Below are 144,179 nucleotides of genomic sequence, written 5' to 3' on the forward strand. Positions count from 1 at the left end.
AATTTACAATACACATTACACTTGCAAAAGTTCCAAAATAATAAAGACATTTCAAATGTCATTATGTGCAAATAGTTCAAATAAATAAACATAAATATGGGTTGTATTTACAATGGTGTTTGTTCTTCACTGGTCGCCCTTTTCTTGTGGCAACAGGTCACACATCTTGCTGCTGTGATTGCACACTGTGGTATTTTACCCAGTAGATATGGGAGTTTATCAAAATTGGATTTGTTCTCGAATTCTTTGTGGGTCTGTGTAATCTGAGGGAAATATGTGTCTATAATATGGTCATACATTTTGCAGGATGTTAGGAAGTGCAGCTAATTTTCCACCTCATTTTGTGGGCAGTGTGCACATAGCCTGTCTTCTCTTGAGAGCCAGGTCTGCCTTTCTCAATAGCAAGGCTATGCTCACTGAGTCTGTACATAGACACATATTTCCTTAATTTTGTGTCAGTCACATAGTCAGGTATTCTGCCACTGTGTACTCTCTGTTTATGGCCAAATAGCATTCTAGTTTGCACTGTTTTTTTGTAAATTATTTCCAATGTATAAAGCAATTATCTTTTTGTTTTCTCATGATTTGGTTGGGTCTTATTGTGTTGCTGTCCTGGAGCTCTGTGGGGTCTGTTTGTGTTTCTGAACAGAACCACAGGAGCAGCTTGCTTAGGGGGCTCTTCTCCAGGTTAATACTCTGTAGGTGATGGCTTTGTTATGGAAGGTTTCTCCCTCTCTCTCAATTCAAGGGCTTTATTGGCATGGGAAACATATCCCTCTATATTCTCTCTCTCTCGCTCTTTCTCTCTCTCGCTCTCAGTGCGTGTGTTTATTATGGCGAGATGAGAAGTAGAATGCCTAAATGCCTCTAATTTGTCATGCATAATGTTGCATACACTACAATCAGAGAATACTCGCGGGAGGTAGGCTATACAACACCGCAGGGCGTTGCGCTCTTGAATGTCACCCAGTTCTCATCCGCAACCGGAAAACATCGCAAGGTTTCGACGACATCGGTATGAAATAGCAGAAACTGTTTGTGTCACGGAAGCGCAAAGATTAGGTTACGTAGTACACATGTATTCGGCAGATCCAGGCCTGCCAGTGGAAGGAAACGCAGCGGACTCAGAGGTTGTCTTACTAACGAGGAAATATTATAAGATATTCAAACATTCTGCTGCATATTTAAACTGAAGACCAGAAACCGCGGTTTTACGGTTTTGGAATTACGAACGTGTTCTTTTGGAGTGAGGTGAGTTCCATATGAAACCTTTATAAAACATGTTATTGTTAGCAGTGGGGGAGGGTATTGTCACTGATGGGTCGCAAGGAACACAGAAATTACAATAAATAGCTGCAACCAGCTTGCTGGAACATATTGCCGAGTTTCGGCCTATAGGCCTATTGGAATTTTAAAGACGTGCACCGCCTTTAAAAAATCTGGCTATTGGATACTTATTAATGCGCGATGAATTTAAACGCACACGGGACGCTACAAAACACGCTACATTGTAACAAGACTGTAACTACCTGCCGCGTTACGTTGTAACAACTACCTATCTCCGCAGCCGATACTGACAACATAAATGCCTTGGTTACATTTGACATACTACATTTCTCAAATATGAAACACATGCCCACCATTCGGTAAAGAAATGGGCAATTGACAATTTGCCTACCACGGATTGAGGAGTATAAACTTGTGTTCGCAGGTTTACCTATTCTGCTAGTGCGTCAAGTCGACGTCTATTAAACAAGTGAGAGATATAGCAACAGCTTGTGTAAAATTGTAACACTTTTGATGGATGATGTCGTCAGTTTATCTGGATCGAATACATTTCATCCAATATACCTAAAACACTGCAGAATAATTAATCGACGGTGTTATGGTCAGGCAGCTGTCACATCGACACACCCGTCTATCGATAATAAGAACGCGATTAATATAATTAATATAATTATAATGATGGTAAATATGGTTAAATCATATCTTCCTTTGACTGTCTATCCATTCGGGTAACAAACATTGGGTAAAAGATTACTGTCGCATTTTGTTTTGAAAGATGTTGGACACCTTCATTGGCCATTCCAGCCTAAGGTGTGTCATAGAGGAATGCAGCCAGGGTTATTTGACAAATTGCTTCTAATTCTGACGCTGCTCGTTCTTGCGGTCAGTGGTGATGGGCTTCAGTGTCTTCATTAGCTGGAAAAGTAGGCTGGTGAAAACCACCGATAATGTGAGAAGTCATACTAATTTAGGTTAGATGTAGACACCAGCTGGGCATTATGGCACGATGGAGAGACATTAATTGTTATGCACTTCAGTTATTGCTGTGAATGAAATGGCCCCCATTTTTACTGAAATGCCCCAGACCATATACTTGTGATTTAGAGTGAGACCTTGAAACGGCAACGGACGATGTAGCCTTCACCTGTGGGTGGGTGATGTTGTCCGCGACGACATGCTTCATGGCTACAATTCAGTGCCTCCCTCTTATCGCATATTCTCTCAGCTTCTCTCGGAGTCTATGTGAGAGATGCGCTCTCTCTCTCTACCACTCATCTATCCGAGTGCCACATCTAAAGACGAAATGTCATAGATACATCTTCTACTGCTCCGTGGCTCCTTCTTTTAGTAAACCTTGTTGCATACAGCATGGGTTAGTGTTTTTATCCTGCCTGTTAGCTTTTCACAAACGAATTATAACGCAAATGCTCACATTTCCATTTATAATGTGAATCAAACTAGTGTAATTTATGTTGTTTTAATACAATGACACGCATACCATTCAATACAGTCCAGTCCCTCTGTAGGTATCGTCATTCAGTTGTTTGCGCCGCCGTTCATTCTGCTCCAGAGTGCACGATAGCACGGAGCGATTTCACTTCCCTTTTGTGTCGGTGGATCATTTTGTTCAAGCTCCTCGAAACCTATTTTTTTTAGTCCCGCCATCTCAGAGCACGGCTTCAGGCCGTTGACATGGCTTTCACCCCCCCCCCCCACCCCCCCGTGAATGTCCCTTCGTGTGAAGTGGAGGGGGAATGTGGCTGTGTAGGCCTATGGAGGTCAAGTAATGGTCTGTCGACTGTGCGGCCGTCAGCCAGTGGAAATGGGCCTACATTTGAGTAATGATTTTGTCTTGTAACTCCATATCAAATCCAGCGCTCCCTCCCTCTCTTTTTTTCCCCTCTCTCTCTGCTTCACTCCTTCCTACTTATTTGCCTGAGCAATGAGTCTTAAATAAACATTTCTGCAGGCACAAATGGTCATCAGACGGTGGTTCTAGTCACTCTCGATGTGATAGCTGTGAGATTTCTCTATTGGCTTGTGAGAAACTTTCCTAGCTCTGCCCCATATCTCAGCCAAGCATGCAACTAAAGTGTTTGTTTTTTAAGCAGCTCTATTTAAATGATAGCAAAGAGCTTCCACAAACCTCAGGAAAGGCCTTTTTTTCAAGCCGAAGAGAAACGATGTACAGTGCCTTCGAACAGTATTCAGACCCCTTGACTCTTTCCAAATTTTGTTAAGTTACAGCCTTATTCTAAAATTGATTAAATGTTTTTTTCCCTCATCAATTTATACACATTAACCCATAATGTTAAAGCAAAAACTGTTTATTTTAAAATATTTTTTTGCTAATTTAAAATAAAAAATAATATTACAATTAAATAAGTATTCAGACCCGTTACTCAGTATTTGTTGCAGCACCTTTAGCAGCGATTACAGCATTGATTCTTCTTGGGAATGACACTACAAGCTTGCCACACCTGTATTTGGGGAGCTTCTCCCATTCTACTCTACAGATCCTCTCAAGCTCTGTCAGGTTGGATGGGGAGCGTTGCCACACAGCTATTTTCAGGTCTCTCCAGAGATGTTCAATCGGGTTCAAGTCCGCTCTGGCTGGGACAGTCAAGGACATTCAGAGACTTTTCCCAAAGCCACTCCTGTGTTGTCTTTGCTGTGTGCTTAGTGTCATTATACTGATGGATGGTGAACCTTCACCCCAGTCTGAGAACCTGAGCGCTCTGGAGGTAGGTTTTCATCATGTACTTTGCTCCGTTCATCTTTGCCTCGACCCTGACTAGTCTCCAAGTCCCTGCCGCTGAAAAACATCCCCACAGGATGATGCTGCCACCACCAATCTTCACCATAGGGATGGTGCCAGGTTTCCTCCAGACATGACGCTTGGCATTCTTGGTTTAAATCAGACCAGAGAATATTGATTCTCATGGTCTGAGAGTCTTTAGGTGACTTTTGGCAACCTCCAAGTGGGCTGTCATGTGCCCTTTACCGAGGTCTGGCCACTCTACCATAAAGGCCTGATTGGTGGATTGCTGCTGAGATGGTTGTCCTTCTGGAGGGTTCTCCCATCTTCACAGAGGAACTCTGGAGCTCTGTCAGAGTGACCATTGGGTTCTTCCTCACCTCCCCGACAAAGGCCCTTCTCCCCCGATTGCTCAGTTTGGCCAGGCGGCCTGCTCTAGGAAGAGTCTTGGTGGTTCCAAACTTCTTCCATTTAAGATTGATGGAGGCCATTGTGTTCTTGGGGACCTTCAATGCTGCAAAAATGTTTTGGTACCCTTCCCCAGATCTGTGCCTCAACACAATCCTGTCTGGGAGCTCTACGGACAATTCCTTCGACCTCATGGCGTAGTTTTTGCTCTGACATGCACTGTCAACTGTGGGACATTTAATCAGGTAGGCCAGTTGAGAACAAGTTCTCATTTACAACTGTGACCTGGCCAAGATAAAGCAAAGCAGAGCGACTAAAACAACAACACAGAATTACACATAAACAAATGTACAGTCAATAACACAAAAGGAAAGAAAAATAGAAAAATCTATGTACAGTGTGTTCAAATGTAGAAGAGTAGGGAGGTAGGCAATAAATAGGTCCTAGAGGTGAAAATAATTCAAATTTAGCATTAATACTGGACTGATAGATGTGCAAGTAGAGATACTGGGGTGCAAGAGGGTAAGTAATAATATGAGGATGAGGTGTGGCTGTGTACAGGTACAGTGATCGGTAAGCTGCTTAAAGTCAGCTTCAGTGATTTTTGCATTTCGTTCCAGTCATTGGCAGCAGAGAACTGGAAGGAAAGGCGGCCAAAGGAAGTGTTGGCTTTGGGGATGACTAGTGCAATATACCTGCTGACCAGTGAGCTGAGATAAGGCGGGGCTTTACCTAGCAAAGACGTGTAGATGACCTGGAGCCAGTAGGTTTGGCGACGGATAGACTACATCCAGTTTGCTGAGTAGAGTGTTGGGGGCTATTTTGTAAATGACATCGCCGAAGTCAAGGATCGGTAGGATAGTCCGTTTTACGAGGGTATGTTTGGCGGCATGAGTGAAGGAGGCTTTGTTGCGAAATAGGAAGCCGATTCTGGATTTAATTTTTGGATTGGAGATGCTTAATGTGAGTCTGGAAGGAGAGTTTACAGTCTAACCAGACACCTAGGTATTTGTAGTTGTCCACATATTCTAGGTCAGAACCGTCGAGAGTAGTGATGCTAGTCAGGTGGGAGAGTGCAGCAGCAATCGGTTGAAGAGCATGCACTTAGTTTTACTAGCATTTAAAAGCAGTTGGAGGCCACGGAAGGAGTGTTGTATGGCACTGAAGCTCGTTTGGAGTTTTTTTAGCACAGTGTCCATAGAAGGGCCAGATGAATACAAAATGGTATCGTCTGCATAGAGGTGGATCAGAGAATCACCAGCAGCTAGAGCGGCATCATTGATATATACAGAGAAAAGAGTTGGCCCGAGAATTGAACCCTGTGGCACCCCCATAGAGACTGCAAGAGGTCCGGACAACAGACCCTCCGATTTGACACGCTGAACTCTATCTGAGAAGTAGTTCGTGAACCCGGCGAGGCAGTCATTTGAGAAGCCAAGGCTATTGAGTCTGCCGAAAAGAATGAGGTGATTGACAGAGTCGAAAGCCTTGACCAGGTCGATGAAGACGGCTGCACAGTATTGTATTTTATCGATAGCGGTTCTGATATCGTTTAGGACCTTGAGCGTGGCTGTGATTGAGTTTTACGTTTTTTTTAAATACATTTTAGAATAAGGATGTAACATAACAACATGTGGAAAACGGGACAAGATCTAAATACTTCCACAATGCACTGTAATGATCCAAATGTCATTGCTTTTTACACTCAATGCAGCCTATGTCAATCAAATTCTCAATGCTGCCTTTGTCAATCAATAAAAAAAAAACTATGGCTTGGAATGTCCAGGTACTAAGCTGATGAAATGCTAGTACTTTTATTTGATTTATCTTCCTGTTGTCTTCTCCATCTTTCTTAGGTCTTGATACAGAAGTTCCACTTGGATGCCCAAAATACACACTTTGTCCAGATTTCATCATGAATCGGAATAAGCGTGAAAAGGAGTTTTACAGTTTAGATGTCGGTGATTCCACGTTTACGGTTTTGAAGCGCTACCAGAATTTAAGACCCATCGGCTCCGGAGCACAGGGAATTGTCTGGTGAGTAGACGGAGCTGTGAATTAGACAGGAAAAGAGATGCGCTGTAGCCCAGTACTCAATATCAAGTGGCTATCTTAGAACTGCGTGTGTTACGTTGGAAATTAACATCATCTAACATAACCATTTGATAGCTTAAAAAAAAAAATTGCCATTGGAAGTCAATGTGATATGTTATTAGCTGTTGCAGGTTGTCTGTATGCCATTGGTCCAGTATAAGGCTTCAATCACTTGAACCCCGTTATTGATATTGATCTAGGATGTGGGAAAGTATGAACAACTCACATGCCTCCTAGTTAAAGAAAAATAAAAAAAACATTTTATTAAAAAAAGGATGAAAGACATTGATGTTTGGCCATGCTTGCCTTTTTCAGATTGCATCATGCAGTATGGACAAACCTGTTCTATTTTGTGTTTCCCAGCTCAGCGTATGACCACAACCTCGAACGCAATGTTGCAATTAAAAAACTCAGCCGGCCTTTCCAGAACCAGACCCATGCCAAAAGAGCTTACAGAGAACTGGTGCTCATGAAATGTGTTAACCATAAGAACGTAAGCTATTTTCCCTCTCTCTCTCTCTCTCTGAACCTGCCATAGCAAAAAGGGGGTAGCGCCAAGTGGGAAAGGGGAGTTGTAAAAATGCGTCTCATTTTCACGACGGACATCGTTCCAGAATGTTGCTATCCTCTTGTAGCTTTTACGCCAGCTCTTGACGTTTTTCCAAATGTTCAATTGTCTATTTTCTGTAGCGTTATCCGTTTTTTTAACCTGCTGTTTCAGTGCACCATTATGCAGTGTGTTTGTCAGCACTGAATGCGGTGTCCCTCCGTATGCTGCTCATAGAACCATGATGCACTGATGCGTTTTGTAACTCCACAGATTATTGGCTTGCTAAATGTATTCACGCCACAGAAGACACTGGAGGAGTTCCAAGATGTGTAAGTAACGTCGTCGTCGTCCTTGGTTTTATATCGTATATGCTCAGTGTTCCCTGGTAGGCTGTAGTGCTGAAATGGCAGGAAGTATACGCAACAATTGTTTTGCGCAGTGTATGGTAGTTGGGGGTCAGGGTCCATTGTGGGATAACGGATGGGTTAGTATGTTGCAGTGCATGGGACGAAATGTGATTTCATTCTCAGAGCGGAGGGAGGAACTGTGAGGATCTGTCTGCCTGATTGGAGCTAAAAATACAAATGAACAAATCATAGCCTGAGGGTATACGGACCGTTTTGCTATGACTGAGGAGGCAGCCTGTGTGTGTGTGTGTGTGTGTGTGTGTGTGTGTGTGTGTGAGTGTGTGTGTGTGTGTGTGTGTGTGTGTGTGTGTGTGTGTGTGTGTGTGTGTGTGTGTGTGTGTGTGTGTGTGAGAGAGAGACGTAATCAGTGTTTATTCTTGCATGTCCTTGGGTGTATCTGTGTGTGTTTGCATGTGTATGCATATGTTTGTGAGAGTGTACGTGTCATCTCACCCACCCTTCCTTCCCTCTCCTCTGTATCCATCCTCAGTTATATTGTGATGGAGCTGATGGATGCCAACCTGTGCCAGGTGATCCAGATGGAGTTGGACCACGAGCGGCTGTCCTATCTGCTCTACCAGATGCTGTGTGGCATCAAGCACCTTCACGCCGCGGGCATCATACACAGGGTAGACACACAAACACGCACGCCTTGCCTCGCCTGACATTTCTAGAGAGTTGTCCACCCATCCCATCTCTCTAAACCATATCCCCTCCTGACCCCACCCTCAGGATCTGAAACCCAGCAACATTGTGGTTAAGTCGGACTGCACACTGAAGATCCTGGACTTCGGATTGGCCAGGACAGCGGCCACAGGCCTCCTGATGACCCCGTATGTGGTGACCCGCTACTACCGCGCCCCTGAAGTCATCTTGGGCATGGGTTACCAGGCCAACGGTGAGTGAGGGACCAATCATCAGAGCTGTGCGTGCTGCGGAACGCTGCCTGTCGCATGCTTGGCCCACAATGTCCTAACACCCACCCTCACAGCCCCACCACCCTCCCGTGTCAGTGTCACAGTCTGAGGTGACGGTGGCATGCCTGGCTATGCATGGTGGGTTCCTTTTCCTCCTGTTTAGAGAGCCAGTGCACAGCAGATGTAGCACTTGTGTTTTCTAAGAGGCGGTGCAGAGACGGTGCAGAAACGGTGCAGAGACGGTCCAGCTGGACTAGATGTCAGTGGGAATCCAGTCACGTGTGGATGCACGACGTTCACTTTAGTGCGCATGCCTTTAACAATGGACATTTTCCGCAACAATGTCTTATGTGCAGATGTGATGGGGCTAGATATCTCCGAATCATTGGACTCGGTTTGTTTTAGCGCTGAAATTCAGTGCTCAAATACGGGGGGGGGGGGGGGGGGGGGGGTTATTTAACTTCGACTTCTACTGCCTGGAAATATGGGCATCCCTGTACTCTTGACCAAAAAATGTCCCAAACGTTCCTGCTGACTTGTTGCTTTGCTTATTTTCTTCTCCTTCTTTCTATGCGACACACATCTAGTGGATATATGGGCTGTGGGCTGCATTATGGCAGAAATGGTTCGCCACAAAATCCTTTTTCCAGGAAGGGATTGTATCCTTGTGCTGCATGCAGCAGTTCAGTTCAGCATTTGAACGAGAGAAAAAAAAAGCGCCGGCGAGTTTCTTTTTGAAGCCTTGCTCATTACAATGGATCGCAGAGATTCATGTCAAAGAGCAACTGTCGAAATTCCATCTCTCCTCTGAAATGCCTGACACCTCCTCACCCACTTCTACCCCCCCCCCCCCTACCCCCCTTCACTCTATCCCCCAAGCACCCATCACTGTAGTTTGAAGGACCTCTGACTCACACATCAAGCACCTGAAACAGAATGGTTTGCTCTTTTAATTTGTACCAAGAAATGCAATTGCAAAAGATACCCTCTTACCTCATATTATTGTTTGACGGTCTTCTTCCAAGATAAACAGCCCGTTTGGTTCAAAAATATGAAATGGACACTCTCCTAACACAGAATATCTTATGTGCTGTATATGGTGGCCTGGTAGAGCTTTTGTCAATTATCTAAAATGGGCTTTTGTCTATTAAATTGATGGTATTCATTTACCCCACTGAGAGTCTTGAGGGTGGTGTGTAAGGCAGTTCTCTGGCCCTCTTCCACTTTGGTTAATAATATGCCAGAGAGTGAACCAGAGAGCCCACGCCGTATCACGATACACTGCTTAGTCGGACACTGACCGCGGTTTGACGTGAGAGTTTGCATGCACTCATTTCCTTTGTTTGCATTCACACACATCACCTTGTCTGCGTCGTTAGTCGTTCCTTGTTTTGTTATTTTTCATTTTTGTTTCTGTTCTGCATGCTAATTTTACTGTCATTTCATTTTTCAGTTGATGTCTGGTCTATTGGCTGCATCATGGCAGAAATGGTCCGAGGTAGTGTGTTGTTCCCAGGCACAGATCGTATCCTTCCCTGGACCCTCATCGTCCCTCCATTGTGTGTGTGTGTGTGTGTGTGTGTGTGTGTGTGTGAGTTTGTATGCATGTGCGTGCAAATTTGTTTGTTATGTGTGTGAAAGAGTGTGTGTGTTGTGGTGCTGAGACCGTCCTACTACTGCATACAAATTCATTTCCGTTGGGTACATGTGAATGGGTTTGTACCATAGAGATAGATCGAGGACTCTAGTGCTCAAAAGCCTGTTTCAGTATCGGCAGTGCCGTTGAGGACTTCCACCATTTTGAAGTAGTCAACTAGGTGGGACTTTCTATGGGTTAAGGAAGGATCACATAATTCCATCCAGGTCACCAGGAGGGATCAGCCAATTAATTACACTTGTGAGGAAACATTCTATAACTTCAGATGGAAGTAAATCACCAACCTTGGCTTATACCGGTTCAAATAACACTCTAGGTGGCAGTATGCACCCTTTCAGTTTGTTTACCAACTCATACAACTAGTAGAAGAAGAACATTCACTATTTCAAAATTGAGATGTCCTCAATGGTGCTGCCCGTACTCTCACAGACTCCATAATGGGACCGATACCATGATGCGATGTCTATGTACCTGTCGGAGGCCGTTTCAACTGAAGGGAAAACTGTTCTGATCACTTCACCTCATTATACAGTCCCACAACGAGGCTTTCGCTTCTGTTTTCAGTGTTTTGTGTGTCTGTCTCATGGGAGAAGATCAAACGGCTTTCCCTTGATTACTCACTCACAGTTGCTCAGCAAAGGCAACAGTGAAAGAAATTAGCCTCCTCCATGTGTCCAGTGTCCATAACTCTCCACGACAACCGATTTCTTTATACTAACTAAACTTTGTCAATTGTCCCCCTTGTGGAAAGCCTCTGAAAAGCCTCTGAAAAGCCTCTGAAAAGCCTCTGAAAAGCCTCTGAAAAGCCTCTGAAAAGCCCTGTGCAGCGTTTTTCTTACATGTTGGAACGTCAGATATTGATCAGTGGAACAAGGTGATCGAGCAGTTGGGGACTCCCAGTCAGGAGTTCCTGATGAAGCTCAACCAGTCGGTAAGGACCTACGTGGAGAACAGACCCCGCTACGCCGGGTTCACCTTTGAGAAGCTCTTCCCCGACGTCCTCTTCCCAGCCGACTCGGAGCACAACAAACTGAAAGGTAAGCGGGCAGAGCACCCCCCCCCTGTGGGACACCCAAAGCATGAAAACTGCAGTATTGTGTGTCATGGTGAGGTGCCTGTTGTGAGATGCAAAATGTCTCCTACATGTTTGTATGACTAAAATATTCTGAATCTATAGACAGTTATTTGCTGAGTATAAGTACATTACATGCCTAACACTTTCTCTGATATATGCTAACTAATAGAGTCCGACTTACTTATGTGATCAATTGTTAATTCCACAGAAAGTAGTCAAGTTAGATGATGATGATGATTAATGCAGTCTTTTATGTAGTGGTTTGAGGCCTTACTCTCTGCTTTGATTCTGATCATGTTTGACTAAGGGACTCTATTCTGGCACACTACACTAATTTATCAGCACAGTGAATGTCAGCCGAGTCGACTTTGCCCATGCCATTAATTTCTCTATTTTCTTAATTGCCTCGCAGCAAGTCAAGCCAGAGACCTATTATCAAAGATGTTGGTAATAGATGCATCCAAACGGATCTCTGTGAGCGAGGCTCTCCAGCACCCCTACATCAACGTGTGGTATGATCCAACTGAAGTGGAGGCGGTAAGCACTTACTTGCTCATTATGTGGGCGTGTAGGGGTGGTTCTTGTGTTGTCTACTCTTATGTTAGATAATAACATGACTCTTCAGGTCTACTCTGTGTGTGTCTTAATGTGTGTGCATGCTTCTAAAAAATGCATTTAGTTGTGGTTCACAGTAAGAGTGACCATGAAAGCCCTGTGAGTTTGCCTGCCTGCCAAAGGCTTAGGCCACATCAGATGATAAACGTCTCTGACTGTTTATCAGGCCGTCGCTGAAAGCAGGTGCTCTGGATTTGACTTCCATTGACAGGCAGGTTGTCATCACAGAGATTGCACTTGGATGTGTCAGCCTGTTATCCCTCAGTCTCGAAATCTCCACCTCGGCTAACGTGCAGTGTGTGGGTGAAGAATGAGACGTTGCACTCCCCTCAGTCATTCACCAGTTCCTCAAAACGGGAGGAAAAAGAAATCGGCCTTGAGACGTGTAGATTTGGCAGCAGTGCGGCAGCGCCTTGCACATATTTGAATGTGACTCAGCCAAGTGAAGAGAAGGTTATCAGTCGCCGTGTCACCCCACTTACAGTATGCTCTGTCCTGTTCCTGTTGCAGCCCCCACCGTTGATCACTGACAAGCAGCTGGATGAGAGGGAACACACAGTGGAGGAGTGGAAAGGTACAGTAGAGAGAGCGAAGCCATTTTGCTTACCCATGCTTTGACGCATACACGAGCACTTTTAAATGTTTGCACTATGTTACATTACAAGTGCACATTACTCTACTAAGAATCTACATCTCACGATATACCTGTGGGACATTTAATATGAATATTTGAGTGTTATGCAGGTTTTTCTCCTTTGTGTGCGTGTCTGTTTGTCCTAACAAATCCCCGTCTAAAGTGTGTGGTGTGTCTTTTGCCCCTCCTCCCTGTCTAATCTAAACCTGGTCTGATGATTTTTGACAGAGCCCTGTTGAACAGAGCCCTGTTTATTGACTATTCTCAAGTGTCGACTCCGTGTCACACCATGCTTGCTGTGTTGCGGTCTGTCATGCTCTTCTTAGGTTTATGTCTCTTGTCTAAGGTTGCAAAATTCCCCAACTTTCCCAAAATTCCCAGATTTTCCAAAATCCCGGATTCCCAGATTTCCTCCTTATTCCCTCCTGAATCCGGAATTCTGGAAAACCTGAGCGTTTTGGTGAAGCTATCGGAAGTCGCTACTGTACTTGCTCTCTTTACTAAATGTTGTGTTCCATCACAGATTTGATATACATGGAGGTCCAGGACTGGGAGGAGAGAACGAAGAATGGAGTGATCCGGGGACAGCCAGCGTCTTTAGGTTAGTTTAGAGCGTTGTCTCTATGGGGAATGAGCACTCCCGCCCTGATTATAGCTTATAACTCTGGCCCAGCGTTTTTCCTGGTCAGGTCCCATGGTCAGGAAAAACTGGTCCTAGTGCACTGTGGTAGGAACAAATTGAGACGGGCACTGTCTCTCTGCCCATAATCTGCTTCTGCTCCAGATCCGACTTGAAGGACCATGTTCATTTCTTCAAGAAACGTTTCTCTTTTTCTCTCTGCTGAAATGTCATAGCCTAACCAGAAGTAATTTGTGGTTCAAGTCTGACTTGATGCCCCTTCTATGTTTCTCCATACATGTAGCACAGGTGCAGCAGTGAGCAGCGGCTCCCAGCAGTACCCTTCTGTATCGTCCTCGTCCGTCAACGATGTGTCCACCGACCCCACCCTGGCTTCTGACACGGACAGCAGCCTGGAGACAGCCTCTAACACGGACCCACTGGGCTGCTGCAGATGACTATCACCCTGCCCTGGGCCCTGTCCCACCGGTCCCTCCGCTTGTCTTCAATGGTGTAGAGTTTAGGCCAGTTTCACCTTTTTTTAAATGATTTTTTTAATCCTTTATAATTTTCCCCGAAAACTACTGCTACAGTTATTTGAGTTATTTTCTTTTTGAGTCCAGGCTGTAATTTATTGTGGCATATCAATATTTTTTTAACCTGAGAATGACTTCACTACGCTGTGGTTTCGACCGCTGGTGAGAATTTGAGAACATCTGTAAAAGCTTTAGCAAAGCTTTTTTTGTTTGTTTTTAGTTTCAGCAACTTTTATTTCAAGATTCTGCTATTTCAACTGGCCATATTGATGTTGAATGAGTTTGTACAGATTTTATGGTAAATATATTTTTTTCAATTTGAGTTTGCAGTAAGCCATTTCAACTATAATTTAATTGATGTCTAATTTTAGTACTCCCCTTCAGAATAGTAATATTACTTTGCCTATTTTATATGGGATTTTGTGTTTTAACGCGTATATCCATTGGATTGAATTTTGAGAAACTTTAGAACTGTTTTCCTCTTGTGAGTCACTACTTCCTTGTAAAAAAATCCAAGTTGATGAAACAGCTTTCTTTTTTTTCTCTTTGTTCTTTGTTAGTTTAGTCTTAAAATATCTCAAAATGCTGTTTGATTCCTGAACCATTTTTCCTTTTGGTAAGAGAAGAAATGTTGTGTTTCTTTTTTTCAGTAAAAAAGTTTGCCTGAATTTTCTTTTCATATTTTATGGGTATTCCAGTATATGATCAAAAGGAGGCCGATAGGTCCAGACAGGAAACAGCTCAGAAGATCATTTGAATTTTTGTCACGAGAGCTGAAGGCACTTCTTCCTCTGCTCTGGTCAGTTATTCACCAGTGGTTCTTTTCTCCAGGTGGCTTTTGCTTTGACAGTGGGGTTATGTTAAACACTAGGACAGAGAAAGATGGCAGTGGCACTACTGTACTGAGAAGCTTTGTGAGAAATGGGATGTGACTAGTTAGAACACACGACTTGTGAGGAGTCCTATGAAGACTGCGCTTCGGTTCAGTCCAAACGTGGACGTAGAGAGGGCTTGTGTATGTGGTGATGCTGATTGTCTTCAGAGGGATGGAGATTTTGCAGGCTGCAAGCGCAGAAACAAACGATATACCCCCAAAAATTGGATCTCATTTTATTCATGTAATATCAATGTACCTTAATGATTTTGTCTTTACGGTTGCCAACGTGCTGCATATTGAACATTTTAGATTGGGAAAATGATGAGTGTAATAAGATGAGTCTCAGAGAAGGTATTGGCTAAGCCCTTTGCAGAAGGTGTATGCATGTTTGCACTAAATCTATTTCACACTAAGCTTAGTACAGTACTTCTCAAAATAATTACTGAACCACCACGAAATCCAAGGTAGTCAATGATTCTGAACTGTATGCAATAATAGTGTCCCTCCAGTGTATTTAAAAAAAAAAGTATTTTGCTTTTAAATGGGAAAAGTGCCTGTAGTTTGTCAATCGTTCATTCCTGAGTATCTAGGAAGAGGAGTAGTCGTCATGGTGTGCATACTGTAGGTCATTAATGGTTTCTGATAAGGCCTATAGTAGTTTCCACAAATAAGTCAATCACATTTTGAGGCCGTTATCAAAAAATGCACTGTATATTTTTCTACGGCATCGGTATGACCCTGAAGTTGGAGACTACATTCTGTCAAGCGGATGATGTATGCTTTAGAATATTTTAGCACATAATATACATTTGAAATAGTTTCAGAAAGGGGCAGTTTTAGGTAGGTCTTTCATCAAAGTAATTTTTTTATTTTTTATTTAAAAAAATATAACAATCACTGGTAGGCATGTGCGGTTTGCGGCTTTACTTTGCATAATGAGAATGTGCTTGATGATTTTAGAAGGGAAGATTTCTTTTGCCTAATTTCCTCGGTTTTATATTAAACCAAATGTATTTGCGCTGAATGGTAACTGCTACTGTGGCAGTGTAGATGTTATGTGGTGGTGTTGAATAATTCCTGTCCTAAATAGAGTCATTACAGAATGTAAAATGTAACATAATGGATTATTTGGCAACATGACGTGTTGTGGAAGGGGAAGCAGAATGACAGCCAATGAGATCTATCCACTATTATAGAAGCTGTGTTATAACACAATAACATAATTCATCAAGACGAGATATTTTTTTATTTTGTTATTTTGAAGTGGTCTTAATTTTGTTAGCCCAGCATTATTGGGGATACATTTGGAATTTGTAGACTTTCTTTTGATTTTGTATCACATCTCTTGGGGGGAAAAAAAAGTATCATCATGATTTTAAAGTAGGCTTTGATGAACTACCTCACTAAATTTCAATACGTTCTTGTATACTTAGTTGCCCACATGATTAGCTATTGAAGACATGTGAATACAGATTCCGTTATTTATTTATTTGAAAGTGTACTATTGTCAATGTTAGGAAACTTCTAGTTTTGTACATTATGAATACTTCACCTAGAAGTAAAGATAATTGTTTATGTTCCTTTTAAAAAAAAAAAATTTTTTTTTTTACAGTTCATGTGCAATACCTTCCGCAAAATGTGCTAGGAGTAAACTAAGTGATGGGTCTAGCCCATGTTAGTTTGTATGTTTCTGAAGGTAGAGAAATGTTTGGTACTGTCAATCCATGTTTTCCTTTTTTTTAATGAATTAGGATGATTCTCTATGACTTTAATCTAGTCATGTTACGTAATCGGTCCTATACCAGTCCAATCTGTGGCCAGAGGGAGCAGAGAGAGGGGAGTACATCATGCGTGGCCAATAGATTTTGATCGGTAAGGCCAAATAATGGTAAATAAAAGTTAAAAAAATATAAGTAATACCTAAAAACAAAGTCATATGTATGGTGCTGGTTTGTTATGTTTGCTAGTGAAGCCAGCCATGCAAGTAGTTAAGAATTCTTGGCTCTGTGTGTCTTGGACCACAGCCAATGAACAGTGCACTACTCGAATAAATGCATTGGGATCTGATGATACACCCCCCCCCCCAAAAAAATAAATAAATAAATAAATATGTACTGCAAATAAAATAAACACAATTTGAGTCATGCATTGGCAGGTTGTTTTTGTACATGATCTTGAGATTTTGTATAATTTGGTGGTACAATGAGTACACACCAAGTGCTAAGTGTAAGATGAACTGAACACAAGCATGCTGACCCATATAGCATCACTCACAAAATGACACCGGTCATCTTTATTTGCTCATATTGCCATAATGCCATTCATTACAAGTGTGTAGATTCATAATAAATAAGCACCTTCAAATCTTAATCAAAGACTATAAATATTTAACCTAAGTTTACGTTTGAGGAGAATATAAACAATAGACTCTTGTCTAAATCAGTCCAAGTCTTTCAGAACACCACCTTGTAAACGTAAGCATAGGAACAGCATATGAAAGGGGTCATCAGATAACATTAGTCATGTGATTCTTGTATGAAATGCAAAAAGAACACAACAAAATACAGTCACATTGCCTTGAAACTAATACACATTGTCACAATATTAAAACACGATTATAGGGGACTTCAGGAACCAGATCATGTTTCGTGTTCAGGCCTCCAGACATGTCTAAACAGTAGCAGTAATCAATTGCTGAAAATGGGGATTCTAGCAACAGTTTCACAACATGCAACGCTCGCATAAGAATTATCTGGGGGAATGTATATAATTGTTATGCGTTCAAATCTATATCAATGTTTTGATAATTAATTCACACTCAATTTACAGGGCTGGCTTGATCAACAACACATTACATTCACTGAAGCATACAGTACATTCTGTTTCAACATTTTCATTCAATGAACTATTGGCACCTTACTGCAAGTAACTCTGGGGATAGTGGTGATAAATTAAGGTTAAGCAATACATGAACCATTTGGACAAGCACACACCGTTTTCTTTTTTAAATTCTAAAAGTCCCTGAAGGCACAGCCGGGATACCTTTGAATTGTTTCTTTGAGGGCAGTGGTCAGCTTCATGTGCCCCAAACCGTCATGGCGGCTTCAACACTGGACCTTATAAGCAGAGTATTTGGTATTGTTGTATTTGCACATTGTGTACTGTAGTAGGCAGCATATGATTAACAAAGCCGTGATTATTGTACAGTCATAATGATAGTAGTTGACCCCTTTGTTTTACATTAAAGGTATACGGACAGAGTTGACCAGAGTAAAACCAAGGACCGAGGCTTTGTCACCAGATAGATACTCATGGTAGTCATAGGCACACTTAGAGGCCTGAGGAAAGATAGAGATGCAGCTGCCTGCGTTGGACAACATGCAGTATTATTAATTGAGTCTATGTACTTCTTAGTCTCCCTTGCCAGACTCATGGCACTCGGCTGCGGGAAGAGACTATAGAAGTCTATGACCAGGGCTATTAAATGTTGCTGGTCCTTGCTCCCAGAGTCAGGTCTCCCAGAGTGGAGAAGAAGTCCTCCATTTCCCTCTCCAGGAGCCGGTTCCTGTTCTCTGCATCGTGACGGCCTCGGTCTGAGTTGCGGAGCTTGATCTCCAGCATGCGCTGCCTCTTCCTCTCCTGCTCCATCTCCTGCTCCAGGCGCTCCATCTGAGCACACAGAGCAACACTCGACTCCTCCAGCCTGCAGGGGGTACATACGTAGGTTGATTTACACAACTGTAGAGCCGGCTCTCCTCAATACCTGCAAGTAACCCGAGTAAGATTGTTGACTGATTTGCAGCCTGCAGACTTACTTTTTGATGATGGTCTCATAGGCCACCTTCTGTTTCCTCAGCTCGTCCTTCAGACCCTCCACCAGGCTGGTAAGTACTTTGGAGCCTCCGTCAAGTTCTTCCGGCGTCAAGATGGACGGCACCAATATATTGGCTATGGTGTTCCCATTGTCACTGCAGCCTGCACTGCTAACACACAGCTCCATGGCTTCACTACTGTCATGTTCTTGCTCTGAGACCCTATCTCCAACTCTCTCCTCCTCCCGGTCTCCCATCTGGCCCTGGTGCTGGGGTAAGGCTAGCTCCTGCCACTGGCACTCCCCTGGACCCTTCCCGTTACCACAGTTAGGCCCCGAGGACTCGCTGCCTGAGTCAGGTGCAGCGATTTCACAGGAGGAGGTGGACCAAGGCGTGCTGGCTACGCTAGGGACACTGCCCATGCTGGAGGAAGAGGTGACGTTGTCATAGGTGGACAGTCTCTGGGAAGAGCTGGTGGAGTCCCTGACACGCTCCCCCGAGGCGGTGCGCCTGTGGCTCCTCAGAGAGGACAGTCCGTTCATCAGCCAGTTTCCACTATAGGACGCACCGACGTCAGCCGCGCAAACAGCCGGCTTGGCCTGAGGAGGGGGCCGCGGCGTGGAGGAGCCCTTGAAGGAGTACTTCCAGGAGGGAACATTCTTGGTCTGCTTGCTGGGGCTGACCACCGTCTCCCCCTTCCCTGAAGGAGCGAGTCTGAGTGGAGGGGTGGTGGCGGTGCAGAGTTTAGCATCCAGAGAAGAAGCGCTGCTGCAGGCGAGGTCCTCGTTGGGGTTGGTGGGACAGCTCTGGAGGTCCTCCTCAGAAATCCAGCCACCGATGCTGTGCTGCTGGAGCTGTTGGCCTTGGAGGGTCACCTCTGACTGGGGAACAGGGACCTCCAGCTCCCCCCTCCCCGAATACAGACGTTTATGCTCACTGATCAGTACGGTCATGAGGCTCTGGACTAGGGAGGTCCCTTTACAGGAAACAATAAAAAGGTATAAGGAACCATACTGTACAATACTGTTCTACTTTGGATTAGTATATGTTTTGTGAACCGGACATAGAGTAGATGAGTCATGAATAGATAGCATGCAATAGTAAAGTGTTTCGGTACTCTACTTTCCATAAACTGATGTACCATATCTACTCTGCATCCTACTTCCCAACCATTTGAATGAAAAAATATCAGGAAAGTCTCAGATGATTAATACAGTGCCTGTTAACATCAGTAGGATATAAAATGAATGAGGGTTCGTACCTTCCATAATTACCACTGGGTCCTCCATTTTAGGCCGGAGGATGTTTGGTCCAAACACAGTGGCCAGGTTCTGTACACTCATCTTGTTTTTGATTGCGTGAGACTGGACCTCATCAAGAAACCTTTAAAGAAAGGCACGGCACAGCGGAACAGAATTAGAAAGATATGAAACTGTGACTGTGATAAAATAAGATAACTGTGATCTTCTAAGGACGGGAGTTGGATGTTTGTCGACATACTTGCATATGTACTTCAGGAGATTGTAGTTGGCTGGAGGAAGATTGCTCACTTGCTTTCCCAGCTCTTGTACACCCTAAGAAGATAAGACGAGAACCTGAGAATGACATACAGTATCTCAACAGCTCTTGTTTCTTCACACAGACATAATGTACTTGAACACTGTTTTTTATCCAATGACAGAGCAGTTTGGCTCTTTGGCTTCAGTCATAGTGTGAGTACTAACATGACAAGAACTAGTGTAGAGAAGTGTTTCTTACCACCTCCGCGTCTTTGGCCAGCAGCTGAGCACAGGCGAGGAAGTCCTCATACTTGGAGAAAGGGACGACAGGCTCAGGCAGTTCACGGAGGTAGAGCTTCAGCAGGGACGCCACTGTGTGGACGTCAGTGTTACTGCAACGGGGCACGAAATAGTTATCTAAAGTTGCCTTACTAACTATGAATCACAATATCCAAATGCTAAAGGCCTAGTGGCCTACAGTATTGTAGTGGAAGGATTTAGCGTAGGATATACAGTATGTAGGCGTACTGTGTATACACTATCACAGCTATCGTCAATAATTGACCACCACTACCTCTACCACCACTTCTACTTTCAGCTGAACAAATCAGCATTTATTTTGTATTCAATAACAGGAAATGTAGATGACCTTTCATCTACCTGTCAAATAGAGGCTTATCCCCACAGTCAAAGGCTTCCTGTAGATCCTTTACCAGGTTAGTCTGCCCTGACATCCGAAAGAGACCCTCCTCATCCAGACCTCGTTCCCTTATGAAGTCCACACACTGCTCCACCAGAAGAGGTGCCAGGCGATGGCCAAATTTCTTTTCATACTGGACTGTGTCCTCTAAACTCTGGCCAAATATCCCTGCAGGCAAGAAACACGTATTACATACTCTATTTCAGTATTAAATAATGGTTGTCATTCATTACCATAATAAAATGCCAAACCAATGGAAAGTTATGTTCAGGAATACCAAAATGCAGCATCTCAACATTCAGTAGTTGGATGAACAAGTAAACACAAAATGAAAATCAAAATATAGCTGCGAGCAGCAATGAATGGGGTTCACAAGATGACAGAAAGGAGATCAGTTGGATAACAAAGCAAGCACTCTATCATGTGGGAACTTTGTTCCTTTATGTGCAATAAGTGAAAGCATTACCATGTTTATCTCTCAAAACCACAAAGATGACGCAAGTGAAGTTTAGTCTAGTGTTGTATCTTTGAATTCAGCAGGTAATCCTTCTTAAAGTCATTACTTAATTTATTGAGTTTATAAACCAATTCTGGGATTAATTTGACTAATGATTTATGTTAAGATTTGGGAAATGTTTTCAACGTTCAACCTTTCAACGTTCAAAATGTTGTATCAAGACTGGCCCAAATATTGTTTATTAATAACTTTTCATGTTCAAAACTGTGTACTCTCCTCAAACAATAGTATTATATTACTTCACTGTAATAGCTACTGTAAATTGGACAGTGCAGTTAGATTAACAAGAATTTCAATATCAGATATGTCTATGTCCTGGGAAATGTTCTTGTTACTTACAACCTCATGCTAATCGCATTAGCCTACGTTAGCTCAACAGTCCTGTGGAAAGGACACCAATCCCGAAGAAGTTGAGTATCGACGCATAGCGAATCGAAGGAGTTGGAGGTTAATTTCAAAAACTCTAGTCTGTGCTCCACTTTGTGGAGGAATTGAGGTACTTGGAATGGGCCAATACAGAAAATGCCCATAGGTCTCACCTACCGTATATAATCTTGCTGTTATCAGCAATTTCTTGTATATCCTCCCAATGTAGGTCCTCTTGACATTAATTAGATATGGGCTAAAGAAGTTATCTTCGTCATTGCATGCTCCTTCCAAAATGTAATGTATGAAGCCACAAGTAGCCTACTGACTACACAGGAGGTTGGTGGCACCTTGGGGAGGACGGGCTCGTGGTAAAGGCTGGAGCGGAATCCGTGGAAAGGAATAAATACATCAAACACATGGTTGGATGCCATTCCATTCGCTCAGCCGTTCCAGACATTATTATGAGCTGTCCTTCCCTAAGCAGCCTCCACTAACTGACTACAATAGCATGCCTCCCTTCCAGTTCCAGTGTTGGATGGGTTTAAAGTTACGGCTACACTCTAAAAACAAAAGGTTCCTGGAGATTCCTTTAGATGTTCTTCAAATTGAAACTGTGGAGGAACAAGGAATAAGTTCTTCAAAGAACCTTAGGGGTTCATTTTTGAGCTACCCCCCCTCCCATGTAATTATTATTATTATGAATAATAGCAATAAGCATAACAATTACATCAATAACACAATATTGTAACGGTTCTCTTGAGTTTAAGGAGAGGCGGACCAAAACGCAGCATGGTTTCTATTCATGGTTCTTTAATAAAGCACTTCACATGAACAGACTAACAAAAACAAGAAACGTGCAAAACCTAAAACAGCCCTATCTGGTGCAAACAAGAACAATCACCCACAACCACACAGTGAAACCCAGGCTACCTAAGTATGATTCTCAATCAGAGACAACTAATGACACCTGCCTCTGATTGAGAACCATACTAGGCCGAAACATAGAAATACCCAAAACATAGAAAAACAAACATAGACTGCCCACCCCAACTCACGCCCTGACCATACTCAATAATGACAAAACAAAGGAAATAAAGGTCAGAACGTGACAAATATTTTAGTTCTCAGTGTTTATTAAACACGGGGCGGCAGGGTAGCCTAGTGGTTAGAGTGTTGGACTAGTAACCGGAAGGTTGCAAATTCAAACCCCCGAGCTGACAAGGTACAAATATGTCATTCTGCCCCTGAACAGGCAGTTAACCCACTGTTCCTAGGCTGTCATTGAAAATAAGAATTTGTTCTTAACTGACTTTCCTAGTTAAATAAAGGTAAAATAAAAAAAATAAGATTGTAGTGGCAAGGCAGAATTTAAAAAATCCAACTCCCAGCAGAACCCCAAGTCCAATGGGTATATCATCTGGCGTGTTGATGTTTTGCGTATCCACAGCCAGAATTATTTTGCGGGCCATTTTCAATGCCAAGAACCCTAAGGTTCTTCAAAAAAAACATTGAGGATCTTAGAATCTTAGGATTTAGAATGTATGATATGGAAGCATGGATGTCAGTCAGACATGCTGTGATCCTTCTATTTTGAACATCCTCTGTGTGACGTAATATCTGGATATCCAGCTGCCTCCACACACCCTAGCCTATATTTCATTAAGTGCTTTGAGAGGCTGGTTATGGCACACATCATCTCCATCATCCCAGACACCCTAGACCCACTCCAATTTTCATACCGCCCCAACAGATCCATAGACGACCCAATCTGAATTGCACTCCACACTGCCCTCACACAACTAGATAAGAGCAACAACTATGTGAGAATGCTGTTCATTGACTGAAGCTCAATGTTCAACACCATTGTCCTCTCCAAGCTCATCACCAAGCTTAGGGACCCTGGGACTGAACATCTCCTTCTGCAACTGGATCCTGGACTTCCTGAAGGGAACATCACTTCGGTCACGCTGACTCTCAACACAGGGGTGTGTCCCCTCATGTACTCTCTGTGTATCCACTCTGTGTATCCACGACTCCAACACCATCATCAAGTTTGCTGATTACACGATGGCTGTAGGCCTGATCACCGGCGACGATGTGACAGCCTACAGGGAGGAGGTCAGTGACCTGGTACTGTGTTGCCAGAACAACAACCTTTCCCTCAATGTAGGTAATACCAAGGAGCTGATCGTAGACTACAGAAAACAGGGGGGAGCACGCTCCCAACCACATTGATGGGGCTGCAGTGGATCGGGTTGAAGCTTCGAGTTCCTCGGTGTCCTAATCACTAAGGACTTAAAATGTTACACACACACGCCCACAGTTGTGGAGAAGGCGCAACAACGTCTCTTCCCCTCAGGAGGTTCGAAAAAGATTTGTCATGGCCCCTCAAATCCTCAAAAAGTCCTACAGCTGTACCATTGAGAGTATCTTGACTAGCTGCATCACTGCTTGGTATGGCAATAGCACCAACCTTGATCGCATGGCGCTATAGAGAGGGTGGGGACAGCACAGTATATCACTGGGGCTGATCTCCTTGCCACCCAGGACCTCTATATCAGGCGATATGAAAGGAAGGCCAGTAAATCATTTAAGACTCCAGCCACGCAAAGACTGTTCTCTCTGCTTCTGCGTGACAAGCGGTACCGCTGGACCAAGTCTGGCACCAACAGGATCCTGAACAACTTCTATCCCCAAGCCATAAGACTGCTAAATAGCTAACTAAATAGCTAACTAAATAGCTAACTAAATAGCTAACTAAACGGCTACATGGACTATCTGAGTAGACAGTTGTATTTTACTTGATTAAAAGTGTTGCACTGTCTCTATGCACACTCACAGGACCCTACACACTCACGTACACGGACACTCCAACGCACACACAGAAACACTCACTCCATCATTTGATCACACACACATAATATGCACATGCATTTTTACTGACTCTACATACACCCACTCAATCATCACACTGCTGCTACGTTGCTTATCATATATCCTGATGCCTGGTCACCTTACCCCTTTACATGTCTACCTCGATCACTCCAGTATCCCTGCACGTTGTAAATATGGTACTGAAACCGACCCTGTATATAGTACGCTTTCTTACTTCCTCGTGTTTTTGTTCTACCTTGTTATTCTTAGTATTACATTGTTATTGATTACTGCATTGTTGGGTTTAGAGCTTTCCAGGAAGACATTTCACTGTACCTGCGCATGTGACATTAAAACTTGAAACTTCTGCATACACGTCAAGTACAGTAGCCTACAGTAGACTAGCCTTTCAGTGCAATGTTCGCAGCTGAACAGAGTGTAATGACACACTAGTCAGGAAATAAAGACTCCGTTCAGTCTGTTCTGAACATACTGTACGCCATGGAACGATTTTCTGTCTATCAAACCTTCTGACCCCCTACAGCACATGTCAAAAAAACGTTTGAGTGACATAAAGAGCATAATGTGACCTTGGAAAGAATATGCTTTCACTGAGCATTAGATCAGTTTGTAAATAATTGCATCTAGTAATATAAGTCTGGGCGAAGCGGTTTTCCTTCTAGCCTGATAAAACCAGACTGAACACTGCGAAACAATGGTGAAACATAGCAAAATCACTTTGAGTGCCAGCCTAGCTTACCTCCTCCAAAGGGTGCCCAGATGACCCGTCGTATGGCCTTGACCCAGTCATCCATGTCACTCTGGGAGTTGGCCAAGAGCAGAATGGCCTCATGACTGATAGCAGCTCGGTCCTTTTCTCCTCCTGTACCACCTGAGAGAGAGAACGAGTAAGAGAGAGAGAGAGAGAGAGAGAGAGAGAGAGAAAGAGAGAGAGAGAGAGAGAGAGAGAGAGAGAGAGAGATATGAGTCAAATGCATCTTTGAAAGTTAATAGGTTGGCAGACTAATCTGGGGGAAAAGTGGTCTGAGGTTAATGAAAGGTTGATGAGTCCAGCTACTTCAATATCCTTTCATGTTTTTTTTCTTCATACCACAGCTCCACAACGGGAGATGATGTCCTTTAAGAGCCCCATCCCTGTACACGGCTACAATATAAGATGTTGTGCATGGACAAGAACACCCAATCAGGTAGGCCCGACTCCTCAAAGATCAAGATCTGTTCAAATAAAAAATGGGATTTTCAGCCAACACGTTAGCCATCAACTACCCTCATATCAGATCTCTTGGTGAATAAAGTTGTAACCGGCACTATTACCACTAGATGGTGTAGTTGTTATGTTTAGGATACAGTTACAGCTACATCAAAGACAGTACACCATGAAGATAGGCTAAAACGGTAGAAACATGCCATTGAGTGTAACGGTCGCCCCGAAGCCAAACTGCACATGTGCGGGCGTCAAATCAAAGGCACTCCTTCAACATAAAGTTGTTTTTGACAAAAATGAAAAAGTGTCTGTTTGTCACTAGCACGAGGTCGGAGTAATAACATGTTCAACTACTAAAGACACTGGCTCAAATCTAGGTTGTGCCTTTAGATTTGGGGGAAATGAACAACTAGGGAAGAATGTCACTTCTCTCATTGACTTCTCCAACTCAAAACCCTGGCCTGGTCTGTTTGGTCTGCTTCGCAAGCATTCCCAGAAAGCCTAGCGATATTGCACCTCTGGGTTTGGAAACTCTGTGGATACATAAGACTGACCGAACAACCAAATGTAGACTACATGTCTCATTGATTGACCCTGTAGGATCTGGCAACAAAATTAATGTCTACACATGTAGAGAACAGGTCACATTTAAGTGATTCAACAGATATCATTCTTTAGGTGTGATTTTACTGGGATCCAGTAATCCATGTAATGATATCTCTCGCCATGTTAGGACGTGCCATTTAGCTTTGGGGAAGGTAAACCAAATGTAAACAGTGGTGCCATAAAGCTAAGTGCCTTTGTCACCCAGCTCAGCAAACTCACGCCACTGTGATTATCACTTAGCAGCCCAGTCACATTGACTGCTTTGGGCTCTGTGTACTCATGTGACCCTTAGATACAGGTTTGCAGTCTATAGTCCAGGCTGAAATGCTTTAGTCATCATTACTTTTATACTTATTACCATATGCAGTCATCATATTCAGTCAGTACTTCACATACCTAATAGTATGTTAATGGAGTAGATATAATTCCTTTCTAAGCATTCCTAGCATATTACTACTGTATATTCTCGGAATCAGTTGAAACCTCCCTATGCGAGTACAAAATAATGCTGAGCATTATATTGCCTTCATAAAATATTAAATTATGATTTTATCATTTGACGGGTGGAATGTTGGCTCTGTCAAGATATACTGTATTTCCCACTTGTCTTCTGCTTCAAAACATCTTACTCATACACCAGACACGCAGAAAGCAATAGCGCTTGACCGCTGCCATCTGATATGAACTTCAAAACAATCAAAAAAAGATTAAAGGGACTCCAATTGTAGGAGAGAATCATATCATTCACAAAAAAAAACAACACCTTCTACTATCTTGTACCAAACATCTGTATTGGCTACTTTTGGTCCCAAACAACTTGAAAGGTTGAAAGTGTTAACATTTTTACAGCCTCAAAAGCACTTCTTCAAGAAGCTGTTCCTTTATGTGATCTGATGGGAAAGATAAAGCTCTTCGGTCCTAGTTCCTGTCATCAATAACAGTGTAAACCAGGTGGATCCCTTCCCGCCAGGTCACCCACATAAGTGATCAATCCAGCCACCGGAAAAGAGAGAAATCAAGCGAGTGATAAAGATGCCCTGCTGACGCAGACATAAAGGAGCCTGAACACAGTCAATGCTTCGGTCTTCCAGCCCACCGCCAGCAGACTGTCAAAAAGAGAGGAAAATATGAAAAACCTGTCTGAGTAAAGAAATTGCAAAGATTTCAAATCAAATCAAATGTTATGTGTCACATGAAATGCGTACTTACAAGCCCTTAGCAAAAAACGCAGTTTTAAGAAATAACAGTTAAGAAAAGATTTACTAAATACACAAAAGTTTAAAAAAAGAAGATATACAGTTTATATTAATTTATGTACATATACAGTGGGGAGAACAAGTATTTGATAACCTGCAAAATCGGCAGTGTTTCCTACTTACAAAGCATGTAGAGGTGTCACACCCTGGTCAAAGTATTTTGTGTTTATCTTTATTTATTTGGTCAGGCCAGGGTGTGGCATGGGTTTTTGTATGTGGTGTGTATGTGTGGGGATTGTAGCTAGTGGGGTGTTCTAGCTAAGTCTATGGCTGTCTGAAGTGGTTCTCAATCAGAGGCAGGTGTTTATCGTTGTCTCTGATTGGGAACCATATTTAGGCAGCCATATTCTTTGAGTTTGTCGTGGGTGATTGTCCTTAGTGTCCTGATGTCATTGTTCTGTGTTAGGATACACAAGTATAGGCTGTTTCGGGTTTTGTTAAGTTTATTGTTTTGGTAGTGTTTGTGTTTAGTGTGTTAATTCATTAAACATGGATTGCAATAGACATGCCGCATTTTGGTCCGACTCTCCTTCTCATACGGAAAACCGTTACAGAATCACCCACCACAAAGGGACCAAGCAGCGTGTCAACAGGCAAGAACAGCCCAAAGTGGAGTACAGTATGGACTATACTTCTTGGGAGGAGATAGACAGGTGGGCGGTCGACCCAGGGAGAGTGCCGGAGCCCGCCTGGGATTCGATGGAGCAGTGCGCGGAAGGATATAGGAGAATGGAGTTTGCGAAGCAAGCAAGGCGGCGCGGACGGAGGCCCCATAGTCAGCCCCAAAAATTTCTTGGGGGGGGGCTCAGGGAGAGTGTGGCAGAGTCAGGAGCCAGACCTGAGCCAACTCTCCCTGTTTATCGTGAGGAGCCAAGGAGGAGACCAGAGCCGGTGTTGGAGGTGAGCGAAACAGAGACTGTGAAGGAGTTAATGGGGAAATTGGAGGAGAGAGAAATGAGGGAGTTGCTGTGTTGGTGTTTTAAACATGGAATTCGCCCGACGGAGCGTGTCGGGGATTTGATGGCACCTGGGTCAGCGCTCCATACTCGTCCTGAGGTGCGTGTTAGTCGGCTGGTTAAGATGGTGCCAGTCTCACGTACCAGGCCTCCTGTGCACCTCCCTAGCCTTGCACGTCCTGTGCCAGCACCGCTCTCAAGATCTCCAGTACGCCTTCACGGTCTAACCCATCCTGTGCCACCTCCACACCCCAGCCCTCCGGTAGCAGCTCCCCGCACCAGGCTTCCTGTGCGTGTCCTCGGCCCAGTACCACCAGTGCCAGCACCACGCATCAGGCCTATAGTGCGCCTCGCCTGTCCAGCGCTGTCGGAGCCCTCCTCCTCTCCAGCGCTGTCGGAGTCTCCCGCCTGTTTAGCGCTGTTAGAGCCTTCCTTCTCTACAGCGCTGCCGGAGTCTCCCGCCTGTTCAGAGCTGCCAGTTAGCATAGAGCTGCCAGTTAGCATAGAGCTGCCAGTTAGCATAGAGCTGCCAGTCTGCAAGGAGCTGCCAGTCTGCAAGGAGCTGCCAGTCTGCATAGAGCTGCCAGTCTGTAAGGAGCTGCCAGTCTGCAAGGAGCCGCCAGAGCTGCCTGTCTGCAGGATGCCGCCAAAGCTGCCAGTCTGCAAGGAGCCGCCAGAGCTGCCAGTCTGCAAGGAGCCGCCAGAGCTGCCAGTCTGCAAGGAGCCGCCAGAGCTGCCAGTTAGCATGGAGCAGCCAGGGCCGCCAGTCAGCATGGAGCAGCCAGGGCCGCCAGTCAGCATGGAGCAGCCAGGGCCGCCAGTCAGCATGGAGCAGCCAGTCAGCATGGAGCAGCCAGTCAGCATGGAGCAGCCAGAGCAGCCAGTCAGCATGGAGCTGCCAGTCAGCATGGAGCAGCCAGTCAGCATGGAGCAGCCAGAGCTGCCAGTCAGCATGGAGCAGCCAGTCAGCATGGAGCAGCCAGAGCTGCCAGTCATCATGGAGCAGCCAGTCAGCATGGAGCAGCCAGATCTGCCAGTCGACCACACTCTTCCAGATCTGCCAGTCGACCAGACTCTTCCAGATCTGCCAGTCGACCAGACTCTTCCAGATCTGCCAGTCGACCAGACTCTCCCAGATCTGCCAGTCGACCAGACTCTTCCAGATCTGCCAGTCGACCAGACTCTTCCAGATCCGCCAGTCGACCAGACTCTTCCAGATCCGCCAGTCGACCAGAATCTTCCAGATCCGCCAGTCGACCAGACTCTTCCAGATCCGCCAGTCGACCAGACTCTTCCAGATCCGCCAGTCGACCAGACTCTTCCAGATCCGCCAGTCGACCAGACTCTTCCAGATCTGCCAGTCGACCAGACTCTTCCAGATCTGCCAGTCGACCAGACTCTTCCAGATCTGCCAGTCGACCAGACTCTTCCAGATCTGCCAGTCGACCAGACTCTTCCAGATCTGCCAGTCGACCAGACTCTTCCAGATCTGCCAGTCGACCAGACTCTTCCAGATCTGCCAGTCGACCAGACTCTTCCAGATCTGCCAGTCGACCAGACTCTTCAAGATCTGCCAGTCGACCAGACTCTTCAAGATCTGCCAGTCGACCAGACTCTTCAAGATCTGCCAGTCGACCAGACTCTTCCAGATCTGCCAGTCAGCCAGGATCTGCCAGTCAGCCAGGATCTGCCGAAACCACCAGCCAGCCAGGTAGATTCATCAACCTGCCTGAGCTTCCTCTCACTCCTGAGCTTCCTCTCACTCCTGAGCTTCCCCTCAGTCCCGAGCTGCCTCAGTCCCGAGCTGCCCCTCAGTCCCGATCTGCTCCTCAGTCCAGTGGGGTTCTGGGTGAGGACTACTAGGCCATGGTCGGCGGCGAGGGTGGACTATCCAGGGACGCGAGGAGAAGGGACTAAGACATTGATTGAGTGGGGTCCACGTCCCGCACCGGAGCCGCCACCATGGACAGACGCCCACCCGGACCCTCCCTATTGTTTTGAGGTGCGTTCGGGAGTCCGCACCTTAGGGGGGGGGTTCTGTCACACCCTGGTCAAAGTATTTTGTGTTTATCTTTATTTATTTGGTCAGGCCAGGGTGTGGCATGGGTTTTTGTATGTGGTGTGTATGTGTGGGGATTGTAGCTAGTGGGGTGTTCTAGCTAAGTCTATGGCTGTCTGAAGTGGTTCTCAATCAGAGGCAGGTGTTTATCGTTGTCTCTGATTGGGAACCATATTTAGGCAGCCATATTCTTTGAGTTTGTCGTGGGTGATTGTCCTTAGTGTCCTGATGTCATTGTTCTGTGTTAGGATACACAAGTATAGGCTGTTTCGGGTTTTGTTAAGTTTATTGTTTTGGTAGTGTTTGTGTTTAGTGTGTTAATTCATTAAACATGGATTGCAATAGACATGCCGCATTTTGGTCCGACTCTCCTTCTCATACGGAAAACCGTTACAAGAGGTCTGTCATTTTTATCATAGGTACACTTCAACTGTGAGAGACGGAATCTAAAACAAAAATCCAGAAAATGTTATGATTTTTAAGTAATTAATTTGCATTTTATTGCATGACATAAGTATTTGATACATCAGAAAAGCAGAACTTAATATTTGGTACAGAAACCTTTGTTTGCAATTACAGAGATCATACGTTTCCTGTAGTTCTTGACCAGGTTTACACACATTGCAGCAGGGATCCTCCATACAGACCTTCTCCAGATCCTTCAGGTTTTGGGGCTGTCGCTGGGCAATACGGACTTTCAGCTCCCTCCAAAGATTTTCCGTTGGGTTCAGGTCTGGAGACTGGCTAGGCCACTCCAGGACCTTGAGATGCTTCTTACAGAGCCAGTCCTTAGTTGCCCTGGCTGTGTATTTTGGGTCGTTGTCATGCTGGAAGACCAGCCACGACCCACCTTCAATGCTCTTACTGAGGGAAGGAGGTTGTTGGCCAAGATCTCACGATACATGGCCCCATCCATCCTCCCCTCAATACGGTGCAGTCGTCCTGTCCCCTTTGCAGAAAAGCATCCCCAAAGAATGACGTTTCCACCTCCATGCTTCACGGTTGGGATGGTGTTCTTGGGGTTGTACTCATCCTTCTTCTTCCTCCAAACACGGTGAGTGGAGTTTAGACCAAAAAGCTCTATTTCTGTCTCATCAGACCACATGACCTTCTCCCATTCCTCCTCTGGATCATCCAGATGGTCATTGGCAAACTTCAGACGGGCCTGGACATGCGCTGGCTTGAGCAGGGGGACCTTGCGTGCGCTGCAGGATTTTAATCCATGACGGCGTAGTGTGTTACTAATGGTTTTCTTTGAGACTGTGGTCCCAGCTCTCTTCAGGTGATTGACCAGGTCCTGCCGTGTAGTTCTGGGCTGATCCCTCACCTTCCTTATGATCATTGATGCCCCACGAGGTGAGATCTTGCATGGAGCCCCAGACCGAGGGTGATTGACCGTCATCTTGAACTTCTTCCATTTTCTAATAATTGCGCCAACAGTTGTTGCCTTCTCACCAAGCTACTTGCCTATTGTCCAGTAGCCCATCCCAGCCTTGTGCAGGTCTACAATTTTATCCCTAATGTCCTTACACAGCTCTCTGGTCTTGGTCATTGTGGAGAGGTTGGAGTCTGTTTGAGTGTGTGGACAGGTGTCTTTTATACAGGTAGCGAGTTCAAACAGGTGCAGTTAATACAGGTAATGAGTGTAGAACAGGAGGGCTTCTTAAAGAAAAACTAACAGGTCTGTGAGAGCCGGAATTCTTACTGGTTGGTAGGTGATCAAATACTTATGTCATGCAATAAAATGCAAATTAATTACTTAAAAATCATACAATGACGCCTCCTGGGTGGCACAGTGGTTAAGGGTGCTGTACTGCAGCGCCAGCTGTGTCACCAGGGACTCTGGGTTCGCGCCCAGGCTCTGTCGTAACCGGCCGTGACCGGGAGGTCTGTGGGGCGACGCACAATTGGCCTAGCGTCATCCGGGTTAGGGAGGGGTTGGCCGGTAGGGATATCCTCGTCTCATCGCGCACCAGCGACTCCTGTGGCAGGCTGGGCGCAGTGTGCGCTAACCAAGGTTGCCAAGTGCATGGTGTATCGGAGGACGCATGACTTTCAACCTTCCGCTTTCCTGAGCCCGTATGGGAGTTGTAGTGATGAGACAAGATTGTAGCTACTAAACAATTGGATACCATGAAATTGGGGAGAAAAAGGGGTAAAAATTAAAAAATCATACAATGTGATTTTTTGGATTTTTGTTTTAGATTCTGTCTCTCACAGTTGAAGTGTACCTATGATAAAAATGACAGACCTCTACATGCTTTGTAAGTAGGAAAAACTGCAAAATTGGCAGTGTATCAAATACTTGTTCTCCCCACTATATATACAGTGCCTTGCGGAAGTATTCGGCCCCCTTGAACTTTGCGACCTTTTGCCACATTTCAGGCTTCAAACATAAAGATATAAAACTGTATTTTTTTGTGAAGAATCAACAACAAGTGGGACACAATCATGAAGTGGAACGACATTTATTGGATATTCCAAACTTTTTTAACAAATCAGAAACTGAAAAATTGGGCGTGCAAAATTATTCAGCCCCCTTAAGTTAATACTTTGTAGCGCCACCTTTTGCTGCGATTACAGCTGTAAGTCGCTTGGGGTATGTCTCTATCAGTTTTGCACATCGAGAGACTGAAATGTTTTCCCATTCCTCCTTGCAAAACAGCTCGAGCTCTGAGGTTGGATGGAGAGCATTTGTGAACAGCAGTTTTCAGTTCTTTCCACAGATTCTCGATTGGATTCAGGTCTGGACTTTGACTTGGCCATTCTAACACCTGGATATGTTTATTTTTGAACCATTCCATTGTAGATTTTGCTTTATGTTTTGGATCATTGTCTTGTTGGAAGACAAATCTCCGTCCCAGTCTCAGGTCTTTTGCAGACTCCATCAGGTTTTCTTCCAGAATGGTCCTGTATTTGGCTCCATCCATCTTCCCATCAATTTTAACCATCTTCCCTGTCCCTGCTGAAGAAAAGCAGGCCCAAACCATGATGCTGCCACCACCATGTTTGACAGTGGGGATGGTGTGTTCAGCTGTGTTGCTTTTACGCCGAACATAACGTTTTGCATTGTTGCCAAAAAGTTCAATTTTGGTTTCATCTGACCAGAGCACCTTCTTCCACATGTTTGGTGTGTCTCCCAGGTGGCTTGTGGCAAACTTTAAACAACACTTTTTATGGATATCTTTAAGAAATGGCTTTCTTCTTGCCACTCTTCCATAAAGGCCAGATTTGTGCAATATACGACTGATTGTTGTCCTATGGACAGAGTCTCCCACCTCAGCTGTAGATCTCTGCAGTTCATCCAGAGTGATCATGGGCCTCTTGGCTGCATCTCTGATCAGTCTTCTCCTTGTATGAGCTGAAAGTTTAGAGGGACGGCCAGGTCTTGGTAGATTTGCAGTGGTCTGATACTCCTTCCATTTCAATATTATCGCTTGCACAGTGCTCCTTAGGATGTTTAAAGCTTGGGAAGTCTTTTTGTATCCAAATCCGGCTTTAAACTTATTCACAACAGTATCTCGGACCTGCCTGGTGTGTTCCTTGTTCTTCATGATGCTCTCTGCGCTTTTAACGGACCTCTGAGACTATCACAGTGCAGGTGCATTTATACGGAGACTTGATTACACACAGGTGGATTGTATTTATCATCATTAGTCATTTAGGTCAACATTGGATCATTCAGAGATCCTCACTGAACTTCTGGAGAGAGTTTGCTGCACTGAAAGTAAAGGGGGCTGAATAATTTTGCACGCCCAATTTTTCAGTTTCTGATTTGTTAAAAAAGTTTGAAATATCCAATAAATGTCGTTCCACTTCATGATTGTGTCCCACTTGTTGTTGATTCTTCACAAAAAAATACAGTTTTATATCTTTATGTTTGAAGCCTGAAATGTGGCAAAAGGTCGCAAAGTTCAAGGGGGCCGAATACTTTTGCAAGGCACTGTATATACACACACACAGGGGGTACCGGTCCTGAGTCAATATGATTTGGAAGCAATTAAGATAAACCAGAGCTCTGGGATTTAATGCAAGTCTCACTCCTACTGAGTGCATTAAAGGGCTGATATTTTGATTAGGACTCTTCACGTTCCACAGAAAACTGCAGTGAAGGTCATTTTTGATGATAATGATTCCCTCTGGTCGGTAAATGTCAGACTGCCCACTGTGCTTGTGGATGGATGGATCCTTAGTGGAAGAGAGGGGAGATAAGGGATGAAAAATATGTTTCTTCTTATCTGGGTGCAGTTGTGTAAAGTACATAAGTAGTAAATACTTTGAAGTACTACTTAAGTATTTTTTGGGGTATCTGGGGTATCTGTACTTTACTTTAATATGTATGTTTTAGTTTTACTCCACTACATTCCTAAAGAAAATATGTACTTTGTACTCCATTACATTTTCCCTGACACCCAAAAGTACCAGTTACATTTAGAATGCTCAGGCAGGACAGCAATATGGTCAAAATCCACACACATATCGATATAACGCGTTGTCATCAATGGAGGCTACTGTGGACAGTTTCCATGTGGTTGATACCACACAATTGACTCCATTCCAGCCATTATCATGAGCCGTCCTCTCCTCAGCAGCCTCCGCTGGTTGTCATCCCTACCGTGTCTGAACTGGCGGACACACTAAACACAAATACTGAATTTGTAAATAATGTCTGAGTTGGAATGAGCCCCTGCAGTATGACAATTGAGTGATTTTACATCACTGTACATTTCCAAACAGATCATTTAAGACTTTTGCTCAAGTAGTTTACTTGAGTCATTTTCTATTAAGGTATCTATTTTACTCAAGTATGACAATTGAGTTCTTGCTCCACCACTGACTGTGTGAACATAGTTAACTGACTGGGAGGTGCAGACACCTGCAGTTAGTGATAAGCAGCGGTGTTGTGTGTCTTTGTGTGTGTGGCCACTGACAGTGTGAATAATGGTCCAGATGATTGTTCTGAGGATTGGGAATTGATTCACTGACCTTTGACCTTTGTGCAGGGGTGTTTATGAAGTGCAGCACACCTGTTGTGTATAATGTTTCCCAAATAACTGTGTGTAGGGTCACCATGGTGAGGGAACATCACGATAATTCTGGCATATACTACGTTTCTTTTTAAATGGATTATAGTATGTACATGTTTTAACAAAACATGTCCTCTGGAGCAGCTATGATTGGTTGTAGAACATGATATTGTTTTCTACCAACTTTTGTTGGATAATCAGAAAAGCGTGCCCTTCAAAAGAAAGGAAGGACTATTCACAAAACCTGAATGCAGTACGTCATACAACAACAGAACACCACTACCAACAAAACAAAAACACTTTTTTTTTGCCACTCTAGCTCCCCTACAAAGTAAACCTTTTTTTGTGGTATGGCATACTGGATTATGGACAAAACAAATGAAATCGACAACAGACAGATGAACATCATTTAGCCCATAGCTGTTCAATATAATTACAGAACATTACATGTACTCAAATGACAATAATTTACAATATAACTCTAAAAAGGTAGCTAGCTTTACCTTGCAGGTGTTCCTGTTTGAGCCTGGTGGGCTTACAGCAGGCCAGCCTTATTCCCATGATTCACTGAGGGGAGCTGGCAGTGTTACAGCTGGGGCATGAATAGGGTACGTGCTGCCCTCCTGGAGGTCGTGTATCCTTATCCACATGCAGGTACTACTGGGCAGGCGGTGCCAGTGAGGCATGCTCAATGCCAGGAAAAACAAGCCCCGAAAAACAAGTCCCACTTCTTCCTGTTCTTCATTTATAGATTCTCTCATTCACTAACATTCACTAGCAGTAGTTATCTCTATCCCCTGGTTTCCCTAGGGAGAGAAAGATAGATACCAGAGGAGGAGTGTACGCTAATCTCTCCTTGTGTGCCCTGGCCTTGCTCTCCCTCTCCCTCCCTGGCAGTTTGCTGTGTGTGGAGTGATTAGATGGGCTCCTCTACCCTTCCTTCCCAAACAAACCTCCCCAGTCCACATACACACTCTCTGGAAAACGAACAGACGTTGCGAATCAATTGGGACGCCTCTGATTGGCCAGATTTGTGATGGTGATCTATAGTTCACTCGTAGAAAAGAAGGGTTCCAAAAGGGTTATTCGGCTGTCCCCATAGGATAACCCTTTTGGCTTCCAGGTAGAGCTCTTCTGGGTTCTACATGGAACCCATTATGGTTCTACCTGGAACCAAAAAGGGTTCTTCAAAGGGTTATCCTATGGGGGCAGCCAAAGAACCCTTTTAGGTTCTAGATAGCACCTTTCTTTCTAATAGTGTATGAGTCTAAACTGCAATGACCGGTATAGGGACAAAGTGGAGTCGCAATTCAACGGCTCAGACACGAGACGTATGTGGCAGGGTCTACAAGCAATTGCGGACTACAAAAAGAAAACTAGCCACGTCACGTACACTGATGCTTCCAGACTAACTAAACACCTTCTTTGCCCGCTTTCAGGACAATACAGTGCCACTGACTGCGGGCTCCCCCTCTCCTTCTCCGTGGCCGACGTGAGTAAGTCAATTAAATGTGTTAACCCTCACAACCGCATCCTCAGAGCATGCGCAGGACAGCTGGCTGGTGTGTTTACGGACATATTCAATCACTCCCTATCCCTGTCTGCTGTCCCCACATGCTTCAAGATGGCCACCATTGTTCCTGTACCCAAGAAGGCTAAGATAACTGAACTACATGACTACATGCCCCGTAGCACTCACTTCTGTCATTGTGAAGTGCCTTGAGGGACTGGTCAAGGATCATATCACCTCCACCTCACCTGCCACCCTAGACCCACTTCGGTTTGCATACCACCCCAATAGGTCCACAGACGATGCAATCGCCATCACACTGCCCTATCCCATCTGGACGAGGAATACCTATGTAAGAATGGTGTTCATTGACTGCAGCTCAGCATTCAACACCATAGTGCCCTCCAAGCTCATCATTAAGCTTGAGGCCCTGGGTTTCAACCCCGCCCTGTGCAATTGGGTCCTGGACTTTCTGACGAGCCGGCCCCAGGTGGTGAAGGTAGGAAACAACATCTCCACTCAACACTGGGGCCCCACAAGGGTGTGTGCTCAGTCCCCTTCTGTACTCCCTGTTCACCCATGACTGTGTGGCCATGCACGCCTCAAACTTAATCATCAAGTTTGCAGATGACACAACAGTAGTGGGCTTGATTACCAACAATGACGAGACAGCCTACAGGGAGGAGGTGAGGGCACTCAGAGTGTGGTGTCAGGAAAACAACCTCTCACTCAACATCAACAAAACAAAGGAGATGATTGTGGACTTCAGGAAACAGAAGAGGGAGCAGCCCTATCCACATCGAAGGGACAGTAGTGGAGAAGAAGGCTGAAGAAATTTGGCTTGTCACCTAAAACCCTCACAAACTTTTACAGATGCACAATTGAGAGCATCCTGTCAGGCTGTATCACCACCTGGTACGGCAACTCCACCATCCACAACTGCAAGGCTCTCCAGAGGGTGATGCGGTCTGCACAACTCATCACCGGGGGCAAACTACCTGCCTTCCACGACACCTACAGGACCCAATGTTACAGGAAGGCCAAAAAGATCATCAAGGACAACAACCACCCTAGCCACTGCCTGTTCACCCCGCTACCATCCAGAAGGCGAGGTCAGTACAGGTGCATCAAAGCTGGGACCGAGAGACTGAAAAACAGCTTCTATCTTAAGGTCATCGGACTGTTAAACAGCCATCACTAACACAGAGAGGCTTCTGCCTACATACAGACTCAAATCATTGGCCGCTTTAATATATAGATCACTAGTGTCACACCTGCTCCCGCTCTTCTCCCCTGCCGCTCGAGGGCGCCAGGCTCCCCAGCATTGCGCACTCCTGCCATTATCATTACACACACCTGCCTTTCCCCCGTCACGCGCATCAGTGGTTATTGGACTGTCCTGGACTCAATCACCTCTGTCATTACCTTCCCTATACCTGTCTGGTTCCCCACTCTGTTCCCTGCTTCTACATTAATGTCCATATATCCTTGTATAGCCGTGTGCTGACACTGTTCCTGTCTTGTTTCATGTTTGATCCCGATTAAATGTTTGACTCCCCTTACCTGCTTCTCATCGCCGGCGTCGATCATTACAACTAGTCACTTCGAATAATGCCACTTCAATAATGTTTAGATATCTTACATGACTCATCTCATATGTATATACTGTACCTTATACCATCTATTGCATCTTGCCTATGCCGCTCGGCCATCGCTCATCCATATATTTATATATACGTATTCTTATTCCATTGCTTTGGATTTGTGTGTATTAGGTAGTTGTTGTGGAATTGTTAGATTACTTGTTAGATATTACTGCACTGTCGGAACTAGAAGCATCAAGCATTTCGCTACACTCGCGTTAACATCTGCTAACCATGTGTATGTGACCAATACAATTTGATCATTGTAATCATGTTGTTGGATCACACTCTGCTGTTGGCTAGCTTGTCCTACTCACCCATTTTTACAGTAGGCCTCTGTGTTTTCCCTTTGCTTTAAGTGACCAGAAAGAGTGATGTGTGTAGGTTTGTTGCTAGCCTAAAGGGCACCGCAAGACCCATCTATAGATCTATAGATCCTCCATCACAAATTCCAGCATGCTGTCCATAGACATAGACAAAACAGCGCTTTAGCTACTTTCCATTACTTTCTTTTGAAACACTGTCTGGGGTCATGAAGTGAGCCATTGTTGTAGTTACTGACAGTTTATGCATATCAGGTAAGGAGAGCCCACAATGAAGCTCAGATGAAAGGGAGGCATGCATGAATATTGTTGACTTTTTCAACCTGGGTCACATTACTCAGGTAAACAAGATCACACGCTTTTCTACTGCTAGTGCCACAGGGTAATATGCAAATGTCAGAGGGCACTAGAAAGTAGTTTCATATGGTATACTAAGATCTTTTTAGTACCCCCATTCATTGTTCTGAGCCAGTGGGGTGCTTTATAGGCAATGAACTGACAACTAGCTAATCAAAAGTTGTGCAAGCCTAGAAAGACAGGACCACTGTTCTTTGTCTAGAGCTGTATTCCCTTCTAGCAAACAGCTCTTCTTTATAAAGCTGAGCTTTTCTGCAAGGCTTGGACTGGTGCTGGGGGTAGGGGACAGGCTCCAAGTGTGTGTGTGTGTGTGTGTGTGTGTTTGCACTGGCTAAACAAGTAGCCTACAATAATTAATTAGCTGAAATTGTCTTGTTTACCCAGGCTTGTGTGTGTGTGTGTGTGTGCACCATCCTTTACAGGCTGTTGTTTCCCAGCTGGTTGTATGGCTAGAGACCAACACAAAAGGAAGCTTGGCCTTGAGTATCCCCTTAAAGCACAGAGTGCATTTAAAAAGCACAGATTATTATAACTGTTTCCTTACTCTGATAGGCTTTCAGTAATAGCCACATAGCTACTTCAGTTTAAAGGATATTGAAAAGGGTTGTTGGATTTGGCTACGTTTTGGTTCATTGCTTTCTTGGTCCCAAGGATATTAGAGGGAAAGGAAGCAGGATATTTTACCTTTAAAATGTGTGAGGGCTCCCTAAACAGTTTAATTGTAGTCTTGGATATGAGGATATAAAAGGTGCTATCAGATAGGTTAATTTGGTCATACAGGATCTATCACCATAGATGTTCCTGAGGAAATGAGTGTAGATGTATCATGTATCAATGCATCATCTCTTGCCAAATTTTGGAGGGGAAAAAAATCAAGCTAGGCATATTTGTACCCTTGATGAGTTAATGCCAATTTGCAGGGGCCTTCGCTTCTCTTTCATTTGGACAGGGCAAGGACCTTAAAGTGTCCACATCAAACACAACCCGCAAGGACGTTTATTGGCAGAGGTCATGCATAGAGAGAATCTGTGAACTGAGACCCAGGAACACCCTAGTGCCTAGCCTTACTCTGAAATAGGGCTGAACGATACGGGCCAAAAAAATCGAATAGCATTTTTTTAACCAAATATTGCGATTTCACCTGCGATACAGATCTAAACACTTAGGCAAACTGTTGGAATCATAGCAATAGAATGATTAAATAAAAAACTAAGTGGAAAGCAGCATTGTTCTTGTTTGTTACAATCTCTTGACTGCATTTGACTTAACAGAACCGCATGCAAACTTATAGTAGATCTAACAGCTAAGACGATGAACTGCACCACTTGAGCGACAGGTGGCGGGGTTTGGTGTGTGTAGGAAACAGCTATAAGAGGGGGAAAACAACTGAGTAAGCTATAAACGTGGATGTCAATGTGTCAATGTTGCAATTTCGATGTGAATTAGAACAATTGCGCAGCCCTACTCTGAAAGGATGACGTGATGTGGTAACAGAAGGCAAAAGATGCTCAGAGTCATTTCTCAAAAGTGCTAGGAGAATTATGCAGACAGTAACCTCAGAGGCTCTCTAACACCCTAGATGGCACAGTCAAAAGCCCAAATGGGCCAATGAATTGCAGGCACTGCTCTTTGCCCGAAACCGATTCTGAAATGGATAGTATGAATGAGGACCGGACCATCGGTCCAGAGTGGATCTGACTCCATATGGAGACATTTTGGGTGATGTGGGTGAATGCAGTGGCCCCTCTTGACCTATTGCCAGAAGTACACAGGAAGCTTCCCCGCACCTCTGTTGAAGCCTTACAGTAATATTTGTTTCCCAACCCCATTGCCAGAGTGGATCTTTATCGTAACGCCATAGTCAATCTGAGCACTCAGTGGTTGTTCATTTCAAGGCTGAGAAGCGAAAAGCATTCATTTAAGCAGAGTAAGAGAGAAAGCAAGAGGGAGAAGAAAAAAAAAAACACCTAGTTTCTCTCAAGGGCCTGAGAATTGAATATCTTCTAATGAGCATGTATGGGCTGAGTTGGGTTTGAGAGTGAGAGACTTCTAAAGTGCACAGCTCCGATTGAAATGCAGTCCCCTTTCCATTGTGTTCTTGCTGTCCCACTGTTTAAATGGTCTTCAGAAATGACCTTGACAGCCTGTGTGCTGCCTGCCGAGCTCATCCACACGTAGCCAGTAAAGGCTGATTGGGGTCACACTCTGCTGCAATATCTACGTGAAGAGTTGACTGCGTAGGGTCTTTCCAGCACACTCGCCCCCGGGCAAAGCTGCGTATTGTCCGTGTACATGTAACAGTATTGCTTCCGTCCCTCTCCTTCGCCCCCAACCTGGGCTCAATCCAGGGAACCTCTGAACACTTCGACGACAGTCGCACGCAAAGCATCATTACCTATCGCTCCGCAAAATATGCAGTCCTTGCAGAGCAAGGGAAGCAACTAATTCAAGGTTTCGGAGTGAGTGACGTCAACTATTTAAATGCTACTCGTGCGCACCGCTAACAAGCTAACCCTTTCACACTGGTTACGTTTACATAGATGTCAACCTTAAAAAAGATAGTCATGAGAACCAGCTATTGGGGTCAGTATGCCTGGGCAAGATTAGAATATTCCCTTTTCTCTCTTCCCTGTATTAAAATGTCATTCACCAAGGAGCTGGAATCCATACTGATGCATCAAAGCATTCTCAGTGATTAGTTCTGATTCTGAAGTCTTGGTTTGGAGATTTTGTCACGAAAGAGATTAACATCCACAGGGATGCAATTCTTAGGGGGTGATATACTGCTGTTTCCATGACATCGACTGACCAGGTGAATCAAGGGGAACGTAATGATCCCCTATTGATGCCACCTGCTAAATTCACTTCAGTCAGTGTAGATGAAGGGGAGGAGACAGATTAAAGAAAGATTTTAAGCCTTAAGACAATTGAGACATGGATTGTGTGTGCCATTCAGGGGGTGAGTGGTAGTAGGTACCATGCGCACCGGTTTGAGTGAGTCAAGAATTGCAACACTGCTAGGTTTTTCACACTCAACAGTTTCCCGTGTGTATGAATTATGATCCACCATCCAAAGGACATAGCGCCAATTTTACACAACTGCGGGAAGCATAGAAGTCAACATGGGCCAGCATCCCTGTGGAACGCTTCCGATACCTTGTAGAGTCCATGTCCCGCCTAATTGTTCTGAGGGAAAAAGGGGGTGCAACTTAATATTAGGAAGGTGTTCCTAATGTTTTGTACACAGTGTAATTGCAGTGTGTTGCGTGCAAGCTTATCTACCAGTCAGTATGGCGTCTGTGCTCTGCATCTCCAGTCTCCATTGTGAAACATCAGCATTGCTCCCTGCTGGCTCAGTGTGGTATTGAGGAAACTGCAATACGCTAAATATCCTCCTCATAAAATCTTGAGTCAGACATGTGCCTGACTGGCAACACATGTATTTTCTGCTAAAGGAGGAGAGGCTGTGGTGTTGATGGATTATCTCACCTGGAATGATTTCAAAAATATGTCTCCCTGGTTCTTCTGGGTTGGCGGTGAGCTCGTTCACCTGACAGCCCTGCAGAGGTATGCAGCCCTGGAATAAACAAACACAGAATCCATTCAAAAACCAAATATTAACAATACCTCAGTGAGATTAAACTCTAATCGTTTAAATCACAAACATTGATAAAAAATAGACAGAAGATCTCTCTCTATATATATATATATATATCTTTCATCTCTTTCAGGATGAAGGTGTACAGATTACTGAATGGAGATCAATAGTAATTAAACAACGTCATCGAGGCCTGTTCCTTTAGAGACTACTCAGAAGGAAAGCCGGTCTCATTCTACCAGTCTGGCAGCATCCCTCATCAAACAGGATGGGATCTGCCAAACCAGAGATCAAGCTGTCCACAGTAGTCGCCATGGCAACAAATTGGTAGCATGTCAGGGCAGGGCTAGCAGCCCAGCAGAGCTCCCAACGTGCCTTGAATATGGATGGGGACAAATGACTGAGGAGAATTAAGACGGAACTCAAAATCTGAGATTATTCTCCCTTCTGGAGATGTCTTGTAGCAACCTTTGTGGCTCTAAACACCAAGCCATTCCTTAATGGCCTGCTCTACATGATAAAAAAATGTCTGTAGATTGCCTAAATGCAAATTCCCTTCCTTCAGTTATCATTTCCTTTCATCTCAGTGCGAGACCTTGCTGTGTGAATTGCTTACACAGCCCCCTGCTCCAATTTCTATTGATTAGATGGGGGAAAAAGCGGACAGATTGACACTTTCACACACATCCTGGTTACCGCGCAGGGAGGGGCGGGTGTGTGTGTGTGTGTGTGTGTGTGTGTGTGTGTGTGTGTGTGTGTGTGTGTGTGTGTGTGTGTGTGTGTGTGGGGAAATCAATACTGGCTGGATGACTATTGACGGCCTGTGATTAAAAGGTGCCTATCAAACCCTTCAGTCATTCAGCCAGGCCTTAATGCAGAGCTTCTCCAGCCTGAAAGAACTCAATGGTGTGTGTGTTGGGGAGACAGGTATGCATTTAAAAGGGCAGCAGTCAAGTGGGAACGCCTGTGGAAATCAATGGAGGTGCTCGGATATCAGGCCCGGGAATGTAAGAAGATGATCACTGAACACTGGAAGCTTTGGGCCACCGACTACCACCTGCTGTCTTTTGTTGGATCACTTCATTACCCTTTCCTGGCTTGATGCTGTGTGGTGGTCCTGAAACAACTGTCTGCCTGATTACCGCATAGCTCTTTCATGGCCATGCCAAAATGTCATGACCAAAATTGAGCGACGGTATCAGAACTATGTTTCATCCTGATTTTCCTTCTCGGCAGGGCACGATGGCAATGTTATCTATCCATGCTAGGTGGTGATATAGACAATTCATTTGACCTATTTTTTCTAAGCAACGGATGAAAAAAACCACAGCAAAGTATTATTGGAGAGGATCTGAACTAGCCACAGTAGCTACTATAGCGAAAGTCCCACATTAAACCGAATAAAGGACTTCAGCGAACCTCTGCAATGAACTGAAGAAGAGCTTAGGTGTGAATGTTCAGTACCTGTGGCTTGGTCTCCTCCTCGTCTTTGTAGAAGTAGAGCTGGTCGGAGCGCAGGACAAACCATTTTAGCTGCCAGTTCTTCATGATGCTCCTCTGTTTCTTCAGCCAGCCAGCCTTCAGAGCCCCCTCCTGGAGACTGGGGGAGGATGGCCGGCATGGGCCCCGGGACACATCCCCCATCACCATGCTCTTGGACCGGGCTGGAGAGTCGAGACATACACACATGAATACAAATACACACATAAGCAGGGAGGGAGACTGGCAGAGCGGGAGACAGGCATGGAGGGAGACAGGCAGGGAGGGAGACAGGCAGGCAGGCAGGCAGGGAGACAGGCAGAGGGGGAGACAGACAGTGAGACAGGCACATACACATAGTGTGTGTCAGCTCTAGGGTTGCCATGGTGAGGCAGACACCACACGCACCACGTCCTGCCCTGGAGCTGAGGCTGAGGCCCCCCTTCCTCCCCTGGGTAGAGGTGGCTGGAGACCCACCCGGCACAGGGAAGAGAGGAAAGGCCTCAGGTGATCTAAGCAATTCATTTAAAGCCACTGGAAGAGAGTTATTGTCTGTTCTGGCAGACCAACAGAACCAGGAACCAGTTTGAACTGTGATAATAAGACCTCCTGGGATTGACTCTGGGTTTTAGTGTAACGTGAGCTCAGTCAAGGACTGTTTCAGATGCAGTTTATAGGCTTCCTATGTCTGGAGGCTCTGAATTCACACACGGTCCCCGTATCAGTTCCAGTCTGTCCTTTACGCAATGCAATTCATGAAATTAGCTTGATACAGGACACACGCAAGATTACTTAAAACAGTACAGCCTGTGCAGAAAGTCAAATCTGGTCTTTACTAGTCCATGCATTAATCGTGACATTTGACAAAATAAACAAAAAAAACTGATTTCAGCTTCTAGAGACCTGACCGTCCTGAGAGAATAGCCACTCAGCAACACCTCCCACAGAGCCAAACAGCGGCAAAGGCAAACAAGACAAGCAATTTGATGATCATGTATAATTTATAGGAATCAATCCTGCAGACATCCTCTCTGCTGGACCTCCTGTGTGACACACTCAGGATCATTGCTCAGCTTAGAGGGGGGAGGGAGGATGAAAATCAATGTTTATTCTTCCCCTTTTTTCTCTCTTATTCTCCCTTTCTTCTCCCGGAGAACTCCCGACCCTAAGGATGGGGAAACGCTGTAGTATGGCTATGATGCAGACACCCTGGAAAGACAGTTCCCAACACCTCCCTGGCCTCACTCACCATGTTTTATTGGCATTAATTCATAGTTCTAACTGTCCATTCATTTCGAATCAAATCCAATTTCAAATCAAACCTACATTTACAGTCATTGTTTATTATACTCTGTGGTTATGGGTTGGGCTGCGGCTCCTTGCCCCCAGCACCAGACACAACATAGCATGGCCACCGTAACCTAGCCGTCATTGTCCCCCTCCGTTCCTACTGCCATGGCTGCCTGCCTGGCTCCCTTCCTAATGGGTTACACTCATCAGAGGAGCAGGGGCCGCCATATATCACATGAACCATTTCTCTCTCTCTCGCTCTGTCTCCGTCGACAACTGTCCGTCCATCTCTCTCTACCTCCATCCCTGTTTCTGGGTGCTCTGCTGGCCCCACTCAATCACAGCCCCGTGTGCTTGCCTGGAAGCCTCATTAGAGTAATTACATACTGTACACGCACTAGTGTTGAAAATTTCCCCGGCTATTTTACAAATGTTCCATCCCGAGAATAAATCCCTTTTCTGAGTGGCTAACCCAGTTCTTCCCGCCAAAACCCAAAAGTGTCATTCAAAAGCATTATAAAAGCGCCTAAAGCTTTGATCGATAAATTCAAGCCTGGTGCTACCTGAGCCCAATGAGCCACACATGAAATACATTTTGTAAGCCTAGATTGTGCCATTATCCAATATATGATAGGCCTATAGGCTACTGCACATTTTGCATGACAGAAAAATGTCAAAGCCCATAGATGTAGCTAGCTCTATGCTCTCCTGGGTAAATAAACGAAACTAGCTTCAGTAGGCTGATCTTCTGGATTGTGAGCTATATTACTGTACTGCACTGTATTACACTGTATTATATTGACTTGAATGACGCACAACATTCAAACCACGATAAAGCAGGGAGTGAACATGCCATTCTGGTGCAGCACATGAGACCTACAAAGTTTTGGCTAGCGAATTTGACTTTAATTTTGAAATATAATAGGGCCTATTTGTATAATTAGTTGGCTGACGCAAAAATACCTTTCATAATATTGTATTTTCCCTAATGTTATTAGCATAGCTCCTCTTTCTCTCTTTGTCGTTCATTCCTTCCTTGCGTTCAACAGTAAATTAAATGAGTTTTGTCGTCCTTAACTGCATCATTCTAATGACATCCTTGAATAATATAAGACTACCGTAGAATTAGATGCAAAAGACTTTCACTTCTCTTCAGGAAGATTGAAAGGTTATGGGTCTGCAGAAATAGCTGCTATAGCCTACTGCCGTCTCACTACTCGCTCTTCTTTCAAACTACCCGAGTTCTATAGGCTGCTGTATTTAACATTCAGCAAACAAGCGCTTGCATCCCTTTTCAAATAGTGTATTGGTATTAAAAAAAAATGCAAAAAAAACCAGTATGTCCAGCAAGCTATTCTAGTCTAGCTTTTCCTTCATGGGACTCCTAATTTTTTTAAGGAGCACAGGTGCGTATTGCACAAGAGACAGAGGCTCTAAGTTAGAAGCTTATTATGCTTGACCCATCATTAATTAGCTAAATATAAAGCTAATACTAAATTGAATGTATCACCTGAAAGAGGTAGGCTAGGACATCCATATATTGGGCTATATATCAATCTAGAACAGCTTTATCAATTTTGGATGCAATTTGAACGGAGTGACCCCCAAAAGCCAGATGGAGATGGGTAAATTAGACCCGCATTCAGTCTTTATATTACTGTAGAATAGACTATGCTGCAGCAGATGTTGGCCTAAAAATAAAAAATGATGCCATAATGAGATGATAGGTCTACATGCATCTTGAACTGCGCTCCATACTGAGATGTCTGTCTGTTGAGCGTTGATGATTCATCATACAGGCACCGTAGAGAAGACAGTTTAAACATTGAATACAATTTAACAGTTTCATTTTACACCATGCTGTTCATATAAATAGTTTATTATAATTCACTGGCTTCTCACAGTTATTTATCCCGGGAAAAGGGAGTGTTTTGGGCGGTAACCGGTTTCACGCCATTCATCCCTAACACACATCCGTCCTGGAGGTGTGTGACCAATCGGTTTCCACGCTTCAAGATTGAAGCAATCACGTGGACTGGGATATGTTCCAGGTAACATCAGACAACAACATTGACGTATATGCTGACTCGGTGAAAGTGCAAACCACCGCTTTTAATCATGGCAAGGTGACTGGAAACATGACCGAATACAAACAGTGTAGATATTCCCTCCGGAAGGCAATCAAACAAGCAAAGCGTCAGTATAGAGCCAAAGTAGAGTTACAATTCAACGGGTCAAACATGAGACGTATGTGGCAGTGTCTACACTCAATCGCGGATTACAATAAGAAAACCAGCCCTGTCGCAGACATCGACGTCTTGCTCCCAGACAAATTAAACAACTTCTTTGCTCGCTTTGAGGATAATACAGTGCCACTGACACGGCCCGCTACCAAAGCCTGTGGGCTCTCCGTCACCGCGGTCAACATGAGTGAAAAATGTAAACGTGTTAACCCTGGCCTGGGCTGTTTACGGACATATTCAATCAATCCCTATCCCAGTCTGCTGTGCCCACATGCTTCAAGATGTCCACCATTGTTCCTGTTCCCAAGAAAGCTAAGGTAACTTAACTAAATGACTATCGCTCCGTTGCACTCACTTCTGTCATCGTGAAGTGCTTTGAGAGACTAGTCAAGGAACATATCACCTCCACCCTACCTGATACCCTAGACCCACTTCAATTTGCTTACCGCACCAGTAGGTCCACAGACGACGCAATCGCCATCACACTGCACACTGCCCTATCCCATCTGGACAAGAGGAATAGCTATGTAAGAATGCTGTTCATTGACTACAGCTCAGCATTTAACACCATAGTACCCTTCAAACTCGTCATTAACCTCGAGACCCTGGGTCTCGACCCCACCCTGTGCAACTTAGTCCTGAACTTTTTGACGGGCCGCCCCCAGGTGGTGAGAGTAGGAAACAACATCTCCACCCCGCTGATCCTCAACACTGGGGCCCCACAAGAGTGCGTTCTCAGCCCTGTCCTGTACTCCTTGTTCACCCATGACTGTGTGGCCATGCACGCCTTCAACTCAATCAACAAGTTTGCAGGCGACACTACAGTGGTAGGCTTGATTACCAACAATGACGAGACGGCCTACAGGGAGGAGGTGAGGGCCCTCGGAGTGTGGTGTCAGGAAAACAACCTCTCACTCAACATCAACAAAACAACAGAGATGATTGTGGACTTCAGGAAACTGCGGTGGGAGCACCCCCGCATCCACATCGACGGGACAATAGTGGAGAAGGTGGAAAGTTTTAAGTTCCTTGGCATACACATCACGGACAAACTGAAATGGCCCACCCACACAGACAGCGTGGTGAAGAAGGCGCAACAGCGCCTCTTCAACCTCAGGAGGCTGAAGATATTTGGCTTGTCACCTAAAACACTCACAAACTTTTACAGATGCACAATTGAGAGCATCCTGTCAGGCTGTATCCCCACCTGGTATGGCAACTGTGGTGCGGTCTGCACAACACATCACTGGGGGCAAACTACCTTCCCTCCAGGACACCTACAGCACCCAATATCACAGGAAGACCAAAAAGATTGTCAAGAACAACAACCACTCAAATCTCTGGCCACTTTAATATATTTAATAAATGGATTTAATAAAGGTATTGCTAGTCACTTTAAATAACACCACTTTAATAATGTCTACATATGCTACATTACTCATCCCATATGCATATACTGTATTCCATCTACCACCATACCATCTACTGCATCTTGCCTATGCTGCACGGCCATCGCTCATCCATATATTTATATGTACATATTCTTATTCATCCCTTTACATTTGTGTGTATGAGGTAGTCATTGTGAATTTGTTAGAAGCACAAGCATTTCGCTACACTTGCGTTAACATCTGCTAACCATGTGTATGTGACCAATACAATTTGATTTGACTTAATTTGGTTTGGCCATAAGCATGGTCGGTAGAGACTCGTTTGAGCTCTTTTGATTTAATGTCGCAATTGGTGTATTGTGAGATCTCAAACATCGTCTCAAATATCGTCTTAAATGAAACGAGAATGACAAAGCCTTTCAGTACTCTATTCATTATTCTGTCATTCCAGCCAGATGTATTTCCTCAGTGGTGTTTCAGACTGTTACGGTGCGTGAATGAGGACCCAAAAGCGAATCAACTTAAACAGAGCTTCTTTAATTACCAAACATAGGTAGGCTCAGATGGACCGGCAGATTCCGACAGGACAGGACAAGGTTACAGCAAACATGACGGCAGTCTGGTTCAGGCATGAATGACACAAACAAACAAGAATCCGACAAGGACAGGAGCAGAAACAGAGAGAGATATAGGGACCTAATCAGAGGGAAAAAGGGAACAGGTGGGGAACGGGGTGAATGGGTAGTTAGAGGAGACAAGGGACAGCTGGGGGAAAGCGGGGGAGAAAAGGTAACCTAACACGACCAGCAGAGGGAGACAGGGTGAAGGGAAAGGACAGAGACAAGACAACATGACAGTACATGACAGTACCCCCCCACTCACCGAGCGCCTCCTGGCGCACTCGAGGAGGAAACCTGGCGGCAACGGAGGAAATCATCAATCAGCGCACGGTCCAGCACGTCCCGAGAGGGAACCCAACTCCTCTCCTCAGGACCGTACCCCTCCCAGTCAACTAGGTACTGATGACCACGGCCCCGAGGACGCATGTCCAAGATTTTACGGACCCTGTAGATAGGTGCGCCCTCGACAAGGATGGGGGGGGGGGGGGGGAAGACGAGCGGGGGCGCGAAGAACGGGCTTAACACAGGAGACATGGAAGACCGGGTGGACGCGACGAAGATATCGCGGAAGAAGAAGTCGCACTGCGACAGGATTAATGACCTGAGAGATACGGAATGGACCAATGAACCGCGGGGTCAACTTGCGAGAAGCCGTCTTAAGGGGAAGGTTCTGAGTGGAGAGCCAAACTCTCTGACCGCGACAATATCTAGGGCTCTTCGTTCTACGCTTATTAGCAGCTCTCACAGTCTGCGCCCTATAACGGCAAAGTGCAGACCTGACCCTCTTCCAGGTGCGCTCGCAACGTTGGACAAAAGCCTGAGCGGAGGGGACGCTGGACTCGGCGAACTGAGATGAGAACAACGGAGGCTGGTACCCGAGGCTACTCTGAAAAGGAGATAGCCCGGTCGCAGACGAAGGAAGCGAGTTGTGGGCGTATTCTGCCCAGGGGAGCTGTTCTGACCAAGACGCAGGGTTGCGAAAAGAAAGACTGCGTAAGATGCGACCAATAGTCTGATTGGCCCGTTCTGCTTGACCGTTAGACTGGGGGTGAAAGCCGGAAGAGAGACTGACGGAAGCCCCAATCAAACGGCAAAACTCCCTCCAAAATTGAGACGTGAATTGCGGACCTCTGTCCGAAACGACGTCTGACGGAAGGCCATGAATTCTGAAAACATTCTCGATGATGATTTGTGCCGTCTCTTTAGCAGAAGGAAGCTTAGCAAGGGGAATGAAATGAGCCGCCTTAGAGAACCTATCGACAACCGTAAGAATAACAGTCTTCCCCGCTGACGAAGGCAGTCCGGTGACAAAATCTAAGGCGATGTGAGACCACGGTCGAGAGGGAATAGGAAGCGGCCTGAGACGGCCGGCAGGAGGAGAGTTACCGGACTTAGTCTGCGCGCAGACCGAACAAGCAGCCACGAAACGACGCGTGTCATGCTCCCGGGTGGGCCACCAGAAACGCTGGCGAATGGAAGCAAGCGTACCCCGAACGCCAGGGTGGCCGGCTAACTTGGCAGAGTGAGCCCACTGAAGAACGGCCAGACGAGTAGGAACGGGAACGAAAAGAAGGTTCCTAGGACAAGCGCGCGGCGACGGAGTTTGAGTGAGTGCTTGCTTTACCTGCCTCTCAATTCCCCAGACAGTCAACCCGACAACACGCCCCTCAGGGAGAATCCCCTCGGGGTCAGTGGAGGCTACTGAAGAACTGAAGAGACGAGACAAAGCATCAGGCTTGGTGTTCTTAGAGCCCGGACGATAAGAAATCACGAACTCGAAACGAGCGAAAAACAGCGCCCAACGCGCCTGACGCGCATTAAGTCGTTTGGCAGAACGGATGTACTCAAGGTTCCTATGGTCAGTCCAAACGACAAAAGGAACGGTCGCCCCCTCCAACCACTGTCGCCATTCGCCTAGGGCTAACCGGATGGCGAGCAGTTCGCGGTTACCCACATCATAGTTACGTTCCGACGGCGACAGGCGATGAGAAAAATACGCGCATGGGTGGACCTTGTCGTCAGAGAGGGAGCGCTGAGAAAGGATGGCTCCCACTCCCACCTCTGACGCGTCAACCTCGACAACGAACTGTCTAGAGACGTCAGGTGTAACAAGGATAGGAGCGGATGTAAAACGATTCTTGAGGAGATCAAAAGCTCCCTGGGCGGAAACGGACCACTTAAAGCACGTCTTGACAGAAGTAAGGGCTGTGAGAGGAGCTGCCACCTGACCGAAATTACGGATGAAACGACGATAGAAGTTCGCGAAGCCGAGAAAGCGCTGCAGCTCGACGCGTGACTTAGGGGCGGGCCAATCAATGACAGCTTGGACCTTAGCGGGATCCATCTTAATGCCTTCAGCGGAAATAACAGAACCGAGAAATGTGACGGAGGAGGCATGAAAAGTGCACTTCTCAGCCTTCACAAAAAGACAATTCTCTAAAAGGCGCTGGAGGACACGTCGAACGTGCTGAACATGAATCTGGAGTGACGGTGAAAAAATCAGGATATCGTCAAGGTAAACGAAAACAAAGATGTTCAGCATGTCTCTCAGGACATCATTGACTAATGCCTGAAAGACAGCTGGAGCGTTAGCGAGGCCGAAAGGAAGAACCCGGTATTCAAAGTGCCCTAACGGAGTGTTAAACGCCGTCTTCCACTCGTCCCCCTCCCTGATGCGCACGAGATGGTAAGCGTTACGAAGGTCCAACTTAGTGAAAAACCTGGCTCCCTGCAGGATCTCGAAGGCTGAAGACATAAGAGGAAGCGGATAACGATTCTTCACTGTTATGTCATTCAGCCCTCGATAATCTATGCAGGGGCGCAGAGACCCGTCCTTCTTCTTGACAAAAAAAAACCCCGCTCCGGCGGGAGAGGAGGAGGGGACTATGGTACCGGCGTCAAGAGCTACAGACAAATAATCTTCGAGAGCCTTACGTTCGGGAGCCGACAGAGAGTATAGTCTACCCCGGGGGGGGGGGGTGGTTCCCGGAAGGAGATCAATACTACAATCATACGACCGGTGTGGAGGAAGAGAGGTGGCCCTGGACCGACTGAACACCGTGCGCAGATCGTGATATTCCTCCGGCACCCCTGTCAAATCACCAGGCTCCTCCTGTGAAGAAGAGACAGAGGAAACAGGAGGGATAGCAGACATTAAACATTTCACATGACAAGAGACGTTCCAGGAGAGGATAGAATTACTAGACCAATTAATGGAAGGATTATGACAAACTAGCCAGGGATGGCCCAAAACAACAGGTGTAAAAGGTGAACGAAAAATTAAAAAAGAAATGGTTTCACTATGATTACCAGAAACAGTGAGGGTTAAAGGTAGCGTCTCACGCTGAATCCTGGGGAGAGGACTACCATCCAGGGCGAACAAGGCCGTGGGCTCCTTTAACTGTCTGAGAGGAATGTCATGTTCCCGAGCCCAGGTCTCGTCCATAAAACAGCCCTCCGCCCCAGAGTCTATTAAGGCACTGCAGGAAGCTGACGAACCGGTCCAGCGTAGATGGACCGACAAGGTAGTGCAGGATCTTGAAGGAGAGACAGGAGTAGTAGCGCTCACCAGTAGCCCTCCGCTTACTGACGAGCTCTGGCCTTTTACTGGACATGAAGTGACAAAATGACCAGCGGAACCGCAATAGAGACAGAGGCGGTTGGTGATTCTCCGTTCCCTCTCCTTAGTCGAGATGCGGATACCTCCCAGCTGCATGGGCTCAGCACCCGAGCCGGCAGAGGAAGATGGTAGTGATGCGGAGAGGGAGGCGACGGAGAGCGCGAGCTCCTTTCCACGAGCTCGGTGACGAAGATCAACCCGTCGCTCAATGCGAATAGCGAGTTCAATCAAGGAATCCACGCTGGAAGGAACCTCCCGGGAGAGAATCTCATCCTTTACCTCTGCGCGGAAACCCTCCAGAAGACGAGCGAGCAAGGCCGGCTCGTTCCAGCCACTGGAGACAGCAAGAGTGCGAAACTCAATAGAGTAGTCTGTTATGGATCGATTGCCTTGACATAGGGAAGACAGGGCCCTGGAAGCCTCCTCCCCAAAAACAGATCGATCAAAAACCCGTATCATCTCCTCCTTAAAGTCTTGATACTGGTTAGTACACTCAGCCCTTGCCTCCCAGATTGCCGTGCCCCACTCACGAGCCCGTCCAATAAGGAGAGATATGACGTAGGCGACACGAGCAGTGCTCCTGGAGTAAGTGTTGGGCTGGAGAGAAAACACAATATCACACTGGGTGAGGAACGAGCGGCATTCAGTGGGCTCCCCAGAGTAACACGGCGGGTTATTGATTCTGGGCTCCGGAGATTCGAAAGCCCTGGAAGTGGCCGGTGGATCGAGGCGGAGATGGTGAACCTGTTCTGTGAGGTTGGAGACTTGGGTGGCCAGGGTCTCAACGGCATGTCGAGCAGCAGACAATTCCTGCTTGTGTCTGCCTAGCATCGCTCCCTGGATCTCGACGGCTGAGTGGAGAGGATCCGAAGTCGCTGGGTCCATTCTTGGTCGGATTCTTCTGTTACGGTGCGTGAATGAGGACCCAAAAGCGAATCAACTTAAACAGAGCTTCTTTAATTACCAAACATAGGTAGGCTCAGATGGACCGGCAGATTCCGACAGGACAGGACAAGGTTACAGCAAACATGACGGCAGTCTGGTTCAGGCATGAATGACACAAACAAACAAGAATCCGACAAGGACAGGAGCAGAAACAGAGAGAGATATAGGGACCTAATCAGAGGGAAAAAGGGAACAGGTGGGGAACGGGGTGAATGGGTAGTTAGAGGAGACAAGGGACAGCTGGGGGAAAGCGGGGGAGAAAAGGTAACCTAACACGACCAGCAGAGGGAGACAGGGTGAAGGGAAAGGACAGAGACAAGACAACATGACAGTACATGACACAGACATAACACAGCGTGGTGTTGTGGGGTCTCTAAACAGACATTTGGGGGAAGCGTCATGAGTCTTGTTTTCCAGTTTCCATGTGTCCATGTATATTTTCCAATGGGGCTATACATTTGGATTAGGTTTTTTTCTCGCCTGAGTAGCCTCGTTTCACTGCCAAAAATAACATTAAACCATCTAGTGTTCAGCAAAATCACAACACAATGTCAAATACAGGTAGCCTAGTCAAATAATTAACATCCAATCACATTAACCGTTACTCTCTCGCTGGAATTCCACTAACGGTCCATATGTAGCCAAGTGTAGCTGCTGCTCATGTTGGTATCTGTACTGGTACGCAAAAGCCATGACAGGGAGACATAGTGGAGCGGTAACACGCGTGCAAGCAGTTGCTCCCGATGCCACTTGAGTACACTGCAGCATCCACCGAGAGTCTCTTGCTGCCAAGGGAATGCCTGACAGCTTAAAAGACGTTTAAATGGTTAACTTTGTTTAACAAGGCACCTGAACTCTCGTGTATTTTCTGCACTATGCAATGATATGGGCAGCGACCATGTAACGCTTTTACAACATACAGAAGTGCGCTGGTTATCAAGGTGCAAAGTATTGACACGTTTTTTTTAATTGAGAGACAAGCTTAAAGTTTTCTTTACTGACCATAAATTTCACTTGTCTGACCGCTTACATGATGACAAGTTTCTCACACAACTGGCCTCTCTGGGGGATGTTTTTTCTCGCCTGAATGATCTGAATGTAAGATTACACGGACTCTCCGCAACTATATTCATTGTGTGAGACAAAATTGAGGCTATGATTAAGAAGTTGGAGCTCTTCTCTGTCTGCATTAACAAGAACAACACGCAGGTCTTTCCATCATTGTATGATTTTTTTGTGTGTATATTAACTCAAGCTGACGGACAATGTCAAATGTGATACAGAAAAGCACTTGAGTGAGTTGGCTGCGCAATTACGAAGGTACTTTCCCGATACGGATGACACAAACAACTGGATTCGTTATCCCTTTCATGACTTGCCTCCAGTCCACTTACCAATATCTGAACAAGAGAGCCTCGTCGAAATTGCAACAAGCGGTTCTGTGGGAATTTAATTTAATCAGAAGCAAGTGCCAGATTTCTTAATTGAGCTGCGCTCAGAGTATCCGGCCTTGGCAAATCGCGCTATTAAGAGTTATGTGCATCCTTTCAAGCACACCCTTCTCATTAACCTGTGGTGAGTTATTCATTGGGGTGGCAGGTAGCCTAGTGGTTAGAGCATTGGACCAGAAACCGAGAGGTTGCTAGAACAAATCCCTGAGCTGGTAAGGTAAAAATCTGTTGCTCTACCCCTGAACAAGGCAGTTAACCCACTGTTCCTAGGCTGTCATTGTAAATAACAATTTGTTCTTAACTGACTTGCCTAGTTAAGTAAATAAAAAATCATAATTTTCAATGAACAAATATGGTTTAATACGTAAGATGGTTAAAGAAAGAGCAAAAATATTCATTATTATTTGTGAACTGGTCCTATAAGAGCTCTTTGTCACCTCCCACAAGTCGGGTTGTGACAAAAACTCACACTCATTTTTATGTTTAATAAATGTATCGTATAGTGTGCAGGGTTACAATGACGGGAAAAAACAACATTTAAGAGTGCGCTGACCCTGGATGCTAGAGGGGGTACACAGCTGGAGGTTGAATGTTTGAAGGGGTACGGGACTATAAAAGTTTGGGAACCACTGCCATAGGAGAACCCTTCTTCGTTCTAGGTAGAACCCTCTGTAGAAAGGGTCCTACATGGAACCCCAAAAAGTTATACCTGGAACCAAAAAGGGTTCTTCAAAGGGTTCTCCTGTGGGGAGCATCTAGATAGCACATATTGTTTTTCTATAAGTGTAATGTAGTTTGCATCAGATGTTGCAATCCATGGGTGCATTGGAATACACTGCCCAATTATCTGAGTCGGTGTGTGTGTGTGTGTGTGTGTGTGTGTGTGTGTGTGTGTGTGTGTGTAGGCCAAGGGTACACTGAGCCATTTCTCCTATCAGTGACTCATTTCACATTAAAGTCTACACAAGTTGAAAATCGGCACATGTGACAAATAACATTTGATTTGATTCCCTGTGTTGTCATGGGTGTAGCTAAAATGTGGTCTCTTCCAGTCTGTAAGTAGTCGTAGAAACAACATTGGGACTGTTGCGTTTACACAAAATACTAGCAATTAATTTCGCTACGAAGTGCGCATTCAGAGTATTTCTTTGTATGTTTATAGTTAAGTAAATGGATGGTTCGCCCTCACAGTCGCTCTGAGATTCTAACCCAAACATACTATTCTCCTCCATATGATTTATAGTGATCTTCAATGAAAGATGTAGTAGATTGGTGGTCCTCCTCCTCATTGTATATGGCATGTACTCCCTGACCCTAGAGAATAGTCTGCCAAGGATGTTCATCACGAGTAATGTATATTGCGTACCAGCTTTACTAATACCATCAATCAATGGGTGAGTACTGTGCCGCGATGTTCAGCTGCAGTGAGGTGTAACACTGCTATGCTGGTGTGTGTGTGTGTGTTCTAGTGATGTGGGGGGGAAAAGGGATTAAAGTTACATATCGCAATATCATTTTGGACGATTTTATATCAATACTACTCTGAGGTAGTGCTAGCTAGTGCTAGCCGGCTGTCCCTGTGCCAGAACTCTGGTATTTTTCATCCTATACCTTGTTCTCCATCTTCTTTTTAAATAGTGAGCCAACATGTTTTCAGCACTTTTATTTCCATGACTGAACAAAACTCATTTTTTCATGCTCTCTCTTGTACAGTGAGCAATATGTTTGGAACATCAAATTGCAGTAAAATTGCAGTATTGAATCGCAATCGTGAGAATCGCAGCACATATCATATCGGCACCTAAGTATCATGATAATATTGTATCGTGAAGTCCCTGGCAATTCCTAGCCCTAGTGTGTACTGTATCTATGCTGTATATTCTGTTGCATAGTATGTATGTGTGTCTACTACTGTGCCTGTAGCTCATCTGTCAGTAATACTACTGTCAATGCTGTGTAGTATACTACAGTAGTGGGCTATCTCACCCCAAAACCATGGTAATGTACTTCAAAGGCATGATGATGGGGAGAGTGAAACAGCTGAGATGTGGGCTATTTAAAGAGATTACCATGGACCAGGAAATATATTTAAATGGACCAGGACTTCGAAAATGGTATTTATTCATGTGTTTTGTTGAATGAATAAAAATAAGCCATTTTTACGTACCAATTACAAAAGCTATGCAGAGAATGTGCCTATCTTAGAACCACAAACCTAATTGAATCCATTTTATTTTTTATATCTTTTAATGAATTAATTAATCCATCTAGTTTCTTATACGCTCTCAATTTGATCTCATTTTAGAGAGAATAAGAGAATACGGATTGCAAAGGGACCTCTCTATATCAGTCCTGTTCCATCATTTCATATTAACTCTCATGAAATCTTCTCACACCTGCATCATTTTGTCATTCACATTCTCGTGCTAATGTCGCAAACATCAAAAGCAGCAACTGACAGACAAGCATCTGGTCAGCATCATCAAGATAAAGCAGGAGATGATGATGATGTCATTGACAGCATCATAGTAGAACGATCTATGTGTACCGCCCATGTGCTCCATTCACATACACTATATAGCAGTAGTGTGGGTCGATAGTAGTGGTAGAGAAAAATACATCGCTCTCAGCTCGCTCACCTCTCTTGGTCTGTCTGATCTTGGGACTCAGCATTGCTGTCATCGCTGGAGGACGACACTTTCTCCTCTCAGCATGTTCATTCGTCCGTCCGGCACCCCACCCCTCTCGTTTTTCTCTCTCTATCCCTCGTTCTCAACACACCATCCTCTCCTGTCTGCCCTCTATTCTCTTCTCTCTCCCACTGACCTTCTGTAATAGGCAGCACCAGCAGCAGCTGCAGGCTAGGGGGCTGGGGCTGAAGGGGGAGGGATCCCTTCTCCTTGCACACGCTCAGTGGCCTCCACCCCTCCCTTCTACATTATTCATCGCCGGGGAGACCACGCTGGTGGGTAGGGGGGAGGGAGGGTGGATCTCATCCCACTACTACTATACCACACCGACCGGTAAACGCGATTAGAATGTCCTTCCCATCGCAGGTTCAATGGGGCTGAAACACACAAGAAGGAGAGCTGCTATATCCCTGTCACTTCCTCTCTCTATGGCTGGGAGCTACCCGCTTAATTGGTTAAAGCCGTGTGCTTCTCTCTTTTTCACTAATGTTTCTCTCTTTCTAGCTTTTTCCTCCTCTGCCTGTGTTCTTCCTTTTCCTTCTGTTTCTCTCACTGGTGTCTACCTCTTCCTCACTACGTCATTTACGAAAGATCAACCAGGAAGGCTAGTCGGAATGATTGTTTAACTTCATCAAGTAGCATAGCATAATTCACTCTGTTTCCTGTTATACAGATCAAATCAAACTTTATTTGTCAAATGCGCTGAATACAACAAGCGTAGACCTCACCGTGAAATGCTTACTTACAAGCCAAGCCCTTAACCAACAGTGCAGTTCAAGAATATTTAAGAAATTATTTACCAAATAAACGAAAGTAAAAAATACAAATAAAAAACTAGGCTATATACAGGGGGTACCGGTACCGAGTCACTGCGCAGGGGTACACGTTAGTTGGGGAAATTTGTACATGTAGGTAGGGGTGAAGTGACAATGCATAGATAATAAACAGCGAGTAGCAGCAGTGCACAAAACAAAATGTGGGGGGGTCAATGTAATAGTCAGATGGCCATTTGATTAATTGTTCAGCAGTTAAGGAGCCTTTTGGTCCTAGACTTGGCGCTCTGGTACCGCTTGCCGTGCAGTAGCAGAGAAAACAGTCTATGACTTGGGTGACTGGAGTCTCTGACAATTTTATGGGCTTTCCTCTGACACCGCCTATTATATAGGTCCTCGATTGCAGGAAGGTTGGCCCTAGTGATGTACTGGGCCATTCGCACTACCCTCTGTAGCGCCTTACGGTCAGATGCCGAGCAGTTGCCATACCAGGCGGTGATGCAACCGGTCAGGATGCTCTCGATGGTGCAGCTGTAGAACTTTTTGAGGGTCTGGGGACACATGCCAAATATTTTCAGTCTCCTGAGGGGGAAAGGTTTGTCGTGCCCTCTTCACGACTGTCTTGGTGTGTTTGGACCATGTTAGTTTGTGGGTGATGTGGACACCAAGGAACTTGATACTCTCGATACGCTCCACTACAGCCCCGTTGATGTTAATGGGGGCTTGTTCGGCCTGCCTTTTCCTGTAGTCCACGATCAGCTCCTTTGTATTGCTCACAATGAGGGAGAGGTTGTTGTCCTGGCACCACACTGCCAGTTTTCTGACCTCCTCCCAATGGGCTGTCTCATCCTTGCCGGAGATCAGGCCTACCACTGTTGTGTCATTAGCAAACTTAAGGATGGTGTTGGAGTCATGTTTGGCCACGCAGTCGTGGGTAAACAGGGAGTACAGGAGGAGACTAAGTACACACCCCTGAGGGGCCCCAGTGTTGAGGGTCAGCGTGGCAGTTGCCTACCCATACCAACTGGGGGCGGCCAGTCAGGAAGTCCAGGATCCAGTTGAAGAAGGTGTTTAGACCCAGGGTCCTTAGCTTAGTGATGAGTTTTGAGGGCACTATGGTGTTAAACGCTGAGCTGTAGTCAATGAACAGCATTCTCACATAGGTGTTCCTTATGTCCAGGTGGGAAAGGGCAGTGTGGTGTGCGATAGAGATTGCATCATCTGTGGATCTGTTGGGGCGGTATGCGAATTGGAGTGAGTCTAGGGTATGCGAGAGGATGCTGTTGATGTGAGCCATGACCAACCTTTCAAAGCACTTCATGGTTATCGACGTGAGTGCTACGGGCCAGTAATCATTAAAGGTCTTGCTCACATCAGCTACCGAGAGCGTTATCACACACGCATCCAGAACAGCTGGTGCTCTTGTGCATGCTTCAGTATTGCTTGCCTGGTAGGCTAGTGTCACTGGGCAGCTTGTGTCTGGATTTCCCTTTGTAGTCCATAATAGCTTTAAAGCCCTGCCACACCCAATGAGCATCAGAGCCGGTGTAGTAGGATTCAATCTTAATCCTGTATTGTACAGGCAAACTGGGAATGAATACAAATGTATAATCAACATCACAGCGTTTCGTTCTTCTCCTCTTTCCTAGTAGCCATGTGTAGAATGTCTTTCACCAAATTACATTTAGCCTATAAGCACGGCGCAATAACGCACATTCCGCACGCTTGCTGTTTAACCTATGGGCTCACTTTGCAATTATCACTTTCCTCTGTCTCAACCAATGGGATGTATTATTTTGATTTTTTTTAAATTGGGGATTTAATATTGCAGACAGATTTTGGCTTCCATCAATATAATCCCCTATACATTTTTTTGTGTGTGTGTGTATATATATATATATATATATATATATATATATATATATATATATATATACACAGTGGGGCAAAAAAGTATTTAGTCAGCCACCAATTGTGCAAGTTCTCCCACTTAAAAAGATGAGAGAGGCCTCTAATTTTCATCATAGGTACACTTCAACTATGACAGACAAAATTAGAAAAAAAATCCTGAAAATCACATTGTAGGATTTTTAATGAATTTATTTGCATATTATGGTGGAAAATAAGTATTTGGTCAATAACAAAAGTTTATCTCAATACTTTGTCATATACCCTTTGTTGGCAATGACAGAGGTCAAACGTTTTCTGTAAGTCTTCACAAGGTTTTCACACACTGTTGCTGGTATTTTGGCCCATTCCTCCATGCAGATCTCCTCTAGAGCAGTGATGTTTTGGGGTTGTTGCTGGGCAACACGGACTTTCAACTCCCTCCAAAGATTTTCTATGGGGTTGAGATCTGGAGACTGGCTAGGCCACTCCAGGACCTTGAAATGCTTCTTACGAAGCCACTCCTTCGTTGCCCGGGCGGTGTGTTCGGTATCATTGTCATGTTGAAAGACCCAGCCATGTTTCATCTTCAATGCCCTTGCTGATGGAAGGAGGTTTTCACTCACGATACATGGCCCCATTCATTCTTTCCTTTACACGGATCAGTCGTCCTGGTCCCTTTGCAGAAAAACAGCCCCAAAGCATGATGTTTCCACCCCCATGCTTCACAGTAGGTATGGTGTTCTTTGGATGCAACTCAGCATTCTTTGTCCTCCAAACACGACGAGTTGAGTTTTTACCAAAAAGTTATATTTTGGTTTCATCTGACCATATGACATTCTCCCAATCTTCTTCTGGATCATCCAAATGCTCTCTAGCAAACTTCAGACAGGCCTGGACATGTACTGGCTTAAGCAGGGGGACACGTCTGGCACTGCAGGATTTGAGTCCCTGGTGGCGTAGTGTGTTACTGATGGTAGGCTTTGTTTCTTTGGTCCCAGCTCTCTGCAGGTCATTCACTAGGTCCCCCTGTGTGGTTCTGGGATTTTTGCTCACCGTTCTTGTGATCATTTTGACCCCACGGGGTGAGATCTTGCGTGGAGCCCCAGATCGAGGGAGATTATCAGTGGTCTTGTATGTCTTCCATTTCCTAATAATTGCTCCCACAGTTGATTTCTTCAAACCAAGCTGCTTACCTATTGCAGATTCAGTCTTCCCAGCCTGGTGCAGGTCTACAATTTTGTTTCTGGTGTCCTTTGACAGCTCTTTGGTCTTGGCCATAGTGGAGTTTAGAATGTGACTGTTTGAGGTTGTGGACAGGTGTCTTTTATACTGATAACCAGTTCAAACAGGTGCCATTAATACAGGTAACGAGTGGAGGACAGAGGAGCCTCTTAAAGAAGAAGTTACAGGTTTGTGAGAGTCAGAAATCTTGCTTGTTTGTAGGTGACCAAATACTTATTTTCCACCATAATTTGCAAATAAATTCATAAAAAATCCTACAATGTGATATTCTGGATTTTTTTTTCTCATTTTGTCTGTCATAGCTGAAGTGTACCTATGATGAAAATTACAGGCCTCTCTCATCTTTTTAAGTGGGAGAACTTGCACAATTGGTGGCTGACTAAATACGTTTTTGCCCCACTGTATACATAGCAGCTTCATTAAATAGTACCTGCAAAACACCAGTCTCAATGTCAACAGTGGAGAGGAGACTCCGGGAGGCTGGCTGTTTAGGCAAAGAAAAAGCCATATCTCAGACCGGCCAATAAATAGGAAAGTTTAACAATGAAAAGAACACAGACACTGGACAGAGGAAGATTGGAAAAAAAGTGGATGGATGAATCTAAGTTTGAGGTGTTTGGATCACAAAGAAAAACATTTGTGAGATACATAAAAAATTAAAAGATGCCGAAGGAGTGCTTGATGCCAACTGTCAAGCACAGTGGAGCAATGTGATGGTCTGGGGGTGCTTTGGTGGTGGTAAAGTGGGAGATTTGTACAGGGTAAAAGGGATCTTGAAGAAGGAAGGTTATCACTCCATTTTAATTGGAGCCAATTTCCTCCTATGACAGGACAATGACCCCAAACACAGCTCCAAACTATGCAAGAACTATTTAGGGAAGAAGCAGTCAGCTGGTATTTTGTCTGTAATGGAGTGGCCAGCACAGTCACCGGATCTCAACCCTATTGAGTTGTTGTGGGAGCAGCTTGACCGTATGGTACATAAGAAGTGCCCACCAAGCCAATCCAACTTGTGGGAGGTGCTTCAGGAAGCATGGGGTGAAATCTCTTCAGATTACCTCAACAAATTGACAACTAGAATGCCAAAGGTCTGCAAGGCTGTAATTGATGCAAACGGAGGATTCTTTGATGAAAGAAAAGTCTGAAGGACTCAATTATTATTTCAATTAAAAATCCTTATTTATAACCTTGTCAACGTCTTGACTTGATTTCCTATTCATTTTGCAACTCATTTCATGTACGCTTTCATGGAAAACAAGAACATTTCTAAGTGACCCCAAAATGTTGAAATGTACCGTATATATAATTTATATACATTACCAGTCAAAAGTTTGGACACACCTACTCATTCAAGGGTTGTTCTTTATTTTTACTATGTTCTACATTGTAGAATAATAGTGAAGACATCACAACAATGAAGTAACCCATATGGAATATTGTAGTAACCAAAAAATGTGTTATATTATTATTTCAAATTTTAGATTCTTCAAAGTAGCCACCTTGATGACAACTTTGCATACGCTTGGCATTCTCTCAACCAGCTTCACCTGAAATTATGAAGGAGTTCCCACATATGCTGAGCACTTGTTGGCTGCTTTTCCTTCACTCTGCAGTCCAACTCATCCCAAACCATCTCAATTTGGTTGAGGTCAGGTGATTGTGGAGGCCAGGTCATCTGATTCTGCTCTCCATCACTCTCCTTCTTGGTAGTCACCCTTACAGTCACCCTTACACAGCCTGGAGGTGTGTTTTGGGTCATTCTCCTGTTGAAAATGTAATTATAGTCCCATTAAGCACAAACCAGATGGGATGGTGTATCGGTGCAGAATGCTGTGGTGGCCATGCTGGTTAAGTGTGCCTTGAATTCTAAATAAATCACAGACAGTGTCACCAGCAAAGCAACCCCGCACCATCACACCTCCTCCTCCATGCTTCATGGTGGGAACCACACATGCAGAGATCATCCGTTCGCCTACTCTGCATCTCACATAGAGACGGCAGTTGGAACCGAATATCTCAAACTTGGACTCATCAGACCAAAGGATAGATTTTCACTGTTCTAATGTCCATTGCTCGTGTTTCTTGGCCCAATCAAGTTTCTTATTATTATTGGTGTCCTTTAGTAGCGGTTTATTTGCAGCAATTTGACCACAAAGGCCTGATTCACGCAGTCACTACTGAACAGTTGATGTTGAGATGTGTCTGTTACATGAACTCAGTGAAGCATTTATTTGGACTGCAATCTGAGGTGCAGTTAACTCGATTTAACTTATCCTCTGCAACAGAGGTAACTCTAGGTCTACCTTTCCTGTGGCTATCGCGAGAGCCAGTTTCATCATTGCGCTTGATGGCTTCTGCAACTGCACTTGAAGAAACGTAAAAAATTATTGATGACGGACGGTCGTTTCTCTTTGCTTATTTGAGCTGTTCTTACCGTAATATGGACTTGGTCTTTTACCAAATAGGGCAATCTTCTGTATACTACCCCTACCTTGTCTCAACACAACTGATTGTCTCAAACGCATTATAAAGGGAAAAAAAAATCAACAAATGAACTTTTAACAAGACACCTGTTAATTGAAAAGCATTCCAGGTGAAGCTGGTTGAGAGAATGCTAAGAGTGTGCAAAGCTGTCATCAAGTCAAAGGATGGCTACTTTGAAGAATCTCAAATATGAATATATTTTTGATGTGTTTAACACTTTTTTGGTTACAACATGATTCCATATGTGTTATTTCATAGTTTTCATGTCTTCACTATTATTCTACAATGTAGAATAATAGTAAAAATAAAGAAAAACCTTGAATGAGTAGGTGTGTCCAAACGTTTGACTGGAACTGTATATATATATTTTTAAAAATATATTTTTATTTCTTATTTTCCCCTAACCCTACCATCCCTCCCCTAATTGGAGTAAACTCATGAACAACAACACTTAGGCTTCTACTTCCCGCTTATACATACTATATACAGTTTAAGGACACGGTATAGTTCACTATAGTTATATTTTGTTTGTTTTTTGTCCCATCCTTCAGCTCCACTCAACCCCTCCCATCTATCTTGGAACACCATCCAGTTTATATTTCTATTTGCCATATATTTTTCAACTGTATTGTGATGTTTCACAGAAGTTCTGATCCTTTCTATTCTCATAGATTCTACAGTACATATTGTAAATAAAAAATAAAAAATGTTGCTATGAGAATTATGATATTATTAATCGATTTACAATTACTTTTTTTTTTATCACCCAGCTGTGGTTATACAAAAATTGTTTTGAGGACCAGTTCATAAACCATGTGCCATGGAATCGGTACATCGAAAATCTCTTCTCAACTATTTTTCAATCTATATGGCACAGCTGTCAATTTTTTGGTCCTTAAATTAAACTGGTATACTTTTTTATTTATCACAATTTTTTTTCTTTAATAATGCAGGGCCGACATACAAGTTCTTGGGATGTATTTATGTCAACTTACCCATGTTCTCTTACTTGTTTTCAAATGACGGTCAGACCCCACAATTTCCCCTGAGGAAGAAGATACGTCCCTTGTTCCAGCGATAGAGCTCCACCCACTCCCAGGCGATAAAGGTGACTCCTCCATGACTATTTTCCAGAGAATATGTTAAGCCTTGTTCACACTGCAGGCCTTAACGCTCAAATCAGTTTTGTTTTTCAAATCTGTTTTGGAATACCGACTGTCCAAACTGCAAGCTACAAGTGACCAAATCGGATGTGTGTGTTCAGACAGCAGTCATTTGCTGACATGGCTACGCTAGTTGTCATAGTAATGACAGGTGTGTGCTTAGTGGTGGAGGCTGATTGGTGGAGGTGCTCATGCTTCCTATTACTCAGCAGTTATGTAGCAAGCTAAGGGGACAACAATGCCTGACATGGACTTTTCTCCAGTTGCTTTGAATGTTCAGAACACTTTTAAAGTCACACAGGATAAGATGATCCAACTTTCAAAACAAGTCCTTTTTTGGCTAGCCACAGCAGTCAACTAGCTAGCTGTAGCTTTCTAGCACATTCACTAATTTTGTTGTAAACGATTATCAAGCTAGTTAACTACCACATGTTCTTGTCAAAACGGTCACCAGAGTAGATACTGTAGCCAGCAAAATGACACGCCAAATAACAGTCGAAGGTTGTATAGCCAGGAATCAGATTTGTACCTGATTTCAAACCACCTACGGAGGTAGTTAGAAGTGTGGCTTGAAGTGTCTGATTCCGTTTGCTTAGACTGCAGGAGAAATAACAGATTAGAATCAGATAAGGGGGAAAAAAATTGGTAGCATTTTACTTGACACCTGGCGTCATAACACGTTATGACATGGTCACACGCGCTGACATAACTTGTCATAATATGGTCATAACTCTATCATGGCACATATATTTCGACATGTTGTGACATATATTGCATTATTTTATGTTCTGGTTATGACACCTATATAAGAGTGTCAAAACCCACAAAACTTACCACACAATTTAACTTACATGTCAACAGTATTTTTAAGTTATATGCAATTTTCTGAAATATTCCATATTGAATTATCATTGTAATTGTGCACACATTGATGTCAGATATGTACCTACCCCCAATACTCTGTTGCTGATGACTGTGATGAATGCAAGAGCAGACATCCTCTTTTCAAACCTATGACTGACATAAGGGCATGCACGTGTTATGCCTATCTGGCTCATATGGTTCTGATGGTCATAATGCTTCTTGACAGTCTCATAAAGTGTATTTTCTTAGTCCAAGTAAAGTGACAAAGGACGGTCATAAATCTTCTAGAAGGTGTCATAAAGTGTACAAACATGACAATAAATAATGACACACAACAACAAAAGGATTTAAGAAACAAACGTTGAAACAAGAATAAATTTTGAAATTTTAAATTTTGAATAAAATGTGGGTTTTGACACTCTTATGTAGGTGTCATAACCAGCCGTAAAAGAACGCAATATACATCACAACAGGTGTAAATATATGGTTCATGACAGAGTTATGACCATATGATGACAGGTTATGACGATACATGTCAGCTGTTAAGACATTTGATGACATGGTTATGACCGTGTCATAATGTGTTATAATGCTAGGTGTCAAGTAAAGTGTTACCAATAACGGATTTGAGTCACTTCGAACTGCCAATGTGAACGAGGCTTTTAGAGAATCGTCATTAGGCAAGTGGGCATTTTCCGACTCTCAACTTCTGGCAATCCTGGCCACAGTGGTACAGGCATTTCCAGCCATGAGCTCCTAACAACTGGCTACGAATGTATTCAACTTATCTCTGCACTCCTAGATGACAGTAGTCCTTTCTCGGGTGTGTTACAAAGTTACAGTGTACTTCAGAGATCTCCATACATAAAAAAAGAGTCTGAGCAATATCCATGAATTTTACGGGATCAAGTTCAATGTGTAATTAAATTGTTCAATTCTTAGTATATGATATAATGACAACGAGCAGCATCAGAAATGCAAGGAAAGAAAGGTGCTGTTTTATGTCACAAAGTGTTTGCCAAATCTGTGAAGACTCCGAGAATGAGAGAGTTCTTAATACATATCTTATTCACATGTATTCACACGTATTCACATGAAAAAAAAGGCAACGTAATATTAATGACTTTGTAACAGCTCCAAGCAGTTGTCCATGACAGGAAATGCTCAATGGTACCCGAGTTTATAGAAATGTCTATATACAGTATGCTGCTGTTAGAAGCTCACAAGTCAAATTCATGATTAGCCTATAATTTATCTGACGATATTCATTGTTACTCATTGCCAATTCATTCTTCAATTCTGCAAGCAATGCAATGTATGGAGTGATTTCAGTGCCAACAGATATTGTATTGGAATTCCATCATTTTGAATTTGTGTTAGCATATTGAATTTAATATTTTTCAATTTGTAATGCAGAAATGTAATCATCGAACACATTGAAGTGATTCAAGGAAATGCTTCTCTATGCTAGCTTCTAACATCCTACCCAATTAACAATGGTTGGTCCCACAGTAACCACCTTCTGTTAGCAAATTAAGGCTACCCAGCAATGGTTTTCACCAAGTGGGTTCCCTTATTGCAATTGTGCAAGGTTGCCTTTTCATAACACTTTTACTATGGTTGTTGCAACAGTGTCCGATCTCAAGATCTCATCATGCTTTAGACAGTTTGCCCTCGAGGACAGGTTTTACTGCCGATGCCTCCCATCTGTGTACTTTTGGGGGATTTTCATGTTCAGTGGTCTGAAGTTCATTGGTCTACATAACGTATAATTGGTCATTCTATAGTGCGCCTCAACTCATAAGCATAGCGACAGCATATCACACACTAGGTGAATTACATTATTTCAGGCAACCATTACGACTTGTTTCTTTGTCTTGTACAATCTTTTCAATCAGCACGACTCTCTTCATCGCAAAACACAACAGTTTTGATCTCCATACTAAGCTACCTGCTACTTCCTATTCTACAGCGTATGTATATGTGTTTTCTTGTGTCGAAGGAGAGGCGGACCAAAACGCAGCGTGGTTATTATTCATGGTTCTTTAATAAGAAACTATACATGAATAGACTAACAAAACCAAGAAATGTGACAAACCAAAACAGCCCTATCTGGTGCAAAAACAGAGACAGGAACAATCACCCACAACACCCAACACCAAACAGGCTACCTAAATATGGTTCCCAATCAGAGACAATGACTAACACCTGCCTCTGATTGAGAACCATATCAAGCCAAACACAGAAACAGACAAACTAGACACACAACATAGAATGCCCACTCAGATCACACCCTGACCAAACAAAACATAGAAACATACAAAGCAAACTATGGTCAGGGTGTGACAATATGCTCGCAGCCCTCAGGCAAGGCGGTTTCCCTCCGCAGTGACGTTTCGCGAGGCTGTCTTCTTACCGGTTTTCCATTGTTTCCTTCTAATTGCAAGTTCACAACTCCTATCGTTTTTTATTCCTTCACGTGATTTAGGTTTTTCTGATCCAGTCTTTTCACTCTAATCACTATTGTCTAACTTATTTATTTTTGGTGGTTTCGATGCCAGCTGCCCAGCAAAGGGCTACTTGTCATCAGCGTCTGGCTACGAGGAGCATTCCTCTGAGACGAAGCCATACCCCAAACTATTTCATAAAATTCCATATTGCATTCGGTCTATGTTGTTCATTCAGTTAAGCCTGTACTCGATTGAAATGTAGTTTCTTTAAGTTCAATCAGGAGGCTGATCTGAATGCCCGTTGAACTTCACCAAGCATCATAACATAATTCACTCTGTTTCCTATTATACAGGCATAGTGGGAATGAATACAAACTTATCATCATCAGCATAGGGTCTCATTCTTCTCCTTTTGTGGGGGGTTGGGCAGGGTTCAATGCTAGCTTCCCAGCAAAATGTTACCTGTCATCAGCATCTGGCTCTGAGGAGCATTCCTCAAAAACGAGGCCATACCCCAAACTATTTAGTACAATTCCATATTTAATTATGTCTCTGTTGTTCATTCAGTTAAGCCTGTACTTGATCTCCCTTCTACATCTCTCTCTCTCTCTCTCTCTCTCTCTCTCTCTCTCTCTCTCTCTCTCTCTCTCTCTCTCTCTCTCTCTCCTCTCTCCTAGTTCCTTGCATTTCTCTAATGATGTTGCATCAGTGTGGGAGCAGCATCCCAGTCATCCTCCTCCTTTCCTCCTCTTCTTCCCGTATGGAGTATAAAAGCTTTAAGTCACCCACTGCAATTGAATCAGCGCTGCCCTGAAGACCACAGCTGCTCTTACTACAGAGACCAGAGGGGGAAGGGCCACAAAAACCTCAGCACAAGCCAAAATGAGACAGCAATAAAAACCTTATGGCCATGAGTAGGGGATAGGGGTAGGGTTTGGCTGGGCACTGCTGTTTTTGTTCAGCCATAACAACTGGGCTGCTCATTGTCACTAGGGTTACCAGAATCTTCGGTAATTTGGGTATTAACAGGTCAGCTATGGCAATCTATGGTAACTTTAGTAATTTATTTGTTCACATTTTAAATGTAACCTTTATTTACAGTTGAAGTCAGAGGTTTACATACACCTTAGCCAAATATATTTAAACTTTTGACAATTCCTGACATTTAATCCTAGTACAATTTCCCAAAATCAGGTTTGTAGGCCTCCTTGCTCGCACATGCTTTTTCAGTTCTGCCCACAAATGTTCTATAGGATTGAGGTCAGGGCTTTGTGATGGCCACTCCAATACCTTGACTTTGTTGTCCTTAGCCCATTTTGTCAGAACTTCAGAAGTATGCTTGGGGTCAAGCAAAGTACCCCACAACATGATGCTGCCACCCCCGTTCTTCTCGGATGGGATGGTGTGCTTCGGCTTGCAAGCCTCCCCCTGTTTCCTCCAAAGATATTGATGGTCATTATGGCCAAACAATGCTATTTTTGTTTCATCACAACAGAGGACATTTCTCCAAAAAGTACGATCTTTGTCCCCATGTGCAGTTTCAAACCATAGTCTGGCTTTTTTATTGTCGTTTTGGAGCAGTGGCTTCTTCCTTGCTGAGAGGCCTTTCATGTTGTGTCGATATTGGACTCGTTTTACTGTGGACATAGATACTTTTGAATCTGTTTCCTTCAGCATCTTCACAAGGTCCTTTGCTGTTGTTCTGGGATTGATTTGCACTTTGTGCACCAAAATACGTTAATCTCTAGGAAACAGAACGCGTCTACTTCCTGAGCAGTATGATGGCTGCATGGTCCCATGGTATTTATACTTGCATAGTATTGTTTATACAGATGAACGTAGTACCTTCAGGTATTTGGAAATTGCTCCCAAGGATGAATCAGACTTGTGGAGGTCTACAATTGTTTTCTGAGGTCTTGGCTGATTTCTTTTGGTTTTCCCATGATGTCAAGCAAAGAGGCACTAACTTTGAAGGTGGGCCTTGAAATACATCCACAGTAACACCTGCATCCCCGGCAGGCCCAGAGAGCCAATCAAGTGCACCTATAGGCCTACCGCTGGCCAATCAGATCGTTTAGATCACTGTGTCTGCACAGTTTCCTCAAGCCATAGGCTGTAAAAAGACACATTGAGTGCACAGCAAAGTTGATACTGTGATTTCCCAGCTTTTAAAACAATGACTAAAGAGAGACTCAACGAATACAGTAAAGAGCTGCTGCTTTCATAAGTATGTTCTTGTTTAATGTTGCATAGGTATGTTTTTTAAAGTAAAATCAGAATGGTAGATCTTGGCTTGCTTTTGGACTCTTGAAAAGGTTGGTCACCAATCATTTATTGGATATGGAACCATAGGGTTCAAGAGAAAATAGCCTAATTAATTATCAATAAATGGAATTATTTTCAATTAAATCTGTAACTGTAATGGAGGGTGTGTCGGTGGCAGGGAAGGCAGGCGCAGGAAAACAAACTTGGTATAAACGGAGTCGTTTAATAAGTGCTCATAAAACTACAAAAAACAAAATATACTAAAAATAATATAAGCGTGTACAACACCCATCGCACACCGACAAGGACATGAGGGGAAACAGAGGGTTAAATACACAACATGTAATTGATGGAATTGGAAGCAGGTGTGAAGGAAGACAAAACCAATGAAAAATTAAAAATGGATCAGCGATGGCTAGAAGGTCGGTGACATCGACCACCGAACACCGGCCGAAAAAGAAGAGGGACCTACTTCGGCGGAAGTCGTGAAATTACCCCCCCGCCTGACGTGCGGCTCCAGCAGCGCATCGGCACCGACCTCGGGGACAACTCGGAGGACGAGGCGCAGGGCGATCCGGATGGAGACAGTGGAAATCTCACCGCATAGAAGGATCCAACACGTCCTCCACCGGAACCCAGCATCTCTCCTCCCGACCATCGCCCGACATCTCAAATCCAGTAAATCCAGGAACGAAGAGAGTATGCCGGGGCCCCCTCGATGTCCAGAGGGGGCGGAGGAACCTCCCGCACCTCAGACTCCTGGAGCGGGCCAGCCACCACCGGCCTGAGGAGAGACACATGGAACGAGGGGTTAATGCTGTTATCGGGGGGAAGCTGTAACCTGTAACATACCTCGTTCACTCTCCTCAGGACTTTAAACGGTCCACAAACTGCGGACCCAGCTTCCGACAGGGCAGGCATTTGGGCAGGTTTCGGGTTGAGAGCCAGACCCGGTCCTCTGGTGCGAACACCGGGGCCTCACTGCAGTGACGGTCTGCGCCAGCGGCATGCTGAAGATGGACATGGGCGGCGCCCCATGTTTCCTCCGCTAGCCGGAAACAGTCGTCCACCGCAGGAGCCTCGGTCTGACTCTGATGCCAAGGAGACAGAACCGCCTGATACCCAAATACACACTGGATGAGAGAAAGGTTAGTGGAGGAGTGGTGGAGAGAGTTCTGGGCCATCTCTGTCCAGGGCACGAACGCTGCCCACTCCCCCGGCCGGTCCTGGCAATAAGACCTCCGAAACCTACCCACATCCTGGTTAACTCTCTCCATCTGCCCGTTACTCTCCGGGTGAAAACCTGAGGTAAGGTTGACCGTGACCCCCATACGTTACATGAACACCCACCAGACCCTCGACGTGAAATGGGGACCCCGATCCTCAGGCACACTGTAGTGCCGGAAGACGTTTGTAAATAGAGCCTCCGCAGTCAGTAGGGCGGTAGGGAGACCGGGCAAAGGGAGGCGATTACAGGACTTAGAAAAACGATCCACAACGACCAGGATTGTGGTGTTATCCTGTGAAGGAGGAAGATCAGTCAGGAAATCCACCAACAGGTGCGACAATGGCCGTTGTGGAACGGGTAAGGGTTGTAACTTACCTCTGGGCAGGTGTCTAGGAGCCTTGCACTGGGCGCACACCGGACAGGAGTTAACATAAACCCTCACGTCCTTAGCTAAAGTGGGCCACCAGTACTTCCCACTAGGATAGCGCACCGTCCGACCGATACCAGGATGACCAGAGAAGGGTGACATATGGGCCCAATAGATTAGCCGGTCGCGGATAGCAGACGGAATGTACAGACGTCCAGCCGGACACTGAAGGGGAGCGGGTTCTGTATGCAATGCCTGCTTAATGTCCGTGTCCAGCTCCCACACTACCGGTGCCACCAAGCAAGAGGCCGGGAGTATGGGAGTGGGATCCAAGGTTGCCGCTCCTCTGTGTCATACAGCCGGGACAATGCGTCTGTCTTAATGTTCTGAAAGCCTGGTCTGTAGGAAAGGGTAAATACAAAATGGGTGAAAAACATGGCCCACCTTGCCTGACGAGGGTTCAGTCTCCTCGCCGCCCGGATGTACTCCAGGTTGCGGTGGTCAGTCCAGATGAGAAAAGGGTGTTTAGCCCCTTCAAGCCAATGTCTCCATGCCTTCAAGGCCTTGACGACAGCCAACAGCTCCCGTTCCCCCACATCATAGTTTCGCTCCGCAGGGCTGAGCTTCTTCGAGAAGAAGGCACAGCGGCGGAGTTTCGGTGGCATACCCGAGCACTGAGAGAGCATCACTCCTATCCCAGCCTCGAAAGCGTCCACCTCCACTATGAACGCCAAAGAGGGATCTGGATGGGCCAACACGGGAGCCGAGGTAAACAGAGCACTCAGATGACTAAAATCCCTGTCCGCCTCAGCTGATCACTGCAAGCGCACCAGGCACCCTTTGGCAGTGAGGTAATGGGAGCCTGCCACCTGACCAAAATGCCGGATAAACCCCCGGTAGTAATTGGCAAACCCTAAGAACCGCTGCACCTCCTTTACTGTGGTTGGAGTCGGCCAATTACGCACGGCTGCACCTTGACGTACAGGTCATGCTCCAACAGGCAACCAAGCACTCTGCGCACCAGGGACACATGCTCAGCGCGTGTAGCGGAGTATATCAAAATGTCATCAATATACACCACTACACCCTGCCTGTGCAAGTCCCTGAAAATCACGTCTACAAAGGCTTGGAAGAATGATGGCGAATTCATCAACCCGTACGGCATGACGAGGTACTCATAGTGCCCAGAGGTGGCACTGACAGCCGTCTCCCACTCGTCTCCCTCTCAGATAACCACCAGGTTGTAAGCGCTCCTGAGATCTAGTTTGGTGAAGAAGCGTGCCCCGTGCATTGACTCTATCGCTGTGGCTATGAGCGGTAATGGGTAACTGTACCTCAGTGATCTGATTCAGACCCCGATAGTCAATACACGGGCGCAGACCTCCCTCCTTCTTCTTCACAAAAAATAAACTCTAGGAGGCGGGTGAAGTGGAGGACCGAATGTACCCCTGACGCAGAGATTCGGAGGCATATGTTTCCATAGCCTCCGTCTCCACCTGTGAGAGGGGATACACGTGACTCCTGGGAAGTGCAGCGTCTACCAGCAGGTCTATCTCACAATCACCCCGTGGATGAGGTGGTAATTAAGGTTGCCTTCTTTTTGGAGAAGGCGAGAGCCAAATCGGCATATTCAGGGGGGATGCGCACGGTGTAGACCTGGTCTGGACTCTCCACCATTGTAGCACCAACGGAGCAATCTCGCGACCACCCCGTGAGAGACCTCTGTGGCCAAGAAACAGTGGGGTTATGACAAGCTAACCAGGGTAGGCCCAGCACCACAGGAAACGCAGGAGAGTCAATGAGGAAGAGACTAATTCTCTCCGTATGACCTGCCTGTGTCACCATGCCCGAAGGCGCGGTGACCTCCCTAATCAACCCTGACCCTAATGGTCGACTATCTAAGGCAAGAACAGGGAAGGGCACATCTACGGGAACGATGGTGATCCCTAAATTATAGGCTAAGGCTCTATCAATAAAATTCCCAGCCGCGCCTGAATCGACGAGCACCTTATGCTGGGAATGCGGGGAAAACTCAGGGAATATGACAGACACAAACATATGAACAACAGAGGGCTCTGGGTGAGAGTGGTGCCGGCTCACCTGGGGTGACGCCAGAGCGCCCTGCCAGCTGCCTCGCTTTCCAGAGGAACCAACCCGGCACCGACCGGCAGTGTGACCTCTGCGGCCACAGATGGTACACGAGCGTGAACCCCCTCCTGTCTCCCTCGCACTGCCCCTCCCAGCTCCATGGGTATCGGAGAGGGAGTGCGGGAGGATGGAACCACCAGACCCCGATCTGGACGTCCGCGAGTAGCCAGCAGGTTGTCCAGCCGGATGGACAGGTCCATCAGCTGGTCAAACGTGAGGGTGGTGTCTCTGCAGGCCAGCTCCCGACGGACATCCTCGCGCAGACTGCAGCGGTAATGGTCGATCAGGGCCCTGTTGTTCCATCCCGCGCCGGCAGGCAGGGGCCTAAACTCCAGGGCGAACTCCTGGGCGCTCCTCGTCTCCTGCCTCAGATGGAGAGGTGGAACCCTCGGGCAGGTGGTCGAAGACTGCCCGGAAACGGCGGGTGAACTCCTCAAACTGCTTCAACGCCACATCTCCCTCTCTCCACACGGCGTTGGCCCACTCCAGGGCTCTCCCGGTGAGGCACGAGACGAGGGCGGACACCCTCTCACGGTCCGATGGAACCGGGTGGACAGTGGCCAGATAGAGGTCTAACTGCAACAAGAACCCCTGGCAGTTCGCAGCCCTCCCATCATACTCCTGGGGCAAGGAGAGACGGATCCCACTGGGTTCAGGCGGGAAAGGGGCGCTCAGGGGAGATTTGCAACCGGGGTGGTTGTGCTGGTGGAGGCTCTGGAAGAACTCATTGTCTCTCCCAGCGGTCCATTTTCTGGACAACGTGATCCATGGAGGCGCCAAGATGGTAGAGCATAACTGCAAGCTCCTGGACGCGCTCCTCCACCTCAATGGCCGGGGTACCTTCTCCTGCTGACTCCATAATTATGGTCGGAGATTCTGTAATGGGTGCGTGTCGGTGGTAGGGAAGTTAGGCGCAGGAAAACAAACTTGGTATAGACGGAGTCGTTTAATAAGTGCTCATAAAACTCCAAAAACTAAAATATACAAAAAGTAATGTAAGTGGGTACAAAACCCGTCGCACACTGACACAAGACTTGCACATAATATACAATAAAACAATCTCCGACAAGGACATGAGGGGAAACAGAGGGATAAATACACAACGTGTAATTGATGGGATTGTAACCAGGTGTGAAGGAAGACAAGACAAAACCAATGGAAAATGAAAAATGGATCACTGATGGTTAGAAGGTCGGTGATGTCGACCGCTGAACACCGCCCGAACAAGGAGAGGGACCGACTTCGGTGGAAGTCGTGACAGTAACTCTTCCAAATATTTACTTTTTTCACAACTGCCACCAGTTTGGCAACAAAATGTACAATTACAACAAATTTACATTTACATTTACAACAAATACATATTGACATAGTAAAATAAATAAACTGTAAAATGTAAAGGGTATTTCTCGCTGAAAGCCTCACATTAAACACCAATGGTATTCACTAACTTCATGGTTTATATTTAGAACAATGTTTTACAGCTTTGTCATTCCATTTTTTACATTTTTAAATCAAGTTATTTCATAACTGTATCTGTTTTATATGTAGTGAATCCACACAGAAGGCCAGAGATAATTACAGACAGCTGTGATAATCTGAAGTATCCAAAAAGGCCACTAGATGACATTTCATAAATTCCCCCCAATAACTGAAAGATACCAAAATTCTGGTAGTTTACTGGTAAACTTCGAAACTTGCAGTAATATACCCTCCCTTTGCAATGCTAACACACATACACTATGAAATATGGGCTCCTATGTACATTTCTGAGGTGTGTTATACGTTGTGTTGTTGTTTTGTGTTTTAGGATGGATTGTTTCAAATTGGGAAAATCATGGTTTAGCACCATCTGTGTGAAAAACCTGCAGGCATTGCTACAAAACAGCGCTTGTGGCCTCTTTTCTTGGGTCACTGCATGTCATTGTACTGAATTGGAATATGTGACAAGTGCTACTGCTGACTGTCTAGAATTGGGAATCCAGAGCTTTGCTCTCTTGTTAAATATTAATAGTAACTCAAGTACATTTTTAGAATGGATAGGTGTGGTAGTTGTTGATAGGTGTGGTAGTTGTTGCAAATCTACATAATTTGTTTCTACAGTAAAGATTGTATTGATTGTTGTGTCACTGGCCTAGACACAATAACCCATAACATCAAAGTGTTATTATGTTTTATGACATTTTTACAAATGAATAAAAAACTAAAAGCTGAAATGCTTTGACTCAGTAAGTATTCAACCCCTTTGTTATGGCTAGCCCAAATAAGTTCAGGAGTAAAAATTTGCATAGCAAGTCACATAATAAGTGGCATGGACTCATTATCTGTGCAATAACAGTGTTTAACATGATTTTTGAATGACTACCTTATCTCTGTACCCCACTAATACAATCATCTGTGAGGTCCCTCAGTCGAGCAGTGAATTTCAAACACAGATTCAACCACAAAGACCAGGGAGGTTTTCCAATGCCTCACAAAGAAGGGCAGACATCGAATAGCCCTTTGAGCATGTTGAAGTTAATAATTGCACTTTGGATGGTCTTTCAATACACCCAGTCACTACAAAGATACAGATGTCTTTCCTAACTCAGTTGCCGGAGAGGAAGAGGAAGCTGACTTTAAAACAGTTACAGAGTTTAATAGCTGTGATAGGAGAAAACTGAAGATGGATCAACAACATTGTAGCTACTTCACAATACTAACCTAATTGACAGAGGGAAATCAAATGTAATAAATCGAAAACATGCATCCTGTTTGCAATGAGGTAATAAAGTAAAACTGGAAAAAATGTGGCAAAGAAATGAACTTCATGTCCTGAATACAAAAGTGTTGTTCAGGGCAAATACAATACAATACATTGCAGAGTACAACTCTCCATATTTTCAAGCATCGTTGTGACTGCATCATGTTATGGCTATGCTTGTAATCGTTTACAATTTTCAGGATAAAACATTTACTAAAATTAACTTGAGGCATAATCCCCAAGGAAAACCTGGATCAGTCTGATTTCCACCAGACACTGGGAGATGTATTCACCTTTCAGCAGGACAAGAACCTAGAACACAAGGCCAAATCTACACTGGAGTTGCTTACCAAGAAGAATGTTCTTGAGTTACAATTTTGACTTCATCTCTAAAAGTCTAATCTGTTGGGGGGGGGGGGGGGGGGGGGGGGATTGGTGGGGTACCAAGCTAACATATGAAATTGTTTTAAGATGGTCATATCATGGATCATTTAGCTGATTGATTTTGATTTTTTTTGGTACAAAAAATATATACATTTGAAAATGATTTGCTAAGATGTAGAATTTTTTATCTTTACTACTATAGCCCATCGATAACACATTGAATAAAACATTCATAAATGGCAAAAAAAGACAGTCCAAAAATAAATCATAAGGATTAACGTGTTGAAGTGTCTGTCCTATATCTAGGAGAAATAAGAAAGCTCAGGAAATATATATTTTTTTGGACACATCATCAACCCCTTATTTTTGTAGGCACAAAACGTCCTCCATTCTTCAATTCATTTGTAAGGGTTACATTCAGACGAGTCCCGGAGAACCCCATCATATTCGTGAAAGTCTGCCCTTTCCATAGTGGGGTCAAATTTCTTAGCTCAAATGGTTTGGACGCTACAGACAGATTTTCGGGATGTCTCATGGTCTGACAAAGACTGCTGTAGCACGGCCACCTTCCAGATGTGGAAGGCTGACGTAGGAGGATGCAGTGGATTGAGATGCAAACCATGCAAGAAAACAGATATTTCTAGCTGAAACGTATGGATTGTGATGGTGATTTTTTTTTACGCTACTTAGATTGACCCAGGGGCGCAGTCATCGACCTTAGGGGGTTTTAATAAATGTAGAGTTCAGGCTGTAACACAACAGAATGTGGAATAAGTCAAGGGGTATGAATACTTTATGAAGGCACAGTAAGGTCCTCGCTCAGGGGGCACATCAACAGATTTTTCACTCAGGGATTAGAACCAGCAACCTTTTGGTTACTTGCCCAGCACTCTTAACCACTTTGCTACCTGCCGTCCTGGTTACGTTGTGTATTAACCACATTGAAATGTTGTATCTGTACTGAACAAAAATATAAACGCAACATGCAACAATTATACTGAGTTCATGGGCATAGGCCCATCCACTTGGGAGCCAGGCCCACTCACTGGGGAGCCAGGCCCAGCCAATCAGAATGTGTCTTTCCACACAAAAGGGCTTTATTACAGACAGAAATCTCCTCAGTTTCATCAGCTGTTCGGTTGGCTGGTCTCAGACGTTCCCACAGGTGAAGAAGCAAGATGTGGAGGTCCTAGGCTGGCGTGGTTACACATGGTCTGGGGTTGTGAGGCCGGTTGGACATACTGCCGAATTCTCTAAAATGACTTTGGCGGATGCTTATGGTAGAGAATTGAATATGACATTATCTGGCAACAGCTCTGGTGGACATTCCTGCAGTCAGCATGCCAATTGCACGCTCCCTCAAAAGTTGAGATATCTGTGACGTTGTGCAACAAAACTGCCCATTTTAGAGTGGCCTTTTGTTGTCCCCAGCGCAAGGTGCACCTGTGTAATGATCATGCTGTTTAATCAGATCCTGATATGCCACACATGTCAGGTGGATGGATTATCTTGGCAAAGGAGTGCTCACTAACGGGGATGTTAACACATTTGTGCACCAAATTAGAGAGAAATCATATTTTTTTTGTGTGTGTGGAACATTTCTGGGATTCATCTGTGGATTAATTGTCGGAGAAGAGAACACACGGTTTTGTTTGACTCAAAGTGTGTAAAAAATATACACCATATGCATTTAATGCACAATTAAAACAACAAAAACTAAATTAAACCGAGTTCAGAACTTTGGAGATGGTGGCCCTGTTGAAGTCCATCCAAAATGTGTTAAATGCATGCACTGAAACAATCCAAACACAAAACAAAAACAACATAATGTTACGGTTTTCTTGCGGTGAACGAGAGGAGGACCAAAACACAGTGTGGTTATCTTGATACATGTTTAATAACGAAATAAACACAAACAATACAAGAAACATCACGCAAAAACCTATACAGTCTATCTGGTGCAAACAAACACAGAAACAGGAACAATCACCCACGAAACACTCAAAGAATATGGCTGCCTAAATATGGTTCCCAATCAGAGACAACGATAAACACCTGCCTCTGATTGAGAACCACTCCAGACAGCCATAGACTATACTAGATACCCCCACTAAGCCACAAACCCAATACCTAACAAAACCTGAAGACAAAACACACCACATAAAAAACCCATGTCACACCCTGGCCTGACCAAATTAATAAAGAAAACACAAAATACTAAGACCAGGGCGTGACACATAAGGATACTGAAAACAAGTACTGAAAATATTTCACATTTTGGCATCTTAATAACAGGTAGACTCAGTGGTTAATGGGTGGGTTTGGCTTTAGAAAAATGGGGTCAGCTGTTACAAAGTTGCCCTGATGTTGCTATGCATCTCTCTGAAACTGGCATTCTGTATATTTTTCAACAAGGAAACAATATTTCTGCCTTGTATAAATGCTATATAAACAAACAATGTAGCTAGCATAAACTGGGACCTACTAAATCTAACTTGAAATGTTTGGCCAACCGTTCCTAGAGAGCCAACAGTATACCCATTTTCCTCCAGCCAAGCCTCAACACAATGAATTCAAACGAATCAACTAATTATAATCTTGAGACCCCGACTGAGTTCCAAAAAAAACATTTTGTTTTCATTGATCCATCCCTGCTCTAGATAGTGCTTTTAGGGCTACTACGGCTTCTGCTCTGCCGCATTCTGCCTGCCTGCCTGAGGAGTGTGTGTGTGCACTGGTGCATTGATTTCCTATAGCACTGACACAGCGGTGAGCAGTGTGTAAAGTAAAGCGTGTTAGACTGGTCACCTGTGACGATGCTGCATGGGGGAAGCTATTTTAGACATAACACGGATAGGAGGATTGATAAGGAATTGATCAGTGGTGCCGCAAGCTTTAGTTAAGAGACTCAGAATTCTAGCAAGATTCCTTCTCATAACATCATGGATAGTGACCGGATCTAATAATGGTCAGGTCAATACAGTGTTGTTTCTGTTAGCCTACTAATGAATCTATTGATTTAGCGTCTTCATCTTCTTGTTGATTCAGCACTTCTCTGGTCAGTATCAGCCCCAGGTAGTGGTTTGGGGAAAAAAATACTGTGTATTATTGGCAACACAATCTCACTCTGAAATCGTGCAAATATGTACAAAAAGTATTTAATCAGATTTTGTGTGTTTTTGTGTGGCTTAATCCGTGTGAAAATACATCAATTTTTGTGCGACTTCATTCATAGGAAAATACATTTTTGGGGGGTAAACTTCAGAACAATCTTTTGAAAGTTATTGGCGCAATGCATTTTGGGCAATGGTGTTCTACAATGCCTTTTATTGAGTCCCACATCTATTTAGAAAGAATAAAACATGTTAACAACCCAATATTGTTAATCAACCAGGTTATTTAAAATAAAAATATTTCACCTTTATTTAACCAGGTAGGCCAGTTTACAACTGTGACCTGGCCAATATAAAGCAAAGCAGTGCGACACAAACAACACAGAGTTACACATGGGATAAACAAACGTACAGTCAATAACACAATAGAAAAATCTACATACAGAGTGTGCAAATGTAGTAAGATTAGGGAGGTAAGGCAATAAATAGGCCATAGTGGCGAAATAATTACAATTTTAGCAATTAAACACTGGAGTGATAGATGTGCAGAAGATGAATGTGCAAGTAGAGATACTGGGGATCAAAGCAGCAAAAAAATAAACAACAATATGGGGATGAGGCAGTTGGGTGGGCTATTTACAGATGGCTGGTTATCACCAAACTACTTATAATATAATACTAGCCTTATATTTGTATTTAAAAAAAAATCTAATTCTGATTTCTATGCTTGTTTGCGCTTAATGCTTTGGGATACTGGTGCTATGTCAGATTTTATGAGGGTTGCCAGATTGGAGTAAAACGTTGTATTTGTCTGTTTTTTTGTGGTGTCGATGAATGTATTTGATTGGGGTATAGTGACACATATTCATGATGGGAAATTAATTAATCAATAAATGTGGGGAAACAGAACACCTGCCCAAAAAAAGCAGTTTTGTTTAAATTCCCCTGGTGCAACTGCATGGTATTTGCAACTGTAACACGTCTGGACTATGATCAATTAAGCCATATCAACTAAATTAAACAGGTTAATGTGAAATGATTATGGCACTTCCTGAAACGTCTGCTTCCAACTCACACCCTCAAACACGTAGATCCCCTGAACGCAGCTCACTTTCCAGCCCACTTTAGAGCTCACACTCTCAAACACCTAGATCCCCTGAACGCAGCACACTCTCCAGATCCCAATTACCTGAATTCTATTCACCTGTTCACACACTTGTATGTCATTATCACACACTATTTAGTTCAGTTCTTTGCACCGCATCCCTGTGAGGTATTGTTTGTTTTGTGACACACGTGACACAGAAAGCTGTGTATGATAGTTTCTGCCTGCCTCACTAACTACGCCTTTTGCCTATTCCCTGCCGGAATAGGATTTCCTGTTAACTACATATTGCCTGCTCTCGCGGACTATGTTACCAGCATTTTCCTTGTCTGTACTGTTGCCCTTTTGGACCCCCTGTGTATGACCTCCTGCATGCCCCTCGACCCAGCTACCTGCCTCCTCCTGTGGTCCTATGCAACAAACACCAGCTGCGCCCTGCGCTTGAAACCTGCTCTCTTGTATCCCCTCGTGTTCATTACACTTCCAAGGCCGTTTCATGATTATTATGGTTGTGCCAATCATGTTATATACAGTGCATTTGGAAAGTATTCAGACCCCTTCCCTATTTCTACATTTTTGTTATGTTACAACCTTATACTAAAATTGATTGAATCTACCCACAATACCACATAATGACAGCAAAAACTATTTTTTAAAAATTGTGCAAATATATTATAATTGAAAAACTAAAATCACATTAACATAAGTATTCAGACCCTTTTCTCAGTACTTTGTTGAAGCACCTTTGGCAGTGATTACAGCCTTCGAGTCTTCTTGGGTATGACGCAACAAGCGTGGCACACCTTTATTTGGGCAATTTCTCCCATTCTTCTCTGCAGATCGTCTCAAGCGCTGTCAAGTTGCGGTTCTGGCTGGGCCATTCAGGGCCATTCAGAGCCTTGTCCCAAAGCCACTCCTGTGTTGTCTTGGCTGTGTGCTTAGGGTCGCTGTCCTGTTGGAAGGTGAACCTTCGCCCCAGTCTGAGGTCCTGAATACTCTGGAACAGGTTTTCTTCAAGGATCTTTCTGTACTTTGCTCCGTTCATCTTTTCCTCAATCTTGACTCCCAAAACATTTTAAAGCTAACCAGCTTCAGTTAGCTTCCCATTCCAGCTCGAGCTTCATCTGTATTACGACGATGTGTGTACGCTATATCTATCAGGTTTTCTAAAGCTAACCAGTTTCAGTTAGCTCACATTCCAGCTCAGGCTTAATCCATATTGCAAAGGTGGATATTGTTCGTCTGCCTGCCCGCTAACTCTATCAGGCTTGTAACTACGCGTAAATGGTACAAATGAGTAGTCGAACGCCAAACTCTTCCTTGAGACAATGCTGTAACGTCCACAATTTCATTTGTGCCTTAATCAAATTGAAAGAAAAGTTATCTTGCAAATTCAGCTGGCTGTCAAACCCTGATCTGTATCATCTTTCTTGTGCTTGTCTCCACCCCCCACCAGATGTCTCCAACCTTTTCCCCATTATCCCCTGTGTATTTTTACCTGCTTTTTCTGTTTGTCTGTTGCCAGTTTGTCCTGTTTTGTCAGGTTTTACCAGCTTGTTTCCTGTTTATTCAGTTCTCAAGATCTTGTCTTCTAGTCTTCCTAGTTCTGTTCTTTCTACCTGTCCTGACCCTGAGCCTGCCTGATGTTCTTTCCCTGATTTACTCTGCCTTGGATTACGAACCTCTGCCTGTCCTCGACCTGCCCTTTTCCTGCCCCTATTATATAATATATTAAATATTCTGAGAACCAAACTATCCGCCTCCTGTGTCTGTATTTGGGTCATATCCTGAGTCGTGATAGTACCAACTGTCCATGACTGACTAAGCAGACTCAGACCAGCTCTGCAACACAGTGTCCCTCCAAGGAGACACCATTGGAAGCCATGAGGAGTTACTGCAGAACCTTGTGGAGGGACTCCATACCTTGGAGAATACCATGACCATGCCTTCAATGCATTGTCGGAACAATTCTGCGGACTATCTCCTAGGCAACAAACCACCACAGTAACCTAACACTCGTCTGGAGTATCGAGAGCCTTGTCTTCAAGACACAGCATTCCCAGCTGGCTAACCATTTGTTTGTCCCAGATTTTGCCTGGTCCCCGGTCTTAGAATGGGCTCATTCCTCTAACCTCACCTGCCATCCTGGCTCCCTCTGGACACTGGCTTTCCTCCGACAATGATTTTGGTGTCCCACCATGGTTCCTGACCATGGTTCCTGTCCTTGGGTTACCAGCCTCCGCTCTTCCCTGAGCAAGAGGAAGAAGTCAGCATACCCTTGGCCTAGATGTTTGTCCATCACTGTCGGCTTACCTGGAAGAGAGCTCGGTCCACTCTTAAGACCACTTCCAGGAATCGGCGACAGGCAGACTGCCACCAGCCCCCGGCTCACCACTATCGTCTCGGGCAGAGGGCATGGCTCTCCACTCAGGATCTGTCCCTCCGATTTGAGTCCCCAAATTTTTCCCCCCATTTATCGGCCCTTTCCCCATCTCTAAAATCCTTTGCAGTTCATCTTCTGTTGCCCCGCACCCTCCGTATACATCCCACTTTCCATCTGTCTAGGATCAAACATTTGTCTTACAGCCCTTTGTCTCCTGTCTCCTATTTTTCCCCATCATCCCCATGTGTATTTATACCCATGCTCTCTGTTTTTCTGTTGCCAGTTCATCTTGTTTTGTCAGGTCTTACCGGTGTGTTTTCCGTTTCTCTAGTTCTCAAGGTCTTGTTTTCTAGGTCAGTTATGGAGGATTTGTTGCCATAGAAATGTACCTGGCTAAAAGGTGACCGGTTACCCTGAGTTGAACTCAGTTTACCAAAGTTACCTCGCTAAATCGTCTAACCTGGTCCCTTTGTCCTAGTGTGATTGCTGACACTGGAATAGAGGAGACAAATAATCATAACAATGAGAATGAAAGCTTATTTTATCATCAGAAACATTTGATATGCAAACACATATGCAAATGAAAGTAGTATTAGTAAAGCTAAGATAGATTTCCAGTGCAGTGTCTGTTGGAGAACATTACAGGACCCCAAACTCTAGAGGGCGATAGAGTACAACAAACCACAGACCGAGCAGCTTATAACCGGGCTGGTTATGTGTGACTGCAACCCCTGTAATGTTTCTTCTTCCAGAATTCCTGATGTGCCTAATATACATTGTCAAGTAATAAGTAGATATTGCAATAGAGCACCTGGACTGTTCTTATCCTAAATAATATGTCCTTGATGACCTATTGAGGACCTGGTTCCTCCATCACCTCCAGATGGCTTGGTATTCCTGCACCACCGAGTTGGGTGTGTTCAGGCCGGCGAAGATGGACTTCCTGTGGGTAGGGCCTCTGCTCAGCCTGCTGTTCACCCTCTGCCTGTTGTCTTTGACTTTCTGGAGGCAGCAGGCACACAGGGAGCTCTCCCTCACCAGGTACAGGCACTCCACCCTCTGGATGGTGTCAATGCCTTTGTCATCCTCCAAGGGGATAGGATTGCACTTCAGGTTGACGGTCTCCAGGTAGGGCAGGTTGCGGAGGCACTCAGGTACCCGGGTCAGTTGGTTGTTGAACAGGCCAAGGTGACGCAGCTCCTTGAGGGCTGCAATAGAGGATGGGATGCTCTCCAGGACGTTCATGCCCAGGTTGAGGCTCCTCAGCTTTCGCAGGAGACCGATCTCGTTGGGGAGTCCTACAGTGCTCAGACAGTTGTTACACAGGTTGAGGCTGTATAGGTTACGGAGGCGCCCGATAGCTTCCGGAACCTTGTCCAGCTGGTTGCTGTGGAGGTCCAAAAAGCAGAGGTTGACAAACTTGGCGATAGAGTCTGGGATCTTCTTGAGCAGGTTGCGGCTCAGGTCCAGCTCGTCCACATCGCAAAGCTTCAGGATACACTTGGGAAAGGTGGTGATCTCCATGTTGCTGAGGTCCAGCCGACGCTTGCCATCCACGGTCAGCTTCAGGGCCAGCTTAGCCATCTTTAGGGTGATCTTCCGGCCTTTGGGCTCGCTTGACTGCTTCTTGCCCTTGGCCATCATGCTTTAAAAAATAAAAGGTTTATGAGTTTATTGTTCAACATGTTATGAGTTTGATTAAATGTTGTTTCCTTGGTTAAGATTTAACCTGTTCCGTCAGTAAATTATTAATTAGTTCGTTTCTCCATTATACATGAAGTAGGCAGTAGAACTAGAACATGATGTAATAGATAGTGTTACATGTCATAGTCCCTAGTGTAAATGACAATACTTGTCTCACTGTATAACTCATTATATTACAACAAAGGACGTGAGACAGCCAACTGTTTGCCATTGCAGCAGAGAATGAACATGTACCTTAACCATAACAACTCTCAATCCCACCTTTAGATGAAGAAAAGAGTGAATAGTCATTGTTTTACTATATAACTTGTCTTTAAAATACCAACCGTAAAACAGTTTGACCTATTATCACATTCACCCTATTCAACCTAACCTTTTAAAACACTTTAACATCACAACTTGAATCTACTATATGACTTCTTAGCAATAATCAAGTTTAATTTATTCTGAACTTGGTTATAGAAAACTGTTTTGTTTTCTTACCAGTATTGAAGTTCGTCCACCATCCAGATCAGTGCAGAGACGGAGAGGGTGCAATCTCCAGACCTAAGACACAGGAACGCTCTCCCAAGGTTTGTCGAGGATCCTTCCATCTCCCTGGCTGTGAATTATACATAAGAGCCACCAAGAGCCATGTAAATAAAAACCAGGAAGGGCACTGCTCTGTCGTTTTTAAGTGGATACAGCTAAGGACCTGTGTTTTTAAATTTTTCTGTCAGCCTGGCCTGCATAAACTGAGTACTGCTAGCCTTCTCTTGTTTTTCCTTGTTACTAAGCAACTGAATGATGTGTTCCTTGTAGTTTATGGCTAGGTCTGAGGCTTTTCAGGGGAAAAGCTATTGCACTGTTTGTGCTGTCGCTTGCTTACTGTATACATTCTGTATACATTTAGCATACAGTTGAAGCTCAGAACAAATAAACAAAACACCAAATAAGCCTGTCATGTTGAGACACAAATGGTGGAAAATCTTTGACTGTTTTCATGTATGATTATCACATTTACAGTGAAGTCATTTACTGCAACATTTACCTCCTTGTTTACTGAAGTGGGCCCTCAACCTACAGGAATAAAAATGGATGCTTGGATAGAGAAAGAGAGATCTTTGGCTATTGGAAGCCGTACAAGAGTATTGGCATTCAACATAAAGAGATAGTCCAAGTAAAAACTAGAACAGTTGGGGGAAAAAACACTCCAGTAGCTCCTAGATGCAGTAGTTTAATAACCTAATAACCAGCATTTTGACAGACAAGCTGTCTTCATCAGGGTGGAATGACAAACAGTGTGGGTCACTAGTTTATATAGTGTCAAAGGACACACACAGGTGTCTGTACTCATGGCTGGGTGTGGCCTGATATCATTGGTTAATTCTTGGATATAAAAAGAACATACAAGAAACATGAATGGATGGCATACGATCAAAGATACAAATTGGCTACGTAGGCCATCAAACATTTACAATGAATAGCAAAATCACAATAATCACAAGAACGGCTTCAGATCAAAGTCTACATTGAGACCGACGGGAGCGAGGTTCTTTAAATTACAGATCCAGGCAGCCTCTCGTTTAAAAGGTTGGAGTGGTGTAAAGCTCGCCGCCGTTGGACATCACGCTTCACCATCTGGCAGACCGACGGACGATTCTGTGTTTGGCGGATGCCAGGGGAACACTACCTGCCCGAACGCATAGTGCCAACTGTAAAGTTTGGTGGAGGAGGAATAATGGTCTAGGGCTGTTTATCACGGTTCGGGCTAAGGCCCCTTTTTTCAAGTGAAGGGAAATCTTAACGCTACAGCATACAATGACATTCTAGACAATTCTGTACTTCCAACTTTGTGGCAACACTTTGGGGATTTCCTTTTTCAGCATGACAATGCACAAAACGACAGAAATGGTTTGTCGAGATCGGTGTTGAAGAACTTGACTGACCTACATAGAGCCCTGACCTCAACCCCATCAAATGCATTTGGGAAGAATTGGAACGCCGACTGCAAGCCAGGCCTAATTGCCCAACATCAGTGCCCAACCTCACTAATGCTCTTGTGGCTGAATGGAAGCATGTCCCCGCAGCAATGTTCCAACATCTACTAGAACGCCTTCCCAGAAGAGTGGAGGCTGTTATAACAGCTAAGGGGGGGCCAACACCATATTAATGTCCATGATTTTGGAATGAGATGTTCGACGAGCAGGTGTCCACATACTTCTGGTTATGTAGTGTATTTAGGAAGAGGTCACCATTTCATGCAGTCTCTGAAGGAAGAAAAAGTGGTAAGCAAGTTAAGTAAAAAAATATATACAGTGCCTTGCGAAAGTATTCGGCCTCCTTGAACTTTGCGACATTTTGCCACATTTCAGGCTTCAAACATAAAGATATAAAACTGTATTTTTTTGTGAAGAATCAACAACAAGTGGGACACAATCATGAAGTGGAACGACATTTATTGGATATTTCAAACTTCTTTAACAAATCAAAAACTGAAAAATTGGGCGTGCAAAATTATTCAGCCCCCTTAAGTTAATACTTTGTAGCGCCACCTTTTGCTGCGATTACAGCTGTAAGTCGCTTGGGGTATGTCTCTATCAGTTTTGCACATCAAGAGACTGAATTTTTTTCCCATTCCTCCTTGCAAAACAGCTCGAGCTCAGTGAGGTTGGATGGAGAGCATTTGTAAACAGCAGTTTTCAGTTCTTTCCACAGATTCTCGATTGGATTCAGGTCTGGACTTTGACTTGGCCATTCGAACACCTGGATATGTTTATTTTTGAACCATTCCATTGTAGATTTTGCTTTATGTTTTGGATCATTGTCTTGTTGGAAGACAAATCTCCGTCCCAGTCTCAGGTCTTTTGCAGACTCCATCAGGTTTTCTTCCAGAATGGTCCTGTATTTGGCTCCATCCATCTTCCCGTCAATTTTAACCATCTTCCCTGTCCCTGCTGAAGAAAAGCAGGCCCAAACCATGATGCTGCCACCACCATGTTTGACAGTGGGGATGGTGTGTTCAGGGTGATGAGCTGTGTTGCTTTTACGCCAAACATAACGTCTTGCATTGTTGCCAAAAAGTTCAATTTTGGTTTCATCTGACCAGAGCACCTTCTTCCACATGTTTGGTGTGTCTCCCAGGTGGCTTGTGGCAAACTTTAAACAACACTTTTTATGGATATCTTTAAGAAATTGCTTTCTTCTTGCCACTCTTCCATAAAGGCCAGATTTGTGCAATATACGACTGATTGTTGTCCTATGGACAGAGTCTCCCACCTCAGCTGTAGATCTCTGCAGTTCATCCAGAGTGATCATGGGCCTCTTGGCTGCATCTCTGATCAGTCTTCTCCTTGTATGAGCTGAAAGTTTAGAGGGACGGCCAGGTCTTGGTAGATTTGCAGTGGTCTGATACTCCTTCCATTTGTTGCTGTTGATGTTTAAAGCTTGGGAAATCTTTTTGTATCCAAATCCGGCTTTAAACTTCTTCACAACAGTATCTCGGACCTGCCTGGTGTGTTCCTTGTTCTTCATGATGCTCTCTGCGCTTTTAACGGACCTCTGAGACTATCACAGTGCAGGTGCATTTATACGGAGACTTGATTACACACAGGTGGATAGTATTTATCATCATTAGTCATTTAGGTCAACATTGGATCATTCAGAGATCCTCACTGAACTTCTGGAGAGAGTTTGCTGCACTGAAAGTAAAGGGGCTGAATAATTTTGCACGCCCAATTTTTCAGTTTTTGATTTGTTAAAAAAGTTTGAAATATCCAATAAGTGTCGTTCCACTTCATGATTGTGTCCCACTTGTTGTTGATTCTTCACAAAAAAAAACAGTTTTATATCTTTATGTTTGAAGCCTGAAATGTGGCAAAAGGTCGCAAAGTTCAAGGGGGCCGAATACTTTCGCAAGGCACTGTATATCAAATATTTTGAGGTCATTGTTGATAGAAATGTAATCTGATGGAAGACTAGCAGTATGACAAGTTATATGAAAAGTCATAAAGTCTCTGGTGCTCGCAAAAACTTAAATGTACCTAATGAAGCATGCCTTTCCATCAAAGCTGAGCTTTGTCATTTACCATGTAGATTTTATTTGTTAAATACAATTGCATATGTTGTTAATAAACACAGGGTATAGTTTAGTCTAGCCAATTAAACAGAGTCAACTTCCCTCCAGTGCCTGAATTACACAGAGACTATATGCAGCCATATGCATGTAATGAAGAGAGACAGACATACTGACCTAATTGAGCATGGCCCAGTGCCCCTTGGGGACCTGTGAATAGGCTGGATAGATTACACTTGATGATCTGCAATGTGAGGACTGTATCTGAGAAACAGAAAGAGAGAGGGGAGAGGTGAGGGAGGTTGAAAGAGAGAGAGAGAGAGAGAGAGAGAGAGAGAGAGAGAGAGAGAAAGGGGAGGGGGGGGGTCATTGCGTTTAAGTTTATTGGGTTGGCCACAGACAAAGACCAAGCTAGACTGATTCTCCAGCTAGGTGTGTCTTTCAATGGAATCCTGTTTCTGGTCCCCAGGAGGACATCACAAGAGCCTCTTGTTTACCTGTGTTCAGTCTGTCATCCTCCCCTGTAAAAAGCAGCCAGGTCACCCGTGATACAAGTCAGTATTCAACGTCCATCCGTGTTTGAGGACGTCAGTAGATGACATGGAAACTGGCCACTAGGGGACACAATGAGCACTGTTACCTTCAACTAGGTTTCAGTTTTGCAAGGGCGTTGTGGACAGGGAGGGCGGATGGGCGTAAACATCTAGCACTTGAGCCAAGGTTGCATGTTTGAATCAAGCGATAGAGTTGTTTTTGAGATTTTTGTTTTAAGCTTATCCCAAACCTTAACCCTTACCTTAAAAATGAGGAGTTCATGCCTAAACTTAATAACCTTAACATTTAGAAAAATGATGTTTGGAACGACTTCGAAATTTGACCTTAGAGAAACATGGATGAACTTCTAATTATGACGTAAGACTGTGAGAGCTAGTTGGTAACAAGAGCTCTGCTCGACTGGAGGGTGAGGATTCCTCTGTAACAGCCAGACAACCAGCTCAGTATAAACACACATCTAATTTTCATTCACTGTTTTTTTAACTAACCTAATCCTTTTTTTTAAATTATGGGTTTATTCTATTGCTACAGTTTGATTAAACGTATTGTTTAATTGATGGAGAATTCCATGGAGTATGAAAACCCTTCAGTAGTTGATAACATCAAACACTAACACTCAGTAATCAATCATACTGGGCTATCCACTGCTTTAATATTGGCACATTGGCCATGTGCTGAGGCTGGATCGCTGGTCACATCTGTGTTCACAACCTTGTTAGCAGGACGTCCGGTTTGTCTGGTCCAGCTTTCCTACCCCCAACCCAGCTGACAGTGTCTGTTACAGCCTCTCTGTTTCCTTCCTATTGCTATTGTATGACTGCCCCGCTTGGTCACCAGGTACAGAGGTGGCATTATGTGTTAACTACGTAATGCCCCTAGTGAATAATTATCAAATTATAGTGTGACACTAACAGTTGATTTCAGATTAAATCTAGTTTCTATTATTGGCAAGTTGTCACGTCCTGACGTTAGTTCCTTTTTTATGTCTCTATTTTAGTTTGGTCAGGGCGTGAGTTGGGGTGGGCATTCTATGTTTTGTTCTGTGTGTTATATTTCTAGGTGTTTGGCCTAGTATGGTTCCCAATCAGAGGCAGCTGTCAATCTTTGTCTCTGATTGAGAACCATACTTAGGCAGCCTGTTTTCCCACTATGGGTTGTGGGTAGTTGTTTTCTGTGTCTTTGTTTTCACCATACAGAACTGCTTTGATTTTCATTTCTTTCCCTCACTTTGTTATTTTGTATTTTTCGTGTTCTGATCTAATAAATTTAACATGGACATGTACCACGCTGCATTTTGGTCCGATCCTTCCTACTCCTCATCAGACGAAGAAGAAGTTCGTTAGACAAGTCTTGTACGTCTTTGACTGTGAAACTGTTTTGTTTCAGTATTGACATTCATATCAAAGATAGCCAAATTAGCCATGTAGCCTATTCAAGGGATGAGTTATAGTTTGTTGGACACATTTAGGAAAACTGGCAAGAGAGGGCAAAAATATGTCATCCTGTTTATTCAAGTCTTGAATGGATGTGGTTTTGTTCTCCTCTGACTCAATACAACCCTGTCATACAGTCTAAATATCAGAAATTCAAAGAGCTCTTTATTGTATAAATGTTTGCTTGGAACTACTTCAAAGGTACTTGACTGAGTATCAATAATAATTCTAGTTGGGAAAGTTAATAGTATATTGTGTCTATTGGTGCTTTGATACTACAGGAAAATGTTAGGGCTTGGTTGTGAGAGAAGTTGGACCCTTACAGAAAAACCACATGCTTTCACACGTGTAGTTGTCACATGTTATTACATTAACTTCACATAAGATCACATGAAACATGTTTTTGGAACACTTCACGTTTTCACGTTCACATGTGTTTTTTTCCGTAAGGGTATACTGTGCTATTGTTAACCAACGTGATTGTGGATTGGGGTTCTAAGCTAACATGGACTTGTTTTAACGTGGTCATACCAATGATTATTTAGCTTTTTATTTAAAGAAGTATTGAATGGAACACTCAATTTGGCATTACTGCTATTAGCCAATGGCTGGCCCTCGCTTCATATTCGTTGCCAAACCCACTGGCTCCAGGTCATCTATAAGTCCTTGCTACTTAAAGGCCCGCCTTATCTCAGCTCACTGGTCACCATAGCAGCACCCACCCGTAGCACGCGCTCCAGCAGGTATATTTCACTGGTCACCCCCAAAGCCAATTCCTCCTTCGGCCACCTTTCCTTCCAGTTCTCTGCTGCCAATGACTGGAACAAACTGCAAAAATCACTGAAGCTGGAGACTCATATCTCCCTCACTAGCTTTAAGCACCAGCTGTCAGAGCAGCTCACCGTTCACTGCACCTGTAAATAGCCCATCCAACTACCTCATCCCCATACTGTTATTTAATGTATTTATTTTGCTCCTTTGCACCCCAGTATTTCTACTTGCACACTCATATTCTGCACATCCATCACTCCAGTGTTTAATTGCTATATTGTAATTATTTTGCCACTATGGCCTATTTATTGCCTTAACTCCCTTGTCCTACCTCATTTGCACACATTGTATATAGACTTTCTCTATTGTATTATTGACTGTATGTTTGTTTATTCCATGTGCAACTTTGTTTTGTTGTTTGTGTCGCACTGCTTTGCTTTAACTTGGCCAGGTCGCAGTAAAGGAAGGAACTTGAAGCTCTCAACCCGCTCCACTACAGCCCAGTCAATGTGAATGGGGGTGTGCTCGACCCTCCTTTTCCTGTAGTCCATGATCAAATCCTTTGTCTTGCTCACGTTGAGGGAGAGGTTTGTGTCCTTGCACCACACTGCCAGGTCTCTGACCTCCTCTCTATAGGCTGTCTCATTGTTGTTGGTGATCAGACCTACCACCATTGTGTCGTTGGAAAACTTAATGATGGTGTTGTAGTCGTGCGTGGCCACGCAGTCGTTTATGAACAGGGAGTACAGGAGGAGACTAAGCACCCACCTCTGAGGGTCCCCCGTGTTGAGGATCAGTGTGGAAGATGTGTTGTTGCCTACCCTTACCACCTGGGGGTGGCCCGTAAGGAAGTCTAGGATCCAGTTGCAGAGGGAGGTGTTCAGTTCCAGTGTCCTTAGCTTAGTGATGAGCTTTATGGGCACTATGGTGTTGAACACTGAGCTGTAGTCAACAAACAGCATTCTCACGTAGGTGTTCCTTTTGTCCAGGTGGGAAAGGGCATCTGGTCAGTATGCAAATTGTAGTGAGTCTAGGGTTTCTGACATGATGGTATTTATGTGAGCCATGACCAGCCTTTCAAAGCACTTCATGGCTACAGACGTGAGTGCTAAGGGGCATTAGTCATTTAGGCTGGTAACCTTGGCATTCTTGGCACAGGGGCTATGGTGGTCTGCTTGAAACATGTATCGTAGGTTTTACAGACTTGATCAGGGAATGGTTGAACATGTCAGTGAAGACACTTGCCAGTTGGTCGTGGTAATCCGCCCTGCGGCTTTGTTAATATTGACCTGTTTAAAGGTCTTACTCACTTCGGCTACAGAGAGTGTTATGACACTGTTGTCCGGAACAGCTGGTGCTCTCAGGTATGGTTCAGTCTTCCATACCTCAAAGTGAGCATAGAAGGCATTTAGCTTGTCTGTTAAACTCGTGTCAGTGGGCAGCTCGTGGCTGGGTATCCATTTGTAATCCGTAATAGTTTGCAAGCCTTGCCACATCCGATGAGTGTCAGAGCCGGTGTAGTAGGATTCAATCTTAGTGTCATGTATTGTCATGTTGTGTCTTGTTCCTGTTCTTTCTCTTCACCCTGTCTCCCTCTGCTGGTCGTATTAGGTTACCTTTTCTCCCCCTCTTTCCCCCAGCTGTTCCTTGTCTTCTCTAACTACCTCGTTCACCCCTTTTCCCACCTGTTCCCTTTTTCCCTCTGATTAGGTCTCTATATCTCTCTCTGTTCCTGCTCCTGTCTTTGTCGGATTCTCGTTTGTGTTTCTCATGCCTGAACCAGACTATCGTCGTGTTTGCTGCAACCTTGTCCTGTCCTGTCGGAATCTGCCTGTTCATCTAACCTTGTCCTGTCCTGTCGGAATCTGCCTGTCCATCTGAGCCTACGTGTGTTTCGTCATTAAAGAAACTCTGTTTTGTTAATTCGCTTTTGGGTCCTCATTCACGCTCCTGACACTTAGTCCTGTATTGATGCTTTGCCTGTTTGATGGTTTGTCAGAGGGTATAGCGGCATTTCTTATAAGCGTCCGGATTAGTTTCCCGCTCCTTGAAAGCAGTAACTCTAGCCTTTATCTCTGTGCAGATGTTGCCTGTAACCCATGGCTTCTGGTTGGGAAATGTACTTAAATTGTGGGGACGATGTCGTTGATGCACTTATGGATGAAGTCCGTAACTGATGTGGTATACTCCTCAATGCCATTGGATGAATACCGGAACATATCCACTGGTACTTCCTGCTTGAGTTTTTGCTTGTAAATTTATTTAGGAAGATCGAATTATGGTCAGATTTGACATATGGAAGGCGAGGGACGTGTGTTAAACGTGTGTTTAGTAAAGGTGGTCTAGAGTTATTTTTTCAGAGTTTTTTCTCAAGTGATTGTACGTTCGCCGGTAGGACGGATGGTAAAGGCATATTATCCACTCGCCTACAAATTCTCACCAAGCACCTGAATCGCGGCCCTTATATCTGGGTCTCCTCTTAATGTGAATGACAGGGATTTGGGCCTGGTCCGTGAGGAGCCGTAAAACTTAATCCAGTCCGTGGTGAGTAATCAAAGTTCTGATGTCCAGAAGCTCTTTGCGGTCATCAGAGACTGTGGCAGAAACATTATGTACAAAAAAAGTTACAAACAACAAAAAAAAGAAAAGAAAAACACACAGAATAGCACAATTGGTTACGAGCCTGTAAAATGGCAACTATCCCATTCGGCTCTATTATCAGACGTCAGACTGATACTTTGACATTCGCCGGTACCAATTTCTCTAACCACACAGACTACGTAGATAACGTCTACACCAGGGGTCTCCAACATTTTCTAGCATGAGAGCTACTTAAAAAAAATGTTTTTAAATGTTGCGAGCTACTCATTTTTTTTCTAACTTTCAAATAGGCATATTCTTCTTCTCTTCTCCCCTACAACTAGTGTCCTTAGTGTGCAAGAGAAAATAGTGCACTGTGTTTTCTGTTTTATATTTTCCCAAATTATATTTTCTCCGTTATATTTTTCCTGGTTTCAGATTTTTATTCCATTTTTCACTCTCAAAATTACAATTGTTCATAGAGAAACAATGAAAGGATCAGGTTTCAGATAAGACCCAAGTGCAGACTGTGTTGAAGTGACAATGTTTATTGCAACAACTGGGGCAGGCAAACGACAAGTCAAGTCAGGCAGGGGTCGATAATCCAGAGTAGTGGGGCCAAGGTACAGGACTGCAGGCAGGCCCCGGGTCAGGTCAGGCAGAGGTCGATATTCCAGAGTAGGGGCAAAGGCGCAGGACGGCAGGCAGGCTCAGAGTCAGGACAGGCAAGGGTCAAAACCATGAAGGCGAGAAAAGAGAGACTGGGGAAAAGTTGACCTGACAAACAAGACAAACTGGCAACAGATTAACAGAGAACAGAGGTATAAACACACAGGGGATAATGGGGAAGATGGGCGACACCTGGAGGGGGGTGGAGAAGCACAAGGACAGGTGAAGCAGATCAGGGCGTGACAGAAACTGGAAGTTCTGAGTCCATGTCAATGGGTACCAAATGACTAAATCGCCTTCTAGTGGCCTCATGGGTGGACTGTTATTAATATTTGTCATAATTTCATAATCAATTAACATGATTTTAAAAAACCTGCCTGAAACATCCAGTGTTTTTATATTTCTGTCTTCTGTGATGTATATGAAGTGTAATATTGGGATGCAAACTCATAATTGAATACATTTCAACTCTTTATCTGACATGGTACAGGTGTCTTCTGTTTGTAAGACCATAACCATGTGTGTGAGGTGTATACTTCTGTTTCAAAGCAGGTTTGTTTAAGACTATCAAGATACACTCTGTGTTGACCCAGATTTAGCACACTGCAGTAAAAGATGACATCACATCAGAAGGCCATTTTACTAAAGTACTTTCCCTTTAGTTGCGCATCTAGCAAGTGAGGAATGTGCCTTCTAATGTACCGGTGTAGCGATGGTTCTGTACTGCTGCTGCTGCTCATTTCATGGCAAAGTTAACTTAACAAATAACAAAAAATAGATACACATGATATACTTACTACTCATGATATACTTCTGCCAGGTAAGCCATTAACATTTAAATGAGAAGGTGTTGGGGAAAGTATTTCTGTCAACCCACAAGATGGATATGACATCAACTGGCTACACACAGAGTGATAGAAAAGACAGATAGGGGCAGTATTACTGTAAATGAATTGGCAGATATTGTGTTAGGTTTGGCTTTTTGAGCCAATAGTGGCTAACCATGGGTGGCATAATGTCAATGTTGCGTTGATTAGATAGTAGCTGGGAGCTTGCGGGGTCTGATACTTGTCAAATTGCATGTACTTTCAGAATTGTTTGGCGATCTACTCATAGGTGGGCTGCGAGCTACTGGTAGACCCCTGATTTACACTCAGTTTACTGTGCTCTGCAATTCAGAAACGTCATCATGTCTGGAGACTTGAGATCTGATCATGTTTTGTTTTTCTTTTTTTAGATGACTTCAGTAGTTTAAAATGAGTGCAGACCAGGGAGGCACAGTTTAAAGTCACTACCTATTCTCTCTCTCTCTCTATATATATATATATCTCTCTATATATATCTCCCTCTCTATATATCTCTCTCTACCTCCCTCCCTCCCTCCCTCCCTCCCTCCCTCCCTCCCATTTTCCCAAATTAAGCAAATATGGAGGTATGGTCAAACCACAACATCTCTAATTTGTCTTCTACTCCTACTTGTTTATTTTCAGTTTTTCCTCACAGCATGTCGTGAATTGTCATTGACTTTTCACTGATGTGATATCCTACGGAGGTTTGAAAGAAAGCACAAGGAAAACACGTGATTAATAACCACTGACCGTACATATCCGCTCAATGTTTATACAGCACATGATACACACATGATACATTACATGCACAAACGCTCATATGTCAATTCAAATGCAAAACAACAACAACAACATGGGAGCTCCAAATGGAATGGAGCGGAATGTTGATGAGTGCGGAGGACAGCACTCTCTGCTTGAAACAAACGGCAGAGGAAAAGTGCAGAGTTCAGCGTTCACACATGGTTCTAGTTAGTGGTCCATGCAGTGGCCTCCCATTAAGTCCAATGTGGTTTGGAGGAGACTTTCATTTTTTTTCACAGTTTAAAAAAGGTTCTCTAAAGTTTCTCTCACCCCAGGAGGTTTACTTTGAGTCATTGTGTAGATTTGTATCGATAGATTTAGATAGAGTTCGCTGTGGTCAATGTATGTGGGAAGGATTTGGTTTCTCCTGCGTGTGGAATCGTCTCAATGCACAATCCCACTCTGGGGATTATAGATATATAGATCTGCATGTATGATAGGGAGAGAGAGATGGGGGAGGGCATGGTTATGGTGCCTAGATGTCTGGCGTTTCAAGTTCACTGGGGGAGAAAGAAAATCTGGGTGTTTTGCTCGCTTTTCCATGGTTCAATCCAAGGGGTCATTAAACAGCGAAAACAATTCACTAAGCATTTTTACACACACTTATATTCACTGAAAAGTTAAAACCAGAAGACAAATCTCAGCTGTTGAGAGATACCGATATGGCATTTGGTCATTGGTGCAGTTCTTATAAAAACTACAAACAAAACAACCTTCATTAACGATGTGCTATGTAATCTTCAGGTGAGAGGTGTTCACTGGTGCTATATAACAAGGGAAAACAAACAAGGCCTCTAGTTTGCAGCCTGTTAAATTGCTCCATCACAAGCTGATCACAGCTCTGGGTACAGTGTGTCCCAAGAGCCCGTTGACTTTGGCACCAGTTGAAAGTGCTGGCGTAATAGCACAAACTTATCTCCTGAGGGCAGGTGGCTAATTGTTGCCTTTCATGTCAAGCTTTGCAGCTGCAGTACTGCGGTAATTACATAGCGGAACATGACAGACATCATGCAGATGTTTTTGGGGGATAAGGCATTTGGGTTGAACATTAAAAATATAAAAAATAAAGAATATAAGATGTCTCGTGTAAAATAAAAATTCAACATTTTCAAAATAGAAAACACATTTGTATCTCATCTAATTTGGGCTTTGTAAAGAAAAACGACTTCCCACCGTTGACTGAAATACACAATATGAAACAATAATACTGATCATAAATATAACATGTACATGAGCTACAGCCTAAAGACATTAGTGGTGTGTTTCTCACACTTGCCTCTCCTTAAAGAGGATCTCGGCATATACCGTGCCTGTGCACGAGGCTTTGTTGTCCGGCAGAGGCCTGACCAGCTCCAGCTCTGCATAAGTCAGGCTTTCCTCTGCAATCTTCGGCTACAAGGGACAAGGAGAAAAGGAAGCGTGTGAAGACCAGACTATTATTCACATTGTGTCTATTACAATAGGATTCTGGACAAAATGACCTTGGGATAGTAGTCACATACACATACCAATAAAATAAAGTACAACTTAAAGTAAAACAACTCGAAGGAATGTTAGATTTTCTGGACAGCCCTCTACATAAATAATGTACCTGTTGCCTAACACGTTGTACGTAAGAAGCAGGAAACTTACTAAGACCACTTTCCTCGGCTGCGCCTTTAAAAGTTTGGGTTTTCGGATTTTGTCTGCAATGGGTGCTGTGGAGGAATGAAATGATCATTATGCAGAGAGGGAACACATTGTCTGTGTAACAAGAAACATGTTCCCCCCCCCCCCCCCAAACCAAAACCCAGAACCACAATTGTCTCCGTCCACAATGTTTACAAGCCTCTCCTGTCATTGATTAGTGATGGAAGCAGACATCAAAGCAGAGTTGAACATACATACAATGCTTTACGTATAGGCATTCAGACTACTACGAGATGACCTGAACTGCTTGGGAGACAGACGACTCTGCCAAACCTATTCATCTCAAGGGTGAAACAAAATATTATCATCGGGAACAAATGCTACCTAGAATCTGCTGTCTTGCATAATACGTTGACCGTAAACAGTGCACTATTTCTGGAAACAGACTGAGATCTTGCTTCGCTCTTTGGCCAGTTTCTCTGTGCCAGCACATACAGTACAGTATAGTGTAGAACCATATATAGACTCAAAAAAAGGTACAGCGTGATGGTAGCAAGTAGAAGCAATATCAGGAATCTAATATCAGGAATCAGACACAGTGTTAAGTAAACTCCTCTATGATGGTCACTTTAACCCCATTCCTTCCCCCAGGCCACATACCCAACGGGATGGTATGAAGATAGGCTTCTACGTTCCTAAGAAAACATCCTTGCGTGTAAATATGGTACAAATGTGATGGGATGTCCTGTGCCAGAAAGGCTGTCCGTTTTACCTTTAGCTGGTATCTCTGGTGGTATCTCGGACTGCTCTTTGCTACGTTTCCTCCTGTACCTCCTCTGCTTTTTGGGCAGGGCAGGAGACACACTGACTAGACTGGTCACCGTCTCCCCTGAACTGCAGACAGAGATTTTGATAGCAGAATTAGGCCAGATCAGATTCTGTGTGTAGGCTACCATACTATCTACAGTAAATCTCACATTGTATTTGGATTGTAAAGAAGCCTACCTGTTCTGAGGGCTCTTGACCAAATGGTAGCTGTCTGTAAGACAATGAGACGAAACGTTGGCGCATGATGGGGAAACACATCCTGCCGTGTCGTCAAAAAACAAGAGTTTGGCTTGCCTTGTCCATTCACTTTAAATGATCTGTCAATGCGGCCAGGACTAGTTATTTCATGGTGTGTTTACTTACCTTTTAACCTCTTCCTCTGGACATATTGGCAGGTCACCACCACGGTGAACATGCACATGCACACCAGTCCCACAGAGCAGATCAGCGCAGCGCACAGGTACATGTCTGGAACACACAAAACCAACCAGATGAGTCATCCTTCAAGTCAGAAGACGTGCTACCCTGAAGACCCGTGTTTCTGTTGTTAGTCACATGTTTTGACATACCCTTAAAATATCCATGTCCACCCATTTAGGCATGCTTCTTGTGGTTGTGCTATTTTAGTACAAGAACAATGCAGAGCACCAGAGTCATGTTCTTACCTTCAAACAGACTCCACAGACTCTCCTTGGCCTTGGTCACTGGTAGGACATGTACTGGAAGGAAACAAGAGAACGTCCATAGTAATCAGTGAGGCTACCGTTCCACCTGATTATACAGTGTACACAGTTTAAAAACCTCTAATTGTAGGCGGGTTGGCGTAGGATGACAGTATCGATGTTGTCCTCTCCTCCAGATTCACTTCTTGAATCACTGGCTCGTGGTAGCTAACACCCACCAAGCCATCCTGAAATACCCCAAACCGCAAGCAGCTGACGACAGCCAGGCTAGCCTCTCCCACCCACAGCAGCCATACTTATCTTAGCTAGCCGCCAGAGCTAGTGGGCTGAAGCCCGGCTGAGTGTCTGCCTGTCCAGAGGGCTTACCTCTAGAGCATTTACCTCAACGCTAAACCACCAGCACTTGCTTTAGACTGGGCTAACCATATGTATGTCCCACATTCAACTATTTGGAAACATTAGTCTGACATAGATGAGAGGAGGAGACTTGGCTCTGGATTTTCTCTTGTTGTGTTTGCCAAGTATGTACAGTACTTGCTGTAAATAAAGGTCACAAACTCTTTCAGCACGTTCCTGTATCATTCCAGGTAGAGCCACTGTTGGCCATGCATTTTTTGTTGTTGTTCAAAAATGAAGCGTACAGTGTTGTGGCGCAGAAGACTTCTTTGCCATGAATCAGACAGTGTGACTTGAATAGGACATTAAGCACTGTGCCAGGAGGCCAGCTGCACATGCTAGAATAACATAAAGCTGCAGCACTGCATGCAGCCAAAGAAGTGTCTTTAAAAATGTCATCCATTTATGGCTCTTTTTGAATGGCATTTGGAAACATTCAACCAAATTCACTTCGCTGTTCAATTGATTCCATTCACATGTGCTCCCCCTTTCTTTTTGAAAGGTCTTCTTGTATGTATCCCCACTTTGACAGCACAGAGCAACACATATTGAATGAATAGCATCCCTGAGACAGATTTGTATTCTGTTTAATAAGGGATAAATACTGTCTTCCGCAATCAATAGACAAATTCAATGGGTCACTTTGGGCTACTTCAGGGTATTAAGGAAATGTAGAGAGAAAAAAATAATAATAAGTGAATACTAGTACGGAGTGATAATCCATACAATCGTCATTACAAACACCTTCAAAACTTCCTTCACTTTCACGTCCTCTTTCTTCACTTCTCTTTGCCCTCCGTTCACCACCCTCTTTCTCACTGTGAGGCCCGTGAAAAAGTAATGGTGGCCTCAATTCTCGGAGCTCTGTTTTTACACTTGACCATATTAAACCCTGACCACGGAGGACCCAGAGTAATAGAGGACCCTGATGCTCCTACACTTCAACACAAACCACATCTGTTTCACCACATACATTTTTAAAAAGGCACAACATCTCCCAGCCCACGCACACGTTGTCCAAATATCTCAGGGTTTATAGGGGTTTACACCTGAAAGAGGCCTTACTTCATGCTGTTTTCAGTTTGTTTTCCCTAAACCATCAAACCCTATGACCTTTTGGGTTGTATACCATAGCCTACCATATTCCTGGATTTTGGGCAGAGTAGGATGTATGGCGTAAGACCAAAGGAATCGAGGCAGGTATTGAGCCAACGTGAAATCAATCAATCAGTGTGCTAGCTTAGCAGTATTAGCTTCCTCCCTCTCTGAGTACACCTCAGGGTAAACTGACCTACCCCACCTAAAACCTGGGGCCCCCTGCCTCGCCAACACATGTGACTGTCTGCTTGACAATATACAAACCGGTTGAGCTATAGAAAAGGATCCAATACGATATAGCACCATTGGCGACATTTCAAACTGGCCGTGGAGGGAGGTTATGGCGTGCTCTTATCTCTCTTATACCCTCACTACTACACAGTTGTCTATTCGACCAACAACTTTCGACAACATAGACGCTCTGACGTTGGGGAGCCTCATACTACAACTATCTCTTGTTCGATCACTCTCCAATTCACTCACTTCCTGCCACGATTGTATGTGTGTACAATACTTAGGGGAGGGAAACTCCTGGCAGTAGCCAAAGACAGTATCTGTTTGGTGGTGATGGTGCCGGTGTTCCCTTCCCTCTGGTGTTGCTCTAGTCTGTCTGCTCTGGCTCAGACTTGGCTATAACAGACAGTCAAATGTCACAGCCGGCACAAATTATTCCATGGAAAACGGAAAAAGCGGTTCAGCCTGAATTTACTCAAAGCACTGTAGTAATTGCTTAGAAAGTGAAATTGCATCTGCCTCGCTACTGTGCATGCTGCTTAGATCCTTTCACAGAATGTTATGTGCATCGAACTGGCCGAACTGAAGGGCAGACAGTGTCTTCAGAGACAAAAATATACTCCATCTTCTCGTTCCAGCATAACAAAGCCCTGCAACCACTAGCTGCCATGTAATTTATTGCTATGAATACTGCTTCTTCTCAAGCGTGTTCAAAACTGTTGAACTCCCTTCCACAATAAAAAAAAAAAAATACAGGACCTCTCATTACACATGACACAATCTCCTCCTTCTCCTGACTGATGAATCCTAGATTTGGTCAGTTGTCTGTTACTGCACACCGTGCTACACCGAAATCCATAGTTACCTCGGAGCTCGGTGGCGGCCGTGCAGTTCGTTGAAGCCTTCCATCGGCTCTGGTGCCTCTTGAACTCCTGCACCCGGCATATGTAGAGTCCTCGGTCCTCCGCTGAGATGTTCATAATGAGCAGGTCGAAAATCCTCCCCTGCTTGACCACTGTCAGTTTCAGCTTAGGCCAGGGGAAGCTCTTTGTATAGTTCCCATAGAACCTGGCCTTTCTCATGTTGACCTTGGCGATGAGGAGCTCTTCGTCGCTGGAAGAATGCTCGGGCCGGAAGGTCCATTTAACCACGGGCAGGCTGCTGGAGCGTCGTCTCTGGGACACCTGGCAGGTCAGGGTGATGTTCTCGCCCTCCTGGGCCACCGTGAAGGGGAACGGGGTGATGGTGGCATTGATGGCCTGGCACACTTCTGAAAGATATAGCACACGCATAAAGAATATGTATAAAGATATAGATGTGACATCAATACCCTTTTGAGCTGAACCCCGTAGGGTTTTGGTTGGTTCATTGTGTGCAAAGGGTATACGAGCCATCAAGAGCCTAGGCTGGTGTGTGAAGACCTTGAAGGAGTTGGAAGAAGAAATGTTGACCTAGATTCATAGATAATCCGTATCTGTTGTTCTGATTTTGATCAACAGTAAGATACACAGTATCTCTTTCCTTCCTTATGTCTGTGGGGGAGTCATGTGAAAGTGGTGCTTGACTTAAGTGCAAGTATATGTCCATTTTAAGAGGAAGAAATATTAAGGAACATACTTTAGGGCCTCATTTATTCCATGACAAAAGCAACATCTGTTTTTTTCAACCGAGAGTCATTTCATAATCCTAATTTTCCACTAGCAGTAAGCATATTTCTGTGACACTCAAAGCCATGAAAACACGATATAAAAAGTGAACTCTTCATTTCTAGACGAAAATGATATTTTGTTAGATATGTTTATTTAGCTAGAGTATTAAGCTGCATCTTATGAAAGAGTCACACAAACTCACAATAAATGGGTCAAAAGCAAACTACAAACCTTGCAATGTTCGTTTTCAACAAAAATAAGGGAAGCCACCAATTTCTCAGTTTACAGTTATTTTTCATCATTGCACAAAAATAAGGACTATATTACACTTGCAATTGTCCTGTCATAACAACTTATTATTTCACTGCCCACTGATTATTTCTATTCAAACGCATGTCATGTAGAATGTTTTTTTCAGAACACTCACTCATTTAATAAAAAGTCGACGAGCCCTTCAACAAATGTTTTTCCAGTTTTTTATGTCGTTACCGTAGTGCGTCTCTCTCTCTCTCTCTCTCTCTCTCTCTCTCTCTCTCTCACCATTTCAAAGTATTGCCAAATTTCATATCATGACATACTGACCTAAAATCACAATTTTCCTCTATAGCCCAGTCACTTAAATAGAAATATAAAGTTGCTTACCGGCAATGAACACTCTAGTAAGGAGAAGTATGACCACTGAAGAGATCTTCATTTTCCAGACCAGCAGGCTCCATAAAAGGCAGTTCAATGTTTCCCAAAGAACAGAGCCTCAGCTCAGGATCCCTCTTCCCTTTTCTTTTCTTTTTTACGCCATTTGTGTGTAATATGAAACAGGACTTTTTCTGTTTCTGCTTGGAATCCCTCCCCTCGCCCCTCCCTCTTTCACACTACGCCACCCCACTTTACTCCTCTGCTTAGCAGAATGTGGGAAATGGAATTTCCTGTGCAGGAGGAAGGAAGGAAGGAGGGAGTGTGTTGGGTGCTTTACTTTCGACGCAGACGTATCACACTTCCAGCTGTGGACTACAGCAGAGCAGACTACTCTGACCAGTTTTGACACACACACACACACACACACACACACACACACACACACACACACACACACACACACACACACACACACACACGCACACGCACAGAGAGACAGATAATGAAGGAGGATAGATCAGCGCTGTCTCTGTCTCTGTCTGTGTAACTGGAGCCCACAGAGAATCTTTGTGCAGGACTTTGTGAGGGCAGCTCTGTTTTGGAACATAGTCGACTCCTCTCTTAGGGAAAGGCTTTATAGACACACAAGAGTTTCGTCACACATTCACCCTTATTTAGATCAAACAGGACTGCATTCATGCATTCATCATAATAGTTTCTAATATTTGGACTCATATTCTATCCATGCTTGGATTGCTATTTCTTCATCCAATCATCTGAGTTGTGAGTTTGATAGAAAAGGCTGAGCTTGGCAGCATCCCCAGAAACTTTGCAAGTCTGAGAAGACACCAGAAGACACAGTTACTGTATATTCACTGCTAAAGCACGTCTATGAAGTATACTTATAAATGCATCTGACGTTTGTGTAGTATTCTCTGTTACACACACACTCTCTCTATTTTCACTAGGGGGGGGGGGGGGGGTTATAATTATTACAGTGGTTTCAGGCTCTCAGCAATTAAGTGTTCAAGTGTTCCTATAAATCTAAGTCTATGTCTGTTCAACGGAAGGCAGTTAGGTCTGAGACTGATGTGGTTGCAGGGTAATTAAAGTAAACCGGCATGTTAACAAGATCCTTCTTGCGCTCAGATGCGAGAGATGCATGGGGGGCTTTGGAGCGCAGAGAAGTGAGTTGTGGAGTGAGAGTTTAGGCAAGCTGCTTTGTTATGGAGTGATCAATACTGCCCCCTTGTGGGAAGTATATTGACAGACGTGTTGGCTGACATTGGCCCCGCCCACCTTGGGGGAAAACAACCTGTGGTTAGTGTAACAGTATAACTTTAGACCGTCCCCTCGCCCATACCCGGGCGCAAACCAGGGACCCTCTGCACACATCAACAACAGTCACCCACGAAGCATCGTTACCCATCGCTCCACAAAAGCCACGGCCCTTGCAGAGCAAGGGGAACCACTACTTCAAGGTCTCAGAGCAAGTGACGTCACTGATTGAAACGCTATTTAGCGCGCACCATCGCTAACTAGCTAGCCGTTTCACATCCGTTACACTAGCTTGGTTACCTGATTGGCTCACAGCAAAAACTTGACCTTTTTCAAACGTAATGGTACTTATTGTCTGTTTGTTTTAGTCAATTCCAAAACAAAATGTAAGAAAAGTACAACATACATGAAGAAGACTTTTCAACATTGCCTGCTCCCGAGTGTTCATACTAGAGTAGGGCTTCCCTAATGCCCCTTCAACCTGCCAGAAACGATCTGGACTAATGACCCCACCAAGTGGCCAGAAGTCTCATATACCCCAACATCTACTCTTACCTGATATATCCAGGCCTTATATAATTGTAGGCAGTGGCTGGGGAACAGATCTTTTCGATATCAGTCGTTTTCCATGACGGCGCTAACTACCGAGTGAGTGCTAACTAGCTCGCCAAGACCAACAACACCTCAAATGGACTATACAGCTACAAGTAGTGAGTGAAATAACATACAGACTATAATAAACAAGTAAAACGTCTTATCTGGGATTAAATGTTTTCTGCATAGACGTGTACTTGGACACCGGGTCCCACAATTTCCCACCCTCCTTACGCCTAGTAATAGCCTGAAGCTAGGCTTTATTTCCCTACTTGGGAGCATTGCAAACCGTAGATCGGGATTTTTTTTTACCTGGTTTGATGTACATTGTATGACACAGCAGATTTTCGCCATAGTTTTTAATATCTGTATATAACAAAAAATCTACAAAGTAGTTGGCTCTATTTCAATGGGGGTCAATGGGGAAGATGGTTTGGTTTCCCCAATTTGTGGGCGTGGTCAAGGGAATTTCTTCTTATGCCCTGAATATTGACTAGAGCAGGCCTGGGCAATTATTTTCCATGGAGGGCCACGTTAGAATATATTTTTGCCATCGTGGGCCAGAATCATATTACAGGAATATACATCATGTATATATATATATCTACTGTAAATCACATCCAGCTTTGATACTTATTTGACTTTTTTGACATGCACAGAAATAAACCACATCTATGTTCTCCTTTTGGTAGGTATTTTCATTATTAAACATGCAATGAACCACATGAGGGAAAAAGTACACTGTGTATTCAGCACCACGGACAGAACTCGTGTTAACGGGTATGCACAAGAACACAAGAAAGAGAGAGAGAGAGCTCAACATTACATTTAAACTACTCAATCAGTGTGAGGAGTGAAGTCTCTGTTGGGCATTGACTAGAGCAGTGAAGTCAGGTATAGTTTCTGACATCGCTATGTGCAGGATTGCTGAGAGGTGAGAGTCAGTAAGAGATGATCTGTGCCTTGACTTGTTATATTTCATCACTGAAAATGTCTGTTCACATACATAGGTTGACCCAAAACAGTACAAACATCTTCTGAGCTTGACTCCTACTCTTTGGAAAGTTGTGTTCATCGAGAGATGCATAGAACCTCGTCGGTGACATTGTTTTGAATAGTTCTCCAATCACTGCATCAGGCTGAAGATCGATAAGCTCAGGTTGCAGGTCAGTGGGAGCGTTATCCACATTGAAAGTGAAAGAAGAGGAAACCAACGGCATGTCATTTTCCAACACTTTGAAATCCTCAAAACGACGAAAACTCACAGTTCAAAGCACGCAGCAGCAGCGAACTTCTCCCGCTGGTCATCTGATAGGAAACAGACTAGTCGTTTCGGGAAGGTGGGTGAGACTGTTGGCATCTACTCGGCAGGTCAGGAAGAGTAATTTTCCCTTGAAGGCTTTGACAAGGCTATACATCTGATGTGCAAAAAGGCCCTTCCCTTGTAGTTTGGAATTCAATTCATTCATGAGGGCCCTGATGTCCACGGTGAAGACAAAATCAGTCAACCATTCTTTATCTTGCAGTTGAGGGAAATCCACATATGTTCCTCCTTTCATTTGCAAAAACACAGCAATCCCCCGACTTCAGGTTCCACACCCTTCTCAGTGAGACAAACTGCCTGTGGTTTAAAGATGTTGCTCTCATTCCCACTTTAGTAACAATATCCACAACTTGGCTCATTTTCAAAACACATTTCCAGAACACCTCCTGATGAATAATGCAATGCAGGAAAATAATTTTCTGATCTGGGTTCAGCTCAGCTACTTGATCTTGTATCCTTTTCAAAAGGCCAATGTTTTTTTCCTGTCAGGTTTGGGCACCCATCAGTGGTCACGCTGGAGAACTTTTCAAAACTCAGTCCCAGCTTTGCCACACACTTATTAGCCTCCGCCAATAAATCTTTCCCCGCGGTTGCACTGAAGCAGGCTCCTCTGTAATTTCAAAGTATGGGGTTAAACCTCGGGAGAATATCAACACGTGCATCACTGCTCTCATCCAGGGCCACGGGGAAATAGGTGAAATCCTTGACCTTGTATTTCAACACACTGGGTCAATGTTCGTCTTGACAGGGAAACATTTTCAAACAGCTCTTTCTTGTCTGGGCAAAGTATTGCTGCAGAGTCAATTAAAAATGATTTAATGAACTCGCCCCCGGGGCGAATGGCTTGCTATGTTTAGCAATTTTGTGGGACAGTACATAGCTAGCTCTCGCAATTCCGTCGTTTGCTGAATGCAGTTTTGTGAAAAGTCCTTGCTGCTTTTGCAACTGGGAAAGCAACTCTTTCGATGCACTTGCCTTCTGCTCAGAAGACATATCCCTATATTTCTCTGCCTGCGTCGTCTGGAAGTGCTGTCTTTGCACACTAAGCACACAGCGTTCCCTGATACGTCAATAAAGAAATATTTCGATGTCCACTCTTGCTGGAACACCCTACGCTCATGGTCTACTTTCCTTTTCTTTGACATTTTGAAAAACACATTTTTTAGCAAATTTCTAGCTAGCTACTATTTGTAACTGTGACGTGTGTGTGTGAGCCTGTCAGTCACTGTCTGTCCTCATGCAGATGTTATTTATTACATGCCTTCAAAATAAATGTCCCTCAAGCGGTGGGAGTTAAATCATTATACAAAGGCGAGTATTCATTGGACTTTTAATTTGAATAACAACTACGTTTTTTTATTTTTACCCTCGCAAATTCTTTATGTGATCTAAGCATGATTCCACGGGCCTTTGCCCAGGCCTGGACTACAGTATACTGTATAGCTATCCTTGACCACAGGCAGACCAAACACTAATGTCTAGACTCCACTTTCACATGTTTATAGACACTTCCAACTCACACATCATGCAATTGTTATTTACATTTCCATGCCCAAAACATTTCCATTTATCTTCAGAATTCTTTGGTATCCTTGTCACTTCATCCATCGCTTACTCTTCTTAAGTCCTTCATGTCCACAAAAGCAGTTCTATTAGCAAAGGGAACAAAACCATACATTGTAAGTTTAGTACAAATTTCTTGTATATCGATACCACAATCATGTCCGATTTTTTGTTGTTGTTACGACAACACCGAAGGACTACTTATTTCCAAGTAGTCTACTTACTGATGAGATGGGTTTTTTATGGATTCCTCTAAAAAAGATAGGAAAAAAAAGAGTACTTTTCAGTTTCACAAATATCATGAATTCATATTCATTGTAGAAACGTGGAAAAGTATACAGGTATGCTACTATGCTTGTGCACTTACCTGAAGCTTGGATATCAAGCATGTGTTTTTTTATAATGTAGAGCTTGCTGCCAATAAAGCATATGGCAAAGAAGAGCCCAATTCCTGCTCCAATCAAAGCATACGTAGCATCTAAGAAAACCAAACACAAAGAATAAGCCACCGACAGACAGCCTGTTGTGAAAGCAGCAATAGACAGTACATATCCAGTTCCCTGTTTTTGCTCAATAGGCCAGTTCACACGTGAGAACTGTTTGATGCAATCTGTTGCAATGTGTTTACTCGTTCCTCAGGCTGATGAAAAATAGGTCCAGTCATGTCCCCACCCACTGGGCACAGATGTCAATTCAACGTCTATTCCACGTGGTTTAATGTCATTGTGTTGAAATTACGTGGAAACAGCGCTGATTGAACCAGTGTGTGCCCAGTTGGCAGTCTCTGTCTGGATCTGTGTTGACTTGAAATATTGCAGTTGCATTAGTTAAGCTTGGAATGGAATTGCAAGGCCTTGGATTGTAATAAGTGTGTGGCTTGGTTGACATGTCCGTGTTCGAGCTGCATCAGTCACTTACAGAAGGAGCTTAAGTACATTTTCTCAACTGACAGTCTAGTGAAAGTCAAAGGACTCAATAGCGTTATAGCTATGAGGACTTTGAGGTAGCAACATATTTCATAACGACTTCCTTTTTTTACCTGGTTCATCATTGCTTTCCAGGTCATTTCCTCTCACATGTGTCAACATGCACTCTGAAACACAGGGATCATCTTTGTTATAGAACAAGTTAATGCACTTCTCTAATATCTGTCTTAGACGGTCACCACAACTTCCTGCAAGTATGAAACTGATCTTTGAAAATAGGACGCTCGTGTCGACAAGACAGATTAGACCAGTGAATTCGCGCCCGAGATGAAACAGAGCAGAGAAACGCTTGCACTGCATGCGTCTTTGTAGCTTGAACACGATGATGTCTGTAGTAGTAGGTAGCTTAGAAGGTTAGAAGTGTTGGTCCAGTAACCAACATGTCGCCGGTTCGACTCCCCAAGCCAACTAGGTGAAAAATGTGTTGACGTGCCCTTGAGCAAGGCACTTAACACTAATTACTCTGGATAAGAGTATCTGCTAAATTGCAATTAAGTAGTGGTGGCACTTAAAAGTTCAACTGTTATATTTAACTCCAATATTTGATCAAATTCTTAACACAAAAATAATGAATATATCTAATCAACCGCTAACTGCTTCAAGATCTCTCAACACACACTATACATAGAAAAGTATGTGGACACACCTTCAAATGAGTGGATTTGGCTTTCATCCACACCCGTTGCTGGCATGTGTATAACATCAAGAACACAGCCATGCAATCTCCATAGACAAACATTGGCATTAGAATGGCCTTACTGAAGAGCTCAGGGATGTCATAGGATGCCACCTTTCCAACAAGTCAGTTCGTAAAAAATTATGCTCTTCTAGAGCTGCCCCGGTCAGCTGTAAGTGCTGTTATTATGAAGTGGAAACATCTAGGAGCAACAACGGCTCAGCCGTGGAGTGGTAGGCTACACAAGCTCACAGAAAGGGACCACCGAGTGCTGAAGCGCATAGAACGTAAAAATCGTGTTTCCTCGGTTGCAACACTCACTACTGAGTTCCAAACTGCCTCTGGAAGCAACATCAGCACAATAACTGTACGTCGGGAGCTTCATGAAATGGGTTTCCGTGGCCGAGCAGCTGCTCACAAGCCTAAGATCACCCTGCGAAATGCCAAGCATCGGCTGGAGTGGTGTAAAGCTCTCTACCATTGGACTCTGGAACAGTGGAATTGCGTTCTCTGGAGTGATTAATCACGCTTCACCACCTAGCAGTCTGATGGACGAAACTGGGTTTGGCGGATTCCAGGAGCACGCTACCTGCCCGACTGCATAGTGCCAATTGTAAAGTTCGGTGGAGGAGGAATAATGGCCTGGGGCTGTTTTTCATGGTTCGGACTAGGCCCCTTAGTTCCAGTGAAGGGAAATGTATAAACAGAGCTCACATGTCTAATTTAGAGCCTTGTTGAGGCTGAATCTGTTGACAGCTTGTGATTGCCAGATAGAGTGAACAATAATGTGGCAACATGGGGCACATGACAATACCCCACCACCCAACACCAGACACACAGACCTAACGCTGTCACGGTCACACCACTAGCACTGGGAGACTGGATAGTCAATATTGCACACAGCAGACTCTCCTTGGTCACGTTCTATTGGCAGCCATGAGAGGACCAAGACCTCTGACATAACATGCTCACTGTAGCTGAGAGTAGTGGTACTTCACGCGCATGGAAAGTGCCTGTCGTAGATCGACCATTACCACAAGGCAACAAAGCCTTGTTTAAAAACACTCTCGGAGCTTGATCAGGCAATGCACGGCTCATGAATTATGGAAGGAAATCGCATTATGAAGATATTTGCTATCAATCTGAGAGTGGTGGTTAGTTGATTCTCTCTGCTCAAAAGACAAGTCAATGCAAGAAGTGTCTGTTGCAAATCAAACAGAACAACAACCAGGCTGTTTTAAAAGCACTCTCCAACCTTGATCATTTAGGCTAATTTACTCAAAAAATATTAAAGACACCTATATTAAAGTTATTTGCTATTAATAAATGATGCAAATACGGTTTTCCAGTTTTTGAATCATATCATTTTTTTCTTAATTTTAGAATATGTTTTTTCAGTGATTCAAAATACAATCTTACAGTATTGAAATATAAAGGAGTCATATACAGGACTCACCAATTGTAAAAACAAGTGTGATGACAGACAAACATCGACCGTTAGGAAGCATCTTCGTCTCAATTGTCTTTCTTTACCATTTTCTCTTGTTCATTCTGATAGCTGCTTGGAAGGCGCTGTCACACTGAAAAATAAGCATTTCCTGTATCTGGCTCAGAACGTGGTTGATGATGAGATGAGATAATACGCCTGCAGCTCAGCACATCTTTTCGCAACCAATTATAATCACTTGGACTAAGTATTTGAGTGTAAGCCGGTGTTTGAATGTCAGGATGTGGCGGTCTGTTTCTGTTTGTCTTTCTCTTTCCAAACAAGGCAAGGTGGGGTTTCAAGTTTCAAAGTTTATTCGCCACGAGCACTGGATTCAACAGGTTTAAAACAGTAGGGTAAAATTCTTACCCTGTGTAGTTGTTAGCAGTCTTATGGCCAGGGGATAGAAGCTGTTTCGGAGTCTGTTTGTCTGAGCCTTGATGCACTGGTACCTGCAGGACGGGAGCATGGAGAACAGCTCCCTTCTGGGTCTCCAAAACAAGCTCAAATCAACCCTCACCCTCTAGTTTTCCACATCAACCAGTTACGTGATTAAAACTGGGAAGTGGATTTCTGGGTCAAGCCTAACGCATTCATTTGAGTCAATGAACTGTTATCAGAGATCTACTAACCTAAGAACCTGCCAGTGCATCTCTGAAACCCAATTAGTTTCAGTAGCCTAAGCATGAGGCTTGACCCAGAGGTTCACTTAATTTATGCTTGATCATGGCAAGTTTGTTTTGAAATATGATGCTGCATATGATTATGAAAATACAGGAGATGATCTTGTTTGTAATTCTTGGCTAGCATGTAATGTGTGATGCAAGACCTTGACAGTGCTCCCAGCTGCTTGTTATGTAACAAAGCAGTCAATGCAGGGTCATAGATTCATGTTGGCCAACGGATCATCAAGTTACACCTTGACATCTGTTGTGAAATAACGTTGGTTCATACTGGTGTGGTACACAGGAGGTTGGTGGCACCTTAATTAGGGAAGACGGGCTCTTGGAAATGGCTGCAGCACAATGAGTGGAATGGTATCAAATACATCATGTGTTTGATCACATTTTGTTCGCTCTTGTCACGTTCTGACCATAGTTCTTTTGTGTTTTCTTTGTTTTAGTGTTGGTCAGGACGTGAGCTGAGTCAAGTCTTGCCATAGATTTTTAAGCAGATGTTAGTCAAAACTGTAACATTCGCCACGTCCTTTCAATGTAATTACGTTGAAACGACGTGGAATAGACAGACGTTCCTCTAGGATTTTGCCTGTGCTGAGCTCCTTCCCGTTTTTTTTTTTTAAATCCTGAAAACCTCCCCAGTCTTTGCCAACATCAAGCACACCCATACCGTGATGGCGCCACCACCATGCTTGAAAATAAGGAGGCAATTACTCAGTGATGTGTTGTGCAGTGCCTTGGACTGCAGATGTTAGGTTTTGTAGGTCTGGGGGACAGAGGAAGGCGTAGTCATTAAAAAATACAAAAATGATGTCACATGGAGTGAGTCCATGTAACTTATTATGTGATTTGTTAAACCACATTTTACTCCTGAACAAATTTAGGCTTGCCTAAGCAGCGGGGGTGAATACTTTGCCAACCTCTATAGTTTTGTTATTTAATTTCATTTGTAAACATTTGTATTATTTTCGTTTCACTTTGACATTATGGAGAATTTTGTGTAGATCAACGACAAGAAAAATCACAATTAAATGTATTTTAATCCCACGTTGTAACGCAACACAATGTGATACGTCCAAAGTAGGTGAATACTGTTGATACCCACTGTAGCTGATATGGTCTGTCATAAACACAAATTAGGCTGTTAGTAGGTTAGTTCATCACTAATTTATCTATCACATGCATAGGCCTAAAGAGTCTATTTTGAGCCGGAATGCCACCTGTTGCGCAGCAAGAGCGCACAGCTCATCAAACATCCCTATTACCCTATAAAAGGTCAGACGCAGCATCTGGGAGTCATAAAAAAACAAACACATCCTCTTCCTCGCTCAATGCAAGGAGGGTGGTGTGGTGAAATAACTAACTCATACTTTCAGAGAACCGGGGTTACGATGTTACGTATTTCTCTTATGGGATATACTGACTCCTTTTTTTGCCAGGCAAGCTTATCCTGACAACTGACTGCCCCGTGCGATTTATCACACAAATGGGCGCTGCCCCTCAGAAGATCTGAGGTCGTTGCAGTGAGAAGCCCAACTCGCTGCTGACCAAATATCTTGGATAGATTATGCCCTTAAATAAAGCCCAGGACGTAGCCATTCCTCTAGTGGAATGAACCTGTAGGCCAGCAGGAGACTGAAGACCCTTACTTGTTTAGGGCAAAGTGATAGCCCCCACTTTCCAGGAGAAGAGGCATTGTTCAGTGAGACCTTTACCAGTGTAAGGTTTTTCCCAGGCGAACAATTGAAAACATTATCTAAACCCTTTAGTCTTGTCCATTTAGATATGCAGAGTACGTATTGGACACAAACATATGCGACTGTTGATGTTCCCGGAGAGAAAAATGGTGGGGGATGAAAAGCTATCAGCTCAAGGGGAACTCACATCAAAGATGGCTTAATAACCTTAGGGATAATGGCAGGGTTAGGCCGCAATGATACCCCAACTGTGCACATGACGAGTGCAGTGAGAGTGAGTGAATGCCACTTACACACTTGGCGGAGGCCATTGCAAGTAATAGCGCTGTCTTAAATGAAAGCATCTTAAGATCCACCTGATCCAAGGGCTCAAAAGGCTTTTGGCATAGAGTATCCAAAACAACTGGTAAGGGCCATGACGGGGCAAGCTGTTTGGACACCGGACGCAAAAGAAGTACACCTTCATAAAACAGGCGACAAGGGGGTGTTTGCCGTGCTGTCGTGCTCCCAAAACCCACATGACAAGCCGAAATAGCTGCCAGATACACCTTAATAGTAGAAAAGGCCTTTCCTTTGTCTAATATTTCCTGTAGAAACAACAGGATTATCGGGACAGAGCACCGGAATTACACTGCCTGTGACTTAGTGCACCATTCCTCAAACACACATGATTTACAATCATAAATTGACCTGGTGGATGAGGCTCTAGCACTCTGAATATTCTAAATGACATTTTGGGGAATCCCCGCAGTGTACAAATTGAACCATTCACGGGCCAAGCCTAGAGTGCCAACCGTTCCGGGTGGGTGGCACAGTAGGTTAGGACCCAGAGGGAGGGTCCACGGTTGACTGCATAGTAGTAGAAGTGTTTCTCTGGCCAATGCGGCGCTATTAGTATGAGAGAGACCCTTCTCCTGCACCCTGGCTAGGGTGGGGGACATCAGGGCCAGTTGTGGGGATGCATAAAGGACGACTCGTGGCCAATAGTACGCCAACACGCCCACTCCCATTGTTGCATCCCAATCCCTCAGGGAAATAAACAGTGGACACAGTTAATTCTCCATCGATGCATAAAGATCCACTGCTGGAATGCCGACGTGCATTCAAACCTGATTGGGTACCTCTGGGTGGAGCTTCCACTACCCATATAGAGGGTTTCCCCTGAAGAGTAAATCTAACCCCATATTCAGCACTCCCGGTACATGACTAGCTCTCAGTGACTGGGGATAAACACTGCTCTACACAATCAGTCTGTGTGCCAGTGTGTGTAAGTGAGGGAATCGCAGTCCGCCTTATCTGTTTATGTGAGCCACAACAGTGGTATTGTCTAAGCTGACTAGAACATGACGAGAAACAACTTTAATGCTAGGGACACTGCAAGCCTTTCACGGCTGTTCATGTGAGTAGAACGGAGATGGGGTTCCCACAGAGATGCGTCCGTTGTGACTACTTTTCTAGCTAAAACAGTGCCCATCTGGACACCCTGTGAGTGAAGTGCTACCATGCAATCTATGGAGATTTGTACACAATGATGTCTGTGACGTATTGGGCTCAGAGCTAGAGAAGAGACCCAGTGTTGGAACCCTCCCTCATGTTCAAGCGTCCTAATGAAATGACTACTAAAGCCGGTGCCATCAAACCTAGCAGCCGTAGGCATGTTTTTAAAGAGACCAGGTTCCCTCTGTGAAAACAGTGCTAGCCAATTCTGCAATGTTCTTAAATTCGTTCTACTGAGAGGCGAGCTTTGAATGATCCTGAATCTAAGGTTAGACCTAGGAAAGAGATTGTCTTCTTGGGAATCAGAACGCTCTTTACTGTGTTCATTCTGAAACCTAGAAATGTCAGGTGTTCCAAGAGCAGCTGACTGTTCTAAGACATCCTGTCTCAATTGAGCGCGCAGCAGCCAATTGTCTATTACTGGGGCTATGGCTGCCTCGGTACACTTCGTAAAAACCTGATTGACAGCGAGAGGCCGAAAGGGAAATAACGCCTTGAAAAGTGAATCTGAGAAATTTCCTGTTAGGAGGGTATATTGAGATGTGAAAGTAAGCGTTCCTCAGGTCGACGGATACGAACCAATCCCCTTGGTGCGTAACAGAGCAGTGTGTGTCAACATTCGTACTACAATCCACAATGTACTGCGCATGCGCGGCTGGCCCGCACCGGAAGAGTACTTATGTGGCCTATCACCACCAGAAGGAGTGGTAGCTTCCTCTGGTGGAGATATAGGGAGGTAGGTACCCTGTTTGTTTTGATTTTGTGAGAAACAACATGTCTGACTACACCTTTGGCCTGTAGCCTGGTTTTGCTTGTGGTATCATTTTTAATGTGAACTGACATTGTCTCTTCTCCTCTTTGGGCTGTACTCTGTGACCACTGACTTGGGTTCAGTACGCAGAAAAGAACACTGAGGTGCCTGGGAACCTGCATCCTGGAACAGGATTGGCGGAAGAGATAGAACGGCACTCGGAGGAGGCCGTTCTCGCCTCTCTGGCAATGGGGACACTGCTAGGCCAACAGTTTCTTCCTCCTTACCCCTTGGGTGGGGTTAGGGGCCAAATGGCTCCTTGGGACCATGGGTGGGAAGGGAGGCTTCTTAGACCAGGAGCCTTTAGGGTCTGAGGTTCTCTGCTGCATTGGGCTCGCAGCCTGGGGGCCTGGGCATTTTAAATGTTGAGAGGGGTCGACCTGCTGCAGCCTGGGCGAAGAGCTGGAGGGCTTCACCCTCCCTCTTCTTCTCCCCGCACTGTTTTGGCATCATCTCAACGGTGGGACCTAAAAGGCCTTTTGGGTCTACTGCAGCATCCAGGGTGTTCAGCTTCTCACTGTCAGACACTGTGGGAGATGCTTTTGTCGCCATAGCTGGGATGCTATGTTTTTAGCTGTCAGAAAATCTAGTGTGGTAGACTAGTCAGGTAGCTAGCGATTAGTGGGTTATCCTTGATGGTGGCAATCTGTGTTATGGCCGGATACCATTTCAGAAAAGACAGATTATAAAAGATAGCTTGTGTAGTTAGTAAAAAACGTTAATTTTCGAAGTTAAACCACAGAAGCTAGCTAGGGTGGTGGCTAGCTTGCTAAAGACTAGTCACTTTTTGGATACAGCTAGCTTGGTTGTGAAATGAGTTAGTCATGTCAAAGCTGTACCTGTTCCTCCCTCTAATAATATTTAAATATATCGATTAACAGCTTGCCCCGTCATGGGACTTGCCAGTTGTTTTGCATGCTCTATGCCAAAAGCCTTTTGATCACTTATGGTGAAGGAAAAGGACAATTGCCACAACGTACAGTTCAGAGAATAATGCCCTGCGAGTGAGTTGTAAGCTCACGTCCGCTGGTGTACAGCAATCTTTAAGTTATACCACAGATTCTCAATTGGAGTTTTGTTGTGGTGCCATATTCTTTACATGTTTTTTTTTATATATATTTTTGATATGTATATTTTTTTTCTTTTTGAATTTTACCCCTTTTTCTCCCCAATTTCGTGGTATCCAATTGTTTAGTAGCTACTATCTTGTCTCATCGCTACAACTCCCGTACGGGCTCGGGAGAGACGAAGGTTGAAAGTCATGCGTCCTCCGATACACAACCCAACCAAGCCGCACTGCTTCTTAACACAGTGCGCATCCAACCCGGAAGCCAGCCGCGTGTGTCGGAGGAAACACCAGTGCACCTGGCAACCTTGGTTAGCGCGCACTGTGCCCGGCTGGCGCTGCAGTACAGCGCCCTTAACCACTGCGCCACCCGGGAGGCCCCTTCTTTCCATTTTTTAATAATGGATTTAACGGTGCTCCGTGGGATGTTCAAAGTTTCTGATATTTTTTTATAACCTAACCCTGATCTGTACTCCTCCACAACCTTGTCCTTGACCAGTTTGGAGAGCTCCTTGGTATTCATGGTTCCTCTAGCTTGGTGGTGCCCCTTGCTTAGTGGTGTGGCAAACCCAGTCAGAACAAGTGTATATGTACTGAGATCATGTGACAGATCATGTGAATCTTAGATTGCACACAGGTAGACTTTATTTAACTAATTATGTGACTTCTGAAGGTAATTGGTTGCACCAGATCTTATTTAGGGTCTAGCAAAGGGGGAGAATACATATGCACGCACCACTTTTCCATTTTTTATTTATTAGAATTGTTTGAAACAAGTATTTTTTTTCATTTCACTTCACCAATTTGGACTATTTTGTGTATATTCATTACATGAAGTCCAAATAAAAATCAATTTAAATTACAGGTTGTAATGCAACAAAATAGGAAAAACGCCAAGGAGGATGAATACTTTTGCAAGGCACTGTACCCATCTGTACAAACATCGTTCTTTACTGCTAGGCAGGACACTAGTGATACGGGCCATACATTTCTATTTCTCCCTTAAGGCGACCTGACCTGACCTCAACCCCCCTCCATCACTACCATATGTAATCGCTTCCCTGCACTCAACATATACCAATCTTAGTTGCACACACTATATACCTTCCTCCTATAACCATTAACTTCTGGTGTAGACCCTCTAAACCTTAGCACTCTATCAGTGACATTAATAAGTATATTTCATATTCTCAAAACCCAACAATAGTAACCCAATAACATAACAGCCTTACCCAGGCTCCCTCTTAACCCTCCCCTTCCCTTCCCTTCCCTTCTCCGTGAGACTTGGAAGTCTGGCACTGGAGAGGCCGGGGTGCCAGGTTCATTACAAGGGCCCTTCAGGGTGCTCCAAAGAGAGCTTGGCCCTTCTCAGTGCTCAGATTATGGTTGGGTTTAATAGCTGGCAGCCATGTTCAAACTCCCCCAGCTTTGGCATGTAAAAACACAATCTACAGCTTCATTAAAAGCACTCGGCCTAGCCCATATCACCAGGCTCCTGATGATTATTTTGGAACTGCTGTGTACATTTTGTAGAGCCGCAGACATGTACAATGGCAGTGGTCGCTTTGTGCACCCAGCTGCCTAGCATGCCTTGGCACGGGCTCAGTGTACCCCCACTCCCCCTGCCAGCCAGCCAGCCAGCAACGCACACCAACCTCAACACTGGAGAGGTGTGGGAAATAAGGAGAGAAGACAACGTTAACACATGATCTCGGTCTTTGTAGGTTGTTAGCGGGTACAAGGGGGGATTTTGGAAGCCATGATTAATGAACAAACAGAGAGGCGTGCCGTGCATTGAATAAACATACGCTCTAGGGCACTGGTTCTCAATCCTGGTCCTAGGGAACAACGTGTGCACATTTTTGGTTTTGTCCCAGCACTACACAGCTAATTCAAATGATCAGGTGTGCAGTGCTAGGGCAAAAACAAAAATGTGCACCTCTTTGGGTCCCCAGGACCAGGATTTGGAACCACAGCTCTAGGGAGTAATTCCATAAGAAGTCATTATGTAATGTTTACAATCATGTTTCCCAGCCTATGATGGAGTCTTACAGAGCACAATTTTCAGCATACAAAATGTGGGCTTTATTTTGCTCATATAAATCCATGAATTACACTGAGATAGCAGACACTGCAACAGGCTACGTCAATACCTATTAAATGTTATTTTACCCATGTGAATCCTGGCTCCCATGTCCACATGCCACTTTATAGGCCATGGCCCTCCTAAACCATGGAGGTCAATGGGGCTTCCTCAAACTATGACTTTGTGTCAATGGCATAGTGTATGTACAGTATCTGTTGCATCTTCCAGGAATTATGATGGTCTCCGGTGTGAGTCGAGACCGAGACACATGCCACAGTATCACACTGGAGCCCTGTCTCACTGGAGCACTGTCTCCACTGCTCTACACACTCTTGTGAGACCGTATAATAAATTAGTTTGAGTTGAGCATGCATTTTAGTACCTTGATTCATGAAACAAATAAATGAATAAGGTATCATGGTTTCTATGAATTGTCACACCCTGATCTGTTTCACCTGTCATTGTGATTGTCTCCACCCCTCCCAGGTGTCACTCATTTCCCCCATTATCCCCTGTGTATTTATACCTGTGTTCTCTGTTTGTCTGTTGCCAGTTAGTTTTGTTTCGTTAAGCCTACCAGCGTTTTTCACTCTGTTCCTGTCTCTCGATTGTTCCTGTTTTCTAGTTTTCCCGGCTTTTACCTTTTCTGCTTTGTGGCCTCATGGTGGGGGTCCACATGTTGGCTGAACACCATGACCGGGCGTTGGACATTTGCTGGAACAATTCCGCGGATTGTCTGGGAGGCAGCCTAACATGGTGGTAACCCCACAGCCCCTCAGTAACTCAGCTGCTAGCAGCGCCATCTCATCGGTCACTCCACCTTCTAGGGAGCCCCGCTTACCTCCCCCAAACGCTTCAATGGTGATCTGAGCACCTGTCCGGCGTTTATAGCTCAGTGTGCCCTCGTCTTCGAGCTTCAGCCCTCCTCCTTTCCTATAGATTGCTCCAAGATAGCCTACCTCATCACTCTGATGTCCGGGAGGGCTCTCACCTGGGCGACTGCTGTATGGGAACAACAGCCAGCCATATGCGTTAGTCTGGAAGGGTTCGTGGGGGAGGTGAAGAAGGTTTCTGATGCCCCGTTCTCCGGGAGAGAAGCTGTCCCGAAGCTAATCCAGCTTCGGCAGAACTCCCGCAGGGTGGCGGACTATGCGGTAGATTTCGGCACGTTGGCAGCGGAGAGTGCTTGGAACCAGGAAGCGCTGTTCGATATGTTCCTGCAAGGCATCTCAGAGGAGGTCAAGGACGAGCTTGCTGCTCGGGAGTTACCTACGGATCTTGATTCCCTCATCGCATTTCCCATCCTCATCGATGGGCAATTACGGGAACGACAGAGGGGGAGGAAATTCGATTTTGCTCGCACGTCCAGGGATTCCACCTGGCCTCCGAGTCATCCCGGAAGTCCAAGACAGTCCCGTTGCCGAGAGAACCCGATGCTTCCCGATCTTCCCCGAGAGTCTCCGAAGACGGCCGAGTTACCTCTCCCTGAGCCTATGCAACTAGGCAGAGCTGGGTTGTCGCCAGTGGAACGGCAATACAGGATCAACAAGAAGAGTTGTATTGCGGACTCTCTATTGCTGACTCTTGGTCATTTTGTGTCCTCTTGTCCTTTAAAAAGACCAGGCTCACCGGTAGGAGCACTCTGGTGGGCCATATGGAAAACTTTTCTGCTTCCCTTGATTGCACCCCTTTTCATGCCATTCTGCTGTGGGGAAACCAGTCTAAATCTCTCTGGGGCCGATGAGAGCTTTTTGGACGCTACCCTGGCTTCCGAGCTGAACATCCCCACTCAGCCCCTCTCCATTCCCATGGATGGTAGAGCGCTGGACAGGCGCTCTATAGGCTGGGTCACTCCACCCCCATCAACCTACGGGTGTCAGGGAATCACAGCGAGACTTTTCAATTTCTGCTCATCAAGTGTCTTCAGATTCCCGTGGATTCTCCTGGCTCGAGCGACACAATCCCCTCATCAATTGGTCTACAGGTGCCATCAAGGGCTGGAGTCCGCTCTGCCATGCCCATTGTCTGAAGTCAGCGCATGGTTCTTCTTTGTTGAGAAAAAGGACAAGACCCTGTGCCTCGCTTCCCCCCTGTCTGCACTCACCTCTACCAAGGTTCCGTTCACGTGGGTCTCTGCCTGCTGTCTGGGTTATTCCGGGACCTCAAACACCACTTCACCACTCCTCCCATCTTGGTTCCCTCCGACCCTTCCCGTCAGTTCGACGTGGAGGCCGAATGCTTCGGATGTTGGAGTGGGGGCTGTCCTGTCCCAACATTCTGCCCTGGACCTTAAGCTGCATCCCTGCGCCTTCTTCTCCCACCGCCTCAATGCCACGGAGAGGAACTACGATGTGGAAAATCGAGAGCTTCTCGCTGTGAAGATGGCGTTGGAGGAATGGCTGGAAGGGGTGGAACAAAAACCTGGAGTTTCTCCACACCACCATGCGCCTCAACTCCAGGCAAGCGAGATGGGCCCTGCTGTTTTTCCTGTTGAACTTTTTCCTCTTTCACCGGCCGGGGTCCAAGAACGTCAAGCCGGATGCCCTGTCTCGCCTCTATAGCCACACGGTTACCACTGTAAGAATTATAAGAATTTCTAGCTTAAAGTATGCCTAGCAATGTAATAACCTTATTAATATAATGTAGCTGCCATAACACATATAACTCAACCTATTTTCATTTAGACTATGCACATACAAAGGAACAGAGCTGGCTTACTGCTGAGCACTGATAACAGTATCTCATGACAAACACCAGCTGCATGTACACTCCCAACCTTGAGAAACAGGAGCAGACAAGCACACACACATAATCTCCTTCTTAGCTGAACATTGTGTGACAAAGAACGGCACGACAAGACTCAGAGGGATGACGGACGGCCCAACAGGACCAATCCAAGAAGGCAACACCCCAACCCGGACCAACTAGAAGACCAGAACTTCTAGACTCAACCTACTTTCTGTACTGTATATAACATACATGCACTCTGTTATCGCTGCTTCTTTTCTGCTGGTTCCTTATGAGCTGAATGAAATGGGCCCGTATACGTTGTACCAGATATCTTTACTCATAATTAAACTGTCGCTTGTCATACAATTTACCACCTTGTCTGAATCGATCCTTGACCGGCTCACCCTCCTACATATCCCATTATCAACACTACCCCGAAGCCCGAGACCATCCTTCCCACCTCGTGTATGGTGACGGCACTCAGCTGGGGTATAGGGAAACAGGTCCGGAAGGTGCAGGCAGCGTTCCCAGTCGAACCTTGGGGGGGGGGGGGGGGGGGGGGGGAGCAGATAACCGGATGTTTGTGCCTGACTCTGTCCATTCCTCCAGGCTTGCCTGCCACCCGGACTCCCGTCAGACACTGCCCTTCCCGTGACAACGCTTTTGGTGACATACTATGGTTCCAGATGCTGCCTCGTTTGTCGCAGCCTGCATGGTCTGTGCTCAGAACAAGATTCTTCGGCAAGCTCCGACTGTTCTTCTGCAACCACTGCCTGTCCCTCACCGTCCCTGGTCCCACACATCCCTGGATTTCGTCATGGATCTCCCCCTGTCTGAGAGCAACACTGCCATGCTGACTGTGGTTGACTGGTTGACCACCCACACCTGGAGCCAGCAGCTTGTGTGGGTGGAATACACTCTTCCCTGCAACACACTTCCCTGCTCTGCCACTGGTCTATCGCGATTTGAGTGTTCCCTGGGTTATCAACCCACACTCTTCCCTGAGCAGGAAGAAGAGGTCTGCATTCCTTCTGCCCAGATGTTTGTCCCCTACTGTCGTCGTGCCTGGAGGAGAGCCCGGCCGGCCCTCCTCAAGACCCCCTCCAGGTATTGACGACAAGCGGATCACCATCGGACCCCGGTTCCTCGGTATCGTCTCAGCAGAAGGTACGGCTATCCACCTGTGACTCTCCCCATCGTTTCTCGGCCCGTTTCCCATCTCTAAAATGATTAGCCCCTCTGCTGTTTGTCTTCTGTTGCCCCGTACCCTTTGTATACACCCCACCTTTCATGTGTCCAGAGTTAAACCCACAGCCCTTTGTCTCCTGTTTTTGTCTCCGCCTCCTCCAGGTGTCGCCCATCTTCCCCATTATCCCCTGTGTATTTATACCTGTGTTCTCTGTTTGTCTGTTGCCATTTCGTTTTGTTTTGTAAATCCTACCAGAGTTTTTCCTTCTGCCCGTCTCTCGATTGTTCTTGTTTTTTAGTTTTTACCTTTTCTGCCTGGCCTGACCCTGAGTCCTGTACCTTTGCCCCACTTATCTGGATTACTGACCCCTGCCCTTGACCTGTATTTTGCCTGCCCCTGTTGGATTAATAAACTTTTGTTAATTTCGACGTTATCTGCATCTGGGTGTTACCTTGAAACGTGATATGGATAGTGCAGTTAGTTTGAAATTCAGATGTTTGTTTTGTTTGCCCTATTCAAACATATCTATTTTGATATAAAGTGTCTCTATAAAGGTAAGAAAAATGTGTTATATCCTCATACTTTCACTGGCCAGATCCAACTTGCATTATACATTAATGGTGGCCTGATTCCCAGCTTGTCATACACTCTTATAAGCAACGGTTCCAAAAGGGTTCTTCGGCTGTTCCCATAGGAGAACACTTTTTGGTTCCAGGCAGAACTCTTTTGGGTTCCATGTAGGGTTCTACATGGAACAAAAATGGTTCTACCTGGAACCAAAAAGGGTTCTTCAAAGGGTTCTACCATGGGGACAGCCAAATAACCATTTTAGGTTCTAGATACACTCTTACAACAAAAGGTGCTATGTATTTCACCTCAGAGGTGTTGGGTCTAAATGTGTGGGCTGTGTAATGATTCAGAACACTGTATATGAACCAGGGAGCCATGGGCCAACTGTATGAGTGCCGACTTGATGTATCCGAGAGGAACAGGCTAACAGGCTAGCTAACCCCAGGTGTGCTAGCAGCATCAGCGGACAGGAATGAGGGTCATTCCACCAGCCTCTTCACCTCGTCCACATACTGCCACACAGAAAAGCCAGAATTTACTGGGCTGCCATGACAATCTGTCAGTTAGTCATGTGCCTGCCTACATGGTCCCCAATGGCTGTGACTAATAGCCACTCAGCCAGCCAGCCCCCCACTGCTGCCCAGCACAGGCCCATGTGTGGATGTCCATCAGATAGGCTATGGGCCCTGCCTCCCTGCATGATTCCCTGCCTGACTAACTGCCACACTCCAGGGGAAAGCGGCCCGCCACTCCAAATTCCTATTATAGCGTTGGCTGGCTGCAGGGAGAAGGGCGACGGGAGGAACTGACACAAGAGACCGTTTGGATCTGGGTTGGAAGCTGGGTTGCTAGGTGGAGAGACCCCCCTGCTGACACCATGTGACCTTATTCTGGGTGAGTTGAGTGGCTGGCTACAGATAGTAATTGGGAAATGCACTCGGATTGCACTCTACTTTTAAATCCTTCCATGAGTGCTGATGGCGAAGTAAAATAATCTCTCCAAAACAATGTAAGGACTTCCAGTATATTCTTTCAAACCATTTAGGTTAAACTAAAATGCACATTTTATTGTCTAACATTTAGATAAAAGTCTGTGTCACTAGCTTGCAAACAGAAATGTCAAAGTCAAACATGTCTCCAATTTTCCTTTACATACTGCTTTTTCAAAGATACAATACTTCCCTGTCTCGATACTTCTGCAACAACCCTTTACTCTGTATCTGTCAAGTCAGCAAAGGGATTGAAGCCTCTTTTTCCAGACCCTATAATCACACTGGACCTTGCTTGCTGCCAGTAACAGGTGTTGACCTGACATTTGACTGATTAGTTGAGATATGGAAGGTGTGACATAACGAGAGACAGGCCTTTACTGTATGAAATACAATGTGACAAAAATAGACCTGCTTAAATAGAGCACATTGGTACAGTAAGGAGCGAATTCAACGAAAGAGAATATGGTAAATAGTACCTCGAAAAATGTCTTAATGACAGAAACAAAACGCAATAATCTTCATTGGAGTATTATAATCTAAATCTGTCTGCAGGATTTCAGCTTATACAGCAGCTTCAGTGACAAAGGCAGACCACACAGCTGATCCCAGACAGTAAACAAATCATGCACAGTGTGTGTTGGAAAACCAGTACTAACCCATCATTGTAATCAGATGCCATTTGCCTCTCATTCTACGCTTTAATGAGTGTGACACTTGTGTTGGTGATGCAATTAGCTATTTTTGATACCTTGTTTTGCATGGAGAGACCATGGGAGAGACAAGTGAGTCACAGGCCAAAAGATAGCCAGGCACTAAGCCTCAACCCCATGAGTTCACCAGGAGCTATAGACTGTCTCCACCACTCAACCCCTCACATGAATAGCCACTGTTAGTATTTGAAGATGTTTAAAGGCAAAGCTAGCAGGCTGCTATGGGCCCATGCTCCTAGTTACTAAAATTAGCCAATGAGCGTTTCCATTTCATGGGCCTGCTGCCACTCGACACCAACATGGTTACTCCAATATGTGGGGTAGCTAGCTGCTTCCTGTGTTACTGGTCAGTTTGGCCACACCGGTTTCTGCGTCTATTTCGGTACAGACACATTTCTGTGCTCAAATTTGAGTGTCCTTTGCCCCACTGCATTTACCACATGGATCTCAGGGCTTGAGTAAGTTCAAGGACTTCTCTTTGGCTATTTCTTTATTACAACAAAACTTTTTTCCTGCTTGTAAAGTTGTTGTTACTCAATGCCTATGTTTTTTTTTTAGCAGGGGCCGTGGATTCATCTCTCTACCCCAAACATGGAATACACAATCAAAAGGTAAACCAGCATTTTATCTTCATATGTGGTAATAACTGTCCAATGCATGGACATGTGAGGGGATATTTGGATCACACCGTCAGGATCCTTTTTTTATGTTTGGGGTGAAGAGCTCACAATGTGGACCTTCTACAGTAATACCTAAACATCACATATGTCACAGGTACATGACAAAAATAATGTCATCCTTTGCTGTCAATATTCAATACTTTTTATTTTTATGATATCATATGCATATTTCGTACCAGTAAAACGTTTGGACACACCTACTCATTCAAGGGTTTTTCTTTATTTTTTATATTTTCTATATTGTAGAATAATAGTGAAGACGTCACAACTATGAAATAACACATATGGAATCATGTAGTAACCAAAAAATGTTAAACAAATCAAAATATATTTTAGATTTTAGATTCTTCAAAAGAAGGCACCGTTTGCCTTGATAACAGCTTTGTACACTCTTGGCATTCTCTCAACCAGCTTCACCTGGAATGCATTTCCAGCAGTCTTGAAGGAGTTCCCAAATATGCTGAGCACGTTGGCTGATTTCCCTTCACTCTGCGGTCCAACCCATCCCAAACCATCTCAATTGGGTTGAGGTTGGGTGATTGTGGAGGCTAGGTCATCTGATGCAGCACTCAATCACTCTCCTTCTTGGTCAAATAGCCCTTTCACAGCCTAGAGTTGTGTTGAGTCATTGTCCTGTTGAAAAGCAAATCATAGTCCCACTAAGCCCAAATCAGATGGGATGGCATTTCGCAGCAGAATGCTGTGGTAGCCATGCTGGTTAAGTGTCCATAAGTCCTTATGTGTTATTTCATAGTTGTGATGTCTTCACTATTATTCTACAATGTACAAAATAGTAAAAAATAAAGAAAAACACTGTAATGAGTAGGTGTGTCCAAACTTTTAACTGGTATTGTGTGTGTGTGTGTGTATATATATATATATATATATATATATATATATATATATATATATATATATATATATGGTAAATACACTACCTTTCAAAAATTCTTGTCCATTAAAATTACATCAAATTGATCAGAAATACAGTATAGACATTGTTTATGTTGTAAATGACTACTGTAGCTGGAAACGGCAGATTTGTTATGGAATGGACTTGGACTTATGGACTTGTGAGATGTCTGTTTCTCAAACTAGACACTCTAATGTACTTTTCCTCTTGCCCAGTTGTGCACCGGGGCCTCCCACTTCTTTTTCTATTCTGGTTAGAGACACTTTGCGCTGTTCTGTGAAGGGAGTAGTACACAGCGTTGTACGAGATCTTCAGTTTCTTGGCAATATCTCGCATGGAATATCCTTAATTTCTCAGAACAAGAATAAACTGACGAGTTTCAGAAGAAAGGTCTTTGTTTCTGGCCATTTTGAGCCTGTAATTGAACCCACAAATGCTGACGCTCCAGATACTCAACAAGTCTAAAGAAGGCCAGTTTTATTACATCTCTAATCAGCACAACAGTTTTCAGCTGTGCTAACATAATTGCAAAAGGGTTTTCTAACGACCAATTAGCCTTTTAAAATGATAAACTTGGATTAGCTAACACAACATGCCATTGGAACACAGGAGTGATGATTGCTGATAATGGGCCTCTGTACACCTATGTAGATATTGCATAAAAAATCTGCTGTTTCCAGCAACAATAGTCATTTGCAACTTTAACAATGTCTACACTGTATTTCTGATCAATGTTTAATAGACAAAAAAACAGTGTGTGTATATATTTTTATATTTGGATCACACAGTCAGTGATCCAAATAGATATATCAATTTAATAAACCAACTAAAGTTTTTTTTAATGAAAGTCCAGATATTTTATGAGAGCTATGAGTCGGAACTTTTAAGACAATGTTTGTTATGTTGCTGGCAGTAATGTTACATTTACTGCTTATTACTGTACGCATAATGCATATTCCTGTACATTGACTGTGTATTACTGAATATTCACCTTGGGGTGTGATAGATAGCCTCTGTGCTGTAGTTCCTTCTCTGCTATTAATAAACCAACCAGATGCTGGGAAATCACCGTCTCTCTAACTGGTTTCAAATTATAAGCACTGGAAAATAGCTTCCTGCCAGCCAAATTCTTCTGAAAAGTGGATGCATTCTTTCACCTTAACTCATGAATAGTGGTCACAATGACTTAATACAGTATATTGTTTTATATTGAGGGCAAAGGACTGAAAATGCATGTGTGTGACCTTCGTTAAGTTGTAATGACTGTCCGCAGAGAGAGGCCTATAAATGGCTGGATAACCGTTATTGATCTTGGCATGATCTTTGAACTTGGACATGAATCTGAATCATGTCTCTTCTGTGCTTTTGAATGACGTTTTACTCAGGGTGTTTTATTGAATACAACTCTAAGGCTAATTCTATACATTCAGTACCCTCACTCTGTTTGTGTGTATATTTATCTCAATCAGCTGTAGCTAGTTTTAAGGAGTGTCCCAGTTTTTTGGGGTCTTTTAGTTTTTTAATTATATTATCTATTTTTTCTCCCTTTTCTCCCCAATTTCGTGGTATCCAATTGGTAGTTACAGTCTTTTCCCATTACTGCAACTCCCGTACGGACTCGGGAGAGGCAAAGGTCGAGAGCCGCGAGTCCTCCGAAACACGACCCAGCCATGCCGCACTGATTCTTGATTCCTGATTAACCTGGAAGCCAGCCGCACCAATGTGTCGGAGGAAACACCGTACACCTGGCGACCATGTCAGCGTGCATGCGCCCGGCCCGCCACCAAAGTCTTTATAGCGCTATGGGACAAGGACATCCCGGCCGGCCAAACCCTCCCCTAACCCGGATGACACTGGGACAATTGTGCGCCACCCCATGGGTCTCCCGGTCGCGGCCGACTTCGACAGAGCCTGGAGTCGAACCAGGACCTCTAGTGGCACCAGGTTCTCTTTAGACCAGTGCGCCACTCAGGAGGCCCCCCAGTTTTGTATTAACAGTGAAGTTGACCAATATGCCAATTGTTAAGCTCCCAGGTCAGAATATCGAAATGCGTTAATGAGCTATTCTAGGCACACACCCAGATAGCTAAACTAAGCTAAACAGCTGCTGCAAAGTGTACTGTGAATGATGTCTTGATTTAAGGGCATTGTCTGTGCCTGATGTAGACTTAGTCTCCATTTAAAATGTTTAAAGACCATTGTGGTGTGTGATTTCCTTATATATGCTTGACCATCAATCACAATATGAAAATATATAATAAGTAAAGTACTGTATGTCCATTGTAAAGGTCACCACATGTAACGTACTAATGCGAAAGCAACATGCTACCCACATGGTTGTATACAAACCAATGCTGATTTATAGGAATGGTGCAAACAACAACAGTGACTACAAATTGATGGCCTTCTCCGATAATAACACGTATATATACACACATATATATATATATATATAAAGACTAGCATGTAGATGTAATGACCGTCTGCAGAGAGAGGCCTATAAATGGCTGGATAACTGTTATTGAACTTGGCATGATTTTTGAACTTGGACATGAATCTGAATCATGTCTCTTCTGTGCTTTTGAATCAAGTTTTACTCATGGTGTTTTATTGAATACAACTCTAAGGCTAATTCTATACATTCAGTACCCTCACTCTGTTTGTGTTTATATTTATCTCTATCAGCTGTAGCTAGTTTTAAGGAGTGTCCCAGTTTTTTGGGGGTATTTTAGTTTTTGAATTATATTATATATTTTTTTATTCCTTTTCTCCCCAATTTCGTGGTATCCAATTGGTAGTTACAGTCTTGACCCTTCGCTGCAACTCCCGTACGGACTCGGGAGAGGCGAAGGTAGTCAGATACAGGGCAGTACAGGGCAGAATGGGCATTAGCTCCTATAAAATCCCAGTATTTATTCTCATGCTGTTCATAGCCATTGTCATGCCTGATGTTTAGTAAAGGGCCTAAAAACATATTCCTTTCCTTAAAATAGCCTGCGGTATGGTGTGTGTTTGGGGTGTACATAGCTACGAGATAGTTGAGTTCACACATGTCATATACACAAAGGTCAGAGCGAAATATGTGGTATGACAAACCATTTAAAGTGCTATCAAAATGGACACAGTCTTTGTACACCCCAAACACCCCAAACACTAGCCGTTAGGAAGAATTGCATAAAATAAATACCACAATGTCTAGCTAGTAATGTATTCAAATGATTAGGCTGATGAAATGTAAACTCTTCTCTATACAATCTGCGTAAAGCAATGACGTTATGAAGGTCCAGGGTTTCCTCTTTGATTGTGACACTGTATCTCTTTCCCAGGCAGATGGCGAGCTGACCAAACTGGGGACCATATAGACTCCACCATCTACAACCTACTGCAGAGGTGTGATTGGCGTCAACCATCAGCCTTCACCATGACCTGCGTGGAGAAGTGTCAACACGTGAGCCACCGGAGCACCATGCTCCACCACCGCTTCCCCAACGGCTTCACTGAGATCTTCATGGACGAGACGGACCGAGAGGTCAGCACGCTCACCGACCGCGCCTTCCGGAGCCTGTGTATCGGAGACGAGGCCGCCTACAACGATGAGTTCTCATACGGATACCCTTTCAGCTGTCACAAGCCCCTAGTGGAGGAGCCCCTGAAAAGGACTAAAGACACTGGTAAAAAGCACCAAATCAATGGTACCATTGGCACTCAACCCTGGAAGCAGCAGAAGAGCATGTCCAGTTTGACTCTCCTCAAGGCATTCAGTGCTATGGAGGAGAAATGTGAGGGCATGCTGATTAAAAACTGGGATTTTAAGGACACTAACGGAGACTCTTGGGATAAGTCGGCCCTCCTCAGCATCGAAAGGGAACTATCGGAATTCTCCTCCGATTATAACAACCTCATAGCCAAGAAATCAGGCAAGGGTGCAAAGTTCTCTAAGACAAAAAACTGCATATCCAACTTCAAGCTGCGGAAACTGCACATCAAAAACTGTTTCCTCCACAGCGAGTTCAGCCCATTCCAATCGTGGAGGGATTTTAACCACTCTCCGTTCGGCCAGGAAGACATCACCTCCATTCCCCATGTGGTGAACAACCTCCCTAAGTGGTATGACTCCCCTTTATACAAAGAGCTGACTGAGGCACATAGAATAGAGACTTTGCGTGCAGAGGAGATGGAGCAGCAGTGCCAGAAACCAGTTGAACCCCCTCCTCCTCCTCGTCATCCACCCAAGGTTCTGCCAAAACCCTCTGCCCCTGAGAAGAGGTGTGCATCAGACACCTCTTCCCAGGGTGAAACCAGCACCCCCTGGAGAAGAAACAGAGTGAGAGTCAAGAGTGCTGTGCCTGTCAACCAATCAGGACTACTTTGCACTCCCACTGAAACCCCCAAACTGGTGGAGGAGAGTAACATACCTTATAAAAAGAAAGTAAAGTCGATAAAGGTGAAAGAAGTGGAGGAGCCGTGCTCTTTGACCTCTACTCCATTCAGCATTTCTCAGCTGATGACACCCATAATACCATCCAGACAGGCCACAGACACCTCAGAGATCCTGTCAGCGGTGCTCTCGCCCTCTCTCCTTGATCTCACCCGCCTAGACTTAGAGCATGTGTCGCCAGTCAAATCAAGGTCGACCCCAGAGGTCATCAAACGAGAGAGCTACAAATCCATCGCGTCCAGTTTGTTGTTCAACCTCAAGGATAACAGGAAGAGGGTCAAGAGCAGGTACAGCCCGCCAAAGTTCAAAACCGAACAGGCGGATCGGCGTACTCTGTCTCCAAAGCTGCTGGAACAGAGACTACTCAAATATGCACAAGCTCCTTCTGACGTTACAGCTTCTGGCTTCAGTACACCTGCCATTCTAGCCTCTGGCTTCAGTACACCTGCCATTCTATTAGATGGACTGCCTATCTGTAGCCCTGATGTTTCGGAATCTAGCAATGCTGGTCTTAGGAAATATCTAGATTCTGATATATCAGACGATTACTTGATATCCAACTTATTGCAAACCAAAAGAGAGGCTGCGGCTAGCAGGAGCCCCGGGTCTCCCTTTTCACACCCAAAGGTGAACAAGAGCCCTCGGACTAAGAAACAAATGTACCCAACTCTGAACTTGTACAATAGTCTTGTAGAGCCAGAGATGAAACACTTCTCACCGTCAATGAATAAGGCTACTTTGTCCATTACCACACCAAACAAAGGGCTTTCTCCGAATATGTCGGACAACACAAAAGACCATCCTACTACACAAAAGGATGGGATTTCTCTGAATATATCAGAAAAGCCAGTGAAAGAGATGTCGGAGCAAAAGGAGAAAGGTGTCGGTGGCCAGCCTGTACATACAAGTACGAATAGGGAAGCATTACCTACAGCACAAAACAAAGTGTTATCCCCAAATAGAACAGACAATGCGAAACAGCCAACAAAAGACACAGTGGAATTCAAGGAAAAACATAATGATGAACAGACTGCAAGTACAAGAGAAGCCATCACAGCAACTAGGGACACATTGACAACAGCTCAAAACGAAATGCTGCCCTCAAATAGAACGTACAACACCAATAGGTCAACAAAGGACATGATAGAGTTAAATGTCAAAGACAGTGTTGAAGAGGTTATGAGAGCCGGTATGGAAGCAATATTTACCACCCGAAACAAACTATTCTCTCCCAATAGAGCAGAAGCTGTTGAAGCGTTAACCAATAAGACCAACATTGTCAAAACAGAGGACCCTCAAGTGAAAGATGAAAAGGGAATTGTAGTGGATAGACATTTGTTTTATTCATTTTCAGTGCCAAGGCCAAGCTACAGACAGATAGAGCCACAGGCAACAGGTGACATTAATCCAATGGATAACATCCTCGCCAACGGATTAATAGAAAGTTCAGAAAAAGAGAAAGAACGTATGGTGGTAGAAAAAGAGAAGGAGCCTGTTAAAGAGCAAGGCAGGTTTAAGCATATATTTTCAGCGAGACAGAACAACTATATTAAAAGCCAAAGATATGCACTGATGGAGAATGGTGAGGAAGAGCAGGAGGAGGAAGATTTAGAACCTAAAACGGAGGTGAATAACAAGAAAGACATGGATAAGGAAGTACAGGATGCAGAGAGGTCAGTGCACAAAGAAATGAAAGATGGTGAAAATATAATAAGCGACTTACATGCACTTAAAGAGCTGGAGAAGGCCAGATTGGGTGGACGCCATAGCAAGGACGGTGAGAATTTGAAGCCCAAGCCAATGATAGATGGGGAGGCAAAAGCGAAAAACGATTTAATTTCAAGGGAGCTTAGGAACATCAAAAGGGGTATTCTTTCTATGCGAGGAAACACGTTCGCTAAAAAAGAGGCATTTGCGAATAAAGAGAAGGAGCAAGCTAGGCGTGATGTATTCTCAACGATAGACAACAACGTGGTTGTAAACAAATCTTTGATCAATGACAATTACGACAAGGCTAAAATGGCACTCGAGGAAATCATATCGGATAGAGCAGAGAAACGTAAAAATCAAGTATTTAGTAATAAAGAATGTGAAAACAATAGAGTCCCTGATGAGAACCCTGATGATAGTTATAATGTTAGAGTCCAAAAGAGTAGACCAGCTAGACAGGATTATATCAGGAAAGCAACAGAGGGGAAACAAAACGAGGTCAGAGGGAGGCTAGGGGATCTGAAGGATCATCATCAGATACAAGGAATTCTTTCCCAGACCGAGACAAAACTTGGCGAAAATCACAGATTTGGTGCCACAATCTACACTGAACAAAATAAACTGGCAACAAGATATATCAGGGAGGAGCAAGTGCAAGGAAACACAATCAATAATGTCAGTGACAAACAAAAACACAATATTAGATCCAGCAAATACCCAGCAGAGGAGAGTGATAGAACCGTAGCTAAACAACTATCAGTTGAAACAAGAGACGACACCTCGATAAACGATGAGGTCGTCACAGAGGAGAGTCAAGCAGACGCACCAGTTATCAAACCAAAGGTACCACCGAGGAGCAAGAAAGGGAGCATTAAAAAAGTGGACAGCTCAGAGAAGGAGAAAGAATGTGCAAATGTAATGGACATAATTGAGGAGGGCACAAAGAACAAGGACTTTTCAATTAGGGAGTGTAAAAATTATAATTTTCTACGAAAAGAGAACACACACGCAAGGGGCAAGGTCTCAAGTAAGGAGGCCCTCGATGCAAAGATAAAAGCTGATCAACAAACAGATGCACTTGAAACGGAGAAGACAGCTGAGCAAGAGAAGCGTTTTTTACAAAATAAACACCACGTTGGTCTGCCAGGAGAGTACTCAAAATATCCACATGAGGCAAATACCTGTTTTTCCCCCAGTGAAGAGAAGGAAAAAGAAATGAAGGCTCTATTAAATGAAAGGAAAACTAACACACTTCCTCGGACGAAACTCAAAGCAGAGAAAATACAACACAATATTGAACAACAGGAACAACTGTGTGTGAGAAGGAAGGCCCCTTTAAAACCAGACAAGGATCATTCAAAACCTTCAAACCAAGTAAACACCAGTACTGAGGATGAATCAATTATGAAAAAAGATAGCATGAAAAAGATTCAAGCAACTGATGAGTCTGACAAATCAGTTAGGGTTTGTGAAGATATTGTACATGTTGATGAAGTACTTGACCAAGATATTAGAGAAACATTAGTGTCCCCGTTGTCAAATGGCAGTAGTATAAATCCAGGTCAACAGAATCAAACCAGTATGTCCCCGAAGTCATCATATTTCTTTGTCGAAAATACATTGCAAAGAAACCTTGAAACTGACTCAAACATCTATCATTCTTTGGAGAATTTGACTGCAACATTTGAGGAGGTTGAGGAAGGAGTAAAGGATGGTCCAGAACGTGTGAGAGGGGATTTGGAGAGGAGGACAGAAGTGGAGTATTACTCTGTAAGTGATCATGAAAATGAGGACGTTGAAGACAAGCCAGTAGTCCGTCCCAGGCGAGACAGAGAAACATCCCTGAAGGAGGAAAATGGGCCGAGAGCCAGAGAGATGGACAAAAGAGGATGGTTCCACAGCCCGATGGACAACACAAACAATCAAATGCCAACATCTCAGCCCAACGTCTCTTCGCCCGTTCTGGGGAAACCGGCTCTATTCAAAGTGAAAGACAACATATTAAATGATCATGTCTCGCCTGTAACCAAGACAGTGAAACCGGTTCTGGACAAGACAAACCATGACCCATCGCAGCGTGCACCCTGGTCACCCAGGGAGAGCTTGAGTGGCTCTGAGAAAAGCGAGGAAGAGCATCTTGATCATCCAAAAACATCCATTGAAATGCAGTCACCCGATAATGCCGTCACCACACCAGACAAACACTTCAAACTCAAAGAGACGGCATCTCCCCACTCTTCACACTCACTGCTGTCTCCCTCAAAACTAACCCCCGAGCACAATCGGAAAGGCCAACGTGCGCCGTGGTCACCCAGGGAGAGCTTAAGTGGCTCTGAGAGGGGCGAGGAAGACCATCTTGAAATCCCTGAACTCCATGCTGCTACCATCACAACAGACAAACACCTCAAACCAAGAGAGACTGCATCTCACCACTCACCACTCACCCCACTGTCTCCCTCAAAACTGACCCCCGAAAACAGCCAAAGAGGCCAACAATACGGGTCTTTCCTCACAGTCACACAGGAATATAACAAACATTCAAGCCTAAGCCCATCATCAGAAGAAAGGACAAGCACAATGGATACAGCTGATGACACCCCAGAAGTTTACAAGGTGCCCAGCGAGAGGTCTGGTTCTGTCTGCCGCGCCAACGACACCCAAGGCCCCTGCAGACCCCCCGTGGTTCCTCCCAAGTCCGAGAAGGCCCTCTTCAAAGCCATGAAGCTGACCACCAGGAGGATCCAAAAGGAAGAGAAGGAAAGTCAACCGCAAAAGAGCAGTACTAAGAGCTGTAGTAGTAGAAGTGACAAAAACAAGAGGGATAAATCATCGGAGCAGAAAAGTAGTAGTAGTGATAGTAGTGAGAAACATCATACTAGAGGGAAGCAACATCAGGAGAGGACAGAACACAGCAGCCGTAGCAGTGAGAAGCACAGCCGTGGTGAATCAGAGCATCAAGGCCATAGTCGTGAAAAGCACAGGCACAATGAATCAGAGAGCCAGGCCCGTAACAGTGAGAAGCACCACGATGGTGTACCCGGAAATCAGAGCCATAGCAGTGAGAAGTCCTGGCAAGAAAGAACAGAGCCCAGCAGTCGTGGTAGTGAGGAACACAGGCATGGGGAATCGACGCGTCAAGAATGCAGCAGTGACAATCAGAGACATGTAGGATCTGAGCGTCAAAGCCGTAACCGTGACAAACAATGTTGTGGCAAATCAGAGTGCCATAGGAGTGAGAAACACAGCCGCGACAAGCCAGAACAGAGATTCCGTAGCAGTGACAGAGCTGTCAGTGAGCATAAAAGTCCAAACGGTGAGAGATCCATGACTGGGAGACAACAGCGCCTTAGAGCTCAGAGCATGGACAGACACATTGGTAATAAAGCAGAAGAGAGAATTCGTAGCAGTGAGACATCTCCTAGGGAAAGACCGGAGCCGAGGAGTCAGCGTATTGAGAAGTCCATTAGGGATGAGCTGTCTCAGAGGGGCCGGGCCCGCGAGAGATCCAACAGAGAAAAACTAGAACACAGAAACCACAGTGTTGATTCCTATGCCAGTGACGTTATAGACTTGACATCACCTCACCCTAATCTATCCCGCCAGTCAAGTTACACCAGCCAGTTCTCCCGTCAATCCAGCATCGAGCACCGTTATGCCTCCTTCCCAATGACCCAACGGAAGTTATTGCAGGACCCAGACTCTGGGCAGTACTTCGTAGTCGACATGCCCGTCCAGGTCAAGACGAAGACCTTCTTTGATCCAGAAACTGGGAATTACGTGCAGCTACCTATTCAACCTCCAGAAGGCCCCACCATGGAGGTGATGAACGCACCAATGGTGCTCTACCAAGGTTCCTTTGTCCCAGTGCCTGTCTCATCCATCCCATCACAGAAGTCCACTGTATACCCCTCACAGCTGGACCAGGAAGACTTTGAACGGATGCGGGAAAGGCAGCGATATAAACACAACGGCGAAGGCCATCCCTACCTAGAGCCAGTGTATGGCTCACAAGACCACATGCTAGGGGAGTTCTTAGGCACTGAGGACCTTTATGACTGTGTGAACTGATAGGGCTTTTATCAACTTCGCGAGAAAAGTTTAACAGTGTTGAAGTGGAGTGTTAATTTGCATTTGTGGTTAATACGAGCTACTGTAGAGTTAATATATAAATGGCATTTGGGAGTGTCTGACCACAGGGATTTATGTATGATTAAGATATGATTCATAAATGTTTTTTGATGGAAAATGACAGCATAAAGAAAAAGACATGGATGTTCTATGTACATAAGTATTTTCACACGTAGACAGGAAGTTTGGTTGTAAATCTTGAGAGGATTTCTATGAATATAATTGAAGTGGTGTTTCACCTCTTTTCATGACATTGTTGTAATGTTTTATTGATGTCAAGTTTTGCTTTTTGAGACTTTTTTTTTCCACAAAGCTGTTTGCCCTCACAAATAACACAATTTTGACAGATTTTTTCATTTTTATTTAAACAAAAAGGACACATTATGTTTTGATCTACGTTTCAGTAATCAATACCAATATCAATTTCGTTATTTTCACTCTAATGTATGCACTGTGTTTTGCATGCACAAGTTTTAATATTTCATGCAACTGAATATTGAAAGTCGCATATTCTGTTTCATACTTATATCATAAAATGTATGGTATTTACATGTATTGTAAGTGGCAATAATTGATCATTGTAACATGATTGGAAATACTTGGAGATACTTGGAAATATGTTTGGCAGTATTTTGGATTTAATGACTAGATAAAGCAGGGCTGCATTTTGTTTTTGTAAATCATTCCAATAAAAAAAAAAACTTCTGAAGAACTAGGGTTATCCTTTGTTGTAATTTCATAATCTTGATGTTGTAAAAATATATATAGTTTACATTTCAAAAAGTGATTTTTATCCATTTTAAAATGGCTTACCTTTTCATAGGTAGCAAGACTTGATGATCAGGCCTACACTGCACTTATTACACCGCATTGTAAATGCTTTTCCATTTTGTTTGGTTCATCTCAATTTATGGTGAGAGATATTTTACTGTGAATGCAAGATTGGCTTTTTAAATGTAAAACTCAGCCCTCTGGCGCCATCTAGTGTGTATTGTTCATTACATTGAAGATGGAAATCGCAAACCTAGTGAATGAAGTAGCAAACAAACAACAAGATGAAACCACATTTGTAGGCCTACACGATATAGTTACTAGGACATCAGTCTTTCATATGATCTTTCATATAGTTACATATCCATCCCATAACAGTGTTTCTTAATCCTGTTTTACATGTGTGTTTTTGGCTAGCACTCCACAGCTGATTCAAATTATTAACGCATCATCAAGTTGTTGTGATTTGAATCAAGGGTGTACAAAAATATAGCATCTTAATTTGAGCCAGTTTGCAACAGCGGGAAAAATAATCCTGCAGCAACAGGAAATGTGAATTATTATGTGGATTACAATGGACATTTTTGCAGGGGTTCATACATTTGTCAACCTCTAAAATCTATAAATTTTAAAGGAAAGTTATTCTGCGACAGGGTGATCAAATGAAAATCCTACATCGGTAGTGCTAAGGCAGAAACAAAAATGTGAGCCCATTGGGTCGCCCCCTCATTATGACAACCATGACACAAAAATATGTAGATAATGCATGTGCTTGAAAAGAAGGCCATCATTCGTAATATAGCAATAACCTCTAATTGTAAAAGGTTTATCTTTCAGGGCAATTATAAACCAACCGGACGCTTAATTTCAGCACCTTGGTCGGTGACACGGGGACTTCCATTAGGCTTACTGCCATTGTACGGCCTCAAGCCTTATCAAATATCAATACAAACATGTTCAATTGCAACAACCAACTTTTATTTCTTACAAAAACATACATTTATACATGAATCACTGGACATACTGTTAATATTTTCAATTCAACCAAGATTTCTGAAAGCTGTTCAAAACGAAACCATATCGTCATACTGTTTCAGAACCACGTTTTCCTCCTCATTGGAGAGCTTTGGAGCGTGCATGACAGACTGCACAGTCGCGTGATTCGTGGCACGGAAACTCTTTCCGAGTGGAAACGGACAGGAGCTCTTGCAGTAGTAAGCATTGTAACCCCGTGGAGAAACGATCCAGCCAGCCCAGCCGATTACCTCGAAGTCCACAAAGAGGGGGATCCGCTGGCATGACATGGGGCGGCTGCGGGGATAACTTGGTGCTACCTTCGGACTGTCAGGTGTTGTGGCCTGGCTGAAATGTCAAAATGTTAAATGTAAATGAGAAATAAATATATCAGTATTTTAATCATCTTTGACGGTTACAACAGCAAACTTCCACATTTCTCAGAATATAATTTGATAATTGACAGCCGAACAATATGGTTGTAGAAATGTCTGGGCTAAACGTTCTATGATGAACGAAGTCCAATTCATAGCAAAGAATCAGAGAAACATTTATTTTCAAAATGTAATTATCCCTGTTTGTTTCATTCAGACCTGCAAATAGTCATAGGCACATTATTACTTTAATCATCCCGCACACCAGATTATAAAACATGTAATGAACAAAATGAAAGACAGCTACAAAAGTTAACGTGGTCAAAAAGTCATTCCATTATGGTGCAAATGACTCCAAAACCTATAAAAGTCCGCCATTGCAGATTGTCTTCATAAATCCGTCAGACATGGACACCCACTGCATCAACTTGGAGAAGAGAACCGGACCTGAGGATTGGAGCTTCGAGGTCACACTGCCACCTGCAGTGGACCCAGTGCATCTTCAGAGACCCTTGCAAAGGGCCTTACTAAAGAGATCCAGAAGACAATTAAGGAACTGCTGGACTCCGGTGTGGCCACTGTCAACTGGCACAGCTCCAAATGTCCACGACATGAAGCTCACTCCAGAGACCCCTGGTGTACGTGGAACCGGCACCCCGCCCAGCTGACCATTCTATGTATTGCTGCGGCTGCCCTGTAACTAAGCGCCGACTCAGATGTACTACCAGACGGAGAGCTGGATGAGCTACACCGAGCAGGCTACGTCTAAGGACGAGGAGGGATAATGACTATTAATCTTTATTTTTTATATATATATATATATATATATATATATTGATGTGAGGTTGAAGGTCTGTAGGCCTTGCACATAGTGGGGTCCATAATGAAATAAATAAATAATACAAATACTGAGCTATATTTTATGCTAAAAAACACATGAAATAGTATTTTCTACTAAAACAATTGCTCAGAGAAAGAGATTTAAGACCTTAACAAATAATTTTAAAAATTGCAAAAAGATAGTGGTCAAAATGATTGACACTCCTGTATTCAATACTCCATAGCAACAAAAAAAAAGCTCTATTGTCACATACACTAGATAGATGCAGTGAAATGTGTTGTTTTCCAAGGTCAGCCACAGTAGTACGGTGACCCTGGAGCAAAGTATGGTTAAGTGCCTTGCTCAAGGGCACATCGACAGATTTTTCACCTTGTCACTTCGGGTATTCAAACTAGCCACCCAACGCTTTAATGACTAGGTTACCTGCCACCCACTCTTCACCAAGTACCAGGACATTTTAGCCAAAAACCTGGTTGCCTCTGCCAGGAGGCTGACACTTGTCCGCAAGTGGATCTTCCAGCAACACAATAACCCCAAGCATTAATGAAATTACACAAATAAACGGTTAATTGACCACAAAATAAACGTTACAATGGCCATCTCAGTCTCCGGACTTGAACCCCATTGGAAACCGGTGGTTTGAATAAAAAAAGAGCAGTCCATACCCGCAGACTAAGGATATCAAGGATCTGGAAATGATCTGCATGGGGGAATTTCCCTCCCAATGTGTTCTCCAATCTCATAAAACATTTTAGAAATAAGATCAGGGTTGTTATCCTCACAAAAGGAGGGTGCTTGAGTATTGGAAACAGGGGTGTCAATACTTTGACCTCTTTTTTCTTTGAGGAATTGTATTAGTATATAAGAATATAATTTCCCCCCTTTTTTTGGGGGGGGGGGGGGGGGGTGCATACAATATAGCTCAGTATTTGTATTATGTTGCTCATCTTTATCAAGGGTGTCAATAATTATGTACCCCACAGTTGTTCTGTGTCTGAATTTATATAAAAAATGTAATTCTGACCAGCTAGTTTACCTTGATTTAGTGATCGATTAGTGGTCGAGCATCTTCCATCGCCTGAGAATATAACTACTGTAGGTAGGCATTCTCCTCGGGTGATTCTCCCTGTCTCTCAGAAGACGGCAGGACTGACTCAATCCACTTACCCGATGGCAGTGTAATACCAACCTGAATTCCATTATTCTCCTCGCTGTTGCGAATCCTGCAAATCCACTTGGACACCTGTCATTGGGGAAACAAAATATGCGATTAAAATATTGAAAAAGTCGAGCTTAAATATGATTTGCTGAGATAAAACGTGACGCGATATTCTTACCGTTTGTGTGACGTTGAATACTTTCCAACCCTGAGTGTATAAGGGTAACAGTCTTGACGTGATTAGATTCCATCTCCAAAGTTTCGCTCTGCTGTCTAACACCTCATAGAGGTCTACCTGTGCGCAAAACATGCATTAGGCTAAACAGTACACTAATTACATCGAGTTTTTTCAACACGGTTAAAAGTCTATATTTCCAACTAACCTTGTAGAAATGGGGTCCATATGACTTCCCAAGGAAAAGTCGTTGTTTTTGCCTGAACCAGTGAAATTATACATATATCATTCTCTAATCTCTACCAAATGAGAATACATTTAAGAAATGACACCTTCCACCAACATGCATAAAAATATAATGAATTGTGTTAAAATAACAAGTCTGCA

At 44.2% G+C, this 144,179-nt stretch overlaps 5 protein-coding genes and 1 long non-coding RNA gene across 11 annotated transcripts in view; 2 read left to right on the plus strand and 4 right to left on the minus strand.

The window, feature by feature from the left end:
• Window positions 1-888: 888 nt before the first annotated feature.
• LOC110499038 (mitogen-activated protein kinase 8) lies at window positions 889-16,560 on the plus strand. 5 transcript variants are annotated; one of them, XM_036955881.1, is made up of 12 exons: window positions 889-1,251; window positions 6,310-6,490; window positions 6,911-7,040; window positions 7,368-7,426; window positions 7,995-8,133; window positions 8,237-8,402; window positions 9,009-9,080; window positions 10,933-11,115; window positions 11,566-11,690; window positions 12,279-12,342; window positions 12,926-13,003; window positions 13,322-16,560. In XM_036955881.1, the coding sequence occupies exons 2-12, from the start codon at window positions 6,369-6,371 to the stop codon at window positions 13,477-13,479; spliced, it is 1,296 nt and encodes a 431-aa protein (XP_036811776.1). In that variant the 5' UTR covers window positions 889-1,251; window positions 6,310-6,368; the 3' UTR covers window positions 13,480-16,560. The 5 variants fall into 5 exon arrangements, with proteins under 5 accessions (XP_036811776.1, XP_036811777.1, XP_036811775.1 ...); XM_036955882.1 differs by having other exon boundaries at window positions 13,331-16,560; XM_036955880.1 differs by lacking the exon at window positions 9,009-9,080 and adding an exon at window positions 9,875-9,946.
• Window positions 16,561-16,596: 36 nt separating this feature from the next.
• LOC110499037 (rho GTPase-activating protein 22-like) lies at window positions 16,597-58,897 on the minus strand. The gene is made up of 10 exons (XM_021575868.2): window positions 58,443-58,897; window positions 44,230-44,429; window positions 42,657-42,744; window positions 24,966-25,097; window positions 20,406-20,613; window positions 20,005-20,137; window positions 19,747-19,820; window positions 19,508-19,629; window positions 18,250-19,222; window positions 16,597-18,137 (listed from the first exon to the last, which is right to left on the minus strand). The coding sequence occupies exons 1-10, from the start codon at window positions 58,483-58,485 to the stop codon at window positions 17,915-17,917; spliced, it is 2,196 nt and encodes a 731-aa protein (XP_021431543.2). The 5' UTR covers window positions 58,486-58,897; the 3' UTR covers window positions 16,597-17,914.
• A 26,724-nt stretch (window positions 58,898-85,621) lies between these two features.
• On the minus strand, window positions 85,622-87,551 carry LOC110499039 (leucine-rich repeat-containing protein 18-like). The gene is made up of 2 exons (XM_021575871.2): window positions 87,280-87,551; window positions 85,622-86,737 (listed from the first exon to the last, which is right to left on the minus strand). The coding sequence occupies exons 1-2, from the start codon at window positions 87,387-87,389 to the stop codon at window positions 85,966-85,968; spliced, it is 882 nt and encodes a 293-aa protein (XP_021431546.2). The 5' UTR covers window positions 87,390-87,551; the 3' UTR covers window positions 85,622-85,965.
• A 10,889-nt stretch (window positions 87,552-98,440) lies between these two features.
• On the minus strand, window positions 98,441-105,851 carry vstm4b (V-set and transmembrane domain containing 4b). The gene is made up of 8 exons (XM_036955883.1): window positions 105,667-105,851; window positions 104,241-104,645; window positions 101,630-101,683; window positions 101,328-101,432; window positions 101,142-101,175; window positions 100,909-101,030; window positions 100,140-100,204; window positions 98,441-99,899 (listed from the first exon to the last, which is right to left on the minus strand). Exons 1-8 carry the CDS (start codon window positions 105,716-105,718, stop codon window positions 99,774-99,776), a joined length of 963 nt encoding a protein of 320 aa, XP_036811778.1. The 5' UTR covers window positions 105,719-105,851; the 3' UTR covers window positions 98,441-99,773.
• A 20,823-nt stretch (window positions 105,852-126,674) lies between these two features.
• On the plus strand, window positions 126,675-140,147 carry LOC110499042. 2 transcript variants are annotated; one of them, XM_021575874.2, is made up of 3 exons: window positions 126,675-126,781; window positions 128,148-128,200; window positions 132,509-140,147. In XM_021575874.2, the coding sequence occupies exon 3, from the start codon at window positions 132,604-132,606 to the stop codon at window positions 139,396-139,398; it is 6,795 nt and encodes a 2,264-aa protein (XP_021431549.2). In that variant the 5' UTR covers window positions 126,675-126,781; window positions 128,148-128,200; window positions 132,509-132,603; the 3' UTR covers window positions 139,399-140,147. The 2 variants fall into 2 exon arrangements, with proteins under 2 accessions (XP_021431549.2, XP_021431548.2); XM_021575873.2 differs by lacking the exon at window positions 126,675-126,781 and adding an exon at window positions 127,893-128,047.
• A 1,038-nt stretch (window positions 140,148-141,185) lies between these two features.
• LOC110499043 overlaps window positions 141,186-144,179 on the minus strand; it is a 4,010-nt gene continuing 1,016 nt past the window's right edge. The window contains exons 2-5 of the long non-coding RNA XR_005037873.1: window positions 144,001-144,052; window positions 143,796-143,912; window positions 143,648-143,701; window positions 141,186-141,591 (exon numbers count right to left, since the gene is read on the minus strand). This is a non-coding gene — a long non-coding RNA (uncharacterized LOC110499043). The remainder of the gene's footprint in view (window positions 141,592-143,647; window positions 143,702-143,795; window positions 143,913-144,000; window positions 144,053-144,179) is intronic.

This window comes from Oncorhynchus mykiss, chromosome 20 (genome assembly GCF_013265735.2).
Source record: "Oncorhynchus mykiss isolate Arlee chromosome 20, USDA_OmykA_1.1, whole genome shotgun sequence".
Lineage (NCBI taxonomy): Eukaryota > Metazoa > Chordata > Actinopteri > Salmoniformes > Salmonidae > Oncorhynchus > Oncorhynchus mykiss.

Excerpts from the sequence above, each read along its gene's own strand:
- LOC110499038 (XM_036955881.1), top strand. The coding sequence starts at position 6,369 with ATGAATCGGAATAAGCGTGAAAAGGAGTTTTACAGTTTAGATGTCGGT. Across the intron at positions 6,491-6,910 it reads GGAGCACAGGGAATTGTCTG|CTCAGCGTATGACCACAACC; the intron begins GTGAGTAGACGG and ends TGTGTTTCCCAG. Across the intron at positions 12,343-12,925 it reads CACAGTGGAGGAGTGGAAAG|ATTTGATATACATGGAGGTC; the intron begins GTACAGTAGAGA and ends GTTCCATCACAG.
- LOC110499037 (XM_021575868.2), bottom strand. The coding sequence starts at position 58,485 with ATGACAGCAATGCTGAGTCCCAAGATCAGACAGACCAAGAGAG. Across the intron at positions 42,745-44,229 it reads AGGAGGAGACCAAGCCACAG|GGCTGCATACCTCTGCAGGG; the intron begins GTACTGAACATT and ends TGTTTATTCCAG. Across the intron at positions 19,223-19,507 it reads CCCAGTGGTAATTATGGAAG|GGACCTCCCTAGTCCAGAGC; the intron begins GTACGAACCCTC and ends TTTCCTGTAAAG.
- LOC110499039 (XM_021575871.2), bottom strand. The coding sequence starts at position 87,389 with ATGGAAGGATCCTCGACAAACCTTGGGAGAGCGTTCCTGTGTCTTAGG. Across the intron at positions 86,738-87,279 it reads GTGGACGAACTTCAATACTG|CATGATGGCCAAGGGCAAGA; the intron begins GTAAGAAAACAA and ends TATTTTTTAAAG.
- vstm4b (XM_036955883.1), bottom strand. The coding sequence starts at position 105,718 with ATGAAGATCTCTTCAGTGGTCATACTTCTCCTTACTAGAGTGTTCATT. Across the intron at positions 101,433-101,629 it reads TCTGTGGAGTCTGTTTGAAG|ACATGTACCTGTGCGCTGCG; the intron begins GTAAGAACATGA and ends TGTGTGTTCCAG. Across the intron at positions 101,176-101,327 it reads CCAGAGGAAGAGGTTAAAAG|ACAGCTACCATTTGGTCAAG; the intron begins GTAAGTAAACAC and ends ATTGTCTTACAG.
- LOC110499042 (XM_021575874.2), top strand. The coding sequence starts at position 132,604 with ATGACCTGCGTGGAGAAGTGTCAACACGTGAGCCACCGGAGCACCATG.